The sequence below is a fragment of the Xenopus tropicalis genome, chromosome 1 (assembly GCF_000004195.4).
Source record: "Xenopus tropicalis strain Nigerian chromosome 1, UCB_Xtro_10.0, whole genome shotgun sequence".
Lineage (NCBI taxonomy): Eukaryota > Metazoa > Chordata > Amphibia > Anura > Pipidae > Xenopus > Xenopus tropicalis.
Genome location: NC_030677.2, coordinates 66,716,678 through 66,860,856, shown reverse-complemented (window position 1 = coordinate 66,860,856; position 144,179 = coordinate 66,716,678). Strand labels below are relative to the sequence as shown.

Below are 144,179 nucleotides of genomic sequence, written 5' to 3'. Positions count from 1 at the left end.
TGGCTTTTTTCTGGCCACTCTTCCATAAAGCCCAGCTCTATGGAGTGTAAGGCTTATTGTGGTCCTGTGGACAGATACTCCAGTCTCTGCTGTGGAACTCTGCAGCTCCTTCAGAGTTACCTTTGGTCTCTGTGCTGCCTCTTTGATTAATGCCCTCCTTATCCGGTCTGTGAGTTTTGGTGGGCAGCCCTCTCTTGGCAGGTTTGTTGTGGTACCATGTTTTTTCCATTTGAAGATGATGGATTTGATGGTGCTCCAGGGAATCCTCAAAGATTTGGATATTTTTTTATAACCCAACCCTGACTTGTATTTCTCAACAACTTTGTCCCCTGACTTCTCTGAAGAGCTCTTTGGTCTTCATGATGTGATGCCTCTTGCTTAGTGGTGTTGAAGCCTCTGGGGCCTTTCAGAAAGGGTGTGTCTGACAGATCATGTGACACTTGCACACATGTGGACTTCATTTCAGATCATGTGACAGATCACTTCACTGACAGATCATGTGACACTTGCGGACTTCATTTCACTAATTATGTGACTTTTGAAGGTATTATTTGCACCAGGGCTTTTTAGGGGCTTCATGGCAAAGGGATTGAATACATATGCATGTGACAATTTTTAGTTTCCTCCTTCTGATCATATGCGTTTTGTTGAGAAAAGAAGACACAAACAAAAAAAAAACAATTGCAACTTTATCTAGGAGCTTGTTTTGATCCCCCACATCATACATAAATTATTTGTGTAGTCAAAGCCTGTATATTGCCCCATTTCCTCTGAATATGTCCAAGAACAAAGGCAGGATCCCTTACACAGGGTGCACAGTTACAGCCTTCTGCTCTTCTGTTAGAAGATCCCAGAAACCTGAGCTAGCACAACATAACCCTTTTCTGTTTAAAGTGGGCTCATCGTTTTTTTAGAAGCATCATCCAATGCGCATTCATAGTTTAGTAGGATAGAGGGTTGCATATAATGCATATAAACAAAATATATGCATTTTTTGCACTCAGCATGTGTTTGAAAGTGTATCAAAAATGCTTGTTAGTATGAACCCTTATTATTCTATAGTGCATTGCCCACCAAATCTAAGTGCAGTTCATCAATTAATCCTTGCACAACTAGCAGTGCCAGGCCTTGCTGTGTACGCGCATGTGCACTGACAGTGGGGTGGGGGAGGGTGAACTAGGGCACGGAGAAGGGGAGCATATGAGGTACATGTCTAATGCCCCCTCCAGCCTTGCACTCATGGCATGTGCCTCTTCTGCCTACCCCTAGCTTTAGTAAGGTTATTTTCAACATGAAATATGTGCAAATTGATATTTAGACCACTCAAGGTCAAAACCAAAAGCTCCATTTAATAAAAAGACAAAAAATAAATGCTAGTGTGATACTTAGCAGTTGCTGCTTTCAAACAAATAAGCAGCCCCCCTACCAGGCCTGGACTGGAATTCAAAATACGCCTTGGCCTTTCAAGTACGCAGAGGCGCAAAGGGCTCCTCACCAGCTCAAACAATTGTGTCTCTCTATGACATCTTACAGCAGCCCCTCTGGTATTTGGCAGAATCCACAGCATACCCCCTACAGGGGTAAGTAAAAAAACAAAAACATTCTTGAGACAATAGCTGCAGGGGCACTTTATAGGGGGAAACGTATCCCTATGAACCAAGGGCCTAATTGCAGCCCTAATTTAATAATAAAATGTAATAAAAGGTAAGACATTTGCTACTGTTCTAATCACCTAGAGCAACTTATTAACAAGAGAGATGTGTTCAATGACAGACTGGCACCTTATGGGGCCCTAAATACACTGTAAAGGCCTTGTGATGCAGGAGGGAGGACTGAGCAGGGCACTGAGTGCACACTGACAATGAGAGGGTAATTTCCGGGGAGTGCAGAGATCTCAGAACAATATGATTAGGGCAGAAATGATCTAGGGGGGAATTCACAAAAATGCTATTATAACGGATTTATCATTACATTTTTTACTCAAAGAAATCATCAAACGACAAATTAATATTCATCATCTATGCGCCAAGTTTTTATTTGTACAACTTCCACCAAAATGCCTTTAAAAAAAAAAAACACATAACGCTTACTGCCAATCCCTTTTGACACAGAAGCGAAAACTATTGTTTGCGCAACAATAAGGGAGCGGTCAAAAGAGAACCGCACATTTCTTTGAATTTCTCTGGGATCTAATCCCCCTTTACTGAGCTACCACTTGGTCCGACCCATAGCAAGCTCCTATGATAAACACGCCCCATGGTATTGGCCAGCCAATCCGCTGCAGCGCCTCTAAAACCGCACAAATATGCGCGCAGTAAGCTGGCCTTACCGTTATACGTCACAAACGTGCGACAGATTTGAGTTCTTGGTAACACATGTTTGATAGATCGTGGTTAGTTCTGATAAGTTAATAGTTATCAAGTTGTGTGTAGGCTTTATATGGTTAGCTGCCGTATGTTATAGACATGAAGGAGACGCCGCTGTCAAATTGCGAGAGAGCCTTTCTTCTTCAAGCAATCGCTGAAAGGAAGGTGCGCAAACCTTACATTTTTATGTGGGCAGACTCGCTGTCTATTGGGGGCGTGTCAGTTAATGTGGGCATGAGCACTGTGTGTGGGGTATTCAGACTGCTCCCTGTTATGTGGGTCTCTTAACATTTTGCATGACAAACACTGGTGTGATTGTCAGGTGATTCATTGCAAGTCTATGGAAGGGGCTGTGTGACTTTAGAGTAAAGAGGAATTCGATTTTTTTAAAATCCTGGAACAGCACTTCCCATTCTAATGACATGGGGTTAGTTGGCATCTCTGGGGATTTTGGGTTTGACTGGCACAAACTACATAAGCAGTACATAACTCTCTAGCTAGTGTGCTTAACTGGCTGTATTCCTTGGTTATGCACTTGATATCAACCAGCTCTTGTAACCTTTTCTAGTTAATATATCACTATATCAACATATGCAGGCCTGCATTGGCAATTCCTATATGTTGCATGTGATTAAGGGGCACATTTACTAAAATGCGTTTTTTTCTGGCCTTGAAACTCAATATGGTATAAATTTGAAGTAACCACGAAAATTTCTGTATATATAAGATGTCTCAACAATGCTTTTATCATTCGTACCAAAATTGTGTTCCTAAAGTATTTTTGGGCCGAAAAGTTTGTAAACACCACAAAAATATTTCTGGCTTTGGAAGCCTTCCGTAGGACTCAATGGCATTCGACAGATCAAACCTGGCTAAATTATATTACCGATGAATGTGTAACCAAATCGTTAACAAATTCCGAAATGTTTGTATTCTTTGCGCAAAATACAATTTTTTTTTGTGGAAATTTACCGAAAACCACAAAATTTTACTGAAATTTTCGCATACATTCAGAAATGTTCTATAATTTAGAAAAAATACAAATTTATCTCAAAATTATTTAGTAAATGGGCTCCTAAGTGTCTGTGAACATGGAACACATAAGATGGTACTCCAATAAAGATACTTTTTAATCAAGAATTCTACCTGAATATTTACTCATTGAATGCCTGCTCTTCAAAAAACTATGTTGCTGCTGTAAGATTCCATAGACAGTCACTTGTTATTGGGTTATAGGGGGCTCTTTGGGTCTCAGTGTACTTGAAATGTCAGGGTCTATTTTGTATCTCAGGCCCTACATAAACATATGTCAAATGTAGGATATTTCTATATATTTTTTACATGACCCTGCCAACAGTCTTATCAAATATAAATATGTAGATAAAACAAACCGTTTGCACATTAATAATGTTTTGTAAAAGTGGATTTCAGAGAACTGCTATATTTTATACTTGCAGCGTCTGGATGGCAGGCAAACATATGATTACAGGAATATTAAAATTACCTTCGGAACAGATTATGGCTGTTGTATTGTGGAACTTGGAAAAACAAGGTAAGCATTTTATCTAAACTTATCTTTAAAGGAGCTTCTGTCTTATTCATTAGTAGGTTTAATATTCAGTTTATTTTACATCTAAAACTTAGTCCGAAATATTGTGCTAGAAATTATTTGCTAAATACACAGGATTTTTTATAGTCCATAGGTACAACTGTCCTTTAACCCCAAGATTGTTGTGGGGTATGTTGATTATTCCTTTAAATCAATGTCTTTGTATCTGGCTAGATATTTTCTGTGCCCAGCACTTCTAAATATGATTAGTGGCTTTGGGCTGTTTTAGGTGTTTATTGACAGAAACATAAGCGAAGCATACCAAGGTAATATCTTTTATCACTATTTGCTAGTGTTTCACATCCCGATGAACTTCATATTTTGCCTAACTACTTTTACTAAATTTTATAGATGCCCTGCTTATCCCAGGAATATATTGTAATAAAAATATTATTTTCCTTATGCCTGCTAGGATGTAGGTGTTATTTTTTATGAACATAAATGTAAAATACAGAATTAGACTCATTTGCCTATTAAAATTAGAGCATTTGGGACCTGTGTAATTAAAATGTTAGCTTATGGGAGAATTTTTTTCATTGTGCAGTAAAGTCAAGCGAGAAAAAGAGGTTAGATTCGGTTTTTCCATAATCAAAAATCTTTGTGGCTCATTTTCTGTAATAGTGTAAAATTGCAGTAGTGCAAGCAATCACTTTACTTTTTACCCTTTTTAATGGATGTGCAATAGATTGATCTTAGCTGCTTGGTTGCTTTGAGTTACTGGTAAGACAGGGCCTTAATGTGGGGTCAGGTTTCATATCACACTATCTTACCTGACTGAATCCAGACCCCTGGACTATTTACAACCCATCCTAATAAACATTAATTACTTTTATTATCTTAACAGGTTATCTCTATCTGTAACTTCCTAATTTATTGCTTGTGAATACTTCTCTCTGATCTAACAAGTGCCTTGGGGTTATCCTCGATTCTGCCCTGTCCTTCACTCATATCCAGTCACTTTTCAAATCATGTCACTTTCACCTAAGAAATATTTCCAAAATATGATCATTTAATTACCCAAGATGCTGCCAAAATTCTTATTCGCTCTCTTATCATATCTTGCCTGGACTACTGTAACTCCCTGTTAATTGGCCTTCCCCTCCAAAGACTGTCCCCTCTCCAGTCCATAATGAATACTGCTGCCAGGCTCATACACCTCTCCAACCGTTCCTCTTCTGCCATGCCACTCTGCCAATCCCTGCATTGGCTTCCCCTACCATCCAGGATAAAATAAAAACTAATGGCTCTCCCATTCAAAGCAGTTCATAACTCTGCCCCACCCTACATCTCTGAACTTATATCTAGGTACCATCCAACCCGCTTGTTATGCTCCTCAACTCCTCTCTCATTCCCTTCTCACACACTCACATTCAAGACTTTGCAAGGGCTGCCCCCCTTTTCTGGAATTCGCTCCCACAAACTGTCAGACTTTCTCTCTGCCTTCAAAAGATCTCTAAAGACACATTTATTTAGAGAAACTTACCCTAGTTTAACTTAACATAACCTCAGTGTGCTTCTAAAAGCAATACCCTGTGCTACACCTCTCACAACTCTGGTCATGCCCATTCCCACACCTTGTGTCTCAACCCTTTCTCCTTGTAGATTGTAAGCTCTTTTGGGCAGGGCTTTCTTTACCTCTTGTATCGGTTATTGGTTGCTTTATATGTAACTCTGTATGTCCAATGTATGAAACCCACTTACTGTACCGTGCTGCGGAATATGTTGTCGCTTTATAAATAGATGTTGATAATAATAATATATATGTTGTGCCATTCCAGTTTTCATTTGTATTTTGCCTGACGAAGGGGCCTTAGAGCTCCGAAAGCTTGCAATGTATTTTTATTGATGGCCAGTATAGGTATCATTTCTACAGTACTGATTGTACTGATGCAGATTTTCCTAGCATTAGAATGTGAATTCCTTTGTGTTTTTTGACAGTGGGCAGTGTGACAAATTACTGTTTTGATTGTCCTTGGATTTAGCAATACAGCAACGTAGTGATCACTGTTTTATCATGTAGAGGGGACTTGTTTAAATGGACCTATTTTGTTGTGAATATTATTTCTTATAAAAACTAGATTCTATACACCGCTGCACAAGTCAGCGATTAACCATCACAATGTACTTTTACAACAATTTAGTTTGTAGTAGGATTTACTCTATCTTCTTTCTCCAGGGTACTTTGCCAGGTCTCCAGTGAAATTGTTACCCCCAAGATGAACCGTCCCACTGAAGGAATACTTTTCTTTGATCTTGCGATCTCCCCAATGGCATTTCCAGGTTTTGAAATGGGAAGGTAAGATATGTCATTTCCTAGCAAGTAGAAAAAGGGTTATTCTAGCCTTTTGTATTTAAAAAAAATATGTTGTTACACTTTTACTCATCATTTAGTCTGTACCAAGGATGGGGTTTTTTTCAGCAGTAAATATCCTAAAGAGTGACATGGTTCTGTAAAAGACTTGCCTTATATAAAAACAATTGCTCTTCTTTGCACGTTTGCAATTTACATTAATTTTTTTTCTAGATTTCATATCCGCAATGTAAAAACTGCAAACACAATGAAGAGCCTTCAGCCTTTTCTAGCCGTTACTAGCCACTGATTCAGGCACAGGGATTAAATCATTTGTTAAACAAGCAGGCCAGAATGTAGTTTGTGATCCTTTTTTGGCCTTTCTACCTGAGGACGTGAAAAGTAGTTTTGCCTGCTATGGTTCAAAGTAGTTTACGTAGGCTTGTTACTATACATATTGGCCCAGCTAAATATAAAAAGTATGGCATAAAGAGAAAATTGAAGCACTGACCAATCCATTCCATAAGTGAACATAGGGGATAATTTAAAATGTTTATTTAATACTTATTGGCTTTGGAGTTTTAAAAGGGTTTGCCATATCTGATGGTACTAATTTCTGCACATACCATACAGATAAAAGTAGTCTTTGTAACGTGTAACCTACAGACATTTTGTTTGAAACTGAACTGTGTATTTTTTTTATTGTAGGAATTCAGAATTGTCTGTAAAGTTAAATAGATTGTTGGAAAGATGTCTGCGAAACTCCAAGTGCATAGACACCGAATCTCTTTGTGTTGCTGCTGGCGAGAAGGTAAAGTGGGTGAAAAGTAATGGGTATATGTGTATATATATATATATATATATATATATATATATATATATATATATATATATAATAATTTTCCCCAAATACCATTGTTAAATATATGCACAGCTGTTGCAGTGTTAAAATGTTTATTTTATGGGACCTATAACCTCAGCAGTGTAAACCGTGTTAATACCATGTATTATGTTTTATGGGCAAGCATTTAACATGATCACTGAATATGAACTGAGTATTGAAACTGATACTGTGACAACTTACAGCTTAACACATCAATGCATTTTATTCTTTTAAATGTGACATACTTTTATCATCTTGCAGATTGTTCTGATTTAAAATACAGACTTACCTATACATTCATCCATTGGGAGAACAGTTGCTCTGTAAGAATGTATAGGTAAGTCTGTGTAAATTTTAAAGGTGCATGCAATGTATATAAACAGTATAGAGAAGATTAATGAAATTATGATGTGGAAATACATACATGGCTTTAACCATGCTCCTTTTATTTATTGCAGGTATGGCAAATACGTGTTGATCTGCACTTGTTAAATCATGAAGGAAACATCATAGATGCAGCAAGCATTGCAGCTATTGCAGGGTTGTGTCATTTCAGGAGGCCAGATGTGTCGGTTCAAGGGGAAGAGGTCACTGTGGTGAGTTATTCTAGAAAATGGTGATATATATATATACACATGGATATTTTCCTTCTTTTTTGTAAAGATATCACAGTGTTCATGGAATCCTTTTTCTTGGTATAAAGTGTTAAAACACTAACGTTAACTACACTACTAGTGTACACATCTTTCATCATTAGACCCTTGCCTTTAAGGATCCTCTTAAACATCTAACAGAAGTCAAACAGCCTTTAGCAAACTGTTACATGGACAGCAATGTTGTTCTGATAGTAGTGGCTTTTGCAACCCTGCCATGCATGCCATTGTTGTTCTTCTTACGGCAAGGGCACACATAGCGGATTTCCGCCGCCTGCATTTTATACACAGGTGCAAAACAAATCCACTGTAGCTCCATTGATAGGCCCAGCATCAGCCTGTGTGGAGCTACAGCGAGCAAATATAGGGGCAAAAATGCATATTTTTGTGTTCATACACCAATATCTGCTCTGTGTAGCTCCACAAAGGCTGATGCTGGGCCTGTTAATGGAGCTACAGGGGTGAACGCATGAAAGCAGTTCCGCTTTCCTGCATCTGTGTACAAAACTCAGGCAGAGGAAAGGGACAGTCTGCTATGTGTGTCCTTGCAGTTATGGTGAATTCATCAATGCTGGAGAACCCTTTAGTTCCTTTGATATTAGCCTTGGTGTCTTTTAGATCTCTTGGAATTTTACACGCCTTGTTTTTGGTGTGATCTTTGATAAATTGCCTTCAATTGTACATTATCTCCCTGACCAATGACTGATGGTGTCCAAACTCTTTCTACAGCAGCTTAAATCAATCAGCATTGTGGTTTGACCCATTTGTTTGAGTTCTCAAATTTAGTTTGAGGGAAAACAAAACATATTTTAGGTCATATTTATGCAGGAATTCTGAGAATGTAAAAGGGTACACTGCCACCACTGTAACTGTCACTTGTTTTTTTTTTTAATTCAGTACACTCCAGAAGAACGTGATCCGGTTCCTCTCAGCATCCATCACATGCCCATTTGTGTCAGCTTTGCCTTTTTCCAGCAGGGGTAAGAAAGCAGACATTTCTGTCTGTATTTCTGTATTATAGTCTTTTCAGAGTTTAAAAATAAATAAATAATGATATATACCATGTGGTCTATACTGCATGAACTATAAGGTTTACACAATTTTTTTTTTTTTTTTCATTTTACTTTCTCTGCTTGTAAATGTAGAATATACCTGTTAGTAGATCCCAGTGAACGTGAGGAGCGGGTTATGGATGGTCTACTGGTGATTTCAATGAACAAACACCGAGAAATCTGTACAATTCAGTCAAGCGGTGGGATAATGCTGCTTAAAGAACAGGTAAATTGTTTTTTGCACAGTTCATCTAGTTTATATACCCAGGGACATAGTAAGAAAATGTTATGCCCCGGAGTTTTATGATGAGTTATGTGACCTAAACATCCCCCCTTCCCTCTACCATTAAATGACAAGGAGAATGGGTTGGAGCTTCTATTGGTAAACCCAATAGGATTGTTTTGCACTCCAGCAGCACTCCAGTATTCATTTAAAAATCCAAAATGACTTATTTTCCACTCTTAATATTTAATACATATGAGAGAAATAGTGATTTTGGATTTTTAAATTAATTCTGGAGACCTGCATGCTGTATCCTGAAGGCAGAAGTGAATTGATTGTGAAAGGAAGCTATTGCCGAGAGAGCAGGGCCAGGGATACCCCAGTCCATTTGTGAAGCATCGGTGAGCTCCATACATACAGACGTAAACTGTTTTATTAGGGAAAAAGGAAATCATTTTTAATTATATGATTAAAATAGAATCTATGGGAGATGGCCTTCTTCTAATTCATAGCTTTCTGTATAATGGATCATAGATCCTATACCTATATATCAATATTTAGATATATAGATCTTTAGACAAAAATATTCCCATGTCTAAGAGGGTCATCTGTGCACACAAATCTGTGTAAATATCTTTATCTTCAAATTGTTTGCCAAACAGTATTGTAACCTTTTACCATTTCCAGGAGATGTGGGAATGTTGGCAACTGTGAAAACAAAGGTACAGGCAGAACAAAGGAGATATACAGAGGAGGAAGACTCATTGGTAGAGGACTGCATCAACAGGCAGATGCTGAACTAGTCTAAAGGAATTTCTTACCTATCCTATAAATATTACTGAGGAAGGTCACATACATGGGCTTATATAAGCTGCTGGCACACTCTGGAGGGACCAGTAAGCAGCTTATATTGGCCCAGGCATGGCCAGATAAAATCTCCTAATGCAGAATAGATTTTTTCAGGAAGACATGCTCTGTGAGCCCAAGATATACATTAAGTATAATAAGTTATACATTCTTTCAACTGCGCCCTTATAAAAGAATTTGTGATGCATGTCCCCCTCAAAATGCTTCCACTGTAAGTCTTCATGCTTTCTACCACTGCTGTCCTGTGTGAATTAACACGGTCTTTAATGGTCTTAGGCAACCCCCTGTGAAAGGGTTGTTCGACCCCCAAAGGGGTCCCAACCCACAGGTTGAGAACCACTGTCTTAAGTTTTTCCAAGACTGTAGTACTGATTTTTATTAATGTATATAATTGGTGCACACACAGGTTCTGAGGTGCAGCAAGGTAGCAGGTGTAAAGGTGGGAGAAATAACAGAGCTCATTCAAAAGGCCCTGGAAAACGACAAAAAGGCCAGGTTAGTTATGCCTAAAAATCCTAATGCATGACTTTTGCTCTGAAGAAAATGTTCTTAATGCTGCTGAATAAAGATCTTTTATTTTAAAGTATATTTGTTTTATAAAATGTTTATTACCTGGTTTGTACTGATCTTAAACTAGTGTCTAGCTGTCTAACTGGGCAAGGTTCAGCTTCAGCCTTTAAAGGAACAGTAACACCAAAAATGAAAGTGTATAAAAGTAACCAAAGTATAATGTGCTGCTGCCCTGCACTGGTTAAAGTTGTGTGTTTACTTCAGAAAGTCTACTATAATTTATATAAATAAGCTGCTGTGTAGCCATGGGGGCAGCCATTCAAAGGAGAAAAGGCACAGGCACATAGCAGATAACAGATAAAACACTATTGTATTCTACAGAACTTATCTGTTATCTGCTATTTAACCTGTGCCTTTTCTCCTTTTTTCCAGCTTGAATGGCTGCCCCCGGGGCTACACAGCAGCTTATTATATAAATTATAGTAGTGTTACTGTAGCAAACACACCAGTTTTACCAGTGCAGGGCAACAGTGCATTATATTTTTATTACTTTAAAGCTCTTTAATTTTTTGGAGTTACTGTTCCTTTAAGAGATACTGATAGTTATACTTAAAAAAAACTGTTTAATTTCATCATAATATTGTATTTCCGTAAACTTTATAATTTTTCCATATAAGTACTTCCTGATACTTTTACATCATGTATCAGATCCCCCAAGTTTCTTTATAAGCAGGCTGCCATATTTGCGCAGCCGGAGTCCATTAGCATTAGAAGCTACAACTGACAGGCTGAGAAGGGACAACCAGATTGGAAAACTGTCGGGTTTAAGAACTTTAAGTAACTTCAAATCAGGTTTAAGAATTTCAAAAGCAGCCCTATCAGCAAAAAACAATCATTGTGACCTATATGTAACTTTTATGTACATTAGTATTTTGAAAAATAGTTTTTTTGTGTCAGTATCACTACACTAAAGGTGAGTCAATCCTCTAACTTGGGTCAGGCCCTACTACAATGCGTTAGATTTAGGCAGTCCCCTTGTGGAAAAAGTTGCATTTAAAAGTGGAGCAATAGTATGTGTGGCTAAAATATTTTAGCTACACCAATTGTAGAATAACATGCATAAGACAGTGGCCCCAGCAATATCTGACACAGTGACACCACTATTTCATGATCTAGCGTTGTTCAGCATTTTATCATAGTGGTTTCATGTTGAGTGATAGGACCTAGTGGCCCCAGGATTAAAGGACAAATTGACCCCATTATTGCATTAGTATCCAATATGATGCACAATGCTTCCCATGGGCTGCCCCCAGTTTGTCTCTCTGGCAAACAGAGAATTTATCTAGCGTTTTATCAAAAACAATAATCATTTGTTTTAATATTTGTTCTTTTCTTTTTGTGCTAAGGAAAGAAGGTGGCAAGTTTGGATTTGCAGAATCTCTCCCAGAAAAAAGAATAACAGCCCTAAAAATGGAAAAATCTGCAGTTGATACAACAGATGTGGAAAACAAGGTTGAGAAGATAATATTGGATGCTGAGCCTCCATCTAGAGTGTATCCTTTCTCAGTAATGTCCATACTGGCATTTTCAACTTTACAGCTTGCTGAGTGTCAAGTCCAATAACCATATTGTACTTAGCAACTGGATAACTACCATATCAGAAACAATGCTGCCCTCATTTTTCCTTTTTAGTATTTGGCCACATTATTCTCATGGCCACATGAGATAGGGAAATATGTAAACCTACAGGTATATTTTAATTTTCTGTGTTAATGTAGGTTGTCATATTCTGCCTTTGAGATTTCAGTCTATAATTGGCTCCTTAAACTTTGAATAGCATTTCTAAGCCAGTGGTATGGACTGAAGGAACAGCCCAGATTGGTGAGGGTCAGGAAAATACATGGGGCCAACTTGAAGAATCAGAGGAGGATGATGAAGATGAAGACTCTGCCCCAGAAAGCCCCAATGTTGAGATGCAAACTACAAAGAAAAAAAGTTTAAAGGGTAATTGCTGGCTCTTATTAAATGTGTTAATGGTTGCACAAATAAAAAGGAAAAATATGTTCAGATGTTCTGTGCACATATAAATTGGTCTCCAGACGCCAAATAATGAAATCCTGCCAAATGCTCGGAAAACTGCTTGGCACTGCTAAATGCTGATATAGAGTTGTCTTCTATCAGCATTGAGGATGTTTTCTCATTGCTATCTCGTCGTATTTCTCCCTGGGTGCCTGCACAGCTGGGTACAGACTGTTTCTGTTATGGAGGAGGGTAAGTCAGTAATACATGTTAGTAGGGAAGGAAAGCATTAAAGGAACACCAAAAATGAAAGTGTTTTAAAGTAATTAAAATATAATGTACAGTTGCCCTGCGCTGGTAAAACTGGTAAGTTTGCAACAGAAACCCTACTATAGTTTATATAAATGAGCTGCTATGTCAACACGGGGGCAGACATTTAAGCTGGGAAAAAAGGAGAAAAGGCACAGGCACATAGCAGATAACAGATGAGCTCTGTAGAATATAATGGGGTTTTATCTGTTATCTGCTAAGTAACCTGTGCCTTTTCTCCTGTAAATGGCTGCCCCTGTGGCTACACAGAAGCTTTATTTATATAAACTATAGTAGTCTTTCTAAGGAAAACACACCAGTTGTACCAGTGCAGGGCAGCATTACATTATATAGTAATTACTTTTATACACTTTCATTTTTTTGGTGTTACTGTCCCTTTAACTGCAATGATGAGTATGCACAGGTGCCATACTCTTCATATTTATAGCAATTACTTAGGTTTTATCTAAGTATCTCTCTGCCTAAATACAACTTTTCATAATCCATCATGCGATTAGCCTTTCTTATGAAAACTATTTACATATGTATATATAATATCAGACCCTAAAATTAAAAGTCCCTGTTTAATTGGTATGCAAGAATCCGCTGTATTTAGGATTCATTTCTTGCTTTGGCCCAATCTCAGCCCTTTCACCAGAATTTGCATGACTGCTTAGATCTTGGCCAAACCATAATTTAAACCCTTAAAGGCTTGTGACTTTAAAACTCTTGACAAGAGACTTGGATCAAGTTCGACCATGGATTCATTGATATTCGCCCAAATTCAAAATGTATAGATTCTGTTTTGAGCTGCTGTACATCTGGCATTATATCTCCCCCTGAAGTATCCAATTTTTATACTTTTATTTTGCTATGAGCCTTGTCCACCCCCCTGTGATAAAGTGGTGGCCCTACAAATAATGCTTGCCTCAAAGTAGCAATTTGCGTGCACAGGTGCCATACTTTTCATACAATAAAGATTTTCTTTTCTGCCGCCATCTGTCTCAATTTTGTTTAGAATATTCAAAAAAAATAACGATGCTTGTGCAGAATATGGTAAATAACAGGATAAAGGGAAACATATTTGTGTGAAAAGGGAAAAATTAAATGTGGTGAACAATGCATAAAAGGGTAGCATGGCTGCATTCTATTGTTCCAGAATTGTTGGTATAAATGTTGTGATAAACTTGTTCTGAAAATTCCTTTCCCCCCTAGATGATGTGACAATGTCTGATAGTGAAGAGGAAGATGTAGTAATACTACAGCCTGAGAGACCATCACAAATCAGGTAATGCTGACCACTTAGTAGAGGGGAAGGGGTGATAGGAGAATATGGTTGAGGTCTTTTGTTGGTAAACATGCTGCCTGAGGTAAAATTCTTAAATTGCCTCATCGTATAAGTGGGAATTAAGACCATTATTTTTTTTTTTTTTTTTTTTTTTTTTTTTTTGCTAGTCACTGAACAATCTGCATCTTCAGCAAGTGAGATATCCAGTATGAAGAACAAGACTAAATGTGCACAAAAGTGATCTGTGGGAAACACTTAAAGCAAGAAGCTTGATTGGTCAGGGACAAGGATGGTCAAACCTGGCAACTACAGCAACTCTACACATCTCAAGAGACTTGTAGTTAGTCCAGACTTTTGTCTGCAGCGTGAAACATTTCTTGTAAACTAGCTTTCTTCAGTTCTTGCACAATTATAGGGGTGAAAAGCATCTCAGTGGCACCCTGTTCTCTCCAGCAGTTGTGTGGAGACTGTGAAAATGTGCATAGATGTCTACTCAGGTGGGGAATGTAACTTCCTTGTTTTAGACCCCTGCAAATATACAATACAGTAATAAACTTCCTAGGTTTTTTTTTTTTTTTTTATAAAATGTAAAAAGTCAGCATATTGTTTCAAAAAGTTTTCTGAAATCGTTTTTTTTGTATAAAAAAAAAAAAAGTCTTACCTATAACTGTATCTTACCTATATTTCTGACTTATTTTCTACTGTGTCAGGTTAGGTGAAATGAACAGCAGGCTCCACTGTAACTTCATTGTGTTGGAATGGTAAAAACTGCAGCTATTTTAAGAACTATAAAAATGTAAATTGTGACACTGCATCAATTTTGCATAAAGTTTACATTTCCTTTAAACTGGGATACAATTAGTCTTCATTGTTCAGTAGAAAAATCACATAAGAGCTCATTTTACAATGCATCTGGCACAATGCAATGAGAATCTTGAAAACATTTGGGAAGTCTTAACATCTGTTTGTAGGTCCCCTACTTTGATAGAACACTAGGTAGAAGAGATTTTCCTTATTTTAGCACAACTTCTAAATATGTCTGTTCACCGAAGAAGAGAAGTTAAGAATTATCTTCCCTTTTTACCAGGACCTTTCATTAAGTAAACCAGGCTCAGGCAAACATTTGCCAGCAGTGATAAGACAAAACAGAGGCGCCAAAAGGATAAAATTAGCTAAAAACACTTAAAAACCCAATGGGTAATTCAGAGGAAGTAGTAGTAAGCTTACCTCCTCCAGGCAGACACCAACAAAAGTGGTAATTTTCAGAAATAGTTTATTCACAACAAAATTGTTGTGAATTAACTATTACTGAAAATTACCACTTTTGTTGGTGTCTGCCTGGAGGAGGTAAGCTTACTACTACTTCCTCTGAATTACCCATTGGGTTTTTAAGTGTTTTTAGCTAATTTTATCCTTTTGGCGCCTCTGTTTTGTCTTATCACTATACAGAGTCCACCCCGAGTGGAGGGGTGTCATCCCCATTTTTCTTCCTTCTACAGAGAGCGACTTCTTATTCCTGAGTGGGGTCAGGACAATCTCCCCACCTGCCTATACAGTGGTTGCCTATTGGTAACCCTGGCTTGTGAGTATTTGTTTAATCTACCATTACTCCTTGTAAAAACATATTACACTATTGGGGCTCTTGGTGTTCCTTTTTGTCTTCATTTGCCAGCAGTGTTGTAGATTCCCCCCCCTCCCCCATGTTTAAAAAAAAAAAAATAGTGCCAAATCCATGCAAGTCAGATAAAGATATTGTAATAACTTCTGTATATAAGGGGAAAATGCAATGGACAAGATTTGCCAGTTAAGAAGAATAGCAGCAACCTGGGCTAACAATTTTCAAATTATATCATTTTAGAAGTCATGTTAAAGCTGACATCTAACTCCTAGAGGTTTGAAGTACTGGCCACTATTACATTTGATAATCTGACCGTTTGACACTGTTATTTAGCTAGTACTTGATCTCATTATACATGCTAATGGTTGCCAGCTTATTGCCTTTTCAGAGCAATGCTTATGAAAATAGGATGTGTGTTAATCACTTAAATTCCTCTGTAGTAGACAGGGTGAATACAGCAAATGTGTGGGGTTAAGCTGTGGGGCACCTGAATAGCAAATTAAAGGAGTGGTTCACTTTCACAGAAATTAAGCTATTTTAGCAGATTAGGTAATTTTAAGAAAATGTCCTGTTTGAGAAAATTACCTCTGAAGATAGTGGAGGGGGGATCGCTGGCCCCTTTTGGCACAAGCCTGTTGAAGCTCTATAAAGCAGAGTATGGGCAGTAGGAGCTTCTAAAGCTACTGCATATGTCTGCTTCCTGTCTTTCTTCATGCCTCTCCTGCAATTGGCTGCTAAAGTTACATGCATGTAACATGATCGTCTTTTCATGACACATACTTAGTGGAACATTATTTTTTGGGTAGCAGTGAAAAAAATGTGACACCTTTAGGAGGTATGTGCCAGGTCCACTGCAGCTTTTCCTCTACATCTTATCCAGTTAGTTTGTACCAAAGATTGGCCATGCCAAAAAAAAAGTACCATTTTGAGGAAGTGGCAGACTGGCATTTGGATTAATGAAGGAAAGTACTCTTTCCCCCTGTGGCCTGTGAAATGATCTTCCCCAAATAATTATCTTTGAAAGGGAGAAATGTGAGGGACCTTTTTAAACTAATAACTGCGGCAGCAAACATCCGAGTGGTGTCCAGAATAGCATCAGTAAGGTTGGCGGATGCCTCAAGTATGGATTGAGCAGAAGAATGCAGGCAATATATGATTAACAGTTGGGATTTTTGTAAGTGCCTTTATAACGGGTATGGGATTTTTATAAATGCCTTATCTGGGTGACAGGTCCCCTTTATGGTGAGTCTCTGTGCACAGAAATAAAGTTAACAGGTAAACTCCCATACTTTGAGAAATAAGATTTGCTGCAACAAGAGTTCTATTGTAGGCAGAGAGGCAACCAAATCTGCAGATAAAAGCACAAGACCCCCCCCCCCCCCCCCCCAGCAGAGTATGGCACAGGCAGGGAAGAGCACACAGGCAGCATAGGGCAGGCAGAGTATGGCACACACAGGCAGGAGATGGGGAAACCTGGCCATGACCACTCCAACGTGGCCAGTTTGTACTACAGTACATCATATGCTGGCACTGCTCCTATAGTATTAGGTGCGCACAGGTGAGGTGGGAAAAAAAAACCCTCAACCTGACCCTAACCCGCCCAGTCCCAACCTTAACCCTGCTTCTCCCCTCCATTTATAGACATGCCCTGCAATGACATCACAAAAAAGGGACAGGGTGTCAGGCACACATCTATAAATTCACAAGCCAATAGTGTTAAGTCACAAGCGGAAGAGCTCATAACTAGTGCCTAGAGTCTGGGGTCTTACAGGTGAGAATACAGGGGGGGTTAGAGTCTGAAACTGAGGTGTGAACATTGCAGGGGGACAGTTCATTTGGAAGTTCATTGACTTTTTCCAGTGTTAACAAAATCAATCCACAGTTGATGCTGTTTAGTTAACATTTATTGTCAAACAATGATCAATAGGTAAAATATGCTAACTGCCTGGTTAATTCAATCTGCGCACAACAGCTTTTTAAAGAGCCAATATATCTAACAAGATTTAACATACATAAAAATTTACAAAATTTAAAACCTTATAAAATAAAGTAAAAATAAAAACAAGTGACTTTGCTTCATAATTCTGTCGCTCCAATCCTCACATTGAAGATTGCAATATAAAATCAAAGTCTATATCATAAAAAAAGTTAACTGTACATCATGTGCTTTTATCAATATACATCTTCAAAGTCCATCCCTTGAGTTTATAAAAATATAGACAACGATTCTGGAGGATCAATAAGAGATACACAGTGATTCCTGGAAGGAAAAAGAAACACATTTAAACTTGAGGCCTGCAAACCACCAAGTTTTACATTTATCTACAATTTAAGTTACAAACTTGGCAAAAAAAAAAAAAAAAACCAGTTACTTACTTCTGAGTTTTGTACTTCTCTCGCACAGCTTGCTGTTGGTGACTTGCAGCAGAGAGGTAGGTCTGGTATAGGTCCAAAATACAGGGTTTAAGTGTTTCAAGAGCGTACCCTGTGTACTGCACCAAAGAATCCGACTGCAAAGAAGTTTTAGATATTATATACAGTTTGATTGCACCTACATTAGCAACTTTAAGCCTAGCTAGTAAAGAAGCAAGCTTGATATTCCAGCAACACCTTGTAACACGGAAGGAAAACCTTATACATTGCAGGTCTCCATAAAATTTTGTTACATTAAACAGCTAATTTGTAAGGCCGTGCTTAATCTAGAAAAATTCTTGAAAATAGACTTTAGTATTAAGTACCACTGGATAATCCTAATTAGTTTCTAAGTACTAAGGGCTGCCCCCTGGCTCACAAACCAAGGGCCTACATACTGCTAGGCTGCAGCAGCCATTAGACAGGGATGTTTTTTTTACCCCCACGCTTCCTCCTATTACAGTTATAGCTGCAGTTCCGGTCAGGTGGTCTGAGGGAGCATCACAAAATGGTGGCTCAAGGTAGAAGTGCAATATTTACAGATGTATATTCCAGGTTGGTAAAATGCTTTAAAATTGCACTTATGGTATAAGTTATGTATTAATTCTAAAAAAAAGTTTCTTTAATGTTGTAGCAGTAAGTATTGTGGGGTATCAACTACCTCAGAATGAAAAGTTGTGATGGCACTGTGCTACATAGTATCTTACATGTTGGGGAAAAAAGTGCTTTACATACCCAAGTTCTCTCATTAACTGTGTAGTTGGCAATGACAAATGCTGCTGCAGCAACAACAGATGGCAGATACCGCAGGAAAGGATCAGCATCAACCAAGCTGAGCTCTCCCAAGAACTGTAAGACAAAGGGATATTTACTATAAACACATTACAGCCATGGCTGACTGAACAGTTTTTTTTTTTTTTTTAAATAAACTCAAGACAGAGCATCAGAACAGCCATCCAACTAAAAAGTAGTACTTAGCTGGCCATACAACAGCACTGGCTACTTAAAGGTGTTGTTCACCATTAAGTGAACTTCAAGTATAATGTAGAGATTAATATTCTGAGCAAATTTGCAATTTGTCTAATTTTTTTTTTTTAATTGAAAGGCAGCTCTCCAGTTTGGATTTTCAGTAGTTCTGGATGCTAGGGTCCAATTTACCTTAGTAACCAGGGAGCAGGTTGAGAGTGATTTAGGAATAGTAGAGGGGCTGAATAGCAAAAAAAAATAAAAATGTAGCCTTACAGAGCAAAAGCTATAAAAGCTTTTGACCAAAAACTGAAGACCAATTTTAAAGTTGCTTAGAAATGGCCATTCTGTGACATTATATATGTTAACTTAAAGGTGAACCATCCCTTTAAACAAGACTGAGACGCCAATATGCATCTAGAAAAGCAGGCCATACATACGCAGTCATTCACATAGTTACCCATAGGCTGCATGGTTACATTTTTCTCATATTAATGCTGAACCCACAGCAAACAGAAGTCATGTTTAAACCTGTGGCAGTAAATGTACTAGCTCACACCTTTTCTGTTAAACCCACCATGGTAAAATCAGCTTTTTCGAAAGGAAAATTATTGTAAATATAAGCTTGGCTGTTAAATGTCAAGGGATGTAAAAACTTCAGCTTGAAATGTAATGTGAACTACAACTGAATGGCTTGTTAAAATGGGCACTATGGTGAATGTGAACCTTCATGTCATGGAAAGGAATATTAATACTCAAGTTACTCTTACATCCCCCTAAGCAGTTTGTCTCTACATGGAGCTGTGTGCAATAAGCACATACTTTGACAGTTAGGTCAAATAAATTTGCATGCTCCTTTGATTAGACAACCAAACTGACCAGCTTCTGGTGGAAGAGAAGATTGCCAATTCCCAAAAATACAGAAAGTTTATTTACATGAGAAAGCCTATATAAAATTCTCATGTTAGCAATTGTTCCTTTAAAGGGACCTGAGCAAAATAATGTACAGTGCAGGACTGTCAACCAGAATCAAGTGAGGAGGTGGATAGGAAATGTTAAGCTGTCAGAAAGCCATTGTATGAAGTGAATAGTCACATCTGTATAGGTGCATACATACCATGCTTAGGCTTTCCACTTTTGGAGAGACTGGTTGTATTTGGAAGTACTGATTGAGGTACTGTAAGATTGTTGGAGCAGCAAGGTCAAACGACAGAACTTTCAGCACCAAGTGTTCCATCTTGAGAACCTGTTTCTTTGTGTATGTATCATCAGTAATGTAAACAAACTCTGCCACTTCAGGAGGATAGATTTCTTCGAACTTTCTATACAAAACAAAAAGAAGCTATAAAGGCAGTTTGAACCAAGAGTTACCTGGTTATGCCTAAAACAGGATTCCAGGGCATAGTATGAAAGGAACAGTAACATCAAAAAAGTGTTTTAAAGTGATTAAAATATAATGTGCTGTAGCTCTGCAAAAAACTGGTGTTTTTGCTACAGAAAAGCTACTATATAAATAAGCTGCTGTGTAGCCATGGAGGCAGCCATTCAAGCTGGAAAAAAGGCACAGGTTACATAGCAGATAACTAGTAGATAAGCCCTATATAATGGGGGTTTATCTGTTATCTGCTAAGTAACCAGTGCCTTTTCTCCTTTGAATGGCTGCCCCCATGGCTACACAGCAGCTTACTTATATAAACTATAGTAGTCTTTCTGAGGCACACACCAGTTGTAGCAATGCACAGCAACAGTACATTATATTGTAATTACTTTTATACACTTTCATTTTTTGGTGTTACAGCTCTTTTAACACAGTGCACTAACACACAACTGTATATTCACTAAAGCTGTGAAAGCCACTTGAGAAAATATTTAAACTGAAAACCAGAGAGCTGTACATAACTGCCCAGCAGCAAGCTAAATACTTTAAAAAGGATGCAGAATTAAAAAAAAAGTTTTCTTGCCGAGTATCAAGAGTTCAGATTTTGAATGCAGTACAAAATTATAAAACTTTTGTGACAAAGTAGGCAATGGGAATGTGTGTGCGTGCCAATGAAGGATGTTAAAAGACAAACTAAGAAACTGAAAACATTTACAGATGTGGATATAAGCTGCTTTAAATGGGGTTTATAACCCTTCAGAACTCCAATAATTAGCTGTGTAGTTAAAGGGATTCAGTCATTTTTACAGTATATTGTTTTATTTCTAAATTACACCGTTTACATAGCAAATAATTCACTCTACCATTTAACATTTTATTCTTAAGGCAACAAATATATATTTTTGTAGTGGTGATATAGGCAGCCATCTTAGTGCATTGTGCCTGATCCTGAGCTTTCAGAAGAAGCCAGAGCTACACATTAGAACCGCCTTCAGGTAACCTATTGTTTCTCCTACTCCCATTTAATTGGAGGAGTCCCAAGCCAGACTTGGATTTCTTACTATTGAGTGCTATTCTCATATCTACGGGAGCTTCTATCTTACTTGGGGAAGGGGGTGATATCAATCAAACTTGTAGCATAGCAGTAAAGTGTGACAGAAGTTTATCAGAGCACAGGTCACATGGCTGTGGCACACTGGGAAATAAATATGGGTAACTACACTTGAAATTTCAAAATTAAGAAAAAAAAAATGCAGGATTCTGCTGGAGAAGCTCTATTAACCGATGTAGTTTTAGAAGAAAAAAAAAAAAAAAAAAAAAAAACACTTTCCCCCCCATGACAGTACTCATTTAAGAACCTCCATTTAACCATTTCTTATGGCTATTTTATTAAGTGCTATTTCTACTTACGATGCTAAAAGCATTGCAGCGGTTCCAACCAGCTGGAGCTTGCCTCTCAATACGGACATAGATGAAAGAAACCTATCTATATAGTTTACAGCAAGGTACAGGGTTTCGTTTTGCAGCTTATACTCCTCACCAACTTCAACAAGCCAGTCAACAAGAATAGCTCTCATGTTGCCTGTTATGTCCGGTTGTTTTTGCATGTACCCAGACTTTGGTTTACACTTCACCTGCAGAAGACAAAGATGCAGTATTAATAACCAGATTAAAAAAAAAGTTGTAAAAATTGTCACCCATGGACATCAATGCATTTTGCAAATGTTGTTTCGAGAACTTTTTGGCAAAGTGAAATGGGACAGACACGACCATCACTAAACAGCACCAGTAACGGGGAGTAACACCACGCAGGGAAAATTAAATCCATTTCTTTCATGAGGCAGACAAAAATAGCAGTTATAAAACAGGGGTGATGAAAATGCCCATGTGAAACTGCTCTAAAGGGTAAACACTTTAAAGGACAAGGAAAGCCTAATTCAGAGGGGAGGAAGTGGCAAAGGGTTAGGCACCCCCTGTGAATTAAGCCACTAAGTTCTTTCTAAAGCAGCACTAGCATGTTACCCATCTCTACCAGGCATGCCTCTAACTTACACAATAAAAGTAGAATTCCCCCCCCCCCCCCCCCCAACTTCCACTACCGCGAATGTGTAGTATTTGCGAGGAACGCCTAGGGCAGAGGCAAGATGAGGTGCTTTTTAAAGCATGCTGCAGTTTTCTTAACAAAAAAAAAAACCCAAAACTCATTTTGCTTGACTTAAGCTATTCTTGTCTTCTAATGGAAGGTTTGCTTTCTCACAACCTTTATTGTATTAAGGCAGATGACTAATGTAGTACATGCATTTGCAGTGCAAACTACTTACAGCTGCTGTCAATGGAAAGCAGCCTTATGGCTTTATACAAACATCTAGGTTGTTAGGTAGCACTAACTGCGATCTAAACGGTATGTATTTTTAACATTTGCTTGCAAATAACTTCCCTAAGCAAGCTGGAGCTTTGTTACACTAAGAAATGGAGAACATCAGTGCATGTGTTTAGCCTTATACTAGGGAAGAATGTTTCACTTGACAGATTTTACTAAGATATAAATTTACCTCCATTTCTCGCAGGTATGTGTGAATCTCTTTAGCATAATCAGGAACATTACTACAACCGACTACTTTTTGTTCTTCATCCACAAGCGACACATCCATAGGAGAACCTGGAGAGTCAGAACATACATGCTTTAGCATGTGCTGTAGCTGTGTGGGGGGGGGGCAGTAGGGTATTTAGCAAGTGACAAAACCCAATCCCAGTTGGCAACAGCAGCTGAGAACACAATGAGCAAAACCAACATACCAAAGCTAGTTTCCATTGCTATGTGGATAGGTTCCAATGGTTTTCTTGTTCCAATGGAACCCAGAACTGAATTGAGTTGTCGTAGATTTTCATCTTGAACGGTCTTTTTATGAACAGGCTTTCTTCTGTTATTTGTACAGTCTGGCTCATCCACATGGATTGTAAAAGTAGGCTGTTTGCTGGCTGCTTTTCCAGCCGGTACCTTGCCATAATTCTCATCATTTACGCCCAAGTGATTTACAGACAAAGCCTAAAATGAAAGTCAAACAAGTGATATTTTACAATATAATACCTTAAGAATGAGTGAAGAAAATTAATGTTCTGAAAGCATTAGCCTGCTGTACCACTACCTTGAAAAGTATTATAATTGCTACACCCCCCAGGGTGCCCTTATGTTATTCCTAAAAGATGCAGCAATGAGCAATTTTGCGCCGTAATGCAAATTAAGTATCAGTGATTCAGCATTTATAATGTTATTCAAAGGAAAGTTAGTAATTTTGCTGCCCAAGAGCGCAACATGGGGTGTTATTGTCCCAAGTCAAGAGCACCTGGCACCATACTTTGACTTCAACTGAAAGTACACCCTGGCATTTCAAGTACACTGACTTGACAGTCACCCACAAACCTAAGGGTGAAGATACATACAGCTACTAAAAGACAATGCAGATCATTTACGGATATTATCTGTACGTGTGTTTTAGGGTGAAGACACTGAGCTACTAGGAGGAGCAGCTACTTGTCATGGCAATTAAAACAGACCACGCTGATCATTTAGGGCAGTGGCACATGGGGAGCCATCCCACCAGCTAGAATGTAAATCGCCGATGGGATGGCATACGTGTTGTTGCAAAGTCTCAAAGTTCCCTCTCAAGACATTGCAGCGATGCGTATGCCATCCCACCAGCAATTTACATTCTAGCCGGTGGGATGGCATAACGGAGAGATTAGTCGCAATTCTCAATTTTGTCTGTGGCAGGGTATTTTACGACATTCAGTAGCCGTGCTACCAAGTAGCTCCGTGTGTCTTCATCCTAAGTATCAAGACACACCGAGGCAATAGAAGCTACTTTTTCTCAGCTACTACTGCTTTTACTGCATTAGAGACTTAATCTAATAATAAATCTCAAGTAACCTGCATGTGCCTGCTTAGCAAGTCCAGTGGAAGGTCTGAGGATCTGCACCATGCTGCAACTCAGCCCTAAAACAAAGAGTCAGTGGCAATGTGCATCACAGACTAAAGATCAGTAGGGCACGGCATATATTGCCATTAAATGGGACAAAGTGACCACATGGGCAAGGCACATAATAGGCTCAAGCCTCAGTCACCAGACAATAAGTACAATGCAAAGGGTGGGTGACATTACTAGGTTATAATCTCCCAAGGTCCCCCCTAATGTAAAAGACATGAGCAACAGACCGATAAAAATCAGGATAAATTTCTGAAAGCCTATACATGCAATACCATGAAAGCTTGTGGGGCAAATATGCCTGGTAACATGATTTGGGAAATGAAGGAAAGACAAGAATTTAATGGGCCCATGGTGACAAACAGCATGAAACCAAGGAATGGCTGACATTTCTGCCAGGGCACATGCCCACCAGTGGATCAGACACGGCACTAAGTGCATAATAGCAATCATTGGCCTGACATTATCTCCCGGACGCATGAGTCGGGCTCCGACCTTCAGGTCACGGTCCTTATACACTGCAGCGAAATGGCGGCCTAAACAGGTCAGGCCACGATCCTATAGTACTCAGCCCTCAGACAGGAAGGCAATGGGGAGCGAACAGGGATAGGCAGCTGAACTACAAACCCCAGACCCTGGAAGATGTTGGGAACTGTAGAAGATACACAGGAGAAGAGCCAGGCCACCGAGAGACTTACACAAGCGCGGAAGGGACTCTGGGATCAGTTACGATCTAGGGAATTGGCGGGACCGGATCTACAGGACAGGCAGCCTTTTAAATACACGTCCACGCTTCCCGGGTATATTAGCCATTGTGCCTGGTAGCCCTGGGCCCCATACTCATACCTGAGCCTGCTGGAGGGCCGGCTTGCTCGCTTTTAGGGTCTGTCGGCCTCTGTGGTTTTCCTGCAGCACCCCCAGCACGGTGCGCCCGCCCACGGGGGCAAGGGGTTTTCGGGGTTGAACATTCTCCTGATTCTCATCACGCAGCAGATGGTCGGCCATACCGCGGATACCGATCCAGAGGGAGGAAGAAAGCGGGGGAAGGACTGGCGCCGGTAGGAGAGTGCACGTTTGCACGTCCCCTGTCCTCCCTTGAGGGGTGTAAGTAAAAAAGGGTTGGTGACCGTGTGCCTACAGCAGCTCAGCTTAATGCCCCTTCCCGCTTATATGCCGGTAAACTATGCTAAACCGTCCCACTCCCGCCGCTTCTCAAAGCGCCTCTCTAGAAATCCCTTCAACTACAGCAGCTGCAGTCTTCTCAATTCAAGTAGCCCGCGACTATTGAAATCAGCCAATCACAGGGCAGCGCGGGGAGACGTCACTGATTGTACGGAAGCCGGGAAGAGAACGCGAGAAAAGAACGCGATCTACTCTTCTTAGTGACATCATTTCAGCAAGTCTTGTATTTTTTTCTTAATTAGTGTTAAAGCACCTGTGCCAACATATTTTTTTGTTTGTTTTAGACATATAATTTTTATATCTAGCTAATAATTTCTGATATATTGCAAGTTTTGAAGCCTCTGTGGAAGTCGTTATATGTGCCCTAATGTGGGCAGTTTTGTTGCAGTGCAGTAAATTGAAACAAGCAGTTAGCACAGGCAAGGTAGCCATACAGGAGCAGTTTTCAGCCTTGAGGCCACATGGGAACTTTAGCCAAGGGCTGATGGTACCTACTCCCAATGGTCACTCTAAGCACACTCATTTTGAGATCCCATAATAAATTTTTGTGCGCATAAAGATAATTGTGTGAAATCACATAATTTGGTACTTTAAAGCTCACATGGTTTTAAAAAGTGCATGCACAAAAAAGTTTTTTGTGCACACAGCCATGAAGAAATTAGAGGGAACATTGCCTACTGGTAACTTTATGCGACACATTTATTTTTCTAACCTTTTAGTGTGGATAATGTATTTTTGTTGTAGTACATCCCTCCCCTAAGGGCACAGTCGCATGTAGTGTATGGTCTGCTTCCTTTCACGCGTTTTGTCAGAGAGAAGCGGATCTGCTTCTATAGGCTACTGCCACAAGGGAGCAGGCAGACGTGGCGAATATTGGCTGTGAAATGCAAACTTTCACATTTGTTTGCTGGTATCCACCACGTCTGCCTGCACCTGGGCACAACAAAGCTTCAGGGTGCAGATAAGGTAGGTGTCTGATGCCAGCGGAGGGGCTGATTCTCGGTCTGCGTTTTTACGCAAGCCCCGTGTGGCACCAGCCTTATCCTTTGTGTAGCTCCACTTACAGGCACTGCATTAGCCTCAGTGCAGCTACACAGAGGAGTGATCAACCCAAAAATGCATGGGTACAGGAGCAAATCCACTCTCGACCTGCTTACCAAACAGAGGAGTGAAGCAGACCATATGCCACGTGTGACTGTGCCTGCTTTGATTAGACTCGCAGCGTTTTTCAACCGCTGTTCCGCGGCACACTAGTGTGCTGCGAGATGTTGACTGGTGTGCCGTAGGCAGGGCCGCAATTTTTACTTTCAAAGGGGGCCCGGCGATGCTACAGTTTTTCTTTGTAGCTCGGGCCCCCTTTAATAAAATCCGGGCCCTGTCATTGGTGCACCCCGTGTGTACGGGTGACGTCAGTACGCACGGGGCGCAACGTTATAAAAGGGCCTGTGTGCGGTCGCGTGTAGGCAGAAGTGCAGAGGCGGCGCGCCTGAGGGATACGAAGATGCTGCTGAAGCCACTGGAGAAGCCACCGAAGAGCAGAAGTAAAATGCTGCTGGGCACCAATGTATTAGGGGGGGCCACGGGGCACACTGACTTATGGGGGCACTGCTGCTGGGCACCAATGTACTAGGGGGGCTGGCTCTTGGCACCAATGTACTGGGGGGCACTGCTGCTGGGCACCAATGTACTAGGGGGGCACTGCTCTTGGCACCAATGTACTAGGGGGGCACTGCTGCTGGGCACCAATGTACTAGGGGGGCACTGCTCTTGGCACCAATGTACTAGGGGGGCACTGCTCTTGGCACCAATGTACTAGGGGGGCACTGCTCTTGGCACCAATGTACTAGGGGGGCACTGCTGCTGGGCACCAATGTACTAGGGGGCACTGCTCTTGGCACCAATGTACTAGGGGGGCACTGCTGCTGGGCACAGAGTTAAATTTTTTAACATTTTCTAATGGTGGTGTGCCTCGTGATTTTTTTCATGAAACAAGTGTGCCTTTGCCCAAAAAAGGTTGAAAAACACTGGATTAGAGAGCAGTGCCACAGGGGGCAGTACCAGGATTACCCTGTAAGTGGGCAGATCAGTGTTTGCTATCCAGCCTCGGACTGGGCTGCTGGGGCACCAGGAAAAAACCCGGTGGGCGTCGGCGGCCCAGACCGAACCAACCAAGGCGCTTGGAGGAGAAAAATAGACTCTACTACCTCATTGCAGTGGAAAAATAGTAAAAGCCACCACAGGAGAATGTATGAGTTAATGCTTGTGTGTAAGAAAACCTTGTACTTACTCCTTGTTCTTCAGAGCACTGAACCTTGCACAGGATACACCCCAAAGGCACAAATCCCCAGGGGTAGACACAAGTGCTAAGTGCATTGGCCAACGAGAAGCACTTGCACCTACCCATGATAAATTAATTGTTATTTGGCAAACAACTTGTCTTTCACTCTCACAGGAGAGCAAGAATCGTATAAACCTGGTAAAGCCTTAAATAAAACAACCATAAAAATGATGAAATGTCCAGGAGAGAAGAAAATTAACACCACACATTTGCTGTTTTTTTGGGGTTTTTTTGGTACTACACATTGGCTCTATACCTAGCAGGTTAAGATAAATAATCCAGAACAAAGATAGGTTATAGAAGTCAAGGGAAATAAGACCAGTTGTAGAACAGCTAGGAGGTACAGCTGCTATGGTTGCCACCTGGCCATTTTACCAGTCTGATGTTATTAATAGATAAAAAAATATTTTTAAAAACGCATGTGCAATGGATTGGTAAAATGTTGTCCTGGGCACGCAACAGTAAGCGGGTGTTAGAAGTAAAATACACTTGCACTCCTTTAGTCCCCTGCATGGGCATCTGACACGAGACAATTATACACTAAAGGTATTTAATGGACAGTATACTAGCAATTGTTCTGCCTATTTTTCTTGATTTTTATTCCCTTGATAAAGACCATTTCTGTTTGAATCAGGTAGGGCATTTTTTACGAATGGCCTGAGAGTGTGCTTTCCTTCTGTTTGGTTTTTAAACGTCAACCATTATCTCCAATTACAAATCTTGCTGAGAATGTCAACCACCACACCCACATTAAACTCCACCTTATGAAAAACATACCTTGGCAGTACTAGATGAAAACAGCAGCACTCCGGTTGTTTTGAAAAATGTGAATCTTTACTCAAGTGCCAAAGGCAACGTTTCGGGCTTCAATCCAGCCCTTTATCAAGCCTTGATAAAGAGCTGGATTGAAGCCCGAAATGTTACCAAGAGATGTTTGGATGAGGAAAAGATATTTGAAGCACCACAGAAGCATATTTACTAAAAAAAAAAAAATTTAAATTCAAAAACATTCCCAACTCAAATATGTGCTTATTTATAAAAAAAAAAACTTGAATCCAAAAACTAGATTGATTAAAAAGGAGAAAAAAGCTTTAATGTGGCAAATTTGCATTCTGCTCATCATTTCAATTTTAGATAAAATTTGGCTAAAGCAAATGTGAAGTGTGACTGAGTAAATATTTGATTAGGTGAGCCAAAAGTGTGGCGTTTTTACTAAACAATAGGAGGACTATTGGGCAGTATGCTTTTTAAATTTTGACTTGCATTCTCCTTTAAGGTTAATTTTTATTAACATTATTTGCCTTACTCCAGCTAGCCCCAACAGTGCATGCTCAAGCAGGGTCATGTCGGCGGTAAGACCCGAAACATTTTCAATTGCAGGAAAGAGAGAGTCCAGGTACAATGCTGCACTGCTCTGCTTTTTTTGGTTGGGTTTCTCTATAGGGCCAGTTTTTAGAGTTATAGACTATGCGAGAAGGCGGCCTTTTATACCTGGGTAGGTGTAGTTTACCTTTAAAGTTAATTTAAAGATGAATTGCCCCTTTAAGGCAGTCAGCCCAGTGAACAGAACAGTATAATTCAACCAACCAGCCCTGGACTGGCAATCTGCGCTTGTAATTCCAGGGCCTATTTTTAATCCCAGTCCAAGCTTGCAGCCAAACCTTGTGTATGGCCAGTCATGTCAATTTGTAGGATACCCCACAGGGTCAGCATGTGTATAGCCACCTTAAGTGGCTATACACCTACACAAGCTGTCAGATCCTTGGCACGGTACCATTTCATTGCATTTTTATGAATTTAATGACTGCTAGAAATATATTAAAACAGAGGAACTGACAACATGCAGTATATAAGTATTTTTATATGGTCAGCATGCATTTCAGTAGACGCACATTCATGTTTGTAAGAGCCCTATAGCTCCTCAGCTATAAATTCATTTAATAGTATAATTGAACTAATAAGAGTCAAGCATTTTACAGCAGACCAGCGACCCTTTTGGATTGCATCATTTATTGAAAAAAGAAAGGAAGTTTCATAGGACAATAGTATTAACTAATTGGCTGCCAAGGTGTTTGTAGTTACCACTAATCAGAAAGGGATTTTTAAGCACATGCAAACTGGTAGTTGGAGACTCACTCAGATCCTTTTTATTCACATGCTAACGTGCTGTACTTTGCCCCATGTATGCTCTGGGAAAGAATTTACATTTAGTGTGCACAACAGATGTCTCCTTTGTTTTCCTTTTGGGATGATGCCAGGGAGTAAACAGTGTACTCACGTCCAAGTAGAATAATGCAAGAACATAGGTATTCACAAAAGTGCAGTAAACTAAAACAATAAAAAAACCTGCACGGGGCCTTGCAAATGTCATAAAAAGAAAGTTAAATTAATAAAAGTCTTGTTACAGTTTTGGGAATTAGGTGTTTTTGTACACTTTGGTGTTTAATTGTTGTTCCGTGAGCTATGAATTTTGAGTACAGTTTAGGAAACTTAAGGCAATTTAAATTTTTGGGGTTTTTTTGTATTATTACCGCTATTTTGCTGTTAATAACATCAAATTCATAAAGATAGACGTAAAGTGACAAAACGGTGTCACTAAATTTTGGGGGGAAGTTCACAACAAAAGAGTAAATTTAACTTAGAGTAAGACATATAACTGGAGTTGAACTGAGTTACGAGAATGTCACATTCACAAAAGCCTTAACCCATTCTATTTCGTGTATATGGTTACACTTTAGAGATAAGTTATCATTCCAGAACGCCACTTTAGTAAATCTGGAGTACAACTTCCATCAATCCTGCATACATAAGTAGCGCTATATAAATAAAAATATACATACATTTCAAAGTTGACATATGTTTTGGAGTTATTTATGCTTTTTTGCTTGAGTTAATAACATCACATTAAGAAAGATGGAGTTAAACTGGAATTGATTTACTTTTAGATGAAAAAATAGGGTGGTGTAAAAAAATAGGGTTTAGACATTTATGATTGATTTCATGGTAAATGCCCAGGTAAATACTCAATAAATGTAGGATACAAGGCACTTAGTGGGAAGACATCACAAGTAATACATGCAGCCAACCCCTAAACAGAATTATTTTGCAGATTGTATTAAATTGGGATTGAGGAGAGAATTAATGTTTAATGAGAGACCATTTGTCTGTTGTAGCAACTGAAACCACTTGGGCCTTAGACGCCTACCATCAGGGACTGTGCAACGCTGTTTCTATGGCTGAAATAACAGAAAAAGACTCTACTCATTAGAAGTGGCTTCTTCCAGATTGTGTGGGGGGAGGGTAACTAGAGATCAGTGTTTTGTTCAACCATTTCTGTTTAGTCCCAGGCTGGTTAATAATCACTTGTTATTAGCAAAGTAAAGCCATTTGCTAAAAATAACTGCAGCTAACGGGCTTTGTTACTAGGAGCAATGAAGGGACAGGAAAACATTCACACCTTATACAGAACATTAATGAACAGAGGTAGAACCTTTACATGCATCCCCTTACATCAGGGATCCCCAGCCTTTTTTTTTTTACTTGTGAGCCACATTCAAATGTAAAAAGAGTTAGAGAAACACAAGCATGCAAAAGGTTACTGGGGGTGCAAAATATGGGCTTTGTTTGGTACTACTCATGGTTTTGATGCAAATAAAGATTGCATTTAAGCCAGGAATTTAAAACTAAGCACCTACTTTGAGGCCACTGAGAGCAACATCCAAGGGGTTGGTGAGCAACATGTTGCTCCTGAGCCACTGGTTGGGGATCACTGCCTTGGATAGATGCACTGCAATTTATACAGTATACCATTGTGGGTTTAGCAAATTCATCTGTGCCACTTTCAATGCTCCATATGTTGTTGAACTAAACTACCAGTAACCTCCTTAAATGTTCTTTGCACTGGATGCACTAATAAGGGCATAGGCTACAGTAGCTATATATAAGAACCTGCTTAAGTGGTTACAAGGCCACAGTACAGAATGAAATCAAGTAATATAGGCGCTGATGCACTATGGAGACATAAATATGCACTGCATGACCAACGTATCTTGTATAAATGCCTGTTGATATTAGGAATGCACCAAATCCACTATTTTAGGAGCCATCCTTTGTGAAAGATTCAGCCAAATACCAAATCAAATACTAATTTGCTTCCGTGTTTATGTGACAAAAAGTCATGTGATTTTAAGGATTCGGATTTGGTTCGGTCAGAGGCATGGATTTGCCCAAATCCGAATCCTGCTGAAAAAGGACAAATCTTGGCACATGCCAAACCAAATCCTGTATTCGGCGCATCCCTAGTTGTTATGTTCTTATAATGTAGGTTGACCCCATCAGCCCCTGAACTTGTTGTGCCACATACGCAGCTCCACCTTATCTTCCAGTACTGTTTCATCTGCTTCCCCACTGTGATGTTATGTCAAAACACCTTCACTGCTTTGTGATGCAATGCATAGAATTTTAACCACAGGGAGGAAGAAGGATGGCAGTCCAGACAAGAACACAGAGGTAAAGTAGGGGAGATCGAAAGTATATAACTGTAGCAAAGACGTCAATCAAACCCATATAATGAGGGTGATATTGACCCAGTCCTGGATTTCTTTAACTCTAAATTCCTCTTTACACTAATGTCCTAATGGCCTCAAAAAGCCCAGAGTGGATCATTATCCTCCTAATGACATAGGGCTGGATGATATCTCTGCTTTTATGGCCCAAATGTTTGCTCTCATTGAATTACATGAAGTATACTCAACCACAGTTGCAATATATCACAACGGAGGGAAAGTCAATGGTTGAAAGCACTGTGTGATTTTGCGAGCAAGTAAAACTGAGGTAAGCACGAGGACTAAGGAATACTGACACTTTTCTACTCAGTGAGTGTGTGGACTAATCATGACGTGATAGGGTTGCCACCGCACTCCTTAAATCTACATGTAAATTAATTGCTAATTAGTCATGCAGGATGTTGATTTGTAAATGTAATTGCATTTGAAAGCAGTACTTGTTGATTCCTTTCTGCTCTCTGGTTCTGATTTGAAAGAATGCAGTATAAGTCAGTTCTTCTCCGGATTAAAAGGCTTATTTCGGCCAAAAATCGGTTTTTGGGTGGTGTACCTTTAGGCTGATGCCACACCTGGCGTAGGGCTGATTTTTTCGGCAAGCAGAAAAACGCTTGCCGAAAATTCAGCCCTACGCCTGCTACTTGTGCCTGCACCCGAATGAATGGAATACGCTCAGGTACAGACACATGTAGCCGATATACGCATGAAAACGCGAGAGAATGCAAAGTCTCGCATTTTCATGCGTATATTGGCTACATGTGCCTGCACCCGAGCGTATTCCATTCATTCGGGTGCAGGCACAAGTAGCAGGCCTACGCCACGTGTGGCATCAGCCTTACAGCTCATACTCATAAGCTTTTTTTTTTAATGTGTTTACAGATGCATATGGAGTGCAAAAGAATGCATAAGTTTGTTTTTGCCAGTTTCAAACGCAATCTCTATTCTACTGAATTATGAATGTGCGTCAAGTGCAAGAAAATGCAGCATGTTGCATTTAAAAAAACACATTAAAACTTAAATGGAGTAAAATGCAACTCTGAACACTCATGAGTACAAACAGGCAGAATATAATGGAATCCATTAGAAAATGCACCCAGGTGTCTCAAATGCACATTGAAAGCATAGAAAAATGCTTATGAGTATGAGCCCTTAGGCTAATACACGATGCATATAGCGTATATTTTTGGAAAGCCGAAAACCGCTTGCCGAGAATACACACCATGCACTCCTACCTGTGCCTGCACCCAAATGAATGGAATATGTTCTGGTGCAGGCACGTGTAGCCGAAAACCACATAAAAATGCAAGACTTTGCATTTTCTTGCGTTTTTATGCGGATATCAGCTACACGTGCCTGCACCCGAGTGTATTCCATTCATTCTGGTGCAGGCATAGGTAGGAGAGTATGGCGCGTATTCTCGGCAAGCGGTTTTCAGCTTGATAAAAATATACGCCATACGCATCATATTGCATTAGCCTAAAGGTGAATATTCAATGGTCCAGCTTTGTGCAGATCTGTGTTTTGTATGCAAGTTCTAAAGACACATAAGCGACTTGCAGTAAGAAGCTAAAAATACATTCTGTTGTTTTGTGTAAGGACAGGTGGCCCATCTAGTTCAGCTAGTGAGTAACGTGCTTATGTGAGAAAATCCCTAATGCAAAGCAGTAGAATCATGGCCCTGCACCTGCTTCCAACTACAACTACCAGCTTTTGCTTGTCATTTCTTCAGGGTAGAAGTAGGGGGGCCCGCGACCCCCCTCTGTGTGGCCCCCCACCTGTCTGGCTGCTTTGATGATTTACCTTTGTGGAAGCTTTAAATGGTATCAGTACTGAGATTAAATGGCCCCCTGCATGGTTCACACCTCATATTCAGGCTGTAATCCCCCTATATTGTTTAAATATGTAATCTCCTGTACTGTTCACACCTTTTAATTCTTGCATTGTTCACACCTCAGGCTCTAATCACCCACATTGTTCCCCTGTTCACACCTCAGACAGACTGTAGGAGTAGTGCCAACATTATGTCAGTGTATTCCCATGTGTATGGCACACACAGGCAGCATAGGGCAGGCAGAGTATGTGCCATCTGTCTGTGTCCCATACTCTGTCTGCCCTATGTTGCCTGTGTGTGCCATACTCTGCCTGCCCTACCCTGCCTGTGTGTACCATACTCTACCTGCCCTATGCTGCCTGTGTGTGCCATACTCTTCCTGCCGTATGCTGCCTGTGGGAGGTGAACCTGGCAGGGGTTTGTTCTAGGAGTTTGATAGCATTTGAAAATTGTCATTATATGGTCCCTAAGATGTGTAATTATGTGCTGGGGGTTGCTGTGCTATCCACAGGGGAAGAGGAGGCATAGGGATTTAAGGTTGTGTCTCAATATGGCATAATATAATTCTTTCACATATGAATGAAAGGTGATATCCCTACAGTGAGCACCAACCATTTGGGGTTTTGCTGCGCTATCACTATTAATGTGGGTATAGTCTTAAAAGCTCTTGTGATAACATGGGTATGGTTTTAAGTGGGTGTGGTTTAAAAAGGGGGAGTGGTCAAACTGGCTTCCATTATGGGCCCTCTACTGTGTTGGCCAGAAAAATTCCGTCCCTTGGAACCACAGAAGTTGGACAGCGCTGTCCTAGATACCTGCTGCAGTAAGTCTGTTGTGACACAGCATGAAATAACTTTCTGTCCATCTGCTTATTACTTATTATTAACATGTATTTATAAAGCGCCAACATATTCCACAGCGCTATACAATAAGTGGGTTTCATACATTCGACATACAAAGTAGCATATAAATTTACTTACTCAAGGTCTGAAGCAGCGTAAAATTATCTGGAGTTCGGACAACATAAAACATAATAAATTCGCCATTTATTTTACACAGCTTTTTATGCCACTTTTGTGGTGAATTTTGTTCTACACAGCAAGCCAACACTTTGTTGGAGATCTTGGGTAGGAGATTATTGATACAGGGGTAGGACCTGTTATCCAGAATGTTCGGTACCTAAAGTTTTCTGAATAAAGGGTATTTCTGTAATTTGGATCTCCATACCTTAAAAGGCCTGAGGGTGTATACAATTTCATTTATTTTAAAATTCAAATAAACTCGTTTCCACTAATGTCTGGCATTTAGTAAAAAATCTGAAATCAAAAGGCTGTGCGGAAAAGTCCTGAAAATTCTGAATTTTTTAACCTGCCACATGAAAACTGTAACATTTTTTTTTGTCAGTCTCCTTATCGGGTCTGGACTGGGATTCATAATAGTTCCTGCACAGAGGCCCAGACAGCCCCCACCAGCTTGCTTAATAGTGACAGTCTGTGGCTTCTTACAGCAGCCCATCTGGCATTTGCCAGAATCCACAGATTGCCAGTCCGGGCTTGTGCCTTGGTAAGCCCACAAACTATAATTTGCACGTTCAAATTTGAATACAATGTAAGATGAATGACATCATGTATGAAGCATTTGGGTCAATATATAGTCTTTTTGTGAAGGGATAATAAGGGGCTGATTTATTATTGTGAAACTAGAGCTCCTTACAGAAAAACTCATCCACTTTCTATTCATTCCTATAGGATTTTTAGAAGCATGTTGATTCTTGCATATCCGGGGTATCTTGTTTGTTATGTAACTGTGCTCAGACTTTGATATACTTGATGAGCCCAGTATTGCAGTAATCTAACAACTTTAATATTAATATCTTTTGGGCTAATTCAAGGTCCCTATACACAACACTAGGGACTAAAATGAATGCAGAATTGTCCCGATACTAATGATGTGCACCATTTGCTGTTTACTCCTACTTTGGCTCATGGGGCACAGGGCCCTCTAGCACAAGGAAGCCCTAGCCATAACACCTACTCTAACCAGGCAGCAAGTATGAGGCTTCCTTTGCATGCTTTGTGGCAGTGTTGTGGCAAATGAATCACATTCAGTTGAAGGGCATATACGCCCAGGACCCTTGCAAACCAAGTTTCATCCATTTGTGTTAAATGTACTATCCACTGCAAACATTTGTGTCTCCAGCATCTGGTAAACATTGTGTCCCTGATTAGGGCAATTACCATGGAATACTGGCTAAGGCTAATGCCACACTTTGCGTATGGCGTATATTTTCGGCAAGCCGAAAAACGATTGCCGAAAATATGCGCTATATGCTCCGACCTGTGCCTGGACCCCAATGAATGGAATACGCTCGGGTGCAGGCACATGTAACCGACACCCGCATAAAAACGTGAGAGAATGCAAATTCTCACGTGTTTATGTGGGTTTCGGCTACATGTGCCTGCACCCGAGCATATTCGATTCATTCGGGTGCAGTCACAGGTAGGAGCGTATGGTGCATATTTTCAGCAAGCGGTTTTCAGCTTGCCGAAAATATAAGCAATACGTTAAGTGTGGCATTAGCCTTAAATTCTGAATGGTGGATAAAAATATTGTGAAATGTGCACTCCTGTAGTAAATGAACGCTTATTCTTTATCAAGATAAAGTTGATGATGAAGATGATGAAACCTTACTTATTCCTATAGATAATGTGAAATCTGATTTGGGAATTACCTGCTCTGTTTCTTTACATCCTAACTATGGAGAATATCAGGTAGATATCAGGATTTAAGGAAGAGCCTTAAGTCCAGTCGAATATACACTGGCGGTGAGCAAACAGAATGATATAATGCTGATGAGCATTTGGACTTGTTTAATGAAAATATAACAACATACCTTCCCCTTGACAATTATTTAGATTGCACATGTAAATCATACTATGCATGGTGATCATGCTTAATCCCTCCCAAAAAATGCCTTTTTTTCACATTTTCACGAGATTAAGCCAGATCAGAGTAATATTTGAATTGCATTTTCTCTAGTTATTCAAAAAACAGATATTGGGAAACGCAGGATCTTGTGAATTCTGTACATGTAAATTCAATATATGTTTGTGAAAGAGTTGATATTCCCAAAGTTTTAGGGGGAAGGAGCTATCTTAAACAAACGGAGGGAGCTTTAAGGGCTCTTTAGTCAAGTATGGTAAAGCTTTCTGCAGAATAAATATAGCGTCCTAGGTGGCACTAATGTGGCTAATCTATTGGCAGTGAAATGCCAAAATGACTTTCCTTTTCCTTTAAAGGACATGTAAAGCCTACATCTGCCTACAATGTATATCAGTTGGGCATGTCTCCCCCACGCAAATGGCATCATTTGTACTGCATATATCCCCCTCCATTTTCCAGCACCATCACATTTTCCTAAAGCAAATAGCAGCTTTCACCCAGTGGCCATTTTTCCTCTGATACATTTAAATCTGCAAACAGCCTACACACACACAGACCCTTATTCAGCATACATTTCATAAAGAATACAGGCTCACACAGGCTGTCTGATAAAAGTTCTGCTTTGTTTGAGATGAGCTCAGGAGAGAAATGCCAGCAATGCCATCTCTTCATCTGAGCTTAGAACAACTGAGCATGCCCACAAGCCAGAAGTCAAAGCAAGTTCATGAGGGAGGGGGCCCGAGTGGGTTACAGGAGGAGAAGGAAATCTAAGTGATAAAGGGGACACTGCAGCCTTACTATTAAAATCTGGACAACCAGTGTGAAAAGATTGAAAGATTTCAAAGAGGCTGTTCACTGATTACATTTTTGTATGTGGGGTTTACATGTAATTTAACTGTCGCTGCCTTGACCCCCTCACCTCTCCCTTATCACATAGTTCCTAAGTTTAAACACTGCATTTTTAGCTTGGGGTTAGCAATAGGGACAGTGTTTAAACTTAGGAACTATGCGATAAGGGAGAGGTAGGGGGGTCAAGACAGTGATAGTTAAGGGGGCTTTTAGCACCCGCGGGGTATAGTTCTCCTTTAAGGGTATAAAACACACTACTGCATGATCCATAATAGTATAATTTAATAAATAATTAAAAAAATACATTGGCCAAAAATAGCTACCGATGGACCTAGTTAGCAGCTCACTGGCCCTTTATGACAAAATAAGCCTGATATCTATCGGCAGGTAATCAAAATCCCATTGAATCGTGGACCTAATTGCCTCGTTGATGCAGTCCTTGCCCCAATGGCCTTTCCAGTACTGTGATCAGATAGTTTAGCCCGAGGTCCAGGAAACAAATTATAGGAATGTTACTGGTATAATTTTTCAATCTACGCAAACATTTCGGAATAAAGAACCGTTGGAAAAATGGCCAACAGAAAGACTGGCAAAATAAATACTATACCATATCAAATATGGTTCCCCCCATGTTGCTGAACTACAGTACATTTTACCAGCACCCCTGAAGGGCCAAAGGCTGCTATTATATATGTGCCTTGATATCAGAGTAATGTGAATTAATAGCTGGCTCATGTCACTCATTGTGCAGTTTCAAAAAAAGCCATAAGTGCATCTTGTTCATAGTTGTCCAAAATCTCCAGCAAGAGGGGAACCTTCGTTTTCACATTTGTGCCCTTGAATTTGAACTTGTCAATGAAGAGATCTGTGATCATACCTGCAAAAACAAACAAACTATAGTGAACCGCTGGCTACTTTATTTATATCAGTTATTTAGTTATATCAGCCTTGTAACAACCATCTGCCCCAAATTTGTAAAGACGATACTGACTCAGTTTGCAGTTTCGGCATTGTCTAAACTACTGTGACATCCTCTTGTCAACTGCAGTAGTGCTCCTGTTATAAGTTTGTAATTATAATCACAATGTACATCAGATGTAACTGGGGGTGTAGTCTGTAGATCAGGGCTGTAAGTGAGACTTGTTTGTAGTGGGATAAATCCCTTTATACCATAGAAAAGGGAAGTTCTGTTCATTTTGGGTAAAATATGGGGACCACATATTAAAAACCATCAAAACCCACCATAAAGCCTTTCAAGATGTGCAGGTTGCTTCTTGTATTCTTCCTGAAGTTTCTCTGCCTCTTCTAAAATAGAACGGTACTCTGGGATCAGAAAGTCTGTGTTTCCTTCATGAACTTGCAGCTCCTATTGTACAAAACCAAAATTAAATAGTTCAGCAATCATTTCAAGCCCATTTGCAGAGCATTCGTATCCTGTAGAACAGGGGTGGGCAAACTACAGCCCGCGGGCCACATCTGGGCCGTTGGCCTTTTTAATCTGGCCCGCCAACTCCGGCCCCCTTAAAAGAATGACGGGCCTTTATTGGTTGCGCCCCGTGCGTGCGCATGACGTCACCACGCATGTGGCGCAACCATATAAAAGGATGCAGCAGGGAGCCGGGGGGACAGAAGCAGCCAAGGACGGAGGAAGCAGGGGGTCACTGGAGGAGGGAGCTGCAGGTCGCGGGGGGGGGGAAGATGAAGGATGCTGGTGGGAGGATTTTGAGGAGATGCTGGGGAGTGGAGCTGGAGGATGCTGGGGTGGGGAGCTGCAGGATGCTGGGAGGGAGCCCTGAACTGCCACTGCTTTTGTGAAAATGCAGGGAGTGGGTGTGAGACTATAAGCCACAAACTGAGGATTACTTTACCATGAACCTGAAAAAACTTTTTTGGCTCTCCCAGACTGGAACATGCTACATGTTATCAATGCCTTTTTCTAAAGTGCCTATGATTTAATCTTTGGTAAAATGAACAGGTGAGAGGGACAATGAGACAAAATAGTGAAATCCTTCCCACAAAGGGAAATGACGAGGGCAAGAGTCTCACACCAGCCAAGCTTAGGGTGTCAGATGGGTATGCGACAGTAGAACCTGTTACCAACAAGACACAGAAAGGCTAGAGCTGGCTGGTGTAATTCTAGAAAATGCAGAGAAGGGAAAACCATGTGTCAGCCCTGTTGATATCAGTGTCTTGCTTCTGTGAGAAAAATGCTTTACCACAATGATTACCTCAACCCCCAGTGCCCAAAGGAGAAAAGTTGCTTTTATGATCTTAAAGTTGGGGTGTGTAATCCAACACTGGCTAGCATGCTGACATTCATGATTTTGAAACATAGACAGACCCATTGATAGCTAATTAGCTAAAAGCTCACACAAGAAGAAATGCTCCTAACACATATTACCCACCTTCAGAGCATCAATTAATTGTACTTTTTTGGCTAAGAGCAATTGGTACTCCAGTTTTGGATGAATCAGTTTCAAAGTGTGCCCAACAGATTCTTCATTTATATCTGCACAAACCAAAAGAAGAAGTGAGGCAAAAGTTAGTTTTATATGATGACTGCAAAAGCTTGCTACACATGGAGGAACCGTAACATTCATTCTAGTAATTACTATCCAAACTGCATTAACATTCATTAACATTACCCTTGAGCTCAGGAAAAGTGAACAGCTCTTAAAAAATAATGTTAAAAGGCCATAACATAAATTTGTTTTCTTTTACATTATAAAGTTCTAGGTTTGTTTCTTAGCAGTAAAAGCCATGTTTTATACCAGAAGTGCCATTACTGACATTTTAACAATTTATCTTCCCTCAAAGGGGCAGTAAACACCTTGGCTTGAAAATAGCACAATAAATAAAACAGGGTAATATTTCAAAGGGAGATAATGAGCTTTGTATAAAAAAACCCCGCTAATACCTAAGCTGCAGCCTTTGTAATAAGGAATAGCTCATTTACAAAGGGAATCTGTATTACAGGACATGTAAAGTCTATTTTATGGAGGGGTTCCAAAATGTTAGGCCCCCTAAGTGAAATAGGTTGCTATATTATTTTCCCAGGTTGGTGCTCCTGTTAGAAGAGAATCTTAAAAGCCTGTGGAAAAAACTGTCTGAGCGCCATGCCGCCAATTTACTTACCATTTACCGGCCACTGCACTCAAATAAGAAAGTAAGGTAAGGAGATGCCGGTGCGGTGCTCAGACAGTTTTTTCTACAGGTTGGTGCAGTTCCCTCCAGGAGCACCAGCCTGGGGAAAAACTTAGCAACCTATTTCACTAATTTGAGAAACAAGTCAGTAGTATTAAAGGGATATAAATTCAAAAATAACATTTAACTGTTATTTTCAATATAATAATTTTCCAGTATACATTCATTAAAATATTTTAGTATTTTATATTTTTGATGAAACTAAATACTCTTTCAGATAAAATGAATATGGATTTGAAATATTTTCTTTTTACAATGAATATAATTTCTATTTTCTAATATATTTATAATAAGGCATCAACATTTCCTAACTAGATGGCACACATAACTGAACTACTTGAAATATCTCCAGACTCGGTAACAAACAGCTTGTGTTAGTCTGCAATACAAAGGTGGAGATATACTGCACTATAAAAGATTACAAAAAGTATATTAAGAAATAAATACTCACAAAAGTAATACATTTCAAGAACAAGAGCACTGAACAGTGGAATGTATGTTTGTATAAGGCTAGGTAAGGGAAAGTAAATTAGACAAAATACCATATGATATGTTGAGATTAATCTTTCTTTTAGTGGCTTCTTTTGACAGCACATCTTTCAGGATAGAAATTGTTGATATATTGTCAGATTTAAATAATCCTTCTCCCTTTCTGTGATAAAAAAAAAGAGGTGAGCATGAATGACAATGCTATATATATGTATAATATATTATATATAGGTTTCATTTCCTGTGGAAGTCCACAGAAGACATTTCAGTGACAACATATATATATTTTTTTAATGAACATAATATTTTGATGCTGCACAAGACCCACTGACTGAAGTACTTTTGTTTTAACAAGTTTTGATACAGGTATGGGTTCAGTTATCCAGACACAGTTATCCAGAAAGCTCCAAATTACAGGAAGGCCATCTCCCATAGACTCCATTTTAATCAAATGATCCAGATTTTTAAAAATGATTTCCTTTTTTTTTTTTGTAATAATAAAACAGTACATTGTACATGATCGTAATTAAGCTGCACTAATTCATATTGGAGGCAAAACAAACCTATTGGGTTTATTTAATGTTTAAATGATTTTTGTAGTAAGGTACAGAAATCCAAATTATGGAAATATCTGGAAAACCCCAGGTCCCAAACATTCCGGATAACAGGTCTCATACCTGTAAATGGATTGCACATTCTGGAACATTATATATAACAGTCCTGGTTATATTGACCACGAATAAGAAAAAATTGTATTTTTTCTAATTGTTAGACCTTTTCGTATTTACAACAATATCGTTAAAATAGTAAGACTTTTTCGTGGTTTTCGTTAAATTCCACAAAAACTTTGTATTTTTTGCAAAGACTACGACAATTTCGGAATTCATTTAAGCTTTGGTATTGTGACTTTTTTTTGGCCAGGTTGGAGCTGTAGAGTGTCATTGAGTCCTATGGGAGGCTTCCAAAATCATGCATTTAAGTTTTAAAGCCAGAAAGGATCTCGCACCTTTAACGATCGTTCGGATATGAACATTTTGTGACTTTCGGATCGCAACCACGATATTTTCGTATGACCAAAAAAAGAATTTTTGCACATTAGAAATTATTGTGGTTACTCCAAATTTTTTCCAATCGTGCTTTTAATTGGCGGAAATGATTCTGAAGAACCCAGTTTTACAATTTACCTGTATGTACATTCGAGCTGCGTTTCCAGAAAGGTATTCTTGAAGTAAAAGGTGACGTTCTCTCCCACTGGAGTTTTCTCAGGGACTTCAGGTAAACAAAATACAACCCAGGAATGCATGTCTGAAAAGCTGAACTGGCCAGTCAGGCTCACCGTGTTCATGGGCCTGAAATACATGCACATATCATTACTGTCAGTCTAGCATAACTCATACTCTCATCCACTTTTGGTCTGTTCCTTCATGAAGCTTTATTTATTTAATTTTAAATATATGTTCCCTTCCAAAATAGTAAATATATTTAAAGAACAATGAGCCAAAATAAAAGGTGGAGATGTTTGATAACATCAAACTTTAATAGATGATAAGTTCTGCCAGCCTGTGCTCTTCTTTATTAAAAAAAATCCTCTACCTGTCCTAATATTGTATCTGACTGTGTTGCCATATTAGTGAGTCAGGCATTGTTTAATTGCTCATACATGTGCAATACAGAGTCTAATGGGCTTAAGGGTGCTAATGTCACCTTCCTAAAGATCCAAGAATATCTACAAGAGCAATGTGCTCAGCCCAAATATCTACTACCTGACTTTCAGGGTGGCATTTGATTTGTTTCTGAAAGCAAATAAGCAGTCATCTCAAATCACACAGAAAGCTAGCCTTCAGGCTAGACTGATCTATCATTTACTTAGGCCTCACTTGAGGTAATAATGTTGCTCAACAGTTGTAAACCTCTGGGTGGAGGCATAGCCTTATTGAAGTGCTGAACTGCTGATTCATTATTTTTCTTCAATCAAACACACAATACTTTTGGCTTTCCCATGCAGTGTAGAAAAAAACATTTCTGGCACAGTGTACCTGTTCTGATCAATGGCATGAGCCCTTTGATGAAGTGACAAAGGCTTAATCTGGTACTGGCGGACTTGGCAAGTTTTTGGTTGAATGCGAGGTGTAATATATGCTTGCAGGGTTCCATACTGTCCTTCGATAGACCGAATCTGTTTTAATAAATGAAAAAATAAATCAGCCTTAATGCAAAAAAAAGAGAAAAAAAAGGTAACCTGCAAAAAACACTACGGATAGTGTGCAATCCCAGCTGCTATAAGTAAAGATATATATAGAGAGAGATAGTAAGAGAAGAGGGAGAGAGTATTACACATGTACACTCGATCTGGGTTTTTCATTCCTACTTTACTTGAAATAAATCTAAATGCTTGTTTTACCTTGAGTTCAAGCCGTGTGGTGTTAGCTTGGCAACGATAGGTAGCAAGAAGGAAGTTGCCATTTGGCTGTAAGAAAGATTTAGAAATAATCAGCTAAGAATTATTACAAAACTTTTTCAATACGAATGTAAAGCTCAGAGAAACCAGAATCACATACACATATCTGAGCAATGGATACTCTGCTTGCTGCTGAATTACCTTCAACCTTCTGGCACATTGCCACCAGAGGCAGCAGAGCCAAAGCCAATCCCTCCCACTTTCTCCTAGCTCTTCTGCACTCACTAATTCTTCTTAAAGTAAAGTGCTGCCTAAAGTACATTATTTACCTTGCCTCATACCAGAAGCGTCACTGTAATGTGTGAGATATCTGAGCAAGTGTATAATTTCTCATGTACATAAATGATACAATTTCCTGCTGAAGGGTTTAAATGAAGATGCCTCTTAGATCCTCGCACAAGTACTTCTCACCTCATTATCACAGCCGCTGAAGCTGACCACAGCTGAATTCTTGTCGACATCCAGCAGATCCACAGGGACGTCACTCTGTAAACATCAATATCATGAGCACTGTGATACCTCTCACTCCACTCCACAGGCTGAAAAACATCTATTCTTACTGTGGATTCACAATACTATTGATTTGGCTATTTTTTTTAACCACATTTGAGGTTTAATTGCCATGTAAAGATCACCTTGAAGAGAAACCAAACCTTATATAATAAATAAACCTTAAAACATGTTGCTGCAATGTTGAAGGCAATTTGTATATATTAAAATGACTGCACTGATGCCGGTAATCTACATATCTTTCTTCCTGTTTTATACTCTCACTAAAGCAAATAAGAAGCTGCCTGTATAGAGGCTGTCTCAGGCATTCAGATTAAATACTATGCCAGTAAATGTGCATTGAATACATAATATGTACTTATTGGCAGAACAGTAGTTCACAGGTTAGATTTTCCTGTTCAAGTAGTAGCTACAACCAAACCATATATATAATATTTAAAAGGGGTTGTTCACCTTCAATGTCCAAATAATTTTAAACCACCAACAATGCTCTCAGCAGGTTAGAAAATCCATTTTCCACAAAAAAAGTAAAAAGGCCACTGTTTAATCTATTTTGAACCTGACACACTTAGAACTTCCTATATGCTTACACCATCATGTCCGGGCTTTGCCCTCTTTTTTTTCTACTGGACTAATTCATTGGTTGCACTCTAACCAGTTACATAAGTTGAAAAGTCATTGGTTAATTTCTCTCTTGCAATGGCATAGGCAAACAGACTCAGCATTTAACAAATCTAACATGCTGTTGTGTAAGACTTGCAGCATTCTGCCACAGGCACAGGAAGCAGTGTCAGACTGACAGGAGACACATCCAATAAGAATCTGCTGCCAGTACTATGTGTGGCATCATATAAGGAAGTGAAATAGCAACTAGTGCAGAAGTGAAGGTACAGCAGTGGGATGATTCTGAGATGATATGTTTTCAGATGCACATTTTTATGTATATAGCAAAGATTATTCTATTCATGTGAACTGTTTCACATTTGTGAATGTTGTACAAAGGTAAACAACCCCTTTATAAGAACATAAAGGGGAATTATAACAAACAATAAATTATAGTGCAAACATCTTAGATGTAAAGTAAAAATGTTCAAATATAACGCATTAGATATTCCTCAGTTTTTAAGTTATCCATAAGTAGTTACTGCAGCCACCCCTACCCCACACTCAACATCCCCCATAAGCTGAATAATAAATAACACCAGCTATTCTCCAGCTGCTTTAAAAACTAGCTAGACATTAACACCTTGCAGTGATGTTGCTCCAGTACTGTAGATCTGGAGGCTCATTTAGTCATAGAAGTGCAACTTTGGGTGCTACAAACATGGCTTATTGTGCCCAGAAACTCTCCTTACAAAAAGCACCTGCTGATTAATTGTGCATATGTATAAATCACAAGTTCTAGAATTAACTTCTCCTTTAAATGGATTGTTTACTTTGAATTAAATTTTAGTATGATTTAGAGAATAATATTCAGAGACAATATGTAACTGGTCTGCAGCTTTCTCTCCAGTTTGAGATTCCAGCAACTATAGAGTGGCTAAGGTCCAAATTACCCTAGCAAACAGGCAGTTCTTTGAATTAGACACCGGAATATGAATAGAAGGTTTGTATAAAATGATAAGTAATAAAAAAATGACTGTGACAATAAAATTGTAGCCTAACAGCACTATAATTTATCAATATCAGTGACTGAAAGCTTGAAAGTCAAATAATTTATAAACTAGAAAAAAAAAAAAAAAAATTAAAGACCAATTGAAAACTTGCTAAAAACTGCCCATTCTATAACATACATTAAGTTAACTTGAAGGTGAACTACCCTTTTAAGAAGGTTCTTTTAGCTTGTTGCAGCTACTTATACAAGTGATTTGTGTGATAATGGCATTATGGACACAATTAGCTGAAAATGGCATTCAAAAATAAATTCAATAAGAAAAATGTTGCCAAATCAAACCAAACATTAATTGGCATATGCATTTATAAATCACTTGCATGTTGAATTGCATGCATATTGTGGGTACCTGCTATTACAATGGAATTTGTGGAAAATGTTTCAATCTTGGTAAACAATAGCAATTAGCATCTTTGTAGGACTGTATGTGTAGGGTTGTATTTGTCTTAAACACAGCAGAACATAGATTTAGAGGCATTTTAACCCAGTCAGTCCAAACAAAAGAATACACAGCTGAAAGTCTTTTAACTCCAACCCACACTATATAGGTGTAATGTACAAAGTAAGATATAAAAAGACAGATATATTGGATTTGTGTATAATACCTGTATCAGTACATTGTCAATGGCCATCTGTACTTCCAGAATAAGGCTGTAGCTGGCATCATCTTGGTTTAAGGTGAATTTGTCATTGATGCTGAAGACAGGCACAGCAGACACAGCAGTAACTGACTGGGAAGAATGCTGGTACCTGTCACGTTCCTGAAGGACCTTAAACTGCAACTGTTCCAGTTCAGACCTATACAGACAGAAGCAACTGTATCATTTACTTCATGGAGAAACTGGTATATGAATTTAACCTTTTTTGGGGTTATCTACTGCTATCTGCTGTTGGGTTATCTACTAATACATCTTGATTTTGTTTGCTGGTAATTAAATTTCAGTGCAACTGCGATCAATACAACCATAACATGGCTGTACTTGCTGTACTTGCATGGCATTTATAAAGAGATAATTCTAGGAATAAACACTTCAATTTTGCAGTTTGCCCCATTAGTAACAAGCATTAAATTTACTCAATACAACCCATATAATCAATATACTTCTTATTCACAGCATGATATTAAAAGCTGAGAATAGCAATTATATACAGCAAATTGCTGAGTAAATGCACCTTTAACAATTTCTTATAGTTCTCTGAAAATAATCATTAAACAGTCCTGGTAAATAAAAATATATATCAAAATATACTTATTAATAAACAACACAAGAGCAGCAGGACAGGGCCCTCCCTCATTTTATAAGGTAGTAAGTAGTGCAGCAGCCAAATATCAAACCACACAGGGAAATTAAAGAACATAAACGGAAATCTCAATCAAAGTCTCAAACTAAAGGCCTTATTAGATTCCCTCACAATAACTTTTTATTATTAGTTTTTTTATATTATATATATATATATATATTTATATATACACACACACACACAATTCTGTACAAAATAAGCCTGGTGGCAGATAGAATGAACCTAGCAGAAACATGTGCCCACTAAAAAAAAACCCAAAACATTACTTTACTACTCTTTGTAAATGGTAACCAGCTGTTCTATTGCACACTGCTGTGGTGATTAAAGATAGCTTTAAACTAATGGCAACAGCACATCAAGTGATTTCACCCCAAATCACCCTCTATTGCTTCCTTTTAAGGCTTGCAGGAAACCACAGGCACAGGTGCTTCTCAGAAAAATGCTCACCTTAAACTAACATTTTACAGGGAAAAAAACTACAAAAGGAATATAATGCTACAATTTCATACAAAACATAGTTGGAAGATAACTACCTTAATGAAGCAATTTTGTTTTGCATATCCTGGCTCATTTTTAACTCTTGCCCGGGACCAGCTTCTTTATGTATAGGCTCGGTGGTGAGTCCAGTCACCCATCCTACAAAAAACAGAATACCCAGTCAAGACTCCAAAAACCCAATATAACTGAAAGTTATATTTATGAAATAGAAATAAAGTTCAAGGCAGCTGTCAACAAGCCAATAAATGATATACTGATATACAAGTGAATAGTGTGCTGAGGCAATGAAACTAATGTACTAAAAGTACCCCACCCAATCACAAATTTGTAATACACAAGAAGCATGAAATGTGTTAGGCCAAATATGTGTATCTAGTGTTATTTTTGCTGTGGGCTACATTATTGGTTTGTTTTTATAGGAAGCAGCACATTAGCTCTCTTGGTAGCACTGGGGTCCTGAGTTCAATTTCAGCTTGGGCACTAAAAGAGGTTTGTATGTTCTCCCCATATCTGGTTGGGTTTCCTCCCACATTTCAAATACATATAGACAGGTTAATTTATGTAATAAACTGACTGATGTGAATGATGTATAATCTCTATAAAGCACTGTGTAAATGTGTCAATACTATATAAATACCAGGAAACAATGAAAATAAAATAATGTAACTTTTATTATTATTATTAATGGTGAAACAATGTTACCATTTAACAGTTGTAGCTATAAATTTTATTTCTACTTGGTAACAATATGACAATCTCTAATTGAAAAAAAAAAAAAAAAAAAAGAGCTAGCATGGAGTGAACATAAAAATGCTGCACTTATTGCCATACATGGACACATACATGTACATATTTATAATGACTCAGAAGGCATTCCTATGCCCTTCTATCATTAACCGGACAAGGAAACCCAATTAAATCAGCGGGCTGCTAATATGTTTGCACCCCCTATTGAATCAAATCACTAAGTTCTTATCCCAGGTTTGTGCTTTGCCAGGGAAAAAGCAGCCTAACATATATGCATCACCGTTGAATCAGGGTATTTTTTGTGCTTTAATGCCTCTGAAATACCTAAATGCTGCATGTCCAAGGAAAATTCTGTGAAGTGCTTACAGTCCACAGCTATTTGCTAAGTTAACAGAGGAGTTGTAAGTCAGCCTTACCAGAATATGTGGATAACACTATTTCATCATAGCCGTCCTTCCCAACACAGCCTCCTTGGATTGATGTTATGCTTTCTGTCAAAGACTAGGAAGACTTTCAATTACACAACTGCTTTAAAATGATCAAAACTGCTTCAGATAAAATTAAGAAAAGAAGCAAATTTGGAATTATTTTAGATTTATATAAAATATTTTTTATAGAGATGCTAACTTACATGGTCATATTGGAGGACAGGTTCATTGGCACTGTCATAGCCATACACTTCCACTGTGCCGTCGTCACGGCCTATAAGCATGTCCTTTACTCCATCTCCAATAATATCAAAGCTATCAATGCATAGGATGCCTAACAGACGAATATATCCAAATTAAAAAATATATATGAGAAATGTGCATTAGTTTAACTAAAGTTTACTGCTTGATTATCCCCAGTACTATATAATTAACAACATAAGAGTTCAATGGTTATTCAATATCTGCAAGTGATACAATCCCATTTATAAATGCCATCCTCTGAATCTTTATGTTCTCATTGGATCAATTCAGTGACACAGAGCGCCAGCAAGCTCCCTCATGCCAAATGGATGCCTGAACATTAAGGAGATGGTGCCTGCTAGCTCTGCTGTGCTTTTCTGCTTGTATAGGTCAGCATTACTATCAGACACTGTTCACTGACCCTGCGGGGAAGGAGCAGGAAGGGGGCTCATTAGATGGCAGTGTCTGGGGGAGGTTTAGTTTTTGTTGAAACTGTGGTGAAAAGTTCTCAGCAATGCTTAGCAGGTGTCTTCTGTCCTACTCAACCTGGAAAGGAAACATTTTCCAGGAGAGATTTATTTAGCAACTGCCTCCTGTGTCTAGAAATAATTGGTCTAAAGTATGTTTTTTTGCTGTTCAGCTACCATTATGTACATGCCTGGAATAAGTCTTACAATTGAAATAGCTATTTTTACATTTTTATTTTCTTGCTATGACCTATTAGGATATAATGACAATTGTTTAAAGGAATACTGTCATGTGAAAACAGTTTTTTTTCAAAACGCATCAGTTAATAGAGCTTTTCCAGCAGAATCCGGCACTGAAATCCGTTTTTCAAAAATGCAACCAGATTTTGCCCCTCCCCAACAGTCAATCAGCAGAACAATGGGAAGGTAGCAAGATAGCAGCTCCCAGTAGATATCAGAATAGCACTCAATAGTAAGAAATCCAAGTCTGGCTTGGGACTCCTCCAGTTACATGGGAGTAAGAGAAACAATCTGAAAGCATTTCTAATGTGTAGCGCTGGCTCCTTCTGAAAGCTCAGACTCAGGCACAATGCACTGAGATGGCTGCCTACACACCAATATTACAACTAAAAAAATACATTTGTTGGTTCTAGAATGTAACTTTAAATTGTAGAGTGAATTATTTGCTATGTAAACAGTGTAATTTAGAAATAAAAACTACTCCATAAAAATCATGACAGGATCCCTTTAACAACTGGAGACTGCAGGATGGATGGCTGGTGAATATACAAATTAGTTAAATCTAAAGTACATAAATTCAGTAAACTCACCTCCCCTCTTTTTCTCATTTGGAATTTCCCACTTGGGAATCGGAGTATTCATTGCAATATGAATTAATCCAATTTTACCATCCGATGTGCCGTATAAAAGTTCTTCCCCACTTTCACCTTAATACAAAAGAATAAGATTGCAGTTTTTTAACAATACATGAGCATTTTTTTTTACGTGCACGACAATTTTTTGTCTCACAGCAAATTTTGTTTCACAAGATAATCCACCGATGTTGAAACGTCAAAATTCAGCGCGAATCCATGCCTGGCGAATTATTTCGCCCATCACTAAACTTGGAAATGCATGAGCATGCACTTTAGCACCAAAATCCGCTCCGTGGGGCTTTTCTAATAAGCACTGGGCAAATCTGTACGTGGGCAGTAAACCGTAGCCACCAATCAGATGTTGTCATGAGTTACTGCTTAGGTGCAAATTTGCCCAGTGTTTATAAATGGCCCCCTGTTAAAGCAGATAAATCTGCTAGTGTAGACAGTGAAGTGGGCTGAGGCAAGTGGTTTGGCTGAGCATAAACAGTTACCTGTAACCATAGCCTTAGGGCTCTGGCACAAGGGGAGATTAGTCGCCCCCAAAACAAATCTCCCTGTTCGCACAATAAATACACAAAATTCTCACCCCCATTTCCATTGTTCAAAGCCAAAATAGACGGAGGTCCAGGAACGTCAACTTCATACATCAAACTTGAGCCCTAATTAACAAAAAAGGTAAATATATCTAAGTACAACCATCAAATATAATTGTTAGCTCTTTCAGACAGGATCCTTTTTACCTCTTGTATTGGTAGTTTTTTTCGTATATCTTTCTGTATTTTAATGTATACAACCATTTACCGTACAACTCAGAGGAATGTGTGGGAATGAGGGAGGAAGAGAACAACCAAAACAATTGCTGACATCAGCAGGAGACTCAAAGTTAGTGGCTGTGTTACTAAGCATCGCATTTCTTCAAGAGCCCCATTATGTTCAACTCTGAACATATCATATCCCTGTCTCTTTACTCAGCATGCCTACCCTGACTGAGAACATACTGTAGATCTGACAGTTGGGTAATTGAATAGAAAAGCATTGACACGGTTTCCTTTTTGACCAAACCATCTCATGCCTCTCCTTTAATCCTCCACCTATACATTGTAGGTTCTAGCAAACAGGACCTTGTTAACTTGTGCTCCAGTGTTAATAGTGCTCTAATGTTAAAACTGAGGTCAGATAAATAACATGGTTTTACACAAAATGGAAACAACCAGTAAATAGTGGCCACAATTAAAAAAAGACTTTGTAACAGGTCTACCATATGTATTACCATATAATTGCTGAGGAGGAGGAGGATATGGAAAAGTATTTGAAAATTTCAGAAACAGTACAGAACTTCTTAACGGAGTATATTTTTAACTTCATTCTAAGAAATGTGAGTGAACTTGGTTGCCTTTTTTTCCTCACCATGTTTTAGGTGGAAAGTTGTTTTTTTTTTTTTTTTTTTTAAATCTCATGAAGGAGTATTGTGAATTACAGATACATCTGGTAAAGACCTAATATAGTCTATAAACGTGTAAAGGCAATTATCAGCCACCTCCAACCAATCAACAAAAACCCAAGAGGGATGTATGGATTATCCACATATGGGAGGGACCAGCTCTTGTGAATGTTGTATAACTGTTCAGCTAAGTAAAGATGGGGGTGAGCCATATTCCCTTCAACATTAGGAGCAGAAAGAGACAGCCAGGACAGTCTTGGGCACTACTGGTTCTAGGTCTTTGTTTAGACAATAAATAAAATGCCTGCACACAACAAAGGTGATAGCAAACATACTGCAAGAAAAAGAACCAGGGATTTTGCTTCATAAAAAAAAATGTAATACACATAATTGTTATAAATGACAAGCTGTGGAGTTACTTGGTCCTTTTAGATTAATTGTCTGCATGCTTGTTTGCAATGGACCTCACAAATAATATGTAATAAAATAGTTTACTTAGGTAAGATGATGGTACATTTTTAAAGTGATTATGTGGAAGCAAAGTTATTATAACAGATAAACATCTAATATGACATCAAAAAAACATCTATACCAAAATGAGGAAGGGCAAAATAAGCCCAGTAACAACACGATACCTGAAGAACTCGCAGCACACGGTCTTGGCAAGCCAACACTGGGGTAATGCGCTCCAACCTCTCCACAGGTAGACATAAAACATCACTGATCTTATCTCCAGACAGGAAGTAGTGTTGGTCCTTGCAATCACAATAATGATTGTATATATAACTTGCACATAAGAATAAATCAGATCCAGATATATGCCTTACAAAGGAAGAAAAAGGTAGCATTTTACAGATTGTCATATTATTTAAGTAAACTATCACAAAAATTAACTCAAAAATAGTCAGGGGAACAGAAAGATGGATGAAGAATAGATTATTTAAACAGATTTAGAAAAATAGAATAGATTTTAGAAAAATAGATCTGTAAGCAGATTTAGGAGCAGAAGAAATAGGGACTGAGGGAAAAAAAAAAGCAGAAAGAATCAGGAACCAATGGCTGGGAGAAAAGGGGTGGGATAGGTCGGCAGAGAAGAACAGACTGTGGTGTATGAGATATAAAAGATCTTAAGGTAGCCGTACACTGGCCAATTCTAGCTGCCGATTCGGTAGCTTATCAGCTTGTGTATGGGCACTAACGACGGGCCTGCCTGAAATCGGCCAGATCTTGATCGGGTAGGTTTAAAAATTAGTCAGATTGGGGACCACATTGGCTAGTTGATGGGGGTCCCTGAACCTATACCCATCATTCTAATTCAATCATTTGGCCTCAGGGCCAAACAACCGAATTAGCCCGATATCGCCCACCCTTAGGTGGGAATATCGGGAGAAAATCCGCTCACTTGGCGACCTCGGTCTTAGTGTGTATTGCCACCTTTAGGCTTGTGGTGCACATGACATATTCTCCATACTTCAGCCAGCTGATAAACAGCCAAACCTAAAGAATATGACACTTGAAAATAATGCATCAGACAGAGAACTAGTGAAGGTAGGGAGAGTATAAAAGAGACATGAATGTGAAAGATTTGAGAAAGAAATGAGGCACAAATACCTAGAGGGGGTAAAGTGGGGTGTTTATAAATCTTGTGAAAGAAGAAAACAGACAAAGAGAAAAGCCTTGACAAGGCATATTGTTTCATCCACTCCAGTTCTTTATAACAGAAACAATGTTTATCTTCCCACTGAAAAGAATGGGTAAATCTTTGCCAATGGTAGACAATGATTGTTACTGAGAAGTGCCTGCCCCTGACTGCCATTCCATTATTGCCTAAAGTAGTGACCTAGTTATCTGGAAGGCATAAAAGAAGTAATGTTGTTTAGCTGAAGGCAATGTAGCTCTCCAAGGGGCCATCCTCTCTGAGTGACAAATGGTTCCAGACTACAAATTACACCATCATTATTTTCAGAAAATGTGCCCACTGTACATCTGGTATATTGGATATTTAGCTAAGTAATACAATAAACATGTCACAAAATGTGCAAAAGTAACTGACATACTTTACAAAAGACAGCACTGCTTACATAGCTCTGATGCTTTCTGTTAGATTTGTTTCAAATGACAGAAATGGTTTCCCCCTTTTTGTAAAACCTCGAACTTCTGATCCTGCAGCCACAAATATCTTCTCTTGTACTGTGCCAAGAGCACCTCCTAGTTCTAATCGGGCGATCTTCTGGCCTGGCAAGGTCTTGAAAACTGGCTAAAAAGGAGACCAAATATGAATAGTCTTTAATTTGCATTTCCATACTGAGTCATACATGAACAGTTCTGGTTTGGGAGTTTGGCTGATTTAGACCTTACTGTCTGACCATCTGTGCATGTATGGGCACTCTGGGTGCAAATTCAATAAATTGTCTAACAATGTCATTTGATCACAGCAGTTCTGTTTAAAAATAGGTCATATATCTCCAGAGTCAGTTATTCAGCTAATGGCAATCAAATTGTGTATTGCTGGTTTTACAGGTCCACTGGAAACAAAAATGTAATCAATCAATGACTTGTTTTAAATATAAATCACATAATTTAGTTTAGTACCGTTTGTGTGTACACTATTTCCATCCAGTGGGTGTTTAGGCAGCCATGATTTACCTACAAGCCTCATTATTTCATTAGTTATGGTAATATCACTTCAAAGTCTGAAAGGCAGCCAAACCCCAAGGAAGCTGCCAAAGCGTTGCTTCATAAGTACCATTTACGTCCTCCATAGTTACTGCAGAATTTATTATAGGAAGAAAGCATATAGCCTATTTAAACAACTATGTAGGTACTGTCACACTGCTTTCACAGTTAAGACATTCTCCACTAAACATAAAACAGCCCCAACCGAATAAAGACCATTAAGTTCAACCCTTCCAAGTTTGTTTTAGTTTTAATTGTGAAATTTGTTTATAAAGGGGTCACAGCAAGCATCATTGCACCCACTTTGGCTGTTTTGATTTCATTCCTGCAAACAAAGAACTTTGGAAAGGCAGATATACTGATGTCCAGCAGCAACTTAAAACTAATGCCCCATTAGCTACATTTCATACTGCATTGCATGTTAAAATCCAAGCAATTTCTCAAGCCTATTCTGTCTATTCAGTTTCTTTGGGATTATAAGAAAGATTTTCAACAAATGATTTAAATCAAAATATAACCTATAGCTCAGCATTTTTATTTAGGAATTAAACAAACAGAGTTAGGTATTGCTAATACTCACCACAGCTTCATTTTTCTTGATGCCAAAACAAGTAACAACACCATCTTGGTCTCCAACAACCACCTTAAGGGGAATAAAGTGGATTTAAAATGTTTACAAAGGCAGCACTATAAAAGCCACATACATAAGGACGAATAGTATAAATAGTACTACATAGGAGGCAACACCAGAGTGACAGCAGAAATTACACTGACCGTTCAAGATAATGCAAAAATGAAAACCTGTTTAAATTATCTCTTGAGGGACAAAACAAAACACATTTGTTGGTCATTATAAGTAGCTCAGCACACAAGAGCTGACACTTATATAAGAGCACTTTTCCTACCAAGACACCATACATGTTTTCTTTGTGGGTTTCTTTAACCCAGGAGTTTACAGAACTGCTAGTACTGGCTGCGTAAAGAGAAGCTATGACTCTTTTCAAAGAAAAATGTTTCCATTTTCATGCTTGCAATTAACAGCCACTGGGTGTGTTTATGAACAGTTTTGCGGTAAGAAAGTATCATATAATCCTTGCCACACCTTTTATATTAACTCCATCTTACTAGGGTACATGTCACACAACACAAATTTTATGATCACATTATCCTTCCATAAAGGTACAGCAACCTAAAGGGATATTTAATACCATATATACAGATTATTATTTCTCTGCACAGCCCGTTATTACCTAATATTTTTTTTTTTTTTTTTACAAAATTCTGAAATACTAAATATTACATATATTCCCCAATTTGCCACTACATCTACTTGTGAACACCACTGGAGGATTAGGGATTTCTCCCAAAATAGGTTGTTACCAATGATATTGCTCAGACTACAGAAAATAGAAAAATGATGGCAATTTCATCATTATCCAACAATGACAAATCTCCCTCTGTGACTAAAATCTATATTGGAGTCATTAACCAAAGCATGACAACCATGTGCTCAAGTCAGTGGGGATCATTTACCAAAATACAGAGTATCCATTACCTACCCAAAGGACCCAGGTCATACAGTCATTATTTGGATGTTTCCTGTAAGTAATAGGTAAGTGATAATTCACTTCCCTAACCTACAACTTAAAAAGTATCCAGAATATATTATTCTTATCTTAACTGATTTTCATGTGACTTAATATACAGCCAAAATAATTTTATGGGCACCATCATTGGCAAATTGTAGACAAGTCACAAAAAAAATATAAGTACCTGGCATGTACCTTTTGAGTAGCTCGTCTTCCTGAAGCAGGGAGCAATTTCATAGTTTTCTGAGAAGTCACTGCTACCTGGAAACCAGAGGTATGAACAAAGGCAAGTAGTAAATAGAAAGCAGGGAAATTATTTATCGGAAATCAAATGAAAAACCTCAAGTATACATATCCCCAGTTCAGGTCTGTGGAAAAGGGCTGGGTTGGCAGAAGGGCTACGTTCTCCAGTAAGGTAACTACATTTGTTGTTCGTGTTTCTATCAATGGCCTTCAGCTTTCCCTCTAAGCTGTGCGTGCACACACAATTGTGAAGTGCAACACAAAATTTTGCACTTATTTTGACCTTTGCATAGTTCTTTTAACAGTGCACTTCAGAAATAACCACAAGCACATAGTACTAAAAAATTTTTTCCCAAACCCTTTCTGTGTGCTACACAAAAGATAAGCTAGAAGTTAGGTAGGTTTTGCTAGGACAAACAACAGCTTCTCTGATACAAATAAACATTAACTGAAAAAATGTACTAAAAGCTGTAACTGTAGAAGAAAATGACTATTCAACTGCTGGGAAACCTAAGATCTATAGGATGCCAGTGGGACTGCTGAAAGGTTCGTGTAGGAGATCGCTCATATCATTCAGTAAATTGATTCCAATCTAAACAGCTATTACGCTATAATATGCAGTTCATATACATAAAATGTAAGAACATTTGTAGTTAAATATAAACAAGAAATCAATAGGAAGTCATTCTCTGTAGTGTACTATGTAAAACAGTAGGTTTTTTGAAGGAGAACTACCCTTTAAACATCAGTATAATAATAAAAATTTGTGAGTGAATAGTGATGCCTGGGTAAACAATTTGTCTCCACAAGCCGAACCACACACATCCCCTTCCAGCCAGAACCTAACCCACTACTAGAGATGATCTCATTTATAACAACATTTAAAAGCCTTATCATAGGCAGTTGCTAAAAGCCTTTAGCAAATGGGTATTTTGAAATAGTTTATTAATGGTCTGTTTACAATTAGAAAATAAATTCCATATTTTAAGAAGAGTACCGTACTATAATAAAAGGGAAAGGCCATTTAACAAAACTTCTACAAAATTTGCCCCTCCAATAAATTTATAGATTATGCAAAAATTAGAATAGCTCAATGAATGGACCTTAATTAAACTAAAGATTTGGTCTGACATACGTGTTCAGTCGTCCAGTTTGGTCATTTACAAGTATTTTTTAGAACAACCACACTGAAAAGCTACAGAGATAAAAACTAGGCAGAGTGCTGGGACAGCCCGTGTAAGAAGACTTTAGTTAGCAGTGGTAGCATTTTAAAGTTAACTTTTATTCTAATACACTCTCGTTTGTTAAGCACCACCGGTAAATTGTATCACTAGATTTCCTCCCCAGACTGATGCTCATTACAAAGAAAAAAATGCACTGGGTCATGGTAAAATAGAGCACCAAGAAACCATCTTACTCAACTTTTCCAGACACCCCTCTTTAGACTTGCATGCCCAGTAGACTCTGGATGTGGGAGTCTATGTCTGTGTTAAAGATGCCTGGGAAATGTAAGTAAATTAATGGCGCGCTATTGTACTACTTTTCTTGCTGGGCTGGTGCATTTTTTCCCTAAAATGAGCACCAGCCAGGGGAAGAAACTTAGGGATACAATTCACTGGGGGGAGGTAACTAACCCTGGCAGCCACAATTGAATCACATTGTCCTTTATAATGCTCTTTGGTTGCAAGTATTAGAAAGCAGATTATTTCTGAGATTTAAACAGTCAAGATGAAAATAAGAGGTGATACATACAAAATGGCAGAACACAAAAATGAAACAAAGGGTTAATTCCTGTCTTGTGCTAATTAAATGCAGCTTACTGTACAAAGCAAAGCTCTGAATTTCTGCCTTCCAATTACTTCTTATAGAAAACAGGATAATAAGGATTAGTTAGTGCTGTACCTGCAGGTAATCCATGCGATGTAATTGCAGTTCCATAGTGAAGGAGCGCTGCTGCTAGTTATCCCTTATTAGAAGCAAAGAACTGCCACTGAATGGGTGTAAAATATATTTGTAGACTCCTGTCAGTTCATTTAAATGTGTGATATTTATCTTGCTTTGCACTAAAAGAGCACATCAAATAATTACAATTACAAAATAACATGGACATGTAATACAAAAACAATGGCTCTATATAAAATGAACAAAAAAATGAAATAGAAATCAGAACAATACAAGTGCTGACTATTACATTAAGGAGATATAAACAGGTAAAATTAAACTTTTTAAAAAATATATTATAACTTTGTCTTTCCATGAGACAAATTACGGAAAGATCCCTTATTTGGAAAGCCCCAGGTCCTGAGCATTCTGGATAATAGGCCCCATACCTGTACTTTCAAAAGCAGCTGTTTCAGAAAATGATTAACATGGCCTTAAATAAAGTTTTATGTAAATTAATATTTTGAATTTTTTTTTTTGTTTTTCAAATCAGTATCAATTTAAGAAAGGTTAACTTTAGCTCTCATTACAGGAGGACTTAAATGGATACTGTCACCGGGGGAAATGTTTTTTTAGAAAGATTTTGAAGACTTTGAAACAATTTGGCGAAGCTGGCATAAAAATCACTCTGATTTTCACTCTTATTATTCAGTCCTATAATAACAGTGGCTATTATTCAGCCACTTTTGCAAACGCCACCCTAAGAGACTTGTATGTATGTATGTATACCAAGGCTGTAGAAAGATATACTTGCAATGTTTCCCATAGCAATCAATCAGCAATTAGATTTCAACACTCACCTACAAGTTAGAAAACAAAAGCAAAGCGCTGATTGGTTGCTATGGGCAACATCGCTGGTTAGTAAACACGCCCCTTGGATTCCGCCTAAGATTCTGCACAGAATCAGTCACAATAAGGTAATTTGCATTGCATTAAAAGGGATCATGTCGACTCACTGTGCAACTCAAAGGAACACGATGTTTTTGTTTCAAACTTTAGATTATGAATTAAGTAGATTAGTAGATTTATTGGAATTGTCCAACTCATTATCACCAGCTCTTCCCGAATCCTGCCCCAACACTAGTCTAAAGCATACTGGCCAAACGTCCCGTTTTCGCGCTTTCTCCTAACATAGGCCGCAGTCCCGGTACTTACACGTCCAGCCAAGCTGCTCATTGCAAGCCCATTCCTCCCGTTCCACACAAATTCCCCCTCCCCTCTCCCCACTCCGCAAATCTCATCACGCGAGACTGGGGCATGGCGTGTTGTTGTGTGAGTCGTACTGACTGTGTAACTCTGCCTTATACTATGGGAAGCCGCTAGTAAGCGGCGCTAGGTTTGCTTGTACCTACTAGGCTTTCATCTTGGCTGCTTGCCATGTCCTCAGCTTTCAGTATTTCCTCAGAAGTCATTAATGGTTTCTGCTCAGACCAACAACTTGTGCCAGGGAAATGAAAACAGATATTTTTTTTCATTGGTTTCAAACAGTGCCTGCTCCCAATTTCATCAAAACAGTGCCTGCTCCCAATTTCATCAAAACAGTGCCTGCTCCCAATTTCATCAAAACAGTGCCTGCTCCCAATTTCATCAAAACAGTGCCTGCTCCCAATTTCATCAAAACAGTGCCTGCTCCCAATTTCATCAAAACAGTGCCTTGTCTCCCAATTTAAAAAAAAAAAAAAAAAAAAAAAAAGAATTTTTGTGGGAACTAGATTGAGGTGAAATTAAGGCGTCTTCTTTGTTTTAGCAAATAAAACGTCTGTTTTTAACAAACTGGGGCCGGGAATAGGGTCACCGCCTAGCCCAGGGGATGCCAAGACGTCTGTCGCGGTTTAGCAGTCGATCCCCTGTGGATTTCTGGTGGACCGCGACAAGGCCAGGGGGTGCGGAAGTGTGGCGTGAATGTGTACGTACGCTGCATATTAAGGTGGCCATACACGCACCGATAATATCGTACGAAACCTCGTTTCGTACGATATTCAGTGCGTGTATGGTATGTGGGCGAGTCGGCTGATATCGGCCGACTTGCCGATCGGACCAGTTTAAAAAATTTTGATCGGGCGCCATAGAAGGCGCCTGACCAAAATCTCCCTTCAGTGCTGAATCGGCAGAAGGAGGTACAAATCCTATTGTTTCTACCTCCTTACCTGCTGATTCAGCCCTGAATGGTGTGTGGCGGATCTGACGATGTTTCGTGCGACCGATGGTATGGCCAGCTTTAGGGGAGGAGTTATCGGCCGATTGCCGAAGGAAAAAGTCTGGCCACCCCTGGCCTAGCTAGTATGTTAGTGGCCAGGGCAGTAAAAATAGTGCTTGATGCCAATGTTGTTAGGGATAAAAATATAGAAAGACTGGTATGTTTTTTTCAAGAAAATGTGGTAACCTTAGCCAGGAGAAATGACAGAATCTTTTCTGTTTCTTTTGTACTTTGAGGGTGTTAGAGTTTCGTAAATAAGGGCCAGCATTCTCACACAAATGATAATATAGGATAAGAAATAGGTGAAATTAATCAATTTCTAAAATATTAACCACTATAATAACAACGTGTGGGTTTATTAACAATGGAATAGATAATAAAGATACTGACTGTACCTCTGTGACCTACAGATCAACCATACTACAGAAAAGCTGAGGCCTCTGGGTACAGTACAAAACACATCTTAATACCATCATTTTTACATCTAGTACTGGGATCACATGGAAAAGCCTATTAGTGAGCCTGTAAGCACCAACTCTCCCAGCCAATATACATCTTTGGTCACATGAAGTTTATTTTGTTTGAAAAACACAATAATAAATAATAAAACACAACAATTTGGAATTATTTCTTATAGTTCCCCTATAAATCTGCCAGTGTGTGGCCACTTAAGTTATATTTCCCTTTTTACCCAGTGTAGTATTTGTATAGTGCTGGCATTCTCCACAAATCCCTATCACATTCACACTTTGGTTTCAGAGTATGGAGGAAAACCAGAGTGCCTATAGGAGAAGCAGACCCTGCAGGAGGAGGCAGCAGTGTAGGGGGCTCGGGTAAAGCCCTAATAATAAGCAATTCCAACATATCTTGATAGAACAGGCCCTAAATTACATTTTCTGTGGGGCGTAGTAATATCTAGTTACACCTCTGCTTGTGTGGTTCTTTCCTTTTTATAGCATTGCCATTGTCATAATATTTAATATCTATGTAGTTATCAGTACTACTCTAATCAGATGCCCTAAGTGTTTTTTTTTTTAAGCAAGGATACCTGCATTGGAGCAAATTCTGACCCCCTAGTTTTCTATCTACATTCACAGGGCGGTCTGTAACAGGGATCAAGGGGGAGAGTTGGGTTCATGGGAAGGCCAGAGCAGGAATGTCCACGGGAAAAAGCTCTTAGGCCCTTGTTAGGCTCCCTTCTGGCTGTCGGTGCCCTTGGTAAGGTATTAATAACAAGATGCTGTTGGACTGCATTTCATGAGGAAGCCATTAAGGGATACACAAATGCATTACAAATACAAGTGCATTATGAATGAGAGCCCCAGCTTTCCTATTATGCAATGGTGAATTGTGGGATGCATCAGTTCATCCTAGATCACATACATGTGCATAGTGACTGAGCTGGGGGTGGGGGGGGGGTGGTGCTAAAGCAGAGTATCCTTTTGTGGCTAAACCATTTTTTTACCATGCACATCCTTTAAAAGTGTTATCTGAATTAAAATTCTTTAAAATAGAACTATCATAGAACACAATTTCATTGCTGGATTTTTATGTCAATAAAATGCGAGAAATCAGCAAGAAAATTGATACTTTTGCAAGGCACTTTAAATACCCTAAATTATATAAGTCCCCTTCAGACATTTCTGGCTTGTCTCCCTCTGTGAGGAAATGAAGGAAAGCTAACTGTAGTCATGTCATGCCAAACCAAACCAACAGTCCAAGCACTTCAGGGAATGGGGGAGGAGAGCTCTGGGATCGATAAACTCCAGGAGCTTCTTTGTGATACTGTGAGTTGGTCAGATGTGAAATCCTCACTAAAGAGCAAACAGCTTGGCATGGGGTGACAGAAGAAAGCGCAGATTCAGTGAAGCTGGTATATGTGCTAGAATCAACAGTTTGACATCTGCAGTATCAGCCGCCTGGAAGAACTTATCTCTAGCCCACAGGGGGGCAGCAGAGTTCAATTAATCAACTGTAGAACAGCCAAAACAAAAGCAGCTGTCCTGGTCTTGAACAAGAACTAAATGAAGGCTGCCCATGCCTTCCCCCAGCCCAATAAAGAAGTAAAGACCTGTAAAGGTTAATACAGGCATTAGTTTAACTTTAAATCACACTCTCAGCTACTGCTTACTTTCCACCCTCAGTGTTCCAAAGTGACAGCAGTGCCATGACTACTTAAGCAACCAATAAAGACACCTCCAAGTGCTATAAACACAGACTTGAAATAACATCTAGGGTTACCAGATCGCTTGAAAATTCAGGGAAGCCTTAAAAATACATGTTGCAAGGCTGCACTGATTGCATTTAAATTATATTGCAATCAGAGCAACCCTTTCAGCAGGATTTTTCAATTGTGTCCCTTATTTCTAAAGTGATCTAGTAACCCTAGTCTAAACCTTCTCTACTAAATGTTACCTGCAAGTAGTCTACATGCTAAACAAGAAATCACTGATGTCAGTTCACAGTTATCACTTAAGCATAATTCTCAAGGACACCTGCTTGGTATAATTTGCCTTCATTGTAAGGCATTTAAAATTCTAATTATACCAGGAACTGTATTAGGAAACCAGCCATAGACTCAACCTTCTATGGAATTCAAAATTTGGGGATAATGGATTTTGGAACTGTTGATCACCCTTTCCTCCTCCTGTCCTCTTTGCCTTCTTGGCTCTGCCCTGTCAAGATTTTCCTACAAAGGACTATCATCTTCTTCCTTGCCTCCCTTTGTTCCACAAGGCTTTGTCCTAAACCCCTCTTCCTCTGATGAAGCACCACATGGTGCGAAACGCGTTAGGAGAGCCCATGGAGGTACCATGAGGCACTGGGGTGCACCTATCCATTGTTTGGTATAGTATGTTTTATATGTTAGTTTTTTGTTGATTTGTTTAATTTGAGCCAATAAATGTTGTTGGTTTTATTCAGCAGTTAAAATTTCCCCACTGAAAACAATGAAAGAAATTTGATTGGCTTTTGGTGGCCCCGCCCACTTTTTCTAACCATGAATATGTAGTTACCCAGTGACTGACTGTGCAAAGTTTGGGAACCCTGGCATCAAACCAATAAATTCAATAGGTGAAATCTGATTGGCTGTTGGTGGCTCCGCCCACTTTTCAAAACTAAAACTGCAGTCCCCTATTGACCAACTGTGAAATGTTTGGGGACCCTGGTGTTAATACTGTGAGAATGGCAGCAGGTTAAATTTCCCCATTGAAAGTCAATAGGTAAAATCTGATTGGCTGTTGGAGGCAGGGCCGCCATCAGAAATCACGGGGCCCCTCACAAGAAAATTTTCTGGGCCCCCCTCCCACCAGTACAAAAAACTCACAGCCAGCAGCCCCCCCCAATACATGGTAGCCAGCAGTGCCCCCCAGTACATTGGTAGCCAGCAGTGCCCCCCCAGTACATTGGTAGCCAGCAGTGCCCCCCAGTACATTTGTAGCCAGCAGTGCCCCCCCTAGTGCATTGGTAGCCAGCAGTGCCCCCCCAGTACATTGGTAGCCAGCAGTGCCCCCCCCAGTACATTTGTAGCCAGCAGTGCCCCCCCTAGTGCATTGGTAGCCAGCAGCCCCCCCCCCCAAGTACATTGGTAGCCAGCAGGGCCCCCACCCCAAGTACATTGGTAGCCAGCAGGGCCCCCATCCCAAGTACATTGGTAGCCAGCAGGGCCCCCCACCCCAGTACATTGGTAGCCAGCACAGCACGGAACAGCACAGCCCCCGGCGTCTTCAGCGGTAGCTTCGCGCTCCTCCGGCGAGGTAGTTCCTTCGCGAAGCCTCTGCACTTCTGAGTGCCGGCAGAAGACAGGCCCTTTTATAAGGTTGCGCCCCGTGCGTACCGGCGTGCATGTACGCACGGGGCGCGACCAATAGGATCACCCGCTGACCACCAATGACAGGGCCCGGAATTAATTTAAGGGGGCCCGAGCTATTAAGAAAACTTTAGCACAGCCGGGCCCCCTTTTAAGGTTAAAATTGTCTGGGCCCGTGACGGCTGTACCCCCTGTGCCCCCCTGATGGCAGCCCTGGTTGGAGGCTTCGCCCACTTTTTCTGACCTTGAACCGCAGTTACCTAGGTGCCTAACTCTGCAAAGTTTGGGGACCCCGGCATTATTACTGTGAGAATGGCAGCAGGTTGGATTTCCGCCAAGTCAATAAGTAAAATCTGATTGACTGTTCATAGCTCCGCCCACTTTTGGGCATCCAAAAATCATCATATTTTCATTCAGGCTAACCCAATGACTATGTGATTCAAGTTTGGGGAGTGTACTTGTAAGGTGTAAGATTGGCAGCAGTTTTGATTTCCCCATAAAAGTAAATGGGTGAAATTTGATTGGCTGTTGCTGGCCCCTCCCACTTTGGAGGTCAGTGTGCACTATATGCCACAAAATACAAGGTCCAATTCCACATCTCTTATTCTTATTCTTAATTGTTGCCTGTCCCCACACCTTGTGTCTCATACCCATTTCTCCTTTTAGATTGCAATATCTTTTGCACAGGGCCCTATTTATCTATTTTATCAGTGATTGGCCATGTATGTATACATTGGTTTATTGTACGGTGCTGTCGAAAATGTTGTGCTTTGTTTTATAAAGTATGCACTGTATATACACGTGTTATTAAGAAGAAGAAAAAGGAAGGAGAATATGGGGCATTGGACAGGAAATTTAAAGTTACATCTTTAAAATAATAGTATAATTTAACTAGAAAGGGAAGTTTGAGAACAAAATTCGTGTTGGGTTGAACAACGTGAAGTCACTGAATGAAATCTGATCTGTTGTTGGCTCCGCCCACTTTTTCTAACATTGGACCACAATTATATAGTAAAAACCACTGTGCAAAGTTTGGGGCCCCTGGTTTTAATAGTGTCTGAATGGCAGCAATTTAAATTTCCCCACTGAAAGTCAACGAGTGACATCTGATTGGTGGCTCCACCCACTTTTTCTAACCTGGAACTGCAGTTACCCAGTGACTAACTCTGCAAAGTTTAGGGACCCTAGGATTAATAGTTAAATAATGGCAGCAGTTTAAATTTAAACCAATAAAAGTCAATAGGTAAATTGTGGTTGGTGAGTGTGCCCACTTTTTCTAACCTTGAGTCGAAGTCACCCAGTGACAAACAGTGGGCACCCTGGCATAAATAGTGTGAGAATGGCAGCATTTTAAATTTAAACCAATAAAATTCAATGGATGAAAGCTGATTGGCTGTTGGTGGCTCCCTCGGAACCGCGGTTACCTGGTGACTAGCTCTGCAAAGTTTAGGGACCTTAGTACTTATATTTAAAGAATGGCAGCAGTTTAAATTTAAACATACAGTATGAAGTCTATAGGTGAAATATGATTGGCTGTTGTTGGCCCCGCCCACTTTCCCAAACTTGGAACATAGTCACCCAGTGACAAATTGTGCAAAGTTTGGGGACCCTGACATTAAACATGTGAGAATGGCAGCAGTTAAAATTTCCCCACTGAAAACAATGAAAGAAATGGGATTGGCTTTTGGCAGCCCCGCCCACTTTTTCTAGCCTTGAGTACGAAGTCACGCAGTGACTGACTGTGCAAAGTTTGCGAACCCTGGCATATAACCAATAAAATTCAATAGGTGAAATCTGATTGGCTGTTGGTGGCCCCGCCCACTTTTTCAAAACTAAAACTGCAGTCCTCTAGTGACCAACTGTGAAAAGCTTGGGGACCCTGGTGTTAATACTGTGAGAATGGCAGCAGGTTGAATTTCCCCATTTAAAATCAATAGGTAAAATCTAATTGGCTGTTGGTGGCTCCACCCACTTACAAAAATACAAAAAACCTTAAATGCGTAGTCACCCAGTGACTGACTATGCAAAGTTTGGTAACCCTGGCAACAATAAAAATCAATAGGTGAAATCCGATTGGCTGTTGGTGGCTCTGCCCACTTTTTCTTACCCCTGGTGTTATTACTGTGAGAATGGCAGCAGGTTGAATTTCTCCATTGAAAGTCAATAGGTAAAATCTGATTATGTTATTACTGTGAGAATGGCAAGTAATAGGTAAAATCTGATTGGCTGTTCACAGCTCCGCCCACTTTTGGGCATCCAACAATCATCATATTTTTATTCAGGCTGAACCCATGACTGTGTGATTCAAGTTTGGGGAGTGTAGCCTCAAAGCTGTAAGATTGGCATCAGTTTCAATTTCCCCATAAAAGTCAATGGGTAAAATTTGATTGGCTATTGTTGGGCCCCCCCCCCCCACTTTATTTATTTTTTTTTAAAAAAACTTGAATGCGTAGTCACCCAGTGACTGACACCGACTGTGCAAAGTTTGGGAACCCTGGCATCAAACCAATAAAAATCAATTGGTGAAATTTGATTGGCTGTTGGTGGCATCGCCCACTTTTCAAATCTAAAATTGCAGTCCCCTAGTGACCAAGTGTAAAAAGTTTGGGGACCCTGGTGTTAATACTGTGAGAATGGCAGCAGGTTAGATTTCCGCCAAATCAATAGGTAAAATCTGATTGGCTGTGATTCAAGTTTGGGGAGTGTAGCCTTAAAGCTGTAAGATTGGCAGCAGTTTCAATTTCCCCATGAAAGCCAATGGGTGCAATTTGATTGGCTGTTGTCAGCCCCTCCCACTTTGGGGTCATCCAACAAATGTCGCTGTTTCATTCGGGGTGACCCCATGATTATGTTATTCAAGTTTGGGGGGTGTAGCTTCAAAGCTGTAATTGTGGCAGCAGTTTGAAAATCTTCCCTGTCAAAGTCAATGGAAAAATTGGGGTGTTCAGAGCGGCGCCACAAAAAGACAGGGGGCCGGATCACTTAGAAAAGCACAAGCAACCTGCTCCGCTATAGGGTGAAGAAGTGTGGGGAGTTTGGGTGTTGTACCCATAAAACTGTAGGAGGAGTAGCGTTTAGAAAATGGCGGGCGCTAAGAAGAAGAAGAAGCGGAAGAATAAGCCAAAGTCGAAGAACAGTCTGTGGGGTTTTCAACCCAACACAATAAAATAGTCTACCTCTAAATATTTGCAATGCTTCAAGTTCTTCAGTGCATAGGAATGCCAGAGTATCATTTGTATCATAGGTAGGATCTATTTGCAGCACTGCCTGGTAAATAAATCTGGTTTGCAGGCAAATAGATTGCAAGAAATCAAGAACCAGACCCTAAACCTCCACATATGTGGTATTTCCTTTTGAAAAGCTGAGCACTTTTACAAACTCAAAGTTGAATATTTCCTTTGTCACAGTTGGCTGCTCTGTATTCCTCTGATTCTAAGGAATTGTGTGATTTGGCAGGATATAAACTGCAGATTTAAGCACTGCACCTTTGAAAATCCCTAGTTACACGTTAGGGTAAACCACAGATTTAAACTCAACATCTTTGAAAATTCGTAAATTCCTGTTGTGTTGCATTTGTGTGTAACTAAAAATATGATTGGTCAGAAGGAGTGGCTATTGTGAAAGGTTGTTGACCTTCTCCATATAAAGTCTGTATAAAGTTTTGTTCTGTTTTTTGTCCAAATTAAAATGAGATGCATGTGGGGTCCCAATGTTTTTTAAACCAAAATTACCTGTTGCCATCCTGGTGGGTGAGAGGATATTCCATTAGATCGTACCCTGAGGGCTTCTGCTACATTTCAAGTCAAAACCAGTAGTGGTAACTAATAAATATGTAATTGGCATAAAATACCCAGTGGCTTTGTGCCCCCTGAATACATGAACCTAGAGATGCCACCCAATTCACTTTCTGTATATTGTGCTCCATCAGTGTAATGTTTTGCCCAACATTCCTCTCTTTGCCTGCAGTAGTATACTGTGCTTTATTTTCATTTGTTCATACCCATGTCTATGCCTTTAAGACCAGTCCCAAGGATTTAGTGCTACCTCTGTTCATCAGTGCTGTGGTTAGGAGGGCAAGCGCCTAGGCTGGACTACTGCTGAGAATCACTGAAGGGAGCAGTTCTGATCAAAGCAGTAGCCAATAGGCGCCTTGGGCTATTAGCCTAATGCACACATGTTCATATTGACATGTTAAATACTTTTTTTAATACCTACATTTTTTGTGGGATAATGTGACCGCTTCCACTTGCCAGGTATGCCAGGAGTAATACATAAATGAACAAAACATTTTGATATTAGTATTCAATCATTTTATTGCCATATTTAACTGTACATTACTAAATAGAATAAAATTATATACATAACACCCAAATGCTGGCCCTCTGCAACTTAATGGGCATGGTGATCATACTATACCATTCTGTTTAATAGCCAAAAGTATTTAACCAAACCTCTAGTCATCTTCATGAGCACCACCTTCCATTAGCCAGTGCTACTATTGTACAGCAATGTTTTTCCAACATGGCTTTCAAGCTGCTGCTTACAACTCTCATCCTTCTAACCTCAGCGCTGGTAGTTATGTTGCTGTACATTATACTTGCATCTTGTCATTAAAAGCTTAATCTGTATATAGTTTGTGATAAATTATTAAATATAAAGTTATTACTAAAATTATAATATCCAAAGCTGCTTTATCAAATATTATTTTACAACATGCTCCATTAAATAATTACCATTCGTAATAATGTATTCTTAATATTAACAACGGGTATAACAATGATGGTTTATTTAATGCACATATATGCTGACATTTAGGGGCAGATTTACTAATCCACGAATGGATCGAAAGCGTCCGAATGCATTTTTTTGTAATGATCGGTATTTTGCGTTTTTTTTCGTCGCCGTCACGACTTTTTCGTAGCCGTTATGACTTGCACGAATTGTCGCGACTTTTTCGTAGCCATTACGACTTGCGCGAATTGTCTCGACTTTTTCTTAGCCGTCACAAAAATCTGAAAGGTTTGCCCGCCGTTTACTAACGCTCAATACGAAAAAGTTGCGACAATTCGCGGAAGTCGTAACGGCTACAAAAAAGTCGCGACAATTCGCGCAAGTCGTAACGGCCACGAAAAAGTTGCGATGGCGACGAAAAAAAATCGCAAAAATACGAAAAAGGCGCAAAATGTTCGTTTCCAATCCGATTTTTTCCCATTCGGGATTCGTGGATTAGTAAATCAGCCCCTTAGTCTTCCATAGCTTTAAGTTAACCTCTGATCAGCAGAGCACAATTCTTATAATCTCCTTCAATGTGCCTAATATTCCAGTGGCAGATATGGTTACCTCCTTGCCCTACTATATCATTAGGCTAGTAGGCCTTTATTCCAGCTTTAAAATGTTTTTTATTAATCAATATTTAGCCTGTTTTGCTACTGCAACAATGTGTAACTGCATAATTAAATATTGTTTAGGTACCTAGCTTTGAAGTTACTAATAATTTATTCACATTCATGGCATATTAAGATAGCAGTTATACTAAGAGAATGGGACTTTTAAAAATTATTATGGATTGGAAGCAGAGAAAGAAATAACATCTTATTATAATAGTTTTAATAATGTTTTAGTTTACATACTGCTATTTTATTCCTAAATCATCAGCAGTCAAGCCTATCATCTCCTACATTTGTACAATGTTACTCCATTGAGGAAATAGCCACTTCTGAAATGAAATAGATTTCTCTGCAGATTTACAGCAAAGCTTTGAGGGTGGGTCACCATCTGAGCATATGCCATGGACTTCTGTATCTGCCTGTTTATTGTACACCTCTCTGGCATGTCTATGGTCTGGCATGTCTATGGTAGCACTGCTCATACCTTTAGCATGCAAAACTGATTCGTTCACCAAATGCACTCCCAGAGGAATACGTAAGGCAATGCAACCCCTCACTTTTTGGAAACAGGGTGAAAAATGAAAGAAAAGTCTCCGGTGCAGTCCTGAAGGACCAAGGTGGTTTAAATTTATGGCTGCTTGCTAAGAAACCATTCTATAACATGATCAAACATTTCAAAGGCCCAGGTTTTTTTTTTTGGATAAAATGTTTAGCGCCTGAATATATTAATAAACATTAGACATTAATATTTATATCATAACTGATAATTAGCCTAATATTTTTTTAAAGATGTTTTGTAAACATATATTTTTTAACATGGTAATGGAATTAAAGCAAAATAGCCTTTATACTGTGGGCATAATTATACTGCCCTTGTTTAACAGTGTGAAACATATTCAAAACCTACACGCCGTGTATCTCTATTGGAATGAAATCCATTGACAAAAATAAAAATGACAATAAAAAATGATCTGTAAAATGGTAATTTCAAAAGACATAAAGGGTTGTGTGCTAATTCTACCAGATACTTTTTTTTCAAGTATAAGATGCCTTTTCTTTAGAAATTATTGCCACTGTTTGTGCTGTTTTTCCAAGTAGCGTTCTCCATCATTCACTCACATCTCAGCATTCCCGGATTTAGCTTTTCACTTAGTTTGTGAATCAAAGAGGACAACTCTTCCGTAGCTTGCGATTTGTCTTCTAAAAGTTCGTAGCGAAGGCTGGAGATATCTTGTTTTATCTCCTTCAATTCACCTAAATTAATGACAATTGAGTTACTATAATGCTCAGAGCTGACTTAATTTTAATTAAGATATAAAACAGTAATGACGGGATTCTGATGTGAAGCCAGGAAAACTTATAAGTCATAGGGGCACATTTACTAACCCACGAACGGGCCGAATGCGTCCGATTGCGTTTTTTTTCGTAATGATCGGTATTTTGCGATTTTTTCGGAAATTATCGCGACTTTTTCGTTACCAATACGATTTGCGCGAAAAAACACGAGTTTTTCGTAGCCATTACGAAAGTTGAGCAAAATCTGGCGATTTTTTCGTAGCGTTAAAACTTGCGCGAAAAGTCGCAATTTTTTCGTAGAGTTAAAATTTGCGCGAAACGGCGCGCCTTTTAAGTTTTAACGCTACGAAAAAGGCGCAACTTTTCGCGCAAGTTTTAACGCTACGAAAAAATCGCCAGATTTTGCGCAACTTTCGGAATGGCTAGGAAAAACTCGCGTTTTTTAGCGCAAGTCGTAATGGCTACGAAAAACTCGCGTTTTTTCGCGCAAATCGTATTGGTAACGAAAAAGTCGCGATAATTTCCGAAAAGTCGTAAAGGCGCCGAAAAAATCGCAAAAAATACGAAAAAGTCGCAAAATGTTCGTTTTCCAATCGGAATTTTTCCAATTCGGATTCGAATTCGTGTCTTAGTAAATCAGCCCCATAGTGTGATCTTGAGGTTTTTCCAAGGAAAATACAGTAGCTCTGTGTGAAGACACACAGAGCTACTAGTAGCAGCTATTTGTCATGGCTACAGAAACACACTGTTGATCATTTACTTGGTATTGTCTGTGACGCTGTATTTTTTGGCATTTAGTAGCCATGATAAGTAGCTGCTACTAAGTAGCAAAGCATAGGGGCATGGCAGACAATCTGTGATTGACTTTGTTTGGAGATAAGACTACAAAAGAAAGGGGGATTGTAAGCTTGTAGAAACACACAGCCACTGGCCACACACTTTAGCACTAAGCAAGTAATACGTATATTGTTTTAAAATGGTCTATACTCTATACAAATTCCCATGACCACACTGTTGGTTAATGGTGCCAAATACAATAAATATAGGCATGAAAAAGGAGTCCCTTAAATTGTACATTTTCTGTTTTAAAAAAAAAATGATATTTTCAATGTATCAAATTAAAACTTTAATGAAAATTAAATATCTGGCTGCAAACATAAAAGGTGCAAGTTTTGATCCATATAAATGAAGCGACTGCGACCACACTATTTAGAATACATGTGATCCTATGCATTCTGCGTTCTGCACTGGTTAATAAGATAAATACTTCCAATATCTGTAAAAACAAATGAGTTTTCATGTTTCATTTTATGACTTAAAATTGTATCCTAACCTAATTCAAATTTATTGTTTCAAGTATGGGGGGGGATCAAGTCTGGTTGGTTTGGCATGCACTCCCACTGAGCACTAGGACATATTGATTCACCAGCCGCAACAGAAAATGTAACAGAAAGCATTATTTATTTATTTGCATAATTGATCACTGCAATGCCCATTTAAGAAGAAAGTAATGTTTTCTAGTAGGGGGGGGGGTGGGCAGAATGGGTAAATGAAGGCATTCAGTATGGTGTGTAACAGAAAGAATAAGGGTCACAGAAAGGTTTCTTTTCACATCATTTTAGTGCTTTGTAATAAAAATCTATTTTGAGCTTGCAAAAAAAAATGTTCATATTACACTAAGATTGTAAGCTCTACGTGGCAGGGACCTCCTTCCTACTGTGTCTCATACCACATGGCACTTGTTTCCTGTGTATTGGACTTATTATATCACTTGTCCTCCCTGCGTGTAATTGTGTATATTGTAAGATTGTACAGCGCTGCGTACCCTTGTATTGCTTTATAAATAAAGTTATACATACATACATATCGGGTGAAATCGTATAAAATCATCAGGGATTTATTACTGACATAGAGACACATGATGCACACATACGCTTCTATACACTGTGCTTTACAGTTATAATAGTCATTCTTACCTTCATTTACTTCATCATTTTCTTTGTCCACTTGTGCTCTCAACACATATCTCTTTATAAGTCTTTTCATTATTTGCTGTGGATAAAGTGACACAGTGTAAAGAGAGAGACTAAAAGAACTTGTCTTTTTGAAGAAAGCCACTTTTAGCATTTTCAAGTATAATTGCACTGCTCTGACTCTGCCTGTTTCTCCTGTTTATATTTTTGCAGCTAAACATAGCTGGGAAATACAATTATTTGATTCATAGTTTAGGGACTCCTGTAATGTTGGATGTTTGCACTGTGCAACAACAATTGTTAAAACAAATATTTACTGTTCCTTTAAGTTCCATGAATCTTTGATTAAAATTATTACATTTTCCGTCAGATTTTAACATCTATCCTTTGGTTGAAGATACTTTCTCTTAATTTGTAGGCAAATTCTGGGAAGGAAACCCAGTATTGCTCATAAAATTTTCATTTACGTGTCCTCAAATTTCTTTAAACCTTGCACCACCAATGTGCCATCTTACTCTTGCAGGTTTACAAAGTGCCAAACAGCCTTGCACTGACCCTGCTGCTCCTGAGCACTGGTACTAGTATTGAGCTGGATTAATAACTGAGACAATAGTGAGTGGTTTTTAGGTTTATTCTGTTGTATAACTATCAGGTAACAGAATTTCTTGTTGCCCAAATTTAACAACAGTGAGACGCCATATTATGTTAAAGGAATAGTTGACATTGTGTGGTACATCTTCACAGATAGGGTACAGCTCTAGTTAAGTCTGGTAGTGTGCATGTCAGGAGGTTGTTGTCCCTTGAGAAGTAGAACAGTAGAATGCAAAACATCATGGAGATACATTTTGCTGTGCACATTGTGGCATCATTGAACATAGCTTAGAATTCAACTCTAGTTGAACTAGAGAGTTTATTATGGGCCAGAGTAGGGATTTGCAGAAGTGATCCATCAGGAGTTGAGGTCGATGCAGAAGCATGTAAAATTGACTAGAGATGATAAGCACATAAGTAGGAGGATAACTAGGATGCAATAATCTAAATCCAAAATCATTAATAAGTGCTTAGTACTTAGTACACTACAGGGGCAGAATTTCAGAAAACTACAGAGAGTTTTGGAAGGGTTCTTTCCTTCAGAGAGGGCCGTGAGTGTTTAGACAGGTATGACCTAATCCAGAAAAATCTGTACCCTATACACGAATAGAGTTTATCTGGAAAAGGGCGAATATGAATCTGCTGTTCTAAAAACATCAGCGAGATCAATGAGGATTACTATATACAAATGCCAGACCTCCACCTTCAATATACTCCCCCATTCCCTGTCTTCTGAATCAATGAATTCTTTCAACACTGCAATGTAAAGGCATTCATGCCAGTCTTATTCTCCTCTTTTTTATAAGAGTGCATAGAGCTCACAGCTAAGGTCTGGAATGCACATTTTTCAGGCTGTTCGGCTGGCCCCTGACTATAGAAAACTAGTTTCATACAGGCATGCTTATATAAGGCTGCAGTGTGGAGAGAAGTGCATGTTTCACTCCATTGGCAAAGGGGCCTGATAAAGCACTAAGCTGGAAGTGACTCTCACTAAAACTCTTTTTTTCAAGGTTAATTTGAACATAGTACACTATTATTGTTCTCTCTAAAGGTAAAGCAACCAGCCAAACAGTGTCTAGCACAGTATTGCAAGTGTTCATGGAGATGATGCTGTGCATCTATGTATATTTTTGAAACATTTTTATTACTTGATCTGCTCACCTGATAGCGTGTTGGCTGATTAATTATACTGTTAAAACTGCGAGACTCAAAAACCCTTGTAGTAGACTGAGAGAAGAGATTTAGCTGTAAGTCAAGCATATTTTTAATTAAAATCACAAAAACATTTGTGCTTTCTCCTGTAAATAGAGCAGCATAGCTTTAAGCATAAACATTAGCAAAAATAGTGCTTGTTTTGCATATGCTTGCATTCTCTTGTATTGTCAACATCTTGCCTGCTATCCTGAAACAAACCACAAACTCTAAGGTTATCAACATGCACAATTATAAAGTCATTATTTGGCTTTCAACTACACTTAACTGAATCACATTTCTTACCTACACCACTGATTATAACGTTGAAGATTGACTGCATGCCTAGACACCTTGAACGGGCATAGAATACCTTATCCAGAAATCTCTGAATTAGGCCACCCCCTTAGTGTCCATTATAAGGAAAATATTCTAATTTGTAATAATGATTTCCTTTTCTTTGTAATAATAAAACAGTGCCTTGTATTTGATCGTAACTCACTGCATAAATCCATATTGGTGGCAAAAGAATTTTATCGGGTTTATTTTGGTAGAAATGTTTTTAATAGACAATTATGGATATCCCTAGTAACCTGGATCCCAAGCATTCCGGTTAATAGATCCCTTACCTGTACTTAAAAATAATTGCATTTATTTTGCTATAGATTATACATAATGTTATTTGCTTAAAGATAAGAAACATTTGCAAAGTATTTTAATGAGTGAACTGAATGGGAACCAAACCCTATTGCAAATCTGTCTGGGCTTGCAAATGTTTAAGATGACAGTTTTATTTATGAAAACATGGAGTTTGGGCTTTTGCTTGGCAGCATCATGTTCAAAGGCTGTGTTACTAGAGCAGTGTCGGACTGGACCACCAGGATACCAGGAAAACTCCTAGTGAGCCCAGGTGTCAGTGGGCCTCTTGCTTCTAATTATTTAGCCTATTTCATGGTCATTTCCTATTTCTATATCGGAATATGGAAGCCTGATAGATGGAAGAATAGAGTATAGTATGTAAAAAAAAGAGACTAGGATAATAAAGAGTTGGGCCCATGAAAGTGGGCCCATGGTCCAGGGTTTTCTGGCGGGCCCCTGCCATCTCAGTCCGACACTGTACTAGATTGTGGTTGTCTTTAACACTTGGAAGACATTATCTATAAACGAAGGCCTTTAAAAGGGGTAGTTTAATTTTAAGTTAATTTTTAGTATGTTATAGAATGGCTTCTGAATCTTCTTTTCTGAATCTTTTACATGGGGGTCAATGACTCTGGCAGCCCATAGACAGGGGGAGGGTGCCACTCCAAAACATTGTTTACTTTCCTTGTCTTTTAATGCTCCTGTTTCAAGTTCTAAAAGAACCCTGAAGCTGCATATTCTTGTGGAGCGGTGGTACTCGCTTAGCTTTTCTTGATGATAGATGATATAACATTTTACTTCAGCCTGCAATGCATCACGGCAGCTTACATTAATATTAATAACGACTCTCCATGTAGAATAAACACTGTCAATATTTTATAGAATAATAGGGAAGAATAATTTCTATCCTCTGAAAAATATTCTCATTCTTCTTTTGAATTGAAAATGTGAAGAATTCTATTTAAGAAATATCCTCCCATTATCTGTAATAAAATATGAATAATACAGACTTTGAAGACTCTTCATAAGCACCGTATGAGCCCAGTAACTTCTCACAGTCAAATAATATCATATTGTGCTGGGATTTAAAATCACAGTGTGGGCTGAGGCACAGGCTATAAAAATAATAAACACAGCCATAATTTTCTATTTTATCACAACAAGTTTCTTTTATAGCCTTTAAAGACATTTTAGTTTTATATAAAGTAGAGACTATGGTACTCTTGCGAAAGTTATGCACAGATCAGAGTATGCCATATACACTGAGCACTGCGGCACTTACTTTCAACATACCTTGACACGTTTTCTGCAACTGAACATGTCCATGACAGTTTCTATCATCTATCTTTATGTAGGCATAGCTGTTATACTGACAATATGGCTGCATATGGGAACCCTCATTAAACCAAGATGGATTACTGGCTAGAAAGCATGAGGCCTTGGAATTTGCATTGCTGTTCTGGTTCTTTAAATTAAAATGTAAGAGGCCCTTGACTTACCCTAGACTTGGAGTCTCCCATTCCTATTTCAGTATCTTTCTGCAGCCGCCTTCTTCTGCACTTGAACAAGTTAATGATTTTTAGGATAAAGTACACAAAGGATTTTGGACTTGGCACGATGCTGAAAGGTGGAGGCAGCGTTTTTCCATCATCAAAATAAGATAACCATAGCTTGGAGCGGGCAAATTTCCATTCTACATCACTGTCATCCTGAGCACAAATGAAACAAAACGATTACTTTTATTTTATAGTGCAAGACTATACACAGAGTATTGATATGTTTAAGAATGGAACTGACAGTCTGTATAGGGCAGGCTTGTATGCACAAACATTTTGCAATTGTCTGTAGTCACTGCAGCCACCTTTTTATTAGAGAATTTTATCACAGCTTCTGTGGTGTCTACTTTCATTTTGTGCTATGTAAGAAATACAAAGAGAGCAAGAAACAAGACTTAGTAGGTGACAAATAGAAACAGACAATTTCAGAGTTGTTCTTGGAAATGCGCTTGATTTATTCTGTGGAACAGGAAAGGAAATTAGAGGTATATGTTAAAATGGCATATAACTTGTGTCTAGTTTGCTTGTCATGGAGAGTATAGGGTTTGTTGTAAGATCTGACTCTACCATAGAGGCTCTTTGATCTGACTCTACCATAGAGGCCTGCTTCCCTGTAAGACATTGCATATTTCTGTTCTATTGATCTTGCTAATCAATATTCATAAAGCTCTGATACGAGACAGAAATAAAGATTAGAATTTATATACCTGTACAAGAATGAAAATTGTTACACTTATGTTCCCTTAACCAAGCAGAACAATTAGACTCACCCATCATAATGTTTTCCTTGCCCAGCTATTATAATACAAGTTATTGTTTGATCATGCTAAAGTGTGTAGGTGATAATGTATTCCTGCCAAGCAGTCAAGGCATGTCTGATAAGGAAGGATCTGCAGAAGATCCAGATGCAGATGAGCTGCATGCAAGAACACCAAAGCTTGATCAAATTCCAACTGGGCTAAAGTGCTAACTAGCATGCATATTCTAGCTTGTTCCAAGAAACTCAGCATGCAGAATAATACCTTGTGCAAATTGGTTGGCAGTTCATTTGATATAAAACATAAAATACAGTCTTATTTACATTTGCAAGCACCCTGGAACTGAACACCAGGAATCCAACCAAGGGTCACCACTTTTAGATTCTACAAAAAATGTACTTGAACTAAGTAAACCCACCAATATTTTGGCTCTGGTCAGATGTTATGTACCAGAATCAGAACCTAATTTAGCAGTAATGGAGTAGGGTAACACGTAAAAGATAGACTGATGAAGGCATTGGACTTTGAATGAAATGGGGTTATGAAAAAAAAAAAGTACACAGTTTGCTATAGGTCTAGTGTCATATAACAACCAATCAGCAGAAAGTATTTACTAAGTTACCATTGTTATGGAAAATTCAGATACCAAAAGGTAAAATGGAAGGTTTATTTAATATGTTTGTGGGTTCTGAGCAAACTCAAGGGTCAGAACTGCAGAACACAGACAGCATCTTATTGGTTTCTATTGGTTATTGCACTTGGGCAAGCTTCAAGCCTTTTATTACAAATGGGTTTGCTAGTATAAATGTACATTAAGAAACCCACACTGGCCTAATGGAATTTGAATTGCAGTGGGCTAATTATTAATAATAACCTAGTTTACTGTTTGGAGGCAGGGCTATATGAAATAAATAATATCTTATAAATAAAGAGTTTGAGCACACTGAAGCCCTAAAATTTCTAGGTTGGTTTTATATAGCATGTGGTCCTCATCTAGACAGCCTAACCAAATTATCTGTGTTTGATAGATATAAAGGTTTTGTGTCTGGTGTAAAGTAATAACTATACTTGTCCCTAGATGTCAGTAAAGTATATTGCTTGCCTATGGGCATAGTTATACAAATAGATCCTTCCATGTATGCAATCTAAAACAAAATATCTACTTAAAATATATGTACACATATACATTTGTCAGTGTATGCAAGGATTTTGTATAAATGTGCTTGTTTTGAAATGTTGTAAAAACCAGACTGCAAAGTCTTTTGTCAGATAAAAGGATATTGTTTCACCTAAGGATAAAAGCAATAATTTCTAGGCCTGCCATGCCTGCAGACATGTACAGTATATATTATTCACCAGCTACATACATTTTGCCTAGCCTTTTACATTACTTTAGTTCCCTCAATGTGGAAACTGTTTTAAATGTGTGTCTATAAATAAATCTGGTCAATCACAATAAGAAACTGGACTCAGTCTGCCCATTGTAAAACAAGACTGCCACATTCCCTAATATTTCTAGTGTGACACATACAAACAAAAGAGAAATGTAGCCAAGATAAACAGGCCAATAAATGGTTAATTTACAAGACACATTCATATGTAAGGTTTTTATTTGGTGTGGTAAAGCACCCTACATTAACTGGCACATGTCATGTATATAAACGTTTATCAAACAGTTAAACTGTATTCCTTTTACTCGTATTAATCCGGTAACGTTACAAGGAAACCTGAAATAATTCATTTTTAGCACTTGTAAATTCTTATGAAGTGACAGCAAGATAAAAAGCCCCACTTTGCAATATGAAGAATGCCTCTCAGTGGAACTGGTTTGATTGCAAAGTAAAAGCTGTTTGTCACACTTTTGAGCATGATCTAGGGGTTGAAACAAGGCGTATAAATCATCCCAGTGGAAATCAATCTTTTCAAGTTTAAAGCAGATCTCTGGCAAATAATCACTGATGTAACGCTTTTTAGGCAAGCAAGGTTGAAAGGGTTAAGCTTGTAACTACTAATAATGAAAAAGGGCATACAGCAAAATCCTTAATCCACAGACCAAAACCCATAATCTTTTGGGCATTATTGCATGATTGTTTTTGTTTCATCCCACACCACAATCCATCAAAGTGCTGTCATTTAGCAGCTAGTGTGCCATGGGTCTAATTATATTTGTGTTTTATGTTGTATATTCTGTTTTATTGTTCTCCCGAAAAAGTCTTGTGTAACTGTGTATGTGAAATGCTAATATGTTGTATATTCTGAACCAAATATTAATGATTTTTGTAACATTTGGATTAAGCTGAATGCTTAATTTCACTGGAAACAAATTTGAACTTTTAGAGCACTAATCCCCAACCAAGTGGCTTGTGTGCAACATGTTGCTCACCTCCCCCTTTGATGTTGCTCCCAGTGGCCTCAAAGTGGGTGCCCATTTTTACATTTATGCTTGGAGGCAAGTTTTGGAAGCATAGAGACAGAGACTCCAACCAGAGCCTCCTACAGGCTAGCAGTCCATATGGGGCTAGCAGTCCATATGGGGCTACCAAATAGCCAATCACAGTCTTTATTTGGTACACCCATGGACCTTTCTTCATGCTTGTGTTGCTCTCCAACAGGTTTTACATCTGAGGGTGGCTCACGATGCAGTTTGCGGCATGCCGATTAGTTGCCAAACCTTTTAAAAAGAGGTGACTATTTGCCCTGTGTGTAGTTATGGGCATAAAAATTCAGCAGCCATGGATTTGAGGCGAATCTCCATGTTTGGATATTGCCAAATTTTTTTGTGAAACGGGCAACAAAATTCTCCATGAAAAAATATATTTATTATACCTATAATTCTACCTTGTCTGGACTAGGCCATTGCTGTTTCATTGTTGCTGCTCATCTCCTTCCTGCTACAGGTAGGATCTGTTATCCAGAATGTTTGGGACCTGGGGGTTTCCAGATAGGGGATTCCTTCTGGGAAGGAATTAGGATCACAATATCTTTAAATCTGCCAAAAATCATTTAACCATTAAATAAACCCAATAGAATTGTGTTGCTTCCAGTAAGGGTTAATGATATCTTAGATGGGACCAAGTACAAGGTACTGTTTTATTATTATAGAGAAAAGGACATTTTTGAACATTAGAACTCGCATATAATGGAGTCTATGGGAGACAGCCTTCCCGTAATTCAGAACTTTCTGGGATAACAGGTTTCTGGATAACAGATCCCATACCTGTATTTATTTGCTGTTTATGAAAAACAATGAATTGAAACAATTGCCTAGTTGGAGGTTATCCTGTAATATTATTTGTGGGATTTAGCAAAATAAAGTAATAAAATGAATATGCAACAGCCTTTCCATGCAAATCAATGCTTACATCAAGGTATAAATATATAAACATGATTTTATTACCTCTATTTCTTGATAGGAGCTGTTAATCATGGCAATTAACATGTTTAGAAGAACTACCACCATCGTTACATTGTAGATTCCATAAAGGACATAGCCAATGTTCTCAATGAATTTGTGATCATACTTTAGTACAACGGATGTTACTTCAGACAGGCCAAATATGGACCAGAAGAGGGTCTTAAAACTTTCTTCAACTCTTAGAACAGAAAAGAGCACACAATTATGGAGCAGATGCAGAGAAAGATGAAGGAACAATAAACTTACATGATGAAACAGAACTTACATTGCATGTAAATGGTAATTGCTAGGGAGACAACACATTACTACCAATTTAGTCATCATTCTAATATAACAGTGTTTATGTTGGTGAAAGGCCAGGCTGTGAGATAATTTACTATTAATTAATTTTTGGTTTTGTATTGATATAAATAATTTGTTTTTGTAATAGTTTTCTAAGGGGCCGTTTTATATCCTCATAGATATTGATTTATCCTAATGCCAGACTGATCTGAACAAATAAAGGGGAAATATATATTTTTTACAACACCCTTGTATGGCTGTATTTCTAAAAGGCTTTGTGAAATTAACCCTGTAGGGTATAAATAATTCCAAAATTACTTGGATGGCACCTAATGTGTTTTATGCATTCCGTGTCCCGAGCCAATGTCAGTGTAAAAGATTACACAGAACTGTAATCAAAGTGATAAATGTTGGCAGCCTCTAGCAGAACTTATTACTCTCTTCATGCAGTATAGCACAGTTACACAGGCTGCACTTATTCTGTAAGATCACATGCATTTCTATAAATACAGGCATTTTGCTTTATGCAGACTTAGTGGAAAAATCTGGTTAATATGAACATTTTTTCTACTTTATCAATTTTCCTTTAGCACATGTATGTTTTGTAAACACATAAACAACCATGTAATAAAATATTTTATTAAAAAAAGCAGGTATCTTGCACCAAGCTCAAGCTGGTTTTAAAATGCACAACACACAATTTAAATTGCAGTGTTAAAACTGTCTAATCTACATTATTGCACTTTCACAATTCTTCCTCAATCCAAATCTCTGAACTTATCTCCACGTACAGGTATGGGACCTACTTACTTTCAGTGATTTCAATTTCCATGCCTTGAGTCTACTAAAAAAATATTTTCATTTTAATTAAGCCCAATAGGATTGTTTTGCCACCAATAAGGATTAATTATATCTTAGTTGGAATCAAGTACAAGCTACTGTTTTATTATTACAGACAAAGACAATCATTAAAAATGTTTTCTTAATTATTCAATTAAAATGGAGTCTATAGAGATAGCCTTTCCGTAATTTGGAGCTTTATGGATAACAGGTCTCCAGTTAACAGATACCTGTATTTACTAAACACCTTGTTACGCTATTCTACTGATCCACTTCTTAACACCTTACTCATTAACTCTTTACATACACACATTCAAGATTTTATTAGAATTGGCACCCCTTTTCTGGAATTCCCTAACACATTTCATCTGCCTGCCTTCTGCAGAGAATATCACCCTCATTGAGCCCAGTATTCCTTCAGTATACACTATATCAGGGATCCCCAACCTTTTATACCCGTGAGCCACATTCAAGTGGAAAAAGTGTTGGGGAGCAACACAACCTTAAAAATGGTTCCTGGAGGTGCCAATAATTAGCTAGAATTGGCTATTTGGTAGCCCCTATGTTGACTGGCAGTCTGCAGAAGGCCCTGTTTGGCATTATACTGGGTTCTTATGCCTCCAAAACTTGCCTCCTAACCAGAAATTCACAAAATGTGCACCTGCTTTGAGGCCACTGGGAGCAAAATCCAAAGGGTTGGGGAGCAACATGTTGCTCACAAGCCACTGGTTGGGGATCACTGCACTATAAGATACTACCGCCTACTAAATGAAATGCTCAATCTCACTTTGGTGAATCCTGATCTTGTTCATCACCACACCCTGTCTCATACTGCCCCTTTTACCTCTTTTATCAGTTATTAGTTGTATTCTTGTATGCACTCTGTATGTTTGATGTACACCCATCTCTAATTATGTCAGATTTGTAATAATAATTTTAGACGTTACTACCATTTACATAAATAAGCTGCGGGGTAGCCATGGGGGCAGCCAGACAAGTTAAATAATGGACATTTTTGGACAACAGATAAGCTTTGTAGAATGCAATGGCTCTCTACAGGGCTATAGAGTGAAATTACTTTTCATATAAAACAGAATATTTTATCTGTAGGTGCTGGATAAACAGATATCAACTTTAATTGTAAACAGGTATTTCACTTTATGAAGTTACTGGTCCTTACAAAAATTATATTTCAGACTAAAGGACTCCATATTCTGCTTAATACACTGTGCAGGAAAAAAATATGGTAAACATAGTTTTATTTTCCCTTTTTCTGTTTAGTTTATGATCAGACATGCTTTATTTTTTGATCATTCCCACGTGACAGATGAACACCCCCTAACCACTAGCCAATGCCCTTAATCTATCCTTTTGATAGTGTATTAATATATGTGACTAGCAAAACATTTCTTTGGAGGGGGTTATGGAGGATTTAGGAACAAGAGATTTGTTGTATTCTGGACACAGTATTATAAAAGAGGTTCACAACAAGATTGATAAAGCATCTCTAATGCAACATAATAGTGGTAATTTACTTTACCCTGGATGCATGTGCTACAGCAATAAGGGGTGCTAAAGGGCAAGCTATAGGCCAGGCATTAAGTACATGGGTCCATTGCGGCCTGTACCTATGTGCATGCCTCTTATAAATACAAGGCTGACAAATTCAGGTAGTGCTGTATTCATGGGGAGAACATGAAGTACAAAAACATGGCAAATTGCTTCCATTTTTGCACTTTGCATACTGTCCTGCAGGTCTGTAAGGGGATTCAAAATAGGCCCTGGCATTTAAGTACACAGAGTTCCAAACTACTCCCCCATCAACCCACTAAATAGTGTTTATTGCATCTCACTGCATTCAGTAAATGACTCCCAAAATGTCAAGTAGTGTTGAAAACACTGTAGAAGCAAAAGAAATCCCTGCAGTCCTCCTATCTTTATTATATCAATAAATGGAGAATAAGAAATACAGTATATACAGAGTTGTTTTGTTTGTCCAGTTATATTGTAATATATATCATTATATGATTAGTTATATTGAGTCTAATTAAAAGCCCATATTTTGTGAAAAAAAAACAATATTGTCCATTTCAAATATATTAGGGAAATGCCCCACTTTCTTTGTCAATTTCAGGGTTTCTGTAACTCCCTGGATGAAATATTTGTAGGACATGTGTATTCTGCCAATCATGTCATTCTAAAACTGAAAAGTAGGTTATTAAATATTAAAAATAGGTTTTCTTATATTACTGAGCTCACTCCCCTACGTACACTAGGGTTTATTTTATGTGGGCCAAGGTCTTTGTTCATCTCATTTCATAAAACAGATCTTTAGCAATTAAACTTGTGTTATTCAAGTATATATTGTAATTATGTCTCCTTGGTGAATGTTTTATCCATTCCTTTTACTTGGAGAAAAAAATGAAGTGGAAGTATGCATTTTGTACAAAAAATAGTTTGTAGGTTGAAAAAAGTAAGAACTGATACAGTCATTATTAAGATACTAACAAAACAGTAACAGAAGCCTGACTTTAAAAGAGGCACCAGTGAGTGTATATAAAATTGGTATATATTGTAAATATATATGCATGGGTTCCCATATTTGGCACACCATTACTTACTAGAACAGGGCCACACTTATAATTATAACATTACCATTATTCTGTATTGATTTTACTAAGGAAAAGATTTATTTACAATAAGGAATTTTGCTGTGATTCATGAAAATTGCAGCAAAAAAGAAATCATACTTGTGGCTATTTTCATGATTAAAGTATTTAACTTTAATTTGTCACGGTTTATAAGAAATTTGTCACCAAATCTATGGGACCTGAAACCTGCGAAGTTGCCACAGAAGTTAATGGGAAATGTGTCTTCAGTATTTCTGCAAGTTGATATTCAAAGTGATCTGGTAGGCATGATTTCTCAGCTTGCTTGAAAATGAATGTAAAATACGATTTGCAATTTTGGCCATAATGTAATGTCACTCACTGACATCACCATGTTATAATAAGAAAGAACTGGTTTATCTCTTGACTTTTCCAGACTTCCAGGAGACAAATTGAGGAAAAAAGGTGGTGGTGGAGATGATTTGGGGTTTTCTTTGGAGAACCCGGATCTGAAAGTTAGGCAAATAATGTGCTACTGTCATTTTTTAACATGTAAAATCACATTAGGCTAAAGGAGAAGGAAAGTCATTTTGGCATTTTACTGCCAATAGATTAGCCACATTAGTGCCACCTAGAACACTATATTTATTCTGCATAAAGCATTACTATACCTGAGTAAAGAGCCCTAGAAGGTTTAAGATTGTAGCTGCCATATTAGCTTGGTCTTCATAGCTTCCTGCTGCAGCTCTAGAGGCTGGTAGCTCAGATTACACATTCCTAAGGGAGGGGGGAGTGAGTTTTATGAATTCTTAAGGGAGGGTGGGAGCAGGAGAGGGGAGAGAGGAGATAACTGCACAGACTCTGGCCCCAGGAATGAAGGATTTTTCTGAGAGTGCGAAGTCTGATGCTGAAGAACATGTGTACATGAAAGGAGACAAGACATTGTGTGTTTCTTTTGATAGAGGACTCAGTGCAGCGTTTATGTGAGTGCTTATGGCTGTATTACATAGACCTTTCTGATAAAGCTTACTTAGTTTTTACCTTTAGTTCTTCTTTAAGTAAAAAACAAAAGTACATGTTCCCTTAAAGTAACAACTTTAGCTACACAGCTCCAAGTTTACCTGTCCAGTCAACAAAATTAGTAGCTCCTCTCACCACCTAGCAAGGTTGCACACCTAGTAGAAAAAGTCCAACATTGCCATATCATATCCGATCTGCAATTTCATAATCCCTCCTTTCCCAGTCTGCATCTAATTTGCTGCATGTATTTTGCCACCAAGCTCAGCTTCACACCGATTTGCTGTGATAATAACCATATTTGCCAGGGGGGTAAAGTAACTCTGCCCCATAAGAAGAATATATTGTATCACAATCTATTGCACATAGTTATGTATTTCCAAACATCTACTCCCCCCCCCCCCCCATTACTCATTGTTCTTTAATTATGAGGATCTTTTGCCTGCAGTCCCAAGACAATTACATTAACTATGTATTGTCTCTGAGCAGAAAAAAAAACTTTTTTAGATTGAGCTGGAAAAATTAATTTGCAAACCCATTCTGAGCCTTTCGAAAGAGATTCTTATAAAAATTGTAAGGTAGTATGGGAACCCACATATAAATGTACAAAGGCAAGGTTTAATATTGTGAAGGTGTTAACCAAACCTTCACTTGCTAATATATAATAGATAAAAAATCTATATTTCTCTCTCTCTTTTTCTCTTGTAAAACACTTATTTCAAAGCTCCCCCCCTTCCTTTATAAACTCGGTAATTTTTGCAGCGCTCCCTATCTACATTTGAACAAACAATCCCCACCCATCTCTAAGCTGCTGCCTTTGAGCAGCTCATTATCAGTGGTTTCTCAGTGAACTGGTAATTAAGTTTTATCAGCTTCTTTAGGATTAAACTAATTAGGATTGTTTAAGTTCAGGAAGAGACAGGAAGTACTAAACTGAAACTGGCTTCATATACTTGTTTACAATCAGAAATAACAGAAACCATAGATTCTATTCTCTAAGCTGCTACCTTTGAGCAGCTCATTATTAGTGGTTTCTCAGTAAACTGGTAATTAAGTTTTATCAGCTTCTTTAGGATTAAACTAATTAGGATTGTTTAAGTTCAGGAAGTACTAAACTGAAACCGGCTTCATATACTTGTTTACAATCAGAAATAACAGAAACCATAGATTCTATTCTCTAAACTGCTACCTTTGAGCAGCTCATTATTAGTGGTTTCTCAGTGGACTGGTAATTAAGTTTAATCAGCTTCTTTAGGATTAAACTAATTAGGATTCTTTAAGTTCAGGAAGTGACAGGAAGTTCTAAAGTGAAACTGGCTTCATATTCTTGTTTACGATCAGAAATAACAGAAAACATAGATATTTCTTAATTGAAACAATAGACAAAAAGTATATTCAGCGCATGCCCTATTTATCCATTAAGGATACAGCCCTTATGTTGCTAGACTACAGTTACTCGTAATATTTTGGATAATTTTTGGAGATAAAGTCACATCATTTATTGGTTACAGCAACACTTTTTTAAAAAAAAAAAATTACCGCCCCTCTTTTTTAACATCTGCATAACTTACCTCTGTCCATTTGGATACTAGTAAATATTAACTAGTCAGGTTACACATAGTCATTAGGCTAGAGAACTGCTTCACATGCTAAATTAGTGCAACTTTTGACCACACCTTAAAATGATCGAACTTGCCCGATATCGCCCACCTATAGGTGGCCACATCAAGAGAAGATGTGTTCGATTGGCGAGGTTGCAGTGTATGGCCACCTTTAGTTTTAACTCTCTGCCATTCTATACAACAATAACCTCCATAAGTTGGCTTGACGTCTGCTTCTCTTTGAGAAACAGGCCCGCTTAGTTATAAATGGACTGGGGAGTGTGTATAACTTACTTCTGGACTATGTTGCATGCATTTTCCTTTTTTGCATGTGCCCCTGACAAAGGCCCCTAAGAGCCAAAATGCGTTGGGTTTGTGTAATAATTAAATTTTGCATTTTTCTAAGGTTCTCTTTGAGAACCAGGGAGCAGAGTCATATAAATATCTATATTTACCTAATTTGTATAAATTAAAAAAAACGCATTTTTTTGTTGTTTCAAAGTAAATATTCTTGTTTTATATCATCAAAATGCATCATTATATAAGAAAGAGCACCCATATGCCAGACGCATCTGAACTTCCATTAAAATTGTGCTAATTTCTGATATACCCCACTGAAGGATTCCAATGAAAACTGGAAATGGCTTTAATGTGAACAGAAGGAGAATCTGGCAATGCTTGATCTTGGAAATCACAGCCTATATCAACGCCACAAATTATGTAATTTACTAATATAAGAAAGAAATGCAGTTATTAAACATGAAGTTATATTAGCAATGATCAAAATGTATAAAAATACTTACGTTGTAAATGCAGAATTCACTTTAGCACCAAGATAATAAGAATACAGGATAAACATCCCAATCATGAATGCAAGGAACACCATAATAAAAAGAACCATGAATTTAAAAATGTCTTTTACAGTTCTTCCAAGTGATATTTGCAGTGGTCCAAAGCTCTCATTCGCTGGCAATATATAGGCAATGCGTGAGAAGCTGAGAACAACTGCTATGGCATAAAGGCCTTCTGATATGATCTGTGGATCGGACGGAAGCCATTTGTCTCTAGCTGAAAGAAACCAAATACATTGTAAGTAGCTATTCACATGCTTTGCACATACATAAATAATAAAGATATTAAAAAAAGCCCAATTGAGAAAAACTTGCAAAATATATTTCTTCAAAAACAGTGCTACACTGAAATGAATTGAAGCCCACACAAAACATATATTATCTAACAGCACTGATTCTTCCCAATACAGGATGAAATACATGGTAAGGTAAAATCACTCCACCCAAGTGGACATTTAGTGCTATGGGGACAAATATGATTTTGATCATCATTACTTGTAGAAGCAATCAAAATACCATAGATCACACACAGTAGATACATAGAAAGCACACTGCATTGCCCTGTACACTGCCCAAAAATGCCCCAGTGTTTTTACTGCTGCTAAATGCAGTCCTATAGCCCAGAATGTAAAAATCTACAGATTATGCACCAGAGGCAAAAACAAATACAGGTATGTTTAGGAGCTGGGGTTTGCTGGGTAAGGGGTCTTTCTATTTTGATCACCATACCTTAAAGGACATGTACACCGCCCTACCCCCCCCCCAAAATAAATGTAATCACTGAACAGCCCCTTTGAAATCTTTAAATACCCGCCACTCCGGTTGTTCAAAGGTTTATAGTAAGGCTGCAGCAGCCTTTTCATCACTTGGGATTCCTTCTCCTCTTGTAACACACTCAGCCCCCTCCCTTAGGAATTTGCTTTGGCTGTTGGCTACTTACCATGCCCAGTTCTTCTCTACGCAGTGTGAATAACAGCAGTTTTTGTTTTATTAATCCTGTGCATCCAGTGTTGGATTCTTTAGAGACTGCCTTACAATATAATCAGCTAAAAACACTACTCATTAAGTCTCAAAGCCACAGTTTTCCACTGAGATGTAGGCAAGAGTTCGAGCAAAGTATATATACGTATGATTTCACTGGCACGCTAGGTAAGGTAAAAACATATTACCATTTTAATTGAATTAACTTCATTTAAATTATAAAGTACCAGGAGCAAATAATTTTACCATTATAAGTGCCATCACACGTATTCTTGGGATCATTGCAGTTGTGCTTTATATGCTTCACAAAATAACAGAAAAAAACACACAGGTTTGAGCACAATAGGGGATTAGTAATATTTTGGGGATTAATGTGACCTTTCGTAATTGATATTAAAATTTGTGGTTTGTAATTTTTCTGTAAACATTTGATTTTTATTGTTTAATTATAATAAAATAATTCAATGCTATAAAAGAACCACTGTTCTTCTACATTGAGAACACATTATTTCTTAAGCTTCTCAATCTGTTTTATATTTAGACCTCCAAAAATCTCCTCTAACTCCTACACCCACTGACTCATCCTCTGTTATCTTCTTATTAAGCAGTTTTATTTCATGTATTCATCTCATCACTTGACACATAATCGTTTATGCAATAAAAAGGCCAAAGGTTAGACATTAGGCTATTCTACAATATATACTGAAAATCTGGAAGGAAGGATTTTTTTCTCTACGTATTTTTAAGAAGTTAACAAGTGGGCATATAAGTGTATAAGTGAAACTTGCTAAATTAGCCCCACAGTAGGACTAGGTGCTTCAGAAATCAATTTAAGAATTACTGTTGCTCTAAAACTAGGAGTTATCATATACCATATCTAAATTAAAATTGGACCAGATCAAACAGGAATGTTAAGACACAAAATACAGATCTTTATTATATAAGCTGTTTAGTTCATGTCCTTTTAATAGGTGATGCTTACAGTGATATATTCAGTGCATTAATGTTTTCAAATCATTATTGGTTTTAAAAACATTATCATCAAAAATTCTATAAAAAATCAATTTAAAGTAAAATGATTAGTGGATAAAACAATGAAATGCCCACAATATTGACAGCTGAAACTCTACCTAAGCAGTTGATTAAAAATCGCAGAAGAAAAAGAGATTATTGAAATTGTTTCAACTGATTAATTTCTTATGGTCATTTACTCCCATGTTTAACATTAATTAATTAATAGTGGCACCAGTTAATGCATAACCTGATGCACTTGAACATTTTGTAAAATGTCAGTGGGCAGCTCTAGTATCACATCGGTATATTCATTATTAGAACAAAACATCTGGATAAAGATGCAACCTTTACTTTACCAAAATGCCCCCCCACCAATTGAGCTATACATACATACCACGGGGTTAGTAAGAAATTGTAATGTATTTATTACCATATACATAAAACATCTCACAGCTCTTATTAATGGGGAGAGCATTGGTAGTATGTGTAGCTTTATTTTTAACTTCCTGTGTCTGTAAAGGCTTTATAAATATCCCAACTGTCAATCTACAGTTGCAGATGAATTAGCAGCACTGGGATTTCTCCCATTAAAGTAGGCAATTCTGTGGGCTTAATCATACATTATAAAATCCAAGCACCCAAACATTATTGCTTCAGTCATTGCCTTCAGCAGGCGATTATGTAGAATACTTTAACAGGGAGGAAGAGTTAACAGGAGTATTCTAGCCATTGATTGCTTAAGCAGCAAAAGAATACCCCACAGAGTAAATGTGAACAAGAATCTTTATAAGGGCACTCCTATGGGAGAAATGATGAAGTCAAGTAGAATGGATTCATTCCTCCCAGCTTCTGTTCCATATTTATGTTCATCCCTGGTACATACCCCACAGGAAATTATTGTATGTTGGCCTGCTCTAGTAATATTTTATTCTACTATAGAAAAAGACTGGGATGTAAATGCTTTGATTCACTTTCCTAGTACAGCAGGTGTCCATCTGCAGAGCCAATTTTATTGACTTCTTTAGTTTTTACACTGCAGATTCAAGGCCCGTAACTTTTAAATGTGTGTTGCACAGTTCATGCTCACTCGTAGCATAACTATAGGGGGTGGGGGCAAGACTGCCTGGTTTCTCTATATAGCCACACTACAGCCTTCAAACTATCTGCGGCATAAGCGGGTTGGTAGGTTGCACAAGATTTTTTTGCGGGGGGCCTGGTGCCATGTAGCTACACCACTGATGCTCACTATTAAGCCTTTTATGGTCATAACAGGAATAGTTCTTTATAGCGCTACGTATGTACATAGTGCAGTACATCCATTTTTTCTGTAAAATATTTTCAACAACAATACAAATATGAGAATGTTACTTTCATATAGTTTAGAAAAGAAAAATGGTTTCTTGTAGTTTCAACCACTGTGAATATTGTTGGAATCCAGTTTCTTAAAACCAGCACTTTCTAGGGTTATCATTACATTTACTGATTAAGGATTGAGTCAATATTTGCAGTGATAGAGTCCAGTAATCATGTATCATTCAGAATCATTGTCATTATCTGTAGGAAGCAGTTTCAACATGCCAACCAGAAATGCTGGAAAGACACATCTCCATTCATACACATTGTGCTGCATGAACACGCTGACAACTCATTTTTAATTCAAGACAGCTAACAAAATTCTACTGCTAGTATGGGTATACTGTATTTCAAATGTATGAGACCTTGATTTTTCCATGTGGAGTGCCATGTGTTAAGCTGACCATACACTTTCAGATTTTAGTGTTCTTCTGACGAAAGTTCAGATAATGATCACATGTTTAAATACAACAGTCTAAAACTAACATTCAGACTAAAATTGTAGGATAAAGCCTAAAAAAGTAAAATTGTTTTTCATCAGCGTGAACTTACATTAGCTTAGTAATCACCTAGAACAAGGCACTGTTTTATTTTAAAAAAAGCTAATCAAAATAAAGCATTATATAAAGACAATGGGTTTTAAGATAAAAATTCTATAACCTGTATTGAGCTTCTTCAACAAACCACTCCTAGAATCATGAATACAAAGGCTGGGAATTGTAATTCAGCCAGAGCTCTTTTACCATTGCTTCTAAACACTGCAGCTGTTTTGGCAACTTAAAGTTCGTAATTGACTAAAACCTAATAGCCTATCGTTGATTAACTCATACTACAATGACCTGCTGTGTGCAGTGATCCATAAGAAACCTAATCTGAAAAAAGCAATGCATAGTATTCAGGCACGAGAGGATACATGGCCTCTGTCACTGTCATGTACATTGCATCATGTTATCTAATTACATAAACAGTAATAGTACCTAATCAGGAAATTGAGCAGGGACTATGACGTCCTATATTCATTCAATGTTAATTACATAATAGTTTGCTAAATATGACTTCAGTTCTATGGGTTATGTTCTGATCTTATGATCTTCAAAGATGCCTAATAAGAAGACATCAGAAAACATTAAACATTCTGTACATTATACAGCTTGCTACATGACAAGATGAAAATAATTATATAGAAGGAAAAGAAACATAATAAATGATGAGTCTTTTTAGTATATTTTGATTATTTAGCAGCTTCCCTCTCTACCCTTACATCTGAATACATTAACAGCCTTTGCAAAGGAGCAAAGTCACAAATGCATTGAACATGTATCGTGCGCACATATTTTTCTCCTGTTGTCTTCAAACATAAATGTAAAACATATCATCAAACATAACGGGCCTGATTCACTAAAGGGCGATAAAACGTGCGCTATTCTTATTGTGCGCTAAAATTTTTACCGCCGCTTAATTTTGGCGATTTTTCGCACGATTCACTATAAGCATACTCGCGCTTTTTTACGCGCGATATTGCAAGCGTTATTTAACTCGCGAAAGACTATTTCAATGCGGTATTTGCCTGTACATGCGCTAAATTACGTGAATAATCACCGAATATGAATGGTAGCATAGAAATAGTGTATAAAAATTGTCGAAGCATATAAATGGTGTATATAAATATTAGCCACATATAAATAGTAGATGCTTATAAATAGTAGCCACTAGTGATGAGCAAATGTGTTCTGGTTTCTTTAGTGAAAAATTTGCAAATCTTTCGAAAGATCCCCGAAACAGCAAAAATGTTGTGCGGGCAAAAAAATTGTTGCCCGTGACTATTATTTTTTGACACTTGTATCAATTTTTGGATGTGCGGTGAATTTTTGCGTGGCAAATTTTTTCATGCGTTTTGCCATTGGCGGATTGTTTTGCGAAACGCATGAAAAAATCCGCCGCGAACAAATTCAACGCACGTCCAAAAATTCGCTGCGAATCCATGCCTGGCGAAACATTTCATCACTTGTAGCCAAATAGAAATAGTTGCGCAAATGAACGCACGCCATGTTAGCCATACACGCCAATACTTGCGGAAAATTACTGTATTAAAAATGAACATTTCGCTGCAAACTGGCGGCTGCGTCACTCTGGGGGAAACACAGACTTGAATAAATAACACCGTAAGTCCATATTTTATTGCAAAAAATCATTTACTGTACTTTTGTATAATTTTTCGCCTGCCTGTAGTAGGTGTTAATTTTCGTATAGCCGAATGCGATATTTAGCGCGCAAAAGTTATAGTGAATCATGCGATCGTATTCTTTTCAGGGCGGAAATTAACGCAAAACGGTAAAACTAGTGCGAGAAATACCCCATGCGAAAATGGCGATTTTTCGCACGCGATAATACTATGGTGAATCGCGCGCAAGTTATTTTGTGTTTTTTAACGCGAAAAAGCGTGCGATAATTTTTATCGCCCTTTAGTGAATCAGGCCCAACATGTTTTTGTTCCAAACAATGAAAATGAAAGTACTTTTATTTTTCAACTTCCTTGTTTTACAACTGGGGGTGGCAGTTAATAATTTTACTGAGACACAGACTGCATGTGGGGTGCTCAATTATACAGAGCTCATTTGTTTGTTTCTTTTAAACTTGAATGATTACAGTGGTAGGTAGTAAAGGTGAAAACAAAACATTGATCCATTATTTCTTTTATAATGTTCAAGAGCAATGAATATTCCATATATTATTATTTAATGAATAATGTACCCCCTGTTGCAAAATATAAGGATATTATAAGTCACCGAGGAGTTCCATGACCATATAAAGACATGAGGCTGAAGGCCAAGTGACATATTATAAAACTAAGGCGGTATTTATCAATATTCATATTTTTTTACAGCAATTTGAGGGTTTTTTTGCATAAAAAATTGAATAATGGTAAAAAAAACACAAATGTTTGATATTTATTAAGTTAAAAAAAAACACAAAAAAATGAATGTAAAACTTTGGCATATGAACGCTTATGTGGTTATGTAGAAGCTGTCCTAGGCAAAATTTTAACTAGTCAATTTGAGTTTTTCAAATTTGTTTTGAGCTTTTCAATTAATTCAAAGTGATGATTAAACCATGAATTCAATGTATTCAGGTTTTTTATGGTTTTATGCAATTACGCTTTTTTATTCAGTTTTCTAGTAAATAAGGTAACAGTCACTTTTTTAAATTTCAAGGTTATTCAAAGTAGAAAAAAATTGAAAATCATTCAAATAAGAATTTTGATGAATAACCCCCTAAGTATCAATTAAAACTGACAACATCACTTAACTGTATTGTGTGAATTGACCTTAAGATAAGGAAGAGAATCAGCCAGTCAAATGTTCTGAATGCTTTAAATATATTGAGTTTGCATGCAGATCTTACCGTATGTAAAGTATTCTATTTCAGGTGGCAGCGTGACCAAGGAAAGATCATTTTCTTGAATATACTTGTCCACATATTGTTGTGCTTTTGTGGCTTGCATGAAGGCTAAAAGTCTGGCTGTAAAGGCTGCAATAAAGATGGAGAGCATCCCAAAGTCCAGCACATTCCATAGCTGCAGAATGTATTCCCTGGGTCCTTCCAGCCACAGCTCTTTGCACTCTGACCACATCATTCCTACCAAATACAATACATCTATTGTCACTTTTATATTTTATCATAAATTGAATTTGCCTGGCCATGAATACAGCTGAAACATTGTTAAGATCATTTAGTAAGTGCAGGGTGGGGTGCGAACACACAGTCCTGCATATGCCGCATGAATACATAGGCCTATGTTCGTCCACGCTGTATTCACAAAGTGTGTGGTGGGGGCATGTAGGCCCCTCTCTCCCGCATCCTGCCTGTTCCGTAACTTGCACATCATTTAGACAAACAAATTAGGGAAGTTATACAGTAAACATATAGGGGCGATTCACTAAAGTCTGAATTTTTGGGGATTAAAATCACAATATGGAAAAAATTAGGAGTAACCACGATAATTTCTGATGTTCTAAAATGTCACGCAAATGCTTTTATTGGTCATACGAAAATATCGTAATCGCCTTCTGAAAGTCACGAAATTCTCGGATCCGAACATCCGCAAACGGCACGAAAGCCTTTCTGGCTTTGAAACCTTCAATGTATGATTTTGGAAGCCTTTCATAGGACTCAGTGGTACATGACAGATTCAACCTGGCGAAAAGATAGTCACGATACCAAAGCTTGAATGAATTCCAAAATGGTCATAGTCTTTACGAAAAGTACAACTTTTTTGGGGAAGTTAACGAAAACCACGAAAAAATCATGGAATTTTAACAAAATTATCGTGGACATTACGAAATGTTCTATAAGTTAGAAAAAATACGAATTTATCTCATAAATACTTAATCAGGATTTACTAAATGGGCCCCATAAATTACATACAAAAACAACTCATAACCAGTGCAAAAGGTAAAGAAGGTCCTGCACATAAGAACTCACCAATCTAAAAGACCCCCAAGTCTTTTGTATATTAATGACTTTCCTGGCTTTATTACACTAATTTCCAGTTAATAAAAGCAATTGCCTCACTGGATACTGCACATGTGCAAAATTGCCAACTAGTAGATTATACATGTAAAGGAAAACTGTGCTTAAAAGACATACCTAGAACCCATACCATAATTAGCATCTCTGTCCAGGTAAATCTTGTTGTTTTCACCCTAAAAATCTGCTTTGGGTATTCAATGACCGTAATGTTGGGCAGAGTCTTAATGCCTTCAAACCTATCTGAGGCATTGAACACTAACAGGCACAGGAAAATAATAAATGATGCAGCATGAGCTACGAACTTCATGAAGGGACTGCGAAGAATTCTGCCAAGCTAGAGAAAAGAAAAAGAAAATCATTTAGGCCCAGTGTGATATGCACAATGCCACATGCAATTGGTCTGTATAACAGTTTTGACTATGCATGCAGTTTTTTGAGTTTGTCAGGGGTGTCACAAAAACTGAAGCAGACCCAGCAGGTGACCAAGGATTATGGCAGGCTGGGAGATGCAAAATGCCAATGTGTACAATGCAGATGTTCTTATTGGGTTTGACTGTGAGGTCCAGTAACTTCTACTAACCCCACAGCTTTATGTAAGCAGACCTTACCTTATGAAGGCTTTTGTAATTAGCACAAATACATCACATAAATATCGGATCCAGGCTGGTGGCGCCCTGCTAAAGCCCTTGACTATAAAATGGCCCTTTCTATTGGAGATACTATAAGACATGAAAGGTTCTCAGGTGGATACTGCAACATAATACAAACCCCAATTTGAGGTGCGAACTATATCTTATCTGCCTTATATCGTAGTATGATTAATAGGCATATTTACTGATCTTCATTACCTTTTGCCTCTACTAAAGGCATGCCATTAGTGAAGAACCTACCTGTCTTTACTGATTACATAAATATTTTACCTGAAATAATGCCTTATCATTGCTGCAGTCTTTGGGCAATGCCAAACATCTGCAGTGTATGTTAAACATGACAAAAGCTAATTTTCAAATGCAAGTGCTAAATGCTAAGATGGATGAAGCAGTGTGGGATGGGATGCTATTCACAAAGGTGCACTGATATTTCTGATCAGCCTACACTGATGGACTGCAGTAACTGTGTGCAAGTTCAGTGAACAGGGTGCACCTTTAAAGAGTTGTTTCTTCCAGGGTTAACAGCACACGCAGCTAATTTGCAGTTAGCAAATCACAAGCTAATGCCATTATTGATACTGTGCAACAGAAGTGTGTTTACACACAAATGCAGCAGGAAGACCATGCACCGTAACAAGCGTATTTTACCACTGGTAAATCATGCACTTCAATTTACAACTGGTAAAATATAGACAAGTTGCAGCACAAGCTATTTAGCAGGCTTTATAATAACACTGGAATTCTGGGGAAACACTGCATTGCGGATAAAAATACATGGAGATTGGCATTTAAACTTTGCACTTTTGAAGGAGCCCTTTTGGTAAATAACCCTTCATTTATCAAAATAACTGCTTTATGAATAAAGCAGTATGAAGCCTATGCCCAGCATTTAGACATGTTGTACTAAAGAGTTATTGCAAATAGAAATATTGTTTTGTTTTTTTTAATTGGAAAAAAACACATTGAAAATCTGCGCTTATTTATAAAAAAAACTGAATCTCCAAAAGTTGATCCCTTTAAAATATAGAAAAACATAAACACAGTGAAATCACATTTTACCCTTTATTTGCAATGACACATTTCGAACTGATCTTGAAAAATATCTTACATTTTGAAAATACAACTTCATTGATTTCTATATGAACTTGCCAGCTTTTAAATGCTGTTTTTTTAAGAATCAAGCTTTTTGCACTTAATACATATTCAGGTTTCCAGAATACCATATTGTTCCCAACAAAAACTCAGCAGTAAAAATTCATGCTGAGAAATCTCCCCCAAAAAATCCAGTACAGATGTATATACAATAGAGCCGAACCCACGTCACAAATATTCTTGCCAATTTAAATAACTAACAAATCTCTATTATTTAGCATATTTTCCCATAAATACTAGAAAGCTATTTTGTTGTCATTTGAACACAGTTTAGAGATTCATGTGCAAAATTGTTATTTATCTGCAAAACTCCCAGTGGCAGATTAAGGTACTGATAAAATGGAGCAGGGGTTGTTCACCTTTAAATCAACTTTTAGCTAATAGAGCTTTTTTAATAAAGGCATCGATAATCCAAGATCAATTGGTCTTCATTTTTTTATTTTGTATGTTTTTTTAGTTATTTCTCTTATTTTAAGCAGCTCTCCGGTTTGATATTTCAACAGCAATCTGGTTGCTATAATCTTATTTACCCTAGCAACAAGACAGTGGTTTGAATGAAAGGTAGAAATATTAAAGTAGCCTCACAGGGCAATAGGTTTTTGGCTGCTGGGGTCAGTGACCCCCATTTGAGAGCTGGAAAGAGTCAGAAGAGAAAGGCAAATCATTCAAAAACTATAAAAAAGAAATAATGAAAATTTTCCATAACACTAGGACATTCTAACACACTAGAAGTTAACTCAAAATTGAACCACCCCTTTAAGCCCAGCCCCTTGCCTATTCATATATTACTCTTTGGATTAACAGTATAGATTATTTAATTTCTTTTACTTTTAAAATGCATTGGGTGGACAGGTTGGGCACCCCTGTAAACATTCTATCCAGTATATAAAAAAAATTACATATATTAACCTATTCAGTGATACAGTTACCTGCACCTGTCAGTGGAGGTCTTAAAAGATATTATAACATGTGGAATTCAATACCCGGCTACATGGTGCGATCCAGTAACCAACAGCAAGAAAAGGAAGCCCTAGTGCAACGACCAGTACAACTAGACACTTGATGGCGATGGGTTGTTCTCTCAATCCAGAGAGATTTTCATACCAGATGGTCAGCAACTGCTGTTGGCAATTGGGATGAGCCACAAACTGTAAAGAGAAAACAATGGACCGCATGTTATGGATTGTAACTGCTTAGTTGTTTGTCATTTTTTTAGCATTGAACCTAGGGTACCAAATTCAAATTGTAGTCAATGAGGCAAGAAGTCATGCCGGAGATATTATGCCTATAGCAGTGTATAGAGCTATAATTCAATAAATGATGTAAGTAAATATAAAGGACAGTAACACTATAATCTATAATTTCTTGTCTCACATAAAATGTATTTTTTATTCTTTACATGTAAAAATATGTAGCTTGAAGTTCTGGAGTGTATTGCAGCATGTATGTTATAATCTCCAAATGGAGAAAAAGACAAAAATATGCAGAGTGGCACCTCACTGGAGACCTTACCTACATATTAGATTAATCTTGCTGTCGCCAACACAGTAGCTCAGGTGCTGAGGTGACAGCCAGCCAGATATACAGTTCTTTGAGCTTTTAAAACTCAAAATTATTTAAATGTAAAAAGTACTCTAGAGAGCAATTTGAACAAGTTTGATTTCCTGTATTTTTGGAGAGGCTTTAAGATACAGAAAGTTTAAAGTAAAAAGCTGGATAAAATGAGGGGCATTCCTGACATTGTCCTCCAATCTAGAATTTTCGGAGGGATGTCTCTTTGGCATCATTGTAGGACATGGTATGGAAAAATTCCACAGACACTTTTAACTACATCACTTCAATTTTATGCAAAATGTATTATCCTAAATTAGCAATCAATAAGATGTGAATGAATCTAGTAAACAGTGATCACAGTAAGTAAACAATATTTGATCAAAAGTAGCAATTCTGGATAGGCATGGAGGGACTAACTTTTGGAAATGAATCTAACTAGTTGATAAGAGCAATTTCATAGTGGTATAAATGTGCCAAGTAGAAATAAACAGGCAAGCAATGTCCCCTTCAACTCTTCTTTCCCCACTCTCCTTTTTTTTCTTCTCAAAATAACAAAAACATATATTTTTTTAAAATGAAAGTCTTTCCGTTTCTGGGAGGATGCAGTTATTGCAATTCATAGGATTGTTGGCGGAACCCCTTACCTGGTGGGCCCTGGGCAAAATGCCCATTTTGCTAATTTATTAAAGCAGCCCTTCCTAGGATTTATACCAGATATGAGGCTAATACATACTTGTTTTGGAATTGGTAGGGGAAACCTGGTAAGGATGATTACTGTGCAATTATAAAAATCTGGAGTGAAACTGCATCTGTGACTTTCTTCTTTAAATATAAAGTATATATATTGGCAGTAGTGCATAATTACATTTAATTTATAGTAGCCAACAGAATTCCCAGATTTATCAGTAAAGAGAACAGCTGTCTTGTAGAAAATGGTGCAGATCAAATACAATTTAAGGAAATGTAACCAATCACATTACAGATTAATGATGACCAATGCCAGAGGGCCATGCTTACTTATATTTATGTACAAATGTTCATTTAAATGGAATATAAATATACTAAAAATGAAAAACAGAAGAACAACCTAGCGACAGGCTATTATTATGAATGAATCAATTAAATTTCTTGTTTTAAACTTTTCTTTATTATATTACCTCCGCTAGGCCTTAATTGCACTAGTTCTATAACTTTAATCAATATTTGAGCAAAGTGCAAAATGTTTGGCCACCACTATAATACTTTTTATATGAATTATATTGGAGACTCTTTCTTTAAGGTACAGTTAGTTTCACCTACATATTATTTTTTAAACTTTGTGAATTTCTTGAGTTACAATTTCTTCCTAATCTCAACCCAGAGCTTCTAACTCGTGTCCCTTCCTGCATGTCTGCTATCTCCACTTGGATGTCCAAATGTTACCTTAAATTAAACCTCTCTAAGAATGAATTGGTTCTCTTTCGCTCCCACAATCTATCAGACTTTCTCCCAATCTCTCTGCCTTCAAGAGATTTCTAAAAACGCATTTATTTAGAGAAGTTTACCCCAATCTAGTTTAACATAACCTCAGTGTGCTGCTAAAAGCAATACCCTGTGCCGCACCTCTCACAACTCTGGTCTTGCCCATTCCCATACCTTGTGTCTCAACCCTTTCTCCTTGTAGATTGTAAGCTCTTTTGGGCAGGGCTCTCTTCACCTCTTGCATCGGTTATTGATTGCTTTATATGTTACTCTCTATGTCCAATGTATGAAACCCACTAATTGTACAGTGCTGTGGAATATGTTGGCGCTTTATACATAAATAATAATAATAATAATAATAATAATAATAATATATTGTTTGATGTTAAAACACCTTATATTAGTTGTAGATATATAACTGTGGTTTGAAAGTTGCAAGTTATACAATTAGAGACAATGTGGCTTTACTTTAAAACCAAAGTTGGTAATAGTTTAAGACTTAAGGACAAGCTTAAAGTGGAAATCTCTGCTTCCTGAGTTGCAGGGGTACAATCAAAACAAATCACAACCCCCCCCCCCTTCCTCAGCTGTGGCCTGTTGGGTTGTGAGATAAAGGGCAGTTCATTATAATGAGGCCTTCTCAGTGAACTGCTGATTTGTTTTGATCGTGCTTGCATGAGTAGAATGTAACATTCGTTTCAATTTCATTTTGGTGCAAGAAATAGCACCATATATATTTGGTAACTAAAACAAAATGGAAAATTATGTTGGGCACTATCGCTGTTTATTGAACCAATGTTGAACAATTGTTGTTTACTGCCCCTTAAAGTTTGGAATATTTTCCCTGTTGGTTAGCTAATAACAATATGAAATTACAAAATATTTTTCTACTTTGTAGTGGTTATTATTATCATTGTACTGTTTTTATAGTCCAAAATGTTATTATCCTATTAAATGGCAAGGGTTCAAAAATTAACTTTGAATTTCCCATGTATCTCTGGCATATTTCGAATATTTAGTGTGTTTGTGGTGTATGCTTCTATAAAAAAATATATCCCAGTATTTTTTGTATCACTGTTTGATCTCCTAAGTTTGATCTTGAAAAGTTGTGATAAACATTAGTTGTTCTGTTCCAGGAAAAGCATCCTCTAACTGGCCCTCATTTTCCCAACATTTCACAGATTATTTTTTTACTTCACAGTAGTTAAAACAACTTGCCTAGTTCTGCATCTACGGGTTCTTTTCTGAAAACTGTTCTATATTTGGATGGTGATGGAACAAGGCTTAGAGTTCTAAAGTAAACTGTTAATGTGCAGAACCTGGTGGTTAAAATCAACTGAAACAACTAAAACAATGTGTCATTGTTGCTTGTTGTTAATATAGAAGAACTAACACAAAACTAATGAGAATTTTCATGTTATTCCAAAAAAAATGCAGAATATGTCTACTGTTGTGTTGCATTCTGTATATTTATTTATCCTATTTATATTTTAAAATCTCAATCAAGTCCAGATCCACAAGCCCCTACATGTGTCATGTCAAGACCAAGATTTTTTTTTAAGTTATTTTAAAAATACATTTGTCAGCTGCATATGTATTTAACCCCTGAATTGATATTGTTGATATTGTTGAAATAATGAACTTTCTAAATATAATCAGTTGAACATTTCATAGGGAATATGAAATAATCAAGTTAATCTTCATTATCCCCCCCCCCTTCAGCAATCTGTCTCTCTTCATTCTCTCTCTTATGCAGGAATCAGATTTTTATTTACAGTTAGATCTAATACATCCTTTGAGGCACAGGCGGATTTTAATAAAGGCTTGGGAAGACTTTTGTAAATTTACCTGAACTTGTTTGCAATATAATGCTGTACAAGTTTCTAACTGTAAACGGAATGTGAGGGAGGTTGCAGGTTAAGATCAGACATCAGCGTATCACTAGCAGGGCTGTGTGGGGAAAGGAAGGTTGTGATGTGAAGGGGTGCAAGTATAATAATAATCCAGCCTTAATATATGCCACATTTCAGGCTAAGTACAATCTTCCTTAGTTTCTGCTCATAGTCTGCTACTCTTCCCTGCCTTCCTTCCCAGTGTAACATTAGCCCGCCCAGCAGAGGGAGCGGCTACACAGAGCTGAAATTACTGAGGGAAAGCAATGCAGAGAGCTGGAGAAGGTGCTGCTTTACCTTATTAGTAAGATAAGCACACATATATTCCTTTATATATCATTTATTTTTATAGTCTTGTACTATATCGGAACTGTAGGAGTGCTGGCAAAGTTTTACATAGCTGTAATAGATCTAATGTTCAGCTCATATAAATCAGAAGTACACCCAAGTGTTAGGTCTGAGGTGGAAACTGATTCTTTTGGGGCTATCTAGATTAATCTTTTTAGGAAATGATAGAGAGTGATAAAGGATTTGGGGTGCTAGAAATATGAACTCCGTTAAGGCTTATGGGAGAAATTTTGAGCTGGAATTGGTTATTGTGGGGGGTTTAAGTTTTGGAACTGGAACTTAAAAATGAATGCTGGGAGTTGATTGTAAGGCAGCTGTTGGTTTAGAATTAATCTCATATTAAGTGTTCTTAGTTATGGAACTGAACAGAGTTAAAAAAAAAAATTCAGCTGTAAAGGACCAGTGCCACCGTTATTTTAATTTATTAACCCCACCCTCTCTCCTATCCCCATATATCCCTCAAGTAATGCCGATCATAACAGGCTTTTCAGCCATATGCCATTTCCCATGTGTCACTCACTGCCACACTCACTGCCCAGTGCCATCCTTTAGTTCAAGGGGGGACCCATATAAATAACTTGTATGGGGCCCCAAAGTTTCTGATGACAGCCCTGATAAAAGTCTCTTTTGTTCTGGCACTTCCCACTGATTGGCAGCTCTGTTCCTGTTTGCCCATCCTGCTTCTAAACTATCTACCAATATGTCTGTCAATATACACATTTATAAAACAGAAAACATACATGATATAAGAGTGGCCAGCCAGCCTTCTATGGAAAGTTTCTCATATAACCCACATAGGGCTTTATTGGCTCCAGCTTGAATAGCCATACAAGCACCTGCTTTCAGGTCAAACACATTTCAAATAGATGTCTGTTTTTATGTTATGAATAGTGCAGCAAATTTTCCAGATTCAATCTCTCTTCTTATTTAACAGTCCCCCTACTCATACAGGTCTTGGTGCAAGCAGCCGGCTTTAACCCTGCATGTTTTGTTCACACAGTTAGGACACACCAACCATCATATCTAACAGACAACAGACCCAAAAGATCCTTCTACAAGTGGGAGGACACAGATAGCCTAGTGGTTAGGGTATCGGCCTTCGGTGGGGTGACCCACTGTGACTCGGGTTCGATTCCACCCTAGGTACACCTTGTGACCTTGGACAAGTCACTTAACCCACCTACTAATGTCCCGGCCAGCTGCACGGGCAGCTTGAGAGCCGTTTTGACTTTTTCAGTGGCTACATTTACACTTCCCCACCAATCCTCTTTTTGCATTTTGATACCAGCTATGAAATGGCCTGCCTTAATTATGGTTGATTGTCCCTGTCACAGTTAGTGGAACTGAGCTATCTATGGCAGCTGAAAGCAACTGTCACAGGAAAAATCACTTTCTTTCCACTGGCAATAAGAAGTCAATTGACACATTCCTGATGCTTGTGATATTAACTATGAGAGTCTACTAGATATCAGACCAATGCCAATGGCAGTTAAAGACTGAAAGCAGTTGCAGATCAGCAAAAGCTGGATATCCTGAAGAAAGGGGCGCTGCTGTCATAAGCCTGCAAGTTACTAGGGGCAGCAAAAAGCCGCTGCTGGTAGCTTTAAGAGCTGAAATTCTGATTTTAAATCTGATTTTCAACTCTGTACTAGCAATGTGGCTCCCTCTTCACACCTCTGTGAGGGAGGCGGCATCTGGAAGGCTGCCTCAGGGCAGCATAGACCCCAGAAACGCCCCTGTCTGAAGACGAATAGTTTTTTTTATGATTAATCTTTCCAGGAAATGATAGGGAGTGATAAAGGAGTTAAAAAAAATTTCAGCTTCACACTTTGCCTAGAAGATGTATTAGAGCTGATCTCTCTACATGCAGAATATGCGCCAGTGTCAGTAATTTTGTTACATTTTGTTTCTGCTGGTGTTGGTTATTCAAGTTAGCTCTAATACATGTGCTAGAAGGAAGAGCCCCCTAAAAGATTTATTAGACCTACCTGTCAATTAAAATCTGACCCGACTTCTGCATGAAGAGAGAATGAAGAGAGACAGGTTGCTGAGAGGGAGATAGTGAAGATTAACTTAATTATTTCATAAATGGTACATGTTTTTTAATTTATTATATTTAGAAAGAGTCTAATTTTTATGAGATAAAGTTTATATTAAATTCATTTTCGTGATTGTTCCCCTTTAATTCTCAGTAGTGCTTTTCTCAGTCTGGTTATGATTAGAGACTTGACTGCTTTTGTTCTTGAGCCACTCAAGATCAACTTTCTTCCAAGCTTCAGGTTTTAGCACTCTTCAGCAGTCTCTTCAAAAGTATTCTTTTCTGTTGTCTGTACCATCCATTCTAACTAGATGCCTACATTCTGCAGATGAAAAGCAGCCCCACAACATGATGCTAGAACCAACTTATTCTGTAGGTATATACGAATCGCTGTGTATAACATTGGCCTGTACAGTAGGGTGGCACAAAGGTAGCATTACTCCAAAAGAAACCTGTCATAGGATATCTGGCATTTGCCACTAATCATGAGATGAGAACTCAATGTGGAAAATGTTTTGTAGTCAGATGAGACCATCTTCTGGCCAAAGTACAAAGCAATATGTGTGGTTCAAACCAGCACTGCTCACTCAACAAAATAAACTGTACTCTGTCCCACAGCCAAACATATTTCTCTCCATTCATCCAGTTAAGTTGTGACAGAGCTGCTTCATTTAAAACAACCTCAAATATCAGCATAATAACCAAATAGGATTCTACCTGGATTTCAAACACTTGCAGAAACTTGCTGTAAAAGGGCAAATATGCATAGAATCTGTTATACATAATTTATGAGTTTAGCTAAAGCAAGCTCACTGCATTATTAAGGAGAAAATACCAGTTCACTGTGTTTAACTTGTAAAGTGAAAAACTGAAATATTACTTACCTTTTTCACTTCATACTTGATTGCCAATTTAACTCTGCTTAAAGAGGGCCGGTGTCTCTGAGATTCTATTGGTTCGGCATCCACATCACCATTCAAGATGGCCTCTACTTCTTCAGAATCTCGACACAGGTCAAGAACACCAACCACAAAATCCTTGCATTGCATAGAGAGCTTGCGATAGTCATTCTGGATAAAATAATACCAGTATAAATCGATATGAGTTATGTTTGCTTTATCAGACAGCTTGGTGACGACATGCCCTTAAAACTTTCAAGTTAAGATATGGCCGATTTAATCATTATAAACACTGCAAATTGTCACAATTATTTTGTTCTTTATTTTCTTTAATGAGCCTTGAGAAATAAATGCAAATATATGAAATGGAACATATATTTATCCATAAGAACCTGCAACTTTTGGTGGCTATACACGGGCAGATTTAAGCTGGCGATTTGGCCCCTTTAGAACGAGTCAGCAGGTTATCTGCCTGTGTATAGGCACTGCAAGACGGCCTATCCTGGCCACAAATCAGGCAGATGTTTATGGGTAGGTTTAGAATTCCTGTATACAAAACCTACATTGCAACCTATTATAATCTGATCATTTAACCCTTGACCCATTTTTTATTTAGTTTTTCTCTCTGAACTTTGAACATTGCTTATAAAGCAGATGCGTGAAATAAGCATCACAGATTATAATTATTACTACTGTAATGTGTTGTGGTGATCAAGCTTATACATCATTATCATTACTTTAATACAAAATAATAATCAATCTAAAAAGACTGTAATACAGTTATATAATGGAAGAGATTAAAGCAGGAAACAATCATTTTAAAACTGGTTTACTTATTTGTAAGCAAGCATTCCAGATGAACATGTGCATCCTTTTGAAGCAGATTCAAATGGTTTCATCTTACTACACCTCAGCTACTCAATGCCGTAAGCAAGCTTATGACACTTAGGGGCTGATTTACTAAGACACGAATTCGAATCCAAATTGGAAAAATTCCGATTGGAAAACGAACATTTTGTGACTTTTTCGTATTTTTTTCGATTTTTTCGGCGACTTTGCGACTTTTCGGAAATTATCGCGACTTTTTCGTTACCAATACAATTTGCGCGAAAAAACGCGAGTTTTTCGTAGCCATTCCGAAAGTTGCGCAAAATCTGGCGATTTTTTCGTAGCGTTAAAACTTGCGCAAAAAGTTGCGCCTTTTTCCGGCAGATTTTGCGCAACTTTCGGAATGGCTACGAAAAACTTGCGTTTTTTCGCGCAAATCGTATTAGTAACGAAAAAGTCGCGACAATTTCCGAAAAGTCGCAAAGTCGCCGAAAAAATCGAAAAAAATACGAAAAAGTCACAAAATGTTCGTTTTCCAATCGGAATTTTTCCAATTTGGATTCGAAAAAATCGCAAAATACCGATCATTACGAAAAAAACGCAATCGGACGCATTCGGCCCGTTCGTGGGTTAGTAAATGTGCCCCTTAGTAACACCATCTAAAATAGTTTCTTTATTTATGAAGAAAATCAGTCTGTGAGTCTGCTGTCCCTTCTTCCCATCAAATTAATAGCTGTGCTTCTTCCATAAGTCAAAATATCCATTAGAGATGAAATGCTCCACTTGTATTTCCCCTTATTAAGTTATTTTGTTGCGCTAACTTAATAAAAGTCTCAGCAGACGCACTATGCCATGTATTTGTTTGTTTTAAAATCTATCACCCTTTGCATTGTTAAACTCAGTTAAACATAAGAACATCCTAGACCACAATTGCATTCAAAAAATAAAACGTTTATTTATAGTATATGTACAATTTAGTTTTTGGTCAAATCTTATCTTTGGAAGTACTCAGTCATGGATGTAGCTAATGAGACAAACAGGGTCAGACTGGGCCAGCATGGGTCTGCTCCCTGCCGTTCCCTCGCTCTCTTTGTCCCAAACAGAATCAACATGATATGTGCGCTTCTATATGTATGTGTGTGCAAGGGGGGAGGGTTGGGATGGTGTGCAATGTACTTGCGTGCATGTCCAGGGGAGTGCTGGCACCACAGCAAGTAGGAATGGGGTGTGCAACTGGCATGTGGGTCCTTAGGGTGGGAGTCATGAAAAGAACTTAGCTTTCCCTATACCTTGCACTAGGCAGATAACTCCAAGGATTAACTTAAGCTAGAAATAGTGGAGGAGTGCTAGCAAAATCCTAAACAGAAGAAATGACTGAGTAAGAGAACAAGGGCTAGCAGTGGAAATTCATGTTGGCAGCAAAGTCTGGCAAAATCAGCAAGAATTGCAGTCAAATATCAGGGAGAGGTGAGTAACTCCAAATTACACCAGAAAGCTAAAGGTTGCTATACATGGGCAGATTTAAGCTGCCGATTCATCAGCTTACCTGCTCCTATATGGGCCCCTCAGAAGGGCCTACCCGACTGATATCTGGCTGAAAATCGGCCAAATGGGCAGGTTTGATTTTCCCATCAGATTGAGGATTGCATGTACATATTGATGCAGTCCTCGATCAAACCGCCTGCATTGCTTTAGTTATGGTCTGATTATCAGCCTGAGGGCCAAACAATCAGATCAGCCTGATATTTCCACATCTGCTGGATAACTTTTCTGTAAGGTATTGCACAACAAAGTAACACAAAATAATATCTGAGCTAAATATTAAGAGATCATTTCTTCAAGTTTATTTATAGGTTGAACACTTATTTTTTTCATCACCCATTTATGCACTTTAATTGAACAAACATGGCAAACAGACACAGTTGTTATTGTACCTACATATATAGCTTTATGCATACTTTATTTTTCTAAGATCATTTTGGTTTTATTGAAACTGGGGTTGCATAAAAATGTTTCTAGAAAATGCGCAGCAACACACAGAGGATTATGTAACTAATCCAGTGAACTAAAGTTCAAAATTCAGACTAATGCAGATAAATGTATCATGCATTATAATAAGTAATTTAAAAATCTAACAAAATGGCAGCCCTTTGATTTGTAGGTTGTGTAGGACATGTAACAGGAGCTGTGTTTCACATGAATTATTTGTGCATGATCTGCAGAATTTGTGGCTACTTTAAATAAGAACAAGAGTTTTATTTTGCTTTAGATACTCTGCTCTACATTCTCCATTCTCCCAAGTGTCATGTCTAAGAACATTTTATCAATGACATCTGCACATATCTATTTAGCATCACTTTGTATTATTATAAATAAATAACTAAAAGCTCAAGAGACCATTTTAAGCAGTGAACAAATAAACTCTGAAGGCACAAGATGTCCTTAATATTATGTTCATACTATTAATCCCTAGAGAGACCGAAGTTTTATTTTTATGTATTTTTTCAATATGAAATGATACCAATGAATAACCATAGTGATCCCTAATGGGATCACACATAAGCTGCCTCTCCCATCCAACTATGGCTGTTTCTCAGCTCTTTACACACTCTTTCCTCCCAACACCCATCACTCTCGTCCAATGAAACACCAGCCCTGGCACACCAGCAGTGGAGAAAGTAGCAAACTGATTCAGCTTCCTCCACTGAATGGCTAAACCACTGCACGTCTCTTTTTTAATCTCCTATCTTTTCTAGAAACCCCAATGATTGTTTACCAAATTCAACTCCCTACTGTGGCACCTCCTCCACCCACCACTGTTACTGCTCATTTTGTTATTTATTAAACCTGAGAGCCAAAAGATCAGATCAGTCCAATGCTGAGGCATTTAATTTCAATTTAAATAGCAGCACAGTTACATCTACCTTACATTCTTGTCCCCCTGCAACAGTAGAACAAGCATCTGGTCTCCTCCCTTGCCCCATCTAACATTTTCACTAGTGATTTGCAGATCAACTTTTGGTCAACCTGCACCAGACCCAGCAGTCACCTGAAGTGTAATGTTGTGGGCAGGATGGGTGGAAGGGAAAGTTCAGGCCAAACTTGTCCCGTGAAGCATGTGTGGATGTGGCCCAAACCTGCCTAATGCACAGTTAAACCCATGGTCCAGTGGCTTTCAGGCCACCCCACACCTTCACTACTTTTTACGTCTTTCATCTACTTTCCAATATACTTACAACCTATTTAACCTTTCACTTTCTGCTGTCTTTTTCATCCTTATTCATACAAGCAAGTGTACAGTTTTTTGTGGAAACATTGCCCTTGTTTAGGCATTTTTGCTGTGCACATTGTCCAGCACATTTTTTGCAGCCGCCTTGCTCCTTTACCACCATTACATGCAGAGAACACTGCAACATAGACCCACAAACCTGTACCTGAGTTGAGGGAGTTGAGATTCCTCTTTCATGTGTAGGCCAGTAGTTTGTTACTATAGTGTTTGGTTGTTGATTAAATTGGCAACCTTAAAATGTTTTTAATTCATAATTACAGTCTGCAAGGTACAAAGTTTGCACCCAGTCTTCCATGTTTCTTACCCACAATGCAGTACTATTTACCAGAATGCTAGTGTCATTGTAGGGTTGGTAAAGCAGAGTGTGTCTTAATCATATACAACTTGCAGCTGTGTATTGATTGTTTGGATTGCATCAATGTGGGTGTGCATTGTATCAGTTTAACTACTGAGTCATGGAAGTAACATCATGGGTATAAGGTCTCTAACCCATACCTCCCAACTGTCCCGATTTTAACAGCTCAGCCCGCAGTCCTGGATTTTTACTGAAAAGTCCCTAATTTTTCTTTGATCTCATGCACTGAACACTAAAACTAATGCCACACGGCGAGTATCCTCGGCAAGCTGAAAAACACTTGCCGAGAATACGCTCCTATGCTTGAAAATCATCTTACCTGTGCCTGCACTCGAAAGCATTGAATACACTCGGATGAAGGCACATGTAGACAATATCTGCCGAAAATGCAAAGTCTCGCTTTGTGTGGCATTAGCCTTAAAAAGGTACAATCTTTCTCAAACTTAATTAAATAAGTAGCTTTTGGCAGAGAGCCCAGAAAACTTAACAAGCGACACCTGCACTTAGATACAGTTGTAACTAATAAGCTAAATAGGTCTCTTGGGGGAACTGAGACTTGCAGCTTAAAGGGCAATTTCACCTTTTTTTTCCGCAAAACTGTAACAACACATAAAACAAGACCCCAAAACCCCCAGAAATGTGTTCAAACTGTAAATAACCTGCCAAATTGTGTTCCTCTTTACAATTTTCAAATGTTGGGGGGTATGCTAACCTTATTTATAGCTGTCTAATATTGCCCTTACTATTTGACTGATAGAAGGAAAATCCTAAGATACTGTTGAGGGTTACTATGCCCATCATACTTTGCTAATACCATCAACCAGTATATTGACAAATGGTTGTCAGTGGTACTCTTGCAGTGGGGAGCATAGACACTTGCACAGCTAGCTCTAGTTAGACACTAGAATTCTGGTAAATGTACAATTCTAGTTAATGTAGAAAACATACATAAACACTATCCAAAAATAAATATAAATTAATTTTTTTACACAGTTCCACAGATTGAAAGGAAACCATGATAGTTTATTGCTGTGATTGCAATGACAAGCCCCCAGCGCTGCTAGGCTCACAGAGTAATGCAACCTCTCCCTCCCTGTTTTCCAGTGAATATGTGCACTAACCACTATGGAAAGCATAGGGACTTCAAGTCCCATTACTTCATAATGGAACTAGGTGAGGGAGGGTTTGCTTTACACAATGAGCATCTCAGGTGCCATCTTTTATATTTATGTTTCTGCCCTATTAATAACAAAGTGCCAATCCTTAAAACACACATAAAAAGAGAATTTCGAAAAATAGCATTATTCATCACGCACTTTGCTCAGCACTGGAAGTTTGACATCACTTCCCCCTCAGATAAATCCACCACTGTTGTCAGGGACTACAAACAGACTAGTTGTCGGTTACTGTCAGACTGGTGTCTCACACCCCCAGCATCATGTCTGCCAACACTCAGGCTTACCCAGCATCATAGTAAACTAATAAAAGATTCCTAATTAATAAATAACACATGGCTATTCACCTAACAACCAGAAAACAATTATCTTCTGGGGATGAACAGAAAGTAATTTTGGTTTTCACATTTTATATATACTGAGTTCTCTGTTTCTACACTTAATAAACTACAATTTTGTTATAAGTCCTAAGCGATGCGATTCATATTTTTGTTTACTATCTACGCTGAAGAGGACTGCACCCAGGCGCCTGAGATTTCATTATATCGTGAGTGCTGTTTATTGGGAACTTTTATGCTTATATATATATATATAAATATATATATATATTTTAATGATTTAATTGCTCTGCCTATATGCCTATATGACTCCTCTTGTTTGTATCATTTGACAGACAGCATGAGCCTGAGACAGCATGATTAAGCTTTGTTCCAGTTATTGGCTAATTAAAACCAGAATCCCTCTCAAAAACTGTGTTCTGTGGCCTCTATCAAGTTTGAAAAAAAAGTCCCCAAACAAAGAAAACTACAGGAATTAAAAGGAATAAGCCAAACTATATTTTGTTAGAGAATAAATACTTTTCAGACCTTTAGAGCTAAAAGAATGTTCTCAGTGTGTCTAATGTCTAAGATATTTGGGGTGTGCTGCACAATATTAAAATGCCTCAGTGACACTAAAGCAAACAGTCATACAAATTAGACTGAAAAGAATTTGCTTTTACCTGTCATTGGATAAGAAACGCACATGTTTGGATGAGAGGATGAAAGAACTCCAACATACCATTTGATCTGGATCATGAAGAGGACAGCTATCTAAAGCATTGTCTTTTCCTACACTAACAGATATGTTTGCGAAGTGCAATACTATTATTATACTCCCTCTCTCCATCTCTCATCTCCATCTTTTTCTTTCTGTCTCCCCTTTAACTCATTCTCTCCTTTTCAGACTGTTTCTGCAATGCCTGTGATGTTGTACACTGATTAATAAAATCAGACATGTGAAAAGCAAAATTTGTTTTTATTGTAGCATGATAAATTATATCATGCAGGCTGGCATTCTAGCCCTAGAAAATACATACCCATGAACTACACTTAAATCCCAGTCCCAATGATTGCTGCTGAATATTCCAATATGCAAAGTAAACCTTATATTCAATGCATATAGGGTTGTTTTTTATATACCAATGCTGACCTTTTAATAGTGTTCTAAAGCTTTCTGTTACATTAGAGGTCCATATGTAATATATTTATATGATTTATAAGTTTAATGCATCTGTTTGTTTGTCTCAACATCCTTATCTCATCCACTCCCATTGTTTAATCAGCCACAGACAATCTAACCAGCAGTATAGCAAACGATAATAACACCTTGGCCATATTCATTAGCTTGGGTTATAATACTATCTGGATAACATATTTTTCCTGCAGCAATGGCAGCTAGAGAACAGATTCTTTATAAAATGTTTGGTCTGCAGAAAGTTTTGCCATTTCCTGGTCCTTGCTATGGCAATAAGGCTGCATGTCTTCTTCCCCTTCAAGCATTAGAGCTGAATATCAAGGGGTGGTTATTATGCTTTTGTTTTCTAACTTGTAGGTAACCATTCAAATCTAATTGCTTATATTGACATACACATGTAAATAAATTGTTTAAAAATGAATATTTCCTTTTTTTGTCTTACCTTGAATTCCTTCTCAATGTTGGCCAACTTTGCCAGCTCATTGCTAAGTTCCAGTGCTGTATGTACCGGATCTTCACTAGAAAGTGATAGATAGGCTGGACTTGCTAATCCTTTGTAAGCATTTATCCTGGACCGTGAGTGACTGAAAGAGTCATGCTTTTGCTTTTCAGTGCAGTCACTGCATTTGCAGAAGTAATCATGAGGCCTTTCTATCTTTGCGCCTTTTACCAACAGCATGTGCACAACTTCATATTTTTGGCAATGAGCTGCAAGAATAATGGGTGTTATATCTGGGGAGAATCGTGTTCCATCTTCATCATAGGAATAAAAGTCATCATCCTGCAGTTCCTGTTCACATGGGCTAAGGGTAAGTCTTTTGCTTGCAGCAAATGCTGGATGGTTTAAAATGGCTTCTACTATCCTCACATAGCCTTTGCTGATTGCAAGCAGTAGAGCATCACCAATTCGTGCCAAGTTGTCCTTTTTGAGTAACAGTTCACTGACTTCTAAATGTTCATTTCCAACTGCTAGCTGCAGGGCATTTTGACCCATGTAATCAACACAATTGACATTCAAGGTCTTAGATTCCTCCAGCATTTTTCTTACTACAGGGATGTTTCCGTATTCTGCCGCATCCAGAAACCGTTCCTCTTCTGCTGTGAGATTTGGGCCTCTGTTATTGAACATAAATGCTGGGCCTCGGACTGCCTGTCTTCTTCCTTTCTCCCTTATCATGGTAACACGCCTCATAGAAGGGCTACCATCACCTGACCTAAAAAAAAGTGAGATTGAAGTTGCTTTAGGCTTTTGAAAACATACAAAGAGACAGATAAATATAGGCATTGTATTATTATTCTTTATATATCAACTCCTTTAAAAATGTATTTGACATACAGTACAGATATAGGACCCATTATCCAGAATGCTTGGAACCAAGGGTATTCCGGATAAGGGGTCTTTTCGTAATTTGGATCTCTATATCTTAAGTCTACTAAAAAATCAATAATACATTAATTAAACTTAATAGGATGGTTTGCACCAAAAAGGATTAATAATATCTTAGTTGGGATCAATTACAAGGTACTGTTTTATTACTACAGAGAAAAAGCAAATCGGTTTTAAAATTCTTAACCATTTGATTAAAATGGAGTCTATGGGAGAAGGGCTTTCTGTCATTCTGAGCTTTCTGGATCCCACACCTGTACTGTAAATGACAAAAAAAATATGTGCCATCTAGGATTGGTCAGTATTTTTTTTCTTCTTTTAAGGTCCTAAATTCAGTTTTAATTTATTTATTTTTTCTACAGAACTATAATTTTATCCTCTAGTTTGCAGTAAAAAATGCTACTAATTTATCATTTAAAATCTATTATTTACCTCCAGTTTTGGCAGGTCTTGGTAGCATACACATTGATCATGAACCAACATGACTGATATCATCTTTTCTTTATATTGTTATTTTAAGACTGCAGCAATATAAATTTTAACCTACAATGTTAAAGTAAGAGAACATTGATTATGATACTAAAGAGAGACCAAAAACTGATACTGGAAAAAACATTGGCGGTTGTTCTGAAGAAACATATAGCACCATCATTCTTAACAACCTCACAAGAGACACATTGCCAAGCACTTACAGGTATGCATAGAAAAATGACAGACTTTATGAGCATGAGGAATGGAAGCTTCAGAAGCATATTTATTTTAATGCTATCATACTGTGGCTACAGTCTAGTTGTAAAAAAGGTTCTCTGTCCAGACCCACTGCCCAGAGAATGGATTTTGAAGTATCACAGTAAGTAAGGAAATAGAAATGGTTGCAGTGTGGTGTGATAATGTGCAAAGTCTTTTTTATTGTATTGTATTGTAAATATCCCTTTTATTACCCATGTCCTTAGCTAGTTTTTGGACCTTCTCACCAGATAATGATAAAACTCTTGTGTACAGTGTGTTTACACCCTCAGTCAAAATACAGCAGATTTACACAGATAACATACATTTTAAATACTGCAGTTACAAGTAAAATAATTATCAGTGGAAACTGCAGATGCGCATGCTTTCAGTCAATGGTCTTGACCATGTACTATATACAATACAAAACTTACTGGTAGGGGCCGCTGTCACAGCTAGTCACAAGTTTTCCACAATATTCACAATTTTTTACGGTGATTTTTGATGCATGTGCCCCTTACTGTTATCAGATTTTTTCAATTTCCTGTTTTGTTGACAAAGAGCCTTGTGTACTGTAAACAGCTTTCTATTTTAATTGTTACAACACATCATATGATTACTAACATTTGCATCATACACCCAGTCATCTCTTTAAAGAAAAACTATACCCCCAGAATGAATACATAACCAACAGTTTACATTATGTTAACTGACCTATTAAAGAATCTCACCAAACTGGAATATGTACAGTATATCACTAAATATTGCCTTTTTACACCCTTTCCCATGAGCCACCATTTAGTGATGGGCTGTATCCTCAGAGATCACATGACCTGAAATAATGCAGCTCTAACAGTAGCAAGAAGCAGTGTGGAAGGAAAAGACAGAACTCTGTCCAATCATTGGCTGATGGGGCCTAGCATGTATGTGTGCCTTGGCTTGTTTGTGTGCACTGTGAATCCTATGATCCCAGGAGGCGGCCCTTAATTCTTACAATAGCAATTTTCTATTTAAGACTACCAAATAGTACATACTACTAAAAAAGTATTTTTTTTGAAAATGGTTTATTTAGATGAATATCTGCTTGTTTATACACAGACAGAAAAACCTTGCACTATAGGTTTTATAGGATGTGCTTGTTTATGCAATATATTTTTATAGAGACCTACATTGTTTGGGGGGTATAATTTTCCTTTAATACAGGGCCAGGCTGCTGTCTCTGATACCTCTGGATATAAGCTGAAAGGTAGAACTTTTTTAATACATCACTTTGTTGGCTATAATCTCCTGCAGCAGCCCTGATACATAGCCTGCCTTCAAATGAGACAGCCAAACAGGACATATTGACAGGTTCCACCAGGCAGCTTGGCAACAGGCCATTCAGTTTGGATAGTCTTCACAAATATTACACTGATGAATGACTTTAGTAATGTGGACTGCTTCCAAAATTATGAATCACTCTATGTTAGGATGAACTTTTCAGATGTAAAATTATGTGCTGATATAACAGAGGATTGTATAAAAGAATATAATAAGGATTAGCAATGCTATTTTTGTCCAGACAAACTAAACCTTTTTACAGCATAGCTGTAACAGCAGCCATTCTTGCAAGAAAGCCTGCTGGCCTGAGTCCCGTGTTACTGTGACTTTGCATAGTGAATGGACATCATCATGCATGTGTATGTCATTATAAGAGCACCAACATTTGTCATTGCTATCTTAATGGCATTTGCACTATCTGTACCAATCTCTGCCTTGCTCTTTGATCTAGCTGGGTTCTGTTTCAGGATCTCGTTGAAGTTTGTTATCTTCATCTGCCTAGCACATAAACCAAATGTATGCCTTTATACAAAACCTTGAACCTGCTTTGCCTGTGGTATACTTAGCCAAGAAATCAACTTTCTGCCTTCTTGACTAATCTTGCATAGGACTTTAATGGTATGTGTTATGATAATTTTGGGCAGTGATCCCCAACAAGTGCCTCGTGAGCAATCTGTTGCTCACCAATCTGTTGGATGTTGTTTCCAGGGGTCTCAAAGCAGGTGCTTCTTTTTGATTTCCTGGCTTGAAAACAAGCTTTAGTTAAAACCATGAGTACCAGTAGGCTGCAGTCCTGTAGGCTGCCAGTCCACATAGGAGCCACAAATAGCCAATCACAGCTTGTGTTGCTCTACAACTTTATTTATATTTGAAAGTGACTCAAGGGTAATAAAGGTTGGGGACCCCTGATTTAGAGCTTCTGTCTGTGGGTCCATTTCCTGCTGCTGAGCGTGACAATTCTAGAGACTCAGTTTCACTGTTTGGTGCTTCAGGGTTTGCAGATGGGCACAGATGCTGATCCAATCTCCTTTCACAAGTGGCCTTTTATTTGTTCTAAAGGAGTTAGATGAGGGTGCCTGACCAGTCCATGAAATTTCTAGGTGTGGATTCAACACAATTACTTTTTCATTTGTATTCAGTGCCCTTGGTATGACAAACAAGATGGTTTTTTGAAAACACTAAATATATTAAATATCATTTTCATTTGACAAATACAATTTGATTGAGAATTAAAAATACATTATAGGGCTCAGTTACATCTGCAAGTGCAGTCTGAAAAGTGCAATTTCAAGTGCAATTGCCATGTTATTTTCCCACAATGTAGTTTTTTTCTCAGAATTCCGGTGTCATTGTGAGCCCAAAAGGGCATTGGATCTGAGGTAATTGCACTGGACCTGGCACTACTGTTTCCAAAATTAACACAAGTGTGTGTGCATTTTGTCGCAAATCAGGCCAAAAGTCTGTCTGGTGTCATTTAGTTTTTCGCCACATGAGTGGCTTGTGTATCCTATTCTTTTGGTGCAACTGCACTGTGGCGCTTGGCACAGGACACTGTGGGAACTCTGGAGCTACTGCCTAGTTTCAGGGTGGTAGTAGTTCCAGGTTCCCCTGTGCCAATAGGCACAGCAGTGCCTGATTTGGAAAGCAGGATGGACTAAGTGATGCCAAGAAACTATACAGAAGTGCCAAGAGCACATTTTGATGCAAGTACCTAATGAAAGTGGTTTTACACACAATTTACTACAGGGAAAAACACAAGTTGCCTATTGTGCTTGCGATTGTAAATGAGCCCTTTAATGTTTGCCTCTGGTGGTGGTAAATTTCTATTATCTGTTTATTGTACAATATACATATGGGAATTTGTAAATGCACTATTTAACTGTTAACTAGAATTCCTGTTTGCCTGGTTTATTCTGTAACTGACAGCCTTCTAACCAAGTGCAGTTATTATTCCAGTAGGATTTGTTGAAGACACCTAATATAACAAAAGGAATGTGAGAGATATTTTTTTCAATAAAGGTTAATTTCAAGTGCTTATCTCTAAATCAATGTGTTATATCTTTCCTCTGCATGTCTCTAGCAGTAGTTGCTCTGTTATTGATGGCAAGAGCTGCCTTTTGACAATGTTAAATGGACAAGTGAAAAAAAACATTTTTGCAGCCAGCACCAGAATCTGATATATTAATGGGGCAGAAAAAACAATTACAATTGTCTAACAAGACCTTAAATAATATGAGCTGCGAGTGCCAATTATAAGTAGGGTTTGCAGGCAATTTTTTTTTCAGTGTCTTTATTTGTAAAATATCCCAGTTTTTCTTTACTTAGTAAGAAGGCATTTAAAACATTCTCATCTAAATTTCAAATTTATAAATAATGTGCCATCATTGATGCTAAACATAAGACTTTAATGAGCAAGGCTTTGGAGTTTTTAAAATAATTTTGGTACAGAGAGATTAAAATGTCCTTTGATGACATTTAGCATAGGCAATAGCCTGGAGTCTACACATCTGGGCTAGCTGGTATATACACGTAGGGGCAGATTTATCAAAGTACAATTTTCGTACCTTTAAAAAGCTATTTCACAATGTATGTATACCTGAGTGTGAGTGAACTGTACTGATCTGCTCCACATGTGGAAGATCTGCCTGCTCCAATTCCTAGGTTTTGACTGTGAACAATGGATTACAATTGTATGTAAAAAAAACACTTGTCATTATTGCATCACCTCTGTCTGAGGGGGAATCCTAAAGAAATATATTTTTCACTCACAACAGACCAATTGCGATATGATGGGACTAAAAAATAAAAAGCTCCCTATATAACCATCTAAAAAAGCTTCTGAAACCTTTGCATATACAATATATACCCTTGTATTTCTATATTGAGTTACCACACTTTTAGTTTTAGCAGCCTTTATATTTAGAATTTCCCCCAGAAGAATGCTTTTAGCTTGGATAGTTATGTGTGTTAAAATCATCCAATACACGTTTCACTAATAGAAGCCACAACATGATTTTTTCATCTTTTCTTGATTTCATGTGGATGTGTGGGTGTTCTGTCACATGCCAGCTCAGTGCAGCCAAATGCCAGCTTGTTTGCCTTGAGCTGAGCTACATTGTAAAAGTCAGTTTACACCTATAAGAACTGCAATTATATCCTCAAATTTAGCAGGTACAAAATAAGAAGTAGGCAATATGAAATGATAAAGCCTTAATCAATACATGGCTTATGCAGGGCAGGAAAATGTGCCTCCTTATTTGTGAAACAGAAAGCACCATGCAAAGTGCACACTGGGTTCTGCCATCTGCAAACGGTCTCAGGCCTCTGCACATTGGATCCAGCACTGACTACAAATTCAATGTATGATCCAAGAGAGTTGGGCAGGGGTGGCACACAGGAGTCCTCTTGCCTGCCCCCTTCCCACCCCTACTTTACTTGTCATTCAGAATTATTATGCTCTGGTATATTTTAGCAGCACTAATAGTTTCCACTTTGTAAAAAAAAATCAAGCATTTCACATTTAATAATTTAACAAAAAATTGTGATGAACTAATCAGAGACGTGTAGACTTACTGCTATGTGCTTTAATGTCCCATTGAGCAGAATGGTGGTTGTCTGCTCAGAGCAGCTGAGCACATTCTGATTAATTGATATGTATCTTTTCTGATAAATGTGTCAGTGACAGTCAGGAAAATGTTGATAAGTGGTGGAAAATATGAAAGTTCTGCGAATTCTCCAGGATTATTCAATTTAATATTTGATAAACCTAATCTAAATCTGTGGGACTAGATCCCTTACTTAAAGCTTTATGCATAGGTTATGCATCTGATAAATTGTTCCATTTGTATAAATTTGTACCGATGCTTTTGCACAAGAAGGAAATACATATAATATTTTTACAGATTCCTAAATGTACAGTTATTATTGTCAAAAAGCTAGTAAATCTAAATCGGCATTTAGTCCTCAGGGATATAAATCCAGTAAGTTTTACTAACTGTCTCCCAGCCACTATGGTATTTGCTCCAAGTCTAAACATAAAATAATCTTGGCTTTATATTAAGAGTCCTAAACAGAAGTGTTTGGTGACTATATTTTTCCTCCTTTATACTGTAGTAGTTACATGGGTAAGTAGTTACATGGGCAAATAAAAATTTCAAAGTGCAGATTTACAACAACAATACATATTTGTAACTATCTACTAACATGTCCAATAGTGAGCATGATTGCATTAAAAAGCTCCTTTAGGAATCAGACTTAAACTTTTGTCATTTGATCCTCTTGAGATAATTAAAGATTATAGAATAAAGCAAGTACGAGACTTATATATAGAAATTCCTACTTTATACTTGACTTTATTTACTAAAAGGTATTCTCCCTGAATATACATTTTGGTTATCATTTTATGTGACTAATAAAGGAGCTTACGTCTCTGGAAACCTGTATGACCATTTTCAGAATTTTAAATGTGTCCGGTTTATTCAGTCATTACAGTTTTTTGCTTTACAGATCTCTAGGAGAGGAAAAATCCTGTTTGCCATTAGTTTGGTTCCTTATTAGAGTGAAAGCAAACAAGCTAAGGGTCCTGAATACACCGATAGGCCTGCTATAACTTCCTTTTGAAAGAGAAAGAAACTAAAAGAAAGGTTTGTTGTGTTGAAATACTGTATGAAAGTGCATAGCTTGCTTTTTCAGTTGCTTGATTCTCTTTCCTCTGAAATTGTGGATGCTAGGAAAAAGATGCTAGTCAAGTAAAATGAAACCTTTGGCAAACGTAGCTCAACTGTCAGCACAAATAAATTGGATACATAGCTATGAATGTTATCACATCCTCTGTGGGGCACTCTGAAGATGACATCATTATCTAGACCTCAAAGAATTTGTTTTTCTATTAATATTTTCTAAGGAAATAAACAAATTGACAGTGAATTTATAACAAGATCTTTCACTTTAACTGCATATCTTTTTTGAAGAAGAATGTGTTCTTGCTAAATGAATTAACAGTACTAGTGAATTTATATATATATATACAGTATATATATATATATATATATATTTCCTTGCATTCCTCTGCCTCTGTATAGGCTACAGTTGTACAGTTGCTTTGCTTGGTCTCTTCTGTGTCCAGAAAGCGATTAGATAGCCATGTACCTAATGATATCAGCCTACACCTCACTAACACTTGTGGCCCATTTATAAAAAAAGATTTTAACAGTTTGCCTAGGACAGCTCCCATTGACTTATACATGCCCTTAACAGCTTTTAGATGGTGTAGTTTTGTGAAAATAAAAATAACAAAAACATTAGTAAATGCCCTTTAGTCACAACCAACAGGGTTATTTTACCAAACATGGTCAAATTCTTATTTATCTGATCAATCATCATGTGGTTCTTATACAATTTAGTCAGACATGGGAAATAATGTAACTAAATACAGTGATACATTAACATTATGTCAGGTCCCATGTTTGTGGATTCTCTATGGGAGTCTAAATAGGTAATATGGATGGGGGTGCAAATTATGGAGCCCACAATGGCAAATGTTTTTAGGGTTGCCGATATAATTAAACTTGTGGTATGCAGAATCTTAAGAAAAATATGCCTAAATAAAATGTATTACAAAAACTATTAAGGTAAGTGTATGACAGCCCCATATGCAAATATCAGATGTGGGATATTTGTTAATATGAATCAGAATACTGTTTCAGAAGCTAATGGACATGGCACTGATACTGATACAAACTGCAATAATAAGAATCATTATTAAGCCTCTCTGTTGATTAAATCAAAGCAGAACAATCCCAACGCTACACACACTTTGCTTTCTGTAGCCTGCTCCTAACTTGTGTAGTACCAATAGACGCCAAGCTGATTCCCTCTATGACAAACTAACTGAGTTCCACTGTTAAAATAAAATAGACTAAGGATCTCATCATAAGAATGCAAATTGTTGTATAATTTATCTGAGACTTATTTTGGTCAACTCTGTTCTTACCTGAAAAAAAATTACCTCTATGGATTACACTCGGGGCCACATTCTACAGTTCCAGGCTGCTACTGTCTAGAGCACAAGGCCAAAGTGTCACATACAGTATGAACAAAAAAAAAACATAATTTGTTGCAATCCACAATAGTCTAATGCTTTTTGTGAAATGGTTGGAACCTATTGCCAAGAGGTAGTGATTCTCCAGGCAGGACTGGTGTTCCCACTATGTGTGCTATCCTGGTGTATAAAGCTGTGTGTAGTATACCAACTCACTTTGACTCCCAAGAAGAAAGGTGCCGGAGACTGCAGAAAAGACCTGGGGAATTAGGGAATGTTCTATTATTTTTGTTTATCAATGATAGTGGAAGGCTAGGATAACATGGTTACTGTTCGGCTATACTGGTACATCAATTATTTTAAGTAAGTGACAATTGTAGATTTGTCAAAATATTGTATTAGGAAAGTGACATGGATACAATGCAAACAATTTAACAGATGTCATGTTATCTTTATTTCCACCTTAATGAAAGATGTTAACTCTGCCATGATATAGGCAAAATAATTTTTATTATTCATTGAAACGGAGCCTTGTATATGTTCATAGGTATGAAGAGGCTTTGTATTTTTGAATCTTCTTTGGTGTCAATTGCACATTTATTTTGCTGTTTTTTTAATCGTATTTCTTTGCTTTCTTATCCTGTAACCAGGGTTTAATGTGGAAGGCTATGTTAAAAAAGTGGATAAAAAGAATCCATTTAATCTATCCAGTGATAAGGACTTATCTGATATTGAAGAATGGAACCTTAACAGTAACAGGAAATCACAAAAAGTAATAAAAATCTCCCTCCTACATTTCATTCTGGGAGCAAGATTATTTTTAAACCTATATAGACAATAAACTGTTGTGAAAGAGACCTTCCCCTTACTTTGTAGAACTCTCTATTCGTATTTTGTTATTTTGGCGTTTTGATTAGCGCCATGAAAAATGATTGCAACTTTTCACATAATTATAGTAATGCAGCAAAACGAATTTAAATGTATGAAAATCAACATTAATTACACTTTATGCAGTTGACAAATCTGCATCAGCTTGACACAATCCCTGAAGCTGACTGGTCAAATGGAAAAATGGCTACTCAGCAAATGGCACGGCATTATGTTACATTACATAAAACCTACTGATAGAAATCAGTAATAAACGTAACATTACGTTAGTCGTCACACCCATGAAATTAATATTTTACAATAATCTACATTTCATTTCAATTAATAATTTCTTTAATAACATCACTTGAAATTAGGTTATCCGTAATAAAGTTTGTTATTTACTTCCTTCCAGCTCATGAACATGTCCCAGACAAGGGAAGATATTGTCATAACTGGTATCCCAGAACTCAGAACAGGCGCCAACGATCTGGTCACAGCTCTCGCTTCTGCCTATAACAGCCACCTTTCATGTCAGGAGGAGCCCTTTGCTAATCAGATCCCGCCAGGACTTGAAGAGAGAGAACCAAGGTGAGAGTTCTGAGCAGGCATGGGAACCAAATCGTATGACAGGAGGAACGGGGAACAAGTCAGTGTAGTCAAAGGACAGGCCAGGGTCAATAACCAACAGACAGCGTGGTACAGAATCAGAATGCGAAGAGTAGTCAAAACAGGCAAAGGTTGGTTCAGGCAGCAATATAGCGATGGTCAGGAACAGGCAGGAGTCAAAACACAGGAAAGCAGAACAGGAACACACATAGGAACAATGTAGAATTGATCTATGTTGGGCAGTGAGTACAGGGTCATGGGATCTTTAAATATTTAAATTCCGAGCCAAAAGTGAGCCAAACGAAAAGACACGTGCGCATGCCTGCGCGGCAAAACAAGAAAGATGTGCATGTACGCATAGAAGAAGAAGATGGCGGACGTCCCCGCATGGAAAGCAGCGGGCGTACCTGCTGCCCCACTGGACCACTGATATGGACCTTTTTTATATGAAATAAATTTGCTTTTAATAGAAACCATGAGCCTTCATCGACTTTGAACTTAAGTAAAATAAACAAAACACAAATATAAATGATATGTAGTCTGACTGTCTAGTAGCTATGTCGAGATGTCAGGTAAAGTTAAGCTCTTTCAGACTGACATTTTTTCTAAATACAGACATAGATAATTTACATTAGAATTTTACAGTACATTCTCGGGGATATTCACCTAAAAATGATTCTCTATATTTCCTCTAAAGAGAAAACCTTCACTATGGTATGTCTCATTTGACATTGATTTTAAAACAGAACATAAGAAAAGCTAGAATGCTTAAGGGCATATTACATTATATCAACCAGGCAGAAATAAAATGGTCAGGGTTTTAATTAATTTTAAAGCAGTACACTTTTTTTATATACTATCAAGGAACAAATCAAACTAGGTCTAATTTATTTAATCATCACAAAATGCATAAAACAATCTACAAGCGCCACAATAGCATTTACAAGGTAAATTCCAATTAGATAAAATAAGGGGCAGATTTAGCAACACGAGTTCAAATCCCAAATGGGAAAAATTCGGATTGGAAGACCGAAAAAATCGTATTAGTCACGATAATATCGTATTGGCGATCCGAAAGTCACAAAATTTTCGTACCAAAGGATTGTGCAGAACCAATCCGATTTTTTTGCGATACAAATACGAAAAAGTCACGCAAGGTACGAAAAAGTCACGCAAGGTACGAAAAAGTCACGGAAAATATGATTGGACCGATCGAGTGAACGGTCAGAGCGTTCGTGGATAAGTAAATGTGCCCCTCAATGTATTCTATTTGTTCACCACTAGTCCAGAGAGGGCAATTGTGCTATCTGCGCTAGCCTTGCACCCCCCCCCTCCTTCCTTCTGGCCTGCTCCAATCTCCCAAAGTAAACTGCAGAGGGGGTGCAGCAAAAGTTGCTCCCTCAGGCAGACGTAGACCTTGAAACATCCCTGGCTGAGTGCACTACAAGTTCTACCTGCAAGGACACAGTGAGGTTCAATTAGATATTCATTAACATAAGCCATAGTGTGACATAGGATATACATGCAATAGTACAATAAGTAGTGGAGTATCTATCATATTGGCACGTATCTATCATATGAGAAAGTGACAGGAAAAATGTGAATAAAGCCTAATGCTCTGTGTTCTAACTCACTAGCAGAATATGAATGGGGTCCTGTTTGGCAGAACTCAGAATGCCAAAATGATAAAGGGGCACATTTATCACAAGGGAGTGTACTAAATTGGACCCATAGCAACAGATCAATTACATTTTCTATTTTCTGGTAGACTGTTCAAAAGTTGTACTTTGTATGCACTTGTTCCCCAGCCCTTTTTATGTTTCTGCCTGTCGCATCTGCCTAATAGATTGTAAGCTCTTTGGGGAAGGGACCTCATCCTTACTGTGTAGTGTAACACCAAAGCATAGATTTATTTATTTTCACCATCTAATTTTGTTATAACTATATCCTGTTTGTGATTATGCTTTGTAAAATACTGTGTACTTTTGTAGTGCTATATAAATAAATACAAAACATATATACAAATAGGTGATAATAATGCTACTATATATAGCAGATATATAGCAGGATGGGTGTTTTAGATTCATAAGGTCTACGAGAAAAGCCTGTAGGACAGATTTGGCTCTATAACAGTCTCTATAACAGTCTGGGTGGCCTCCATTTCTACAGCCTTGTTAAAGGACATGTAAAGCCTACATTTGCCTACAGTGTATATCAGTTGGGCACATCCCCCCCACCCAAATGGCATCATTTGTACTGCATATATCCCCTCCGCTTGCCAGCACCATCACTTTTTCCAAAACCAAATACCAGCTTTCACCTGGTGGCCATTTTTCCTCTGATTGGATACATTTAAATCTGCAAACAGCCTACATACACAGACCCTTATTCAGCATACATTTTATCAAGAATACAGGCTCACACAGGCAGAACTGTGATAAAAGTTCTATGGGGACCAGCAATGCCATCTCTTCACTGGCTGCTAGACTGGGGGGCGTGTTTAGTAATCTGAACTTAGAACAACTGAGCATGCCCACAAGCCAACAGCCAAAGCAAATTCCTGAGGGTGGGGGCTGAGTGGGTTACAGGAGGAGAAGCAAATCTAAGTGATTAGGGGGACACTGCAGCCTTACTATTAACCTCTGTACAACTAGTGTGGCAGGTACTGAAAGATTTCAAAAAGGCTGTTCACTGATTCAATTTTTGTGTGTGGGGTTTACATGTTATTTAAATAGTTTGGACTTCTTATATGCTTTACTTTACTATTTATAAATATCGTTCTTCAGTATTTCATTTGTCATACAGAATAAAACATATTTAATGGAATGTAAAGGAGGCCAAGCCTGCAGGTTGCAGGGATACAAATGTCATGGCTTTTGTGAGGGAATGTTTTATAATCAGATCGGTTTCCCTGAAGCAGCAGGTTGGAGAAGAATTGTACTGCATTTTGTTACCAGTCACACTGGAATTCATGAGCATGGGTTTGAATTCTGTGATCTTTTCTGTGCCTGTTGCATATTTATATACTAGCGCTAATATAGTAGATAGTAGAGTTTACATAATTAAGTAGAGCATCAAAAAGATTTAATGTATTATCATGTGATTTACAATAGTGTATAATAGTAACAAATTTCTTTGTGCATGTAGCAACCACTAAAAACCTTTAAGAAAATGGTGAAAAAAAGACAATTGTTTCCACTGGCCTGACCGATACTATTGTCCACACAATCTTCACACAACCGAAACATTTGCAGTAGCAAAAGTACTGACTCTCAGAGTCTGATGTACTGAGCTCCTCTGCAACAGTAATATAGAGATTGGCCCAAACCATTAGATAGCAACAGGAGAATGTGCAATAAAATCTGGAAAATATCTAGGTATCAACTGTTATGCTAGGGAGATGCCCAATTAATTCCCTTTTACTAGTATCATAGCAGAAATGTTTGAAGAAACTGGATGTTTAACATTTAGCATTTTGACTGATGAACCAGAACATGCAGAAATGCAGTTGAAACTCTAAACAATGTTACACTTAAAAGAGGAAGAAATTCTGTGTAATTTCAAAGCATCTTGATTTCACTCCAGATCAATATTCTTCCTATGTTTACATTGATTTTTGTATTTCTCTCGCTGTAATGAACTTGTTCCATTTCTAGAAAAGTGAAATCTGCTGGTGCTTGAGCTCAAGAAATAACCCCTTGTTCTCTTTACCTGATTCAAAAGATCCTTGCAGATTTCCTTGTATTGACCCTGAATGTAGAATGGGGAACACCTATTAATACCGGTGTGGGAGGCTGTGCAGGGTGCCAATTGTGAAAATCATGGCAGCATCTGTCTGTTTTTTGCACTTTCCACCCTACCTCTAATATTTAACTGAGTTCTATATCCTCTAAATAAGTTAGTATGGGATCCCTTATCCGGAAACCCATTATCCAGAAAGTTCCGAATTACAGAATGGCCATCTCCCATAGACTCCATTATAAGCAAATAATTCTCATTTTTAAAATGTATTTTCTTTTTCTCTGTAATAATAAAACAGTACCTTGTACTTGATCCAAACTAAGATAGAATTAATCCTTATTGGAGGCAAAACAATCCTATGGGGTTTTTTCAATATTTAAATTATTTTTAGCAGACTTAAGTTATGGAGATCCAAATTACGGAACAATCCCTTATCTGGAAAACCCCAGGTCCCAAGCATTCTGGATAGCAGGTAGTAGGGTAATATACATACAAAATATTCTAGTGAAAACAGACCACAGACAATCTATGACGTAGAATTGTCCTCCCTGAACATTGTACATTACTGACCAACTACTTTATTAAAGAGATAAGAGAACAAATAGAAATCACTATGTTTCTGTACTGTGATGTTATCATTTGGAGCTCATCTGTAGGCAAACTGGCAAAGTATTACCACTGATACTGAAGTAATAAGTGAGGGGATTTTTCATCTGTGCAGAAAGAGTGGTATAGGCTATAGGCTCGGTCTGAAAATCACACAAAACTAGGTTTCATATTATTTTATCGGTACATGTATGGCCAGCTTAATAGAGAAGGAAAGTCACTGGGGGGTGAAAAAATGTTAGGCACCCCCAGGGACTTAAATCGCTTACCTTTTACCCCGGGCTGGTGCAGGTTTTCTTCTAACAGGAGCACCAGCCCAGGGTAGCTGCGAAAATTCACAGTGTAAAAATTCGCTGCGTAATTACCTGCGTAAAAAAATTTGTTGCGTGTCAAAAACAAAATGCAGCGCAGCAAAAAAAAATTGTTGTGTGTGACAATTTTTTTTTACATGCAACATTTTTCGCCAAAGCAAAATGGGACAGATTCACTCACCACTATTTGTAGCTGGATGCATAGTAAACCATGGAAAAATTGCAGCGTTTTTTCAGTGCGACTTTTTACAAAGGGGCAGATTTATCAAAACACGAGTTCGAATCCCGAGTGGGAAAAATTCGGATTGGAAACGAAAATTTCTGAAGATCGCAAATATCACAAAAATGCTTACGAAAAAATCGTATTAGTCACGATAATATCGTATTGGCGATCCGAAAGTCACGGAATTTTCGTACCGAACCATTGTAAACAGCGGCAGAGCCTTTCCAAATTTTTCGCGCGGGCGCTTGAAAAAATTGTGCAGCCGCACGAAAAAGGTCACGCGAGCGCGAAAAAATCGCCAAGAATACGCTCGGAGTGTTCGGTTCTTGGTAAATCTCCCCCAAAGTATTTACCATATTTTTTCATATGTCATATGTACTATCAATCCTAGCTGATTTAATTAACTCAAACATCCAATCTTCAGCTATTGTGTATCGGATACAGCAGTGAAGCTTTCCTTCTGGCTCATAATGTGTAGGAGAGGAAGGTATAGCTATCATAAGGTATATAACTTTCTTTTTGTAGGAGCCAGAACTAGGCTTCCAATACTGTGTTGTAACTGTGCAGTAATCTGATATTATTATACTTTTCATTTCAGAAGAAAGTTCCTATAGAATAGAAACGCCATTAGGTCACTTTTTTCCTTTGGCCTTAAATGCAAAAATTAGATGGTATTGTGTTTGCTATAAGGGTAATTGACACACAGGGAGATTTGTAGAATCCAGTCATCCAGTCCATTGGGAATTATATTTTACTATTTGTTTTTGAATTTAGCTTTTTGTTCAACCGCTCTCCAGTTTGGAATTGTAGCAGCTATCTGGTTGCTAGGGTACAATTTACTTTGCCAATACCTAGCAACCAGGTAGTGGTTTGAAAAAGAGACAAAAATATGTACTAAATAGAAGTTATAAAAAGTAACAATAACAATAAAATTGTAGCCTCGCATATCAACAGGTTTTTGTCTGCCAGGTCAGTGGTTCCCATTTGAAAGCGGAGTCAGAAGAAGAAGGCAAATAATTAAAAAATTATAAAAAAATTAAGACCAATTGAAAACTTGGCTAGAATGTGCCATTTTATAACATACTAAAAGTTAACTTGAAGTGTCATTGCAGCCAGAGCACAATGGCAGGTGTGTGTTTTGATGACCTAGAAGCAATTATCCAAAGTTTGTCAGAATGGGGACTGTGTTATCTCTGGAACTTGGGGGCCCATTTACTAAACAATTTTGAGATAATTTTGTAACTTATAGAACATTTTTTGTAAGTTATAGAACATTGGATCTGGCGAGTGCCATTGAGTTCTATGAAAGGCTTCCAAACCCAGACATGGAAGGTTCCAAACCAGGAAAGGTTTACATGACGTTAATGAACTTTTCAGCACAAAAATTTAGTGACTTTCGGAACGGAATTGCAATATTTTCGTACGAACGATAACAGCATTGTCGAAACATTTTAGAACATCAGAAATTATTGTGGTTACTCCGAATTTATTCCATACCGTGTTTTAAGCCCAGAAAAAAACGAATATTAGTAAATGTGTCCCTTGGTGTCAACATTTGTGTGTGATTTGCTAGGTGCAAGTCTGCTGCTCCTGTTGACACAGTCTGCAAAGGAAGCCTTGGAAATACTGCCACCTTACAGCTGGTGGTAGCTTCAGGGTTCTCCTGCATGTGATTTAGAAGAGGGGGCATGATAGATGCACTTGTGCTAAGCACAACTTTAAGGAAGTGCAAGAAGCATCTTTGGACACAAATACCTTCCAACAAGATGTATCTATTTTTACACAAATATAGTTTTGAATGCAGTCATAAATGAGCCCTGTAATGTTAGCGTGAAACAATTGCTCTAGGAAAGCAAGCATAAAAGACTGAAAACCATTTTTGCAATATCACACTTAAAATAAGAAGACACCAATTGCCCCCATATGTAATTAAAGGCACTAAGTTTGCACAGGAGCAGTAAGGCATAGCATCCAATGACATCAGGGCCGAAGAGGCACCTGCCTAGGGCGCAACGGTGGGAGGCACCAGGCAGGTACCTCTTCTTTCACCTACCATTGATTCTGGACCCTTGCCCCCCACTGCAGCGGCCCTGGTAACCCCGGTGGGTTGGTCAAGCCAACCAGGTTGCCTAGGGCACTGAATAAGATGTTTGTTTCATAACAGGTGACCAGATAAGGCTACCTGCTGATTGGTTGCTATGGGTTACTGCTCCTGGGCAAACTTGGTACCTTTTAGTTACAAATAGTGTATACATATGTAATGTATACTATACTGTATATTTCCTGACACAATCATTTCATCTGTTCAGTATTCAGTGTCTATGCTTTGGTGCATGTGTTTACAGTCTAGTTATTCATCATTTTCTGGTAGAGGTAATGCAAGCAATTCTCACAGATGAAAGCTCTATAAGTTAGTATAAGTTATAACCCATGTATGTATACATGACTAATGTGACATATCTGTTTAGTTTAGAATGATATTGGCAAATGTTGACATTGTTATGGCAGGCATGAACATTATCCACTTCCATTACGGAAGTGTATAAAGTAACTTTTTATTATAGTTTTTTTAAACCTTTTTATTTTACTGTTAATGAGCACAGAAATTGCTACTTAAATAACACTTAGAGCTAATTTTACAGGGGGCACTGTTGCTGCCACTAACTTCAAACACAATATATAGTTGGTCAGAAATATAATTATGGGGATGAACATACAATATGCCTGGAGTATTTTCATTTGGTTAACCCTGCTTGTTCTTAATAACCAATTACACTGTATTGCACAAACAATATGACCTACTGGAAAATGGTCCTGCAATGAGGACCTGTAATTAGACAAGAAAGGGTTAAAGAATAATTGTCACATGACAAGAGAGATAGAAAGATTAAGTAACTGTACTGTATTCACTGTTTGTGTGTGCTGCCAAGGACAGTACAAGGGAGAAAGGCTACGAGAGAGAACTTAACACTTGGTAATTCAAAGCAAGCTGGGGAAATTAAAATAAGTCGAGCTGATCGGAAAAGAAATGGCTAGATAGAGACAGACAGGTGATAGATAGAGAGAGAGATACTGACAGACAGATAAATGATGGATAGATAGATGGATAGATAGATGATGATAGATAGATAGATAGATAGATAGATAGATGGATAGATGGATAGATGGATAGATAGATAGATAGATAGATAGCTGGATAGATAAATAGATGATTGATAGATAGATAGATAGATAGATAGGTAGATGATATATTTTGATTATAATGTTTCAAACTGGCTTGTATCATATCACCCAACTGTCTATGACAGTCTATTTGAGTATTAGTTGTGGCATGACTTTTCTCCCAGGCAGTGATATAGTGCTACTGTGTTTCACACCACTGATTTTGCACAGTTACAATGTAACCAGATGGGCATTTCACTTCTGCTGTGGCATGTAACCCCTGCTTTGCTGTTTATTACAGGGACTCCCATCTAGGGATGGATAACCTGCTATAAAAACTCCATAGGACATTTATGAGAGATTCTTAACTCTACCTTTCCTGTTTTATTAAATTTTGTCCAACTGGTGGTATGTATATTATGCATTTACTGTTTTGTGAATATTTACCATATAAAGAGCATAATATGTTAAATATACCATTTGCTGCCTTTTTGTGGTTAGTAGGTGTGCATTGAGTAATTGATTGAGATACTTAACTCATGCCCTGCTAATGCCACATCCCACAGCCCCAAACAGCAATATAAGTGCATACTCACGTGGAGTGAAATCGATAACAGTCACTGTGGGACCCACCGGCCATAAAAGAGCTGCTCTCTGCCGGCAGCACCAGCACTCCCCTGGGCTGAGGTAGCGGAGCCCATTGCCCCCCATTCCTTGCTAGCCAGCTTCCACGCTCCCCAATGTCCGGGAAGCTGACCCTTGCTGCAGGCAGCTCCTTGCATTTCCTGCCCTTATATGACATCCAGAAAAATCCCCAGGACACTTAGGAGGCTACAGCAGAGAGGGCAAACCTTTCACCTGTTCCAGAACTGATGGAGAAGAAGTGTGCTGAGGTGGGTTGCACGGGGCACACAGGCTTCACTTGCACAGGTACCAGAGGGACAGAGGATGTGAAGTCAAAGTGGAGAGTAAATGCTATGGGAAAGCACCAAGCACCAAATGCAGAACCCTTGGCAGCTGCTCCTTTTCTCCTCCCGCCCCTCATTCACACTGCCCTCCTCCCCCCTCTGTGGCACACTCCTTCTGTTTGCATGATATGTATTCACAGTACAAGCCTGCCTGTTCCCAAGCACTAACTGTGCAATACACATAACATATAGCCTAGTGCTCCTGCTCCAACCAGCAATGGGGACCTGTGACTAGATAATAATGGATTAAATAAAACTGTGACATGGGATGGAGATAGAGAGATTAAATGAAAAGCAAGGCGGTGTGATTACATTGATCCAGCAGAGCTTGTACTGTATTCACTGTTTGCATGTGCTCTAACAAAGGCAGTATTGGGGGAAAAGGTATCAGTGAGAACTTAGCAATGGATATACACCTTTAAATCCTGTGAGCGCTCTTGATCCTGACAGTATTTGTTATTAGTTAGAGTGGTATCACTTTTCAGGTACTGATATTTCTTACTGTTTTTAACCCAGCTGATTTTTCACAGCAACAATGTAACATGGTGGACACTTCACTTTTGAAGGGATTTGTCTGTGCCATTTAACCCCTGTTGTGCTTGTTATTGCAAGGACTCTTGTCTGATACTGGGATGATTAACATGTTGTTAAAGCTGCATCTTTACATAAAACCAACTCCATAAGGAAGAAGGAACCCAAAATACAAGTGTGAGATAATTAACTGGCGCTCTGCTCACATGGAGTGCCACCTGTAACATTCACTGTGGGACCCACTGGCCATAAATGAGCTGCACTCTGCCGGAAGGACCAGCACTCCCCTGGGCTGGGGAAGAGGAGCCCATTGCCCACTATTGCTTGCCAGCCAGCTCCAGCAGTCACCAATGTCTGGGAAGCTGACCCTTGCTCTAGGCAGCGCCTTACATGTCCTGCCCTTAGATGACATCCAGAAAAATCCCCAGGGCACTTGTGCAGGGGGTGCAGGAGGCGGACATGAAGCAAAGTAGCAACCAGTGAGCCAGAAAATGTAAAGCTACACTGGAGAGTGCAATGGGAAATAGATTAGGCACCAAATGCAGCACCTTTGGCAGCAGCTCCTTTACTCCTGCCCTCCTCCCTCTCTGTGACTGGGGGGGTGAATTTTAGTTGTAACTTATAATTATTGGCCGGCATGTTGGTCTGAGTTCTGTTAATTCTCTTTTGTGAAGTTTTTAATAAAACCACATAAAAACCCTCTCTGTGGCACACTCCTTAGTCTATCCTGCCTATTATTCTTACTAAGCCCATGAATACCATTCCTGCTTGGATGGCACCATCACTCAGTGACAGGTCGCAATCACACTGATTATAGACAGCATCTGTTTAGCAAACCAGAGAAAGGGAATATACAGCATCTGAGGCCGTAGTGTATAGGTACCCGGAGCAACTCGTTAATCATTCTTCTGTACATAATGTTCATCTGGGAATACCTATGAAATGTGCCTGTATTACTGCCTAGGGGTTGCCTTTAGTTGCTAAATCATTAAACACATTTGCAAATTGCATTGAATTGCACTGGGGCTCCTTAAATGTGTATATGTGTGTGACACTTGCTAAATAATTATTCACACAATATTAGAACTACTAACACTCGATCTATATTGTGCCTCTTTAGTAAAATTAATTATTTACTGGTTCTATTAAAGACTGCATTTATGTTAATAGAAGTTCTTATATAGGTTCTATACATATATATCGATATTTAGGTTTTTTTTCTGTATTTTAATTTTGGAAATACCTTAAATCTACTTTAAAACTTTTAAACATTACTTAAACCCAATATGATTGTTTTGCCAACAATATGCATTTATGCAGTTTAGTTACCATTAAGTACAAGGTACTGTTTTATTATTACTGAGAGAAAAAAAATTATTATTTTTAAAAAGATAAAATTAGTCAGAGGATATTTAGCATCAGCAACAAAATGTCCAGTCTGCAATCAACCTAATAAATGACCTTGTGTCCTGAGGGTAAATAAACTGTAGATGTAAGACATTAGTGCTGGGGGTTATTTATAAAGACTGGGCAAATTTGCACCAAGGCAGTAACCTATAGCAACTAATCAGTGATTAGCCTTTTTCATCCAGCTGCAGGTAGAACAATGAAAGTAAATACCTGATTGGTTGTTATGGGCTACTGCCCAGGTGCAAATTTGCCCATTTTTGTATGTTAAGGGGCAGGGGGGCACAAAAAAGTCACCAAATTAAAGAACAAGGAAAGGCAAATTCACTGGGTGGTGCCTTAGATCCCATGCGCAGTAGAGTAAAAATCGGACGTTAAAGTCGCAAATTTTACTCTACTCTGCACACACATGCGTTATCCAGTGAATGTAAATGATCAGTGGGGCATCGCACAAGATGGAGGAGCAATGCCCCAGACGAGCAACCCAGGCCAATGCGCTTTTTTCAGCAGAAAGAAGCACCGGCCAGGGTTACTTGTCTGGCACATCGCTCCTTCATCTTGCGCAATGCCCCCAGTCATTATTTGCATTATCAGGATAGCATGTATGCGCAGTAGTGTAAAATTTACGACTTTAAAATCCAATTTTTAATCTACTGTGTATGTGCGGTGGCAGGGAAAACAGGGAGTGGGAATAGGGGGTTGCTGCAGACAGTGGTGGGCAAGTGAGAGGTGAATAAGAGCCAATAGGAGCCTTGAGTGCAAGTACCTCTTAGCCCACCAGTGTTGAGCGGTGCTCCTGCCATGAGACAATTTGAGACACTTGCCTCAGGGGGCAGCATCTCACATATTACCAAGGGCAACAAAAAGGTAACTTAAGAGCCAAAATTTAGTGTTATAGCTCTTACTGCAAAGAGGGGCTGAATTGAGAGCAGCATTGCCTTTTCATCCTATGAATCTATACCCCCTTATTAAAGGAAATTATTTTGCTGCCCATTACTGCTGCTGACTGCCATTTCTTCTACAGTGATATTTTATATAGGTTGTGCCCAATGTGTGGCCCTTTACCTATAGCCTAGATTGCTCCCACAAAACCTTTCATTGTAATTATGTATTTTAGCAGAGTTATTCTGCAGGAAGAATGGCTAAACTTCCATGTGGGTTAGCACCCCCACACCCGTCCCTTTAATGGTGGTCTTATGCCTTTAAAAAAATGGGTGTTGGTTAATGGGCAGTCTTCTCCTTTACAAGCTGCAAGCGGGGGAGGATTAAGCCTGTAGAACCAAGCTGTGGTCCTGGCAATCTCTCTCTCTATAAAAGCAGAAGGCATGGGGGTGGACTTAGCCCTCTGACTCAAACCAGCCCCAGGTCAAGAATGGCAACAGTGCACGGGAGTGCCAGCCTTTGAAAAATATGACCAAAGGTAAATAGATAGGACCGCCATATGGGGTTTACCTTGACGTGGTATGGTGGCTTACCAATCTTATGATCATAATTTTGTAACTAAAAACCCCTGTTTTTTGTCAATACATGCACTAGCATAGACAATTTACTTATGAAACAGGGAACCAGGGAATGTGCATTGATCAATCCCCCTCTCTTTTTGTATGCTTGTAGATCAGTCGCACTTCCATTGTATTTGTATACTCTATTTAGCCTTGGAGTGCTCCCACAACCCCTTTCTGTGTATTTATATATTAGATTAAGGCTGTAAATGAAGGCTTGATAACCTTGTACTATAGGGTCAAAAAGGACCATTAACAATGGAGAAAGCAGTTGGCAGCTCATGCAGGAATGTCAGTTAGATAAATGCTGTTTCCTATCCAGTTGCAGAATTCGTGCATTATGAGCAGATGTCAATGAAGGTCAGGGTTGGACTGGCCTGCCAGAATACCAGATGATCTCCTAGCTGGTTGCAACCTAGAACAATTCCCATTAGCCATTTCTTATATTAAGGATAGGTCTATATGACATTTTTGTAGGAATGAGTCCTGGATGTCAGTTTCTCTTGTGGACCTTAGGAGGCCCAGTCTGACACTGAAGCAGTGAGAAAAGACTCTTCTTCAAACAGAAAAACTCAGAACTGGAACAAGAAACTCAAAGAAAATTCCTAAAGTATTGCATAGCCATTAGTCAAAGAAAGCTGGAAATCATATGCTGCATTCAAAACAGTTAAATACCATATCTGCAAAAGTAAAGCAAAAAGTAGAAGGCAACGCTGTAAACATCCAGATTTACCTGTAGGCAATACAGTAAATTGCTTAAACTGGCCATAGGCTTACTTTGTGGATATTTAAATGATTACGGCAGCCCCAAGGGCATCGGATGATCCTCTCAGCCTCGGTGCCCTGTGTCCTATTAGCTTCTTGTCAAGACATAACAAACAAAACAAGAAGGCATGGAATATGATATTGTAAACTGGGGACAGTCAGTATCATCTTCATAGGAGTAACATAATTATGCATCAACATTAGTATTATTTTCAAAAGGAAAAATAAAATTTAATGGTATAGCAGCCCTTTACCTCTTACCATGAGTAAGAGGCATAGTTATAAAACTGGGCAAATATTCTACACCAAGAAGCAGTGTAAAAAGTAGTGATTTTATTATTGAATTATTGAAGAATTTATATAACTTTTGTTCTCATTATGGTTGATTGCATGTAATCCATCATCATTGCTAAGATTTATGCAAAAGGCTTTTAAAATGAATAAAGGTTAACTCTATAATACATGGGGGGTGGCGGAGTTCCAACAGTGAGTAAAAATCATAATGTATAGGCAGAAAGCATTGTGCTGGTTGCAATCAAATTAAGTATATTATAAAACTTAACCTTTATTAAGATACAAATAATATCCCTCCATACTGTAAGTAATTAAAACTGGATATCTAGCCATAGCCATGGGCAATGTGTGATCAGCCATGGAAGAATGGTCCTCATAATAGGAGAACAGGCTGAGCAAAATATGAGGGGACTTGAGTGTGCAAGGCAAGTCCACATAATCCCTTAGGAACCACATCATTTTTGGCATTCAGTGCAGGAAATCAAAGGGAAATAAGGGACTTTTCAATAAGAATCTGGGACTGCGGGCCGAGCTGTTAAAATGGGAGATGTCCCACGAAAATCGGGACAGTTGGGAGGTATGCAATTGCAGGGGGGACACCCCCCCCCCCACAGAGCCATAATTACATTGGAATTGAGGAAGGGAATGCAGCATTATAGGTAAAAACATGCCAATTTGCATCTGAAATTGCACACTGCACTTGTGGTCACAATTAAAATTAAACAAGAATCCTTAGCCTGTAAATATCATGTAAATAATGAACAACTGAATTGGGTTCTCCTTCCTTAGTTTCATCTTTATTTTTGCCTTAGCATGCCGACCTCATGAGAATATCACAGAGCATCCTATGGGAAGGAAAGGGCATCTCCATTCTCTTCATAAATTCCCTTTCTGCTGCAATTGCTGCTTTTAGCAGATTACTCTTAAGCCCATCTAGACATCTTCTGGGGGCTTTGTTGGCCTAGAAAATGTTTTATTTTGTTGTATTTTTTCTCTTTTACTTCCTTATATATTCTCCAGTAATCCAGGATTGTGCATATTAGTAGTATATATTAAAGAAATAGTGACAATGCTCAAGTCAATATGTGCCTATGTGTCTTTCAGACTGTTTTCCTCAATTTGACCTCTTTCTATGTAAATTAGACATAGGTTACTTCTGATTCCAATATCCTCTTATGGGCCCTTGGGACTTGTCAGTTAGTCCTTGCAAGGTGGATTTTAAATGCTTGACTGGCAATTTGGCAGCACTGTTGTCGGCTTACACAAAACTAACAAGCGGTCCTAGGACTGCTTGCGAGATTTAACCCCAGTGCTGGACTAGATTTTTCGTACAGGAAAGGCAGGCATGCAAGGGACAAGCATAAGATAGAGGAGCTTGTACAGAGCAGCACAGAGAGAGAAGCTTGAGGGGATGAGATACGAGAGGCTGGATGGAAAAAGTAAGAATAAACCAGTAGTACTTGCCCTGCACAAGAAGTTTTTTCCTTCTCTATATGAGGAAGTGGAGTGTTTTTTTTGACAGTAATATACCTGTATTTTACTAATCTGGTGGATTGACGATTTTGTGATTAATAGTTATTATTAATATTTGTGATTAATATCTAATTAGAAAACCAAAGGAGTCACATTCACTTTAAAGGGGCCGTTTTATTATTTTCAGTTATTTAGATTTTTGTTCAGCATCTCTGCAGTTTGGAATTTCAGCAGCTGTCTGGTCTAGCTAGGGTCTAGTTTACCTTAGCAACCAGGCAGAATTCAAATGAGAAACTGGAATAAGAATAGGAGGGAACCTGAAAAGAAAGATAAAAATAAAAAGTAATAATATTATTATAAGCTCGTGGAGCAATTTTAGCTACAGGGGCCAATGACCCCCATTTGAAAGCTGGATAGATGTAGAAAAGAAAGGATAATAATTAAAAAAATTAAGACCAGTTGCAAAGTTGCTAGGAATAGGTTATTTTATAACATATTAAACGTTTATTTAAAGGTGAATCACCCTTTTAAGAGCATTGTTTTCTTAACCCACATTTGCCCATCAATATGCAAAGTACCTCAGACGTATAGATCAAGCCGGATCACCCCTTCTTATGGGAGCTACTGTAAGGGATCTCTCATACATCAAGGTGCATTTGGTGCTTCTCCCATATCCATGGCTATAATATTAAAGGCATAATTATGTCAGTGCTTGACCTGAGGAGCAGGACCTAAGTTAAAATCTTAGTATTATTTTCTTTGCTGCTTTCCTTCTAGTCTTTAGCCTCCCTTCAGCTTCTATACAATATTTATCAAAAACCTTTGCTGACCTCTTCTTCCACTCTCACATATTAACATTCGGCTCTGCCCTTGGATTTTGCTTTCCCTGTAACCCTTAGTAAGTCCATGAGCACTATGTGCAGAATGAAAAATATAATAGGTTGTTGAATGAGCATTCCAAGTTCTTTTTTTCTGGTGTGAAATCAGTACACCTAAGCAGGTAATGGCTTGTTTTCCAAAATAGCCATGGTTCGGTTGTCAGATGATCAATAATAGCAGTTAAGTTACCAGACTTTGCATTTAGGCTGATAATAGTATTGGCATAGTTTGGGAAATCATGGGCTACATAAAATGCTGTTAGCCAGCGCAACAGTAATAATATTATACAAGTATAATTTTTCATTAAAAATAAATGTATTTCAAAATATGTTAATAAACCATTGTATCTGCTGCTATTTGCTTTTATTGGACAGAGAATAAAAACATTTAAACATTCAATGGCATGCATTCTGATGGAATTTTCTCACTATGGCAGTTGTACTGACCAGTGGGCGAAATGAGATCTATTAGCCTCAATTTGTCTAAAACAACAGCAGTTGCTCACAGTTTGATGCAAAACATAATAAAATATAATCTTTGTGGAACCAGCTGGTCCAGTTTTACTATGAGAATGCACTTTTCTTTCCACAAACGGCCAATCCATTAAGCCCACCCTTAATTTTCAGCACCATATTTTTAACTGTGGCAAAGGAACTGTGTTTTGGTACCAAAGTTTATGCCTTGTCCCTTGACTTAACCTGTTCCTGACTATTTCTCAACCCTGCCTTCCTTGACATGTACCTGACTCAGACTCACTTAAATACCCAGCTCAGTGTGCAGATTGCTGTTTTTCATCCAAAATGCAGATTTTTTTCATTGACTTCCAACATGATTGTGGGCACAAAATAATGTGTCTACTGCAACAGTGCACTAACACAGATGCAATTTGTTTTGGTAAATTGCGTGTTGAGTTGTAACACACATTTTCTCACCTGTATTCATGTTTGGATGGTCTCTTCCACCACGTGCAATTAATTGCAGAATTATTGTCCGATTCACAGCAATTCAAAGCAATTGTGTCTGCAGTTCCAACATCCTCTCCAAGTGTTCATTTAGTGGGGCAGAATTCAGTGACAAATATCCATAAAAGGATAAGGAGTATTCATGAAGACAACATTATATAAACATCAGCTACAAAATCTTGTAAAAATGTGAATTTGTAATATATTGTCATTTTATATTTACACGAAATTATAAAACCATCATGCAATGCAAAAATGTGTGTCATATTGATAGTTTCCAGATATATGTACTGTCACATCTTTAATAATATCTCATAGTTATTTCCATTGCAGAAAATACATAATTACATCAGGAGGTTCAGTTCTTTGCTCAAATCCTGTTGGTAAGAGGCAAAATCCCATACTGCCAAAGAGCAAGTGTAATTGCTTTATGGATTCATTGAGTGATGGTGACTTACTTGAATATCATCTGGAGATTTCTATTCAAAACACTACAAACATTTCTTTATCAGTTTTTAATAGGGTAGACTGATACAGTGGGGGTTGGCCACTGGTGCAGGAGGATTTTGGCCAATAAGACAGACTTCCATTATGATTATATGGCAGTGGTCTCAGCAATTAACTGCCTTTCTCAGAACTCCCAGTCAATTATAAGTTTTCTGTGGCATTTCATTCTGAGATGCTTAAAAAATTGCATTTTGTTTAAGAGAAATCCATGTGCTTAGTGAATGGTTTAACAAGTGATGTTTCTCCATTTCAGCTTTTAGACAGTTGGCTCTCAGGGCAGCACATCAACCAACCCACTACCTGGATTGTCTATGGAGAATTTCATTTATCACTTGGCTAGCTGGGTGAAAAATTTTCTAGCACCCGCAGTAGGAGGCAGTGATATGGGTAATGAGCTTATACAAAACATTAAAAAAACATTATGGGAGATGGCTCCAAGAATGAGCATTGTGTGGTCGAAGATAGTGTCCAGATTGGTTTGGAGAAATGCCAGATCCTACAAGGCTTTAGACAGAACCAGGCCCAAACTAGATTTAGGTGGGGAGGTTTGTGAGGTTGCAAGGGGATGTATTTATCTATTAGGCATAGGCTGCTTAGGTTTAAGTGAAGGTGTAAATGTTACAATGCAGTTATGTCGGCTTAAGATATGCAAGTCCTACATTCTGTGGTGGGTCCCTGGCAATAGATTAGTATTAACAATGTCCAGTTTGACAGGTTTTGAGGAATTTGTTAAGTATTACACTGAATAAGTTCCTTCTTTAAGAATGTGGTGTGCCTGGGAGATAGCTATGTATCTTTCAGGCAATCCTGTGTATTTGCCCGTACAGGTGAAGAAAAGGGGCTGATGACCTGGCATGGTACGTATGAAATTTAGTTTCATCCACTGGCAGGAACTTAGGAGTTGGATTTTTTAAGGTTATTTGTTGTGGTTGTCATCAAATAATTGTTATATACAATTTAGCAATATGTGTGTTATTTCATTATTTTAATGCATAGTGGTCAAATAATATCTGGGTTAATTGTTTGGGTTAAAGGTGGAAAGGTATTTGATCATGAGTCATGATTGAATTCTATGATTTTCGTCTTCCTTGGGAGATGTCTCTGTTTTGACCACTAACTTGTCTGTAAAGTATTTTTCAAACACTTTTGATAGCTTCCCTTTATAACAAAATCTGTTCCCTTTGTTAACTGTGTTGTACAGTACTTTTTCTAGTTTAAAAGCATCCTTTTGCTCATAGCAAAATACTGAATATTCACTGAATGCTCATAGTGCAATTTTACCAAAGTTTAAAAAAAAAAGGAATTACTCATGACATGACTTGTCTCTTGATATAGTGATGTATTTTTATGTATGTGAAAATGTTGCTGGCTGTTAGAGGCAGACAGACACTGTTTATTGTTCCAAAATATTATATTTACCATTAAACCTAATTCATCTCCATCCAGGAATCACCTAGTACAGCCACAGTTGCATAACAGTAAGATTTATTTTTGTTCTCTAAAAGCATAACCTTGCATTTATCAATACAGAACATCCCCTGCCACTTATCTGCACAGTATCCCTTTCTGTAGAGGGGAAACATCCTACAAGAATGTTACTAGCTTACATAATTTTGTCATCTGCAAAAAATAGAGAGACAGTTTTTTCAGCGCTAATGTCAATGTCATTAATGAATACACTGAAATATACTCTACGCTTCGTGCAGTTTTCCTAGCATGTATAAACAGAGAGCACAGGACTACAGTATAGTCTTCATTTGCTCATTAAGTCACTGTAGTAGTATATCAAAAGCTTTAGCATATCTCATCAGCAACAAATACAAGGTCGGCATTTTTCTCTCCCTCCTCATAGAAAGCTATGTGATTTGTTTGACAAGTTCTGCTTTGCATAAAACTCTGCTGGCTCCCACCAACAATATTTTATCCAAAATGTATTT

General features: G+C 38.2%; 4 protein-coding genes across 8 annotated transcripts; 1 reads left to right on the top strand and 3 right to left on the bottom strand.

The window, feature by feature from the left end:
• Positions 1-2,413: 2,413 nt before the first annotated feature.
• Positions 2,414-14,724, top strand: exosc9 (exosome component 9). The gene is given in 12 exon segments (NM_001126754.1): positions 2,414-2,531; positions 3,824-3,918; positions 6,152-6,271; positions 6,974-7,076; positions 7,607-7,744; positions 8,699-8,781; positions 8,947-9,079; positions 10,350-10,438; positions 11,860-12,006; positions 12,291-12,457; positions 13,997-14,069; positions 14,237-14,724. Coding segments are annotated over 12 exon segments (1,221 nt in total). The 5' UTR covers positions 2,414-2,465; the 3' UTR covers positions 14,244-14,724.
• A 2,849-nt stretch (positions 14,725-17,573) lies between these two features.
• ccna2 (cyclin A2) lies at positions 17,574-25,514 on the bottom strand. Its single transcript, NM_001006767.1, has 8 exons — positions 25,273-25,514; positions 23,240-23,489; positions 22,996-23,102; positions 21,854-22,077; positions 20,183-20,387; positions 18,835-18,948; positions 18,064-18,197; positions 17,574-17,947 (listed from the first exon to the last, which is right to left on the bottom strand). Exons 1-8 carry the CDS (start codon positions 25,429-25,431, stop codon positions 17,893-17,895), a joined length of 1,248 nt encoding a protein of 415 aa, NP_001006768.1. The 5' UTR covers positions 25,432-25,514; the 3' UTR covers positions 17,574-17,892.
• Positions 25,515-38,395: 12,881 nt separating this feature from the next.
• Positions 38,396-60,373, bottom strand: bbs7 (Bardet-Biedl syndrome 7). 5 transcript variants are annotated; one of them, XM_031902708.1, is made up of 20 exons: positions 60,270-60,373; positions 58,879-59,039; positions 56,929-56,994; positions 55,725-55,787; positions 54,550-54,725; positions 53,104-53,290; positions 51,614-51,686; positions 50,980-51,096; positions 49,643-49,773; positions 49,428-49,512; positions 48,300-48,402; positions 47,070-47,262; positions 44,694-44,768; positions 44,226-44,291; positions 43,861-44,000; positions 43,009-43,173; positions 41,878-41,987; positions 40,537-40,640; positions 39,374-39,497; positions 38,396-39,008 (listed from the first exon to the last, which is right to left on the bottom strand). In XM_031902708.1, the coding sequence occupies exons 2-20, from the start codon at positions 58,912-58,914 to the stop codon at positions 38,872-38,874; spliced, it is 2,151 nt and encodes a 716-aa protein (XP_031758568.1). In that variant the 5' UTR covers positions 58,915-59,039; positions 60,270-60,373; the 3' UTR covers positions 38,396-38,871. The 5 variants fall into 5 exon arrangements, with proteins under 5 accessions (XP_031758568.1, XP_002941937.1, XP_004911168.1 ...); XM_002941891.5 differs by lacking the exon at positions 60,270-60,373 and adding an exon at positions 60,073-60,179; XM_004911111.4 differs by lacking the exon at positions 60,270-60,373 and adding an exon at positions 60,073-60,170 and having other exon boundaries at positions 58,879-58,966.
• Positions 60,374-70,102: 9,729 nt separating this feature from the next.
• Positions 70,103-133,983, bottom strand: trpc3 (transient receptor potential cation channel, subfamily C, member 3). The gene is made up of 12 exons (XM_002941893.5): positions 133,551-133,983; positions 114,405-115,176; positions 106,786-106,971; positions 99,592-99,756; positions 96,924-97,140; positions 95,679-95,912; positions 88,881-89,145; positions 81,711-81,906; positions 77,499-77,708; positions 75,331-75,414; positions 73,582-73,657; positions 70,103-71,563 (listed from the first exon to the last, which is right to left on the bottom strand). The coding sequence occupies exons 1-12, from the start codon at positions 133,754-133,756 to the stop codon at positions 71,421-71,423; spliced, it is 2,754 nt and encodes a 917-aa protein (XP_002941939.2). The 5' UTR covers positions 133,757-133,983; the 3' UTR covers positions 70,103-71,420.
• Positions 133,984-144,179: the final 10,196 nt, after the last annotated feature.

Coding starts and splice junctions, on each gene's coding strand:
- ccna2 (NM_001006767.1), bottom strand. CDS start 25,431: ATGGCCGACCATCTGCTGCGTGATGAGAATCAGGAGAATGTTCAACCC. Junction 23,103..23,239: donor AGCAATGGAAACTAGCTTTG/GTATGTTGGTTT, acceptor CTGACTCTCCAG/GTTCTCCTATGGATGTGTCG. Junction 22,078..22,995: donor CATACCTGCGAGAAATGGAG/GTAAATTTATAT, acceptor TGTCTTCTGCAG/GTGAAGTGTAAACCAAAGTC.
- trpc3 (XM_002941893.5), bottom strand. CDS start 133,756: ATGTCATATAAGGGCAGGAAATGCAAGGAGCTGCCTGCAGCAAGGGTC. Junction 97,141..99,591: donor GGATCGCACCATGTAGCCGG/GTATTGAATTCC, acceptor TCTTTTCTCTAG/CTTGGCAGAATTCTTCGCAG. Junction 71,564..73,581: donor AAATGATGAAGTAAATGAAG/GTAAGAATGACT, acceptor TCATTAATTTAG/GTGAATTGAAGGAGATAAAA.
- bbs7 (XM_031902708.1), bottom strand. CDS start 58,914: ATGGAACTGCAATTACATCGCATGGATTACCTGCAG. Junction 44,292..44,693: donor TCAGCGGCTGTGATAATGAG/GTGAGAAGTACT, acceptor TCTTTCTTACAG/CCAAATGGCAACTTCCTTCT. Junction 39,498..40,536: donor AATTAATTGATGCTCTGAAG/GTGGGTAATATG, acceptor TTTGTACAATAG/GAGCTGCAAGTTCATGAAGG.